General features: G+C 61.9%; 13 protein-coding genes and 1 long non-coding RNA gene across 18 annotated transcripts in view; 5 read left to right on the top strand and 9 right to left on the bottom strand.

The window, feature by feature from the left end:
* The window catches only part of LCNL1 (lipocalin like 1), a 1155-nt gene extending 848 nt beyond the window's left edge, over positions 1-307 (top strand). Inside the window, exon 4 of the mRNA XM_014476937.2 lies at positions 207-307. Within this exon, the coding sequence (XP_014332423.2) occupies positions 207-232 (26 nt within the window). The 3' untranslated portion in view covers positions 233-307. The remainder of the gene's footprint in view (positions 1-206) is intronic.
* Positions 308-11750: 11443 nt separating this feature from the next.
* Positions 11751-13365, top strand: PAXX (PAXX non-homologous end joining factor). 2 transcript variants are annotated; one of them, XM_070378642.1, is made up of 7 exons: positions 11751-11990; positions 12060-12120; positions 12346-12395; positions 12475-12665; positions 12747-12821; positions 12980-13064; positions 13166-13365. In XM_070378642.1, the coding sequence occupies exons 1-7, from the start codon at positions 11878-11880 to the stop codon at positions 13182-13184; spliced, it is 594 nt and encodes a 197-aa protein (XP_070234743.1). In that variant the 5' UTR covers positions 11751-11877; the 3' UTR covers positions 13185-13365. The 2 variants fall into 2 exon arrangements, with proteins under 2 accessions (XP_070234743.1, XP_070234742.1); XM_070378641.1 differs by having other exon boundaries at positions 13162-13365.
* A 190-nt stretch (positions 13366-13555) lies between these two features.
* On the bottom strand, positions 13556-16818 carry CLIC3 (chloride intracellular channel 3). The gene is made up of 6 exons (XM_070378640.1): positions 15727-16818; positions 14877-14986; positions 14679-14804; positions 14455-14561; positions 14204-14379; positions 13556-14130 (listed from the first exon to the last, which is right to left on the bottom strand). Exons 1-6 carry the CDS (start codon positions 15760-15762, stop codon positions 13972-13974), a joined length of 714 nt encoding a protein of 237 aa, XP_070234741.1. The 5' UTR covers positions 15763-16818; the 3' UTR covers positions 13556-13971.
* A 1181-nt stretch (positions 16819-17999) lies between these two features.
* Positions 18000-37797, bottom strand: ABCA2 (ATP binding cassette subfamily A member 2). Its single transcript, XM_070378639.1, has 48 exons — positions 37626-37797; positions 34032-34125; positions 32984-33095; positions 32716-32879; positions 32342-32469; positions 31979-32065; positions 31486-31704; positions 30803-31170; positions 30437-30596; positions 29483-29611; positions 29230-29397; positions 29067-29163; positions 28690-28863; positions 28508-28610; positions 28304-28418; positions 27980-28170; positions 27727-27877; positions 27447-27651; positions 27165-27329; positions 26897-27077; positions 26610-26822; positions 26335-26531; positions 26072-26254; positions 25731-25915; positions 25228-25348; positions 24745-24981; positions 24459-24665; positions 24136-24238; positions 23743-24038; positions 23459-23672; positions 23265-23370; positions 23055-23166; positions 22922-22982; positions 22668-22842; positions 22417-22532; positions 22192-22339; positions 21989-22112; positions 21743-21875; positions 21510-21627; positions 21108-21286; positions 20884-21025; positions 20672-20806; positions 20305-20408; positions 20135-20227; positions 19718-19820; positions 19510-19647; positions 19230-19436; positions 18000-18736 (listed from the first exon to the last, which is right to left on the bottom strand). Exons 1-48 carry the CDS (start codon positions 37689-37691, stop codon positions 18701-18703), a joined length of 7263 nt encoding a protein of 2420 aa, XP_070234740.1. The 5' UTR covers positions 37692-37797; the 3' UTR covers positions 18000-18700.
* Positions 37798-39599: 1802 nt separating this feature from the next.
* On the bottom strand, positions 39600-42339 carry FUT7 (fucosyltransferase 7). Its single transcript, XM_005887051.3, has 2 exons — positions 41212-42339; positions 39600-41119 (listed from the first exon to the last, which is right to left on the bottom strand). The coding sequence occupies exons 1-2, from the start codon at positions 41222-41224 to the stop codon at positions 40104-40106; spliced, it is 1029 nt and encodes a 342-aa protein (XP_005887113.1). The 5' UTR covers positions 41225-42339; the 3' UTR covers positions 39600-40103.
* Positions 42340-45598: 3259 nt separating this feature from the next.
* Positions 45599-51411, bottom strand: NPDC1 (neural proliferation, differentiation and control 1). The gene is given in 10 exon segments (XM_070378638.1): positions 45599-45969; positions 46079-46175; positions 46342-46421; positions 46500-46584; positions 46720-46786; positions 46857-46980; positions 46982-47031; positions 47120-47254; positions 48298-48444; positions 51167-51411. Coding segments are annotated over 10 exon segments (966 nt in total). The 5' UTR covers positions 51279-51411; the 3' UTR covers positions 45599-45900.
* Positions 51412-53107: 1696 nt separating this feature from the next.
* ENTPD2 (ectonucleoside triphosphate diphosphohydrolase 2) lies at positions 53108-58723 on the bottom strand. The gene is made up of 9 exons (XM_070378637.1): positions 58461-58723; positions 57031-57148; positions 56286-56436; positions 55939-56098; positions 55632-55859; positions 54980-55234; positions 54775-54894; positions 53790-53924; positions 53108-53685 (listed from the first exon to the last, which is right to left on the bottom strand). Exons 1-9 carry the CDS (start codon positions 58575-58577, stop codon positions 53482-53484), a joined length of 1488 nt encoding a protein of 495 aa, XP_070234738.1. The 5' UTR covers positions 58578-58723; the 3' UTR covers positions 53108-53481.
* On the top strand, positions 58576-65499 carry LOC138989946 (uncharacterized). Its single transcript, XM_070380078.1, has 3 exons — positions 58576-58739; positions 58850-59043; positions 60302-65499. Exons 1-3 carry the CDS (start codon positions 58576-58578, stop codon positions 60907-60909), a joined length of 966 nt encoding a protein of 321 aa, XP_070236179.1. The 3' UTR covers positions 60910-65499.
* A 1405-nt stretch (positions 65500-66904) lies between these two features.
* SAPCD2 (suppressor APC domain containing 2) lies at positions 66905-74329 on the bottom strand. The gene is made up of 6 exons (XM_070378636.1): positions 73527-74329; positions 70810-70922; positions 70070-70216; positions 69716-69823; positions 69520-69630; positions 66905-69403 (listed from the first exon to the last, which is right to left on the bottom strand). The coding sequence occupies exons 1-6, from the start codon at positions 74248-74250 to the stop codon at positions 69275-69277; spliced, it is 1332 nt and encodes a 443-aa protein (XP_070234737.1). The 5' UTR covers positions 74251-74329; the 3' UTR covers positions 66905-69274.
* Positions 74330-80196: 5867 nt separating this feature from the next.
* UAP1L1 (UDP-N-acetylglucosamine pyrophosphorylase 1 like 1) lies at positions 80197-86342 on the top strand. Its single transcript, XM_070378635.1, has 9 exons — positions 80197-80654; positions 81236-81440; positions 81644-81819; positions 82136-82308; positions 82550-82743; positions 83157-83297; positions 83836-84021; positions 84567-84633; positions 85089-86342. The coding sequence occupies exons 1-9, from the start codon at positions 80366-80368 to the stop codon at positions 85170-85172; spliced, it is 1515 nt and encodes a 504-aa protein (XP_070234736.1). The 5' UTR covers positions 80197-80365; the 3' UTR covers positions 85173-86342.
* Positions 86334-89625, bottom strand: LOC138989772 (uncharacterized). Its single transcript, XR_011465924.1, has 2 exons — positions 88892-89625; positions 86334-86783 (listed from the first exon to the last, which is right to left on the bottom strand). It is a non-coding gene; the product is annotated as an uncharacterized lncRNA (long non-coding RNA).
* Positions 89626-89778: 153 nt separating this feature from the next.
* On the top strand, positions 89779-101078 carry MAN1B1 (mannosidase alpha class 1B member 1). Of its 2 annotated transcripts, none has more exons than XM_070378631.1 (13): positions 89779-90021; positions 90602-90710; positions 91389-91504; positions 93154-93308; positions 93550-93659; positions 94850-95035; positions 95715-95863; positions 96247-96435; positions 97846-98036; positions 98554-98674; positions 99131-99328; positions 99405-99536; positions 100700-101078. In XM_070378631.1, exons 1-13 carry the CDS (start codon positions 89914-89916, stop codon positions 100733-100735), a joined length of 1800 nt encoding a protein of 599 aa, XP_070234732.1. In that variant the 5' UTR covers positions 89779-89913; the 3' UTR covers positions 100736-101078. The 2 variants fall into 2 exon arrangements, with proteins under 2 accessions (XP_070234732.1, XP_070234731.1); XM_070378630.1 differs by having other exon boundaries at positions 89780-90021; positions 100150-101078.
* Positions 101079-102581: 1503 nt separating this feature from the next.
* Positions 102582-106725, bottom strand: DPP7 (dipeptidyl peptidase 7). 3 transcript variants are annotated; one of them, XM_070378632.1, is made up of 13 exons: positions 106586-106725; positions 105924-106037; positions 105699-105838; positions 105444-105607; positions 105082-105217; positions 104924-105005; positions 104501-104667; positions 104279-104339; positions 103754-103872; positions 103503-103659; positions 103302-103366; positions 103017-103087; positions 102582-102920 (listed from the first exon to the last, which is right to left on the bottom strand). In XM_070378632.1, the coding sequence occupies exons 1-13, from the start codon at positions 106665-106667 to the stop codon at positions 102812-102814; spliced, it is 1467 nt and encodes a 488-aa protein (XP_070234733.1). In that variant the 5' UTR covers positions 106668-106725; the 3' UTR covers positions 102582-102811. The 3 variants fall into 3 exon arrangements, with proteins under 3 accessions (XP_070234733.1, XP_070234734.1, XP_070234735.1); XM_070378633.1 differs by having other exon boundaries at positions 104531-104667; XM_070378634.1 differs by lacking the exons at positions 103503-103659; positions 103754-103872.
* A 7798-nt stretch (positions 106726-114523) lies between these two features.
* Positions 114524-127842, bottom strand: LOC102277240 (endoplasmic reticulum mannosyl-oligosaccharide 1,2-alpha-mannosidase-like). The gene is made up of 15 exons (XM_070380077.1): positions 127744-127842; positions 127502-127621; positions 126052-126160; positions 125257-125372; positions 123451-123605; positions 123109-123221; positions 122843-122911; positions 121811-122245; positions 120984-121132; positions 120424-120612; positions 117315-117505; positions 116677-116797; positions 116025-116222; positions 115817-115948; positions 114524-115199 (listed from the first exon to the last, which is right to left on the bottom strand). Exons 1-15 carry the CDS (start codon positions 127840-127842, stop codon positions 114996-114998), a joined length of 2400 nt encoding a protein of 799 aa, XP_070236178.1. The 3' UTR covers positions 114524-114995.
* Between the last annotated feature and the right edge of the window lie 1668 nt (positions 127843-129510).

Below are 129510 nucleotides of genomic sequence, written 5' to 3'. Positions count from 1 at the left end.
TCCGACTTAGACTGGGGTTTAGGGGTGCGGGAGGCCCCAAGGCTCACTCCTCGGGCGCTGGACGCACAACAGGAGGGCCAGGGAGGGAGGAGGGGATCACAGGCAGGGGAGGGGCTTGGCCCCTCGGCGGAGGGTCCGGGACCTCTGCCCCGGGGAGGTGGGGAGGGGGCGCCGGGCGTTTCCTCAGGATCCGCTCTCTTCCACAGACCAGTGCGCGGAGGTCCTGGCCTAGGTGAGCGGGAGCCGGCCTGGACCACAGCCGCCCAGCGCCCGGCAGACTCGGGAGGCCCCGCCCACACATCACGGATGCTCCGCCCACCCTGGAGGCCCTGCCCACCCTGGGCAGGGCGGGGCGGGAGGGGCGCGAGCCCCACCCCAGCGGGGACCCAGCGCAGGAGCTGGAGCCGGGCGGGGTTGGCGGTGCCCGCGGCCCAGCCCTCCTCGAGGAGCGTCTGCCTCTCCATCCCACCCCCAGCACAATAAAGAGTCTCCACAAGACGGCGCCGCGCCTTTCTTGGACGTAGCGGCAGAGGGGCCGGGTGGGCCGCGGCGGGGGCGCCCCGCAAGAGGGGCCGCCTGAGAGGAACAGTGTGCGGCTCGGGCTCCATCCCCACCGGGGCGCGCTCCGCAGCTGGTTCCGGGGGCCTGGAGGGACAGGGCAGGACACTTGCCCGGCAGCCCAGCCCACCGCCTGGGCAGAAGTTAGGCCCGAGAGAGGCGGCTCCTTTGGTGGCCGGACAAGGCGTCTCAGTGGCTTCCTTGAGTCCCCCTCGGACCCCAGGCGCCAGGCCAGGGGTGCAGACCTGCAGCTGCCCGAGAACGAGACCCCCGACCCACGCCCGGTAGGCACCTGGGCTCCTCGGGCCCCGGGTCCCCCCCACCGGGTCCCCCACACCACAGCCCGGAGGGTCGCCCACACCACAGCCCCGGGGGTCCCCCCACACCACAGCCGGGGGGTCCCCCACACTACAGTCCGAGGGGTCCCCCACACCACAGCCTGGGGGTCCACCCCACACCCCACACAGTCCAGTCCGGGTCCCCACACACAGTCCGGGGTCCCAAACCACAGCCTGGGGGCGCCCCACACCACAGTCGGGGTGTCCCCCACACTACAGCCAAGGTCCCCACACTACAGCCCAGGGGTCCCCCAAGGGGGTCCCCACACCACCCGGAGGGTCGCCTGGGGGTCCCCCACACCACAGTCCGAGGTCCCCCACACCACAGTCCGGGGGGTCCCCCAAACCACAGCCTGGGGGCGCCCCAAACCACACCGTCCGGGCCCCCACACTACAGTCCAAGGTCCCCACACCACAGCCCAGGGGGTCCCCCACACCACGGCTCTGGGGGGTCCCTTACACCACAGCCCGGAGGGTCACCCACACCACAGCCCCGGGGATCCCCCACACTACAGTCCAAGGTCCCCCACACCACAGCCCGGGGGGTCCCCTACACCACAGCCCGGGGGTCTCCCCACACCACAGCCGGGGGATCCCCCACACTACAGTCCGAGGTCCCCCACACCACAGCCGGGGGGTCCCCCACACCACAGCCCAGGGAGTGCCTGCACCGCATCCATCCTAGCCTGCCCTCCAGCACCCCACCTCCCTGACGCCTGCCCACAGATCTCTGTCCTGCCGTTATGTTTATAAGGGAAATAATGCTGTCCTTTCACGGCTGGCCCTGAATCATTTCAGGGTAAAACGGCATGACATCTGTAATGTAACTCGTTCAGAAAACAATCGCGCAAGATGTAAACGTGTCAGAGGTTGAGCGTGGTCCCCGGGTAACAGCTTGCTATGCTACTCTTTCTGCTCTTCAGCTGACTAGATGTTTTTCAGTAGAAACACAGCCCTGTCCTACCAGACTAGTGTTCTCCACCTGGGCCCTTCCCGCCAGCACGGTCACTGGGAGGACGAGCCCCCACGTCCAGGGGTCCCAGACAGCCCCTCACCCCTGCACACCTGGACCCCACCAGTGCCGCTGCTGCCTGGCCGGCCTGCCAGGCTCTGGCCCGCTGTGGGCACCACAGGGGCGGGACCTGTCCCGTCTGCCCCTGCCCCCAGCCTGACACCTGTCCCGCAGAGACGGGCAGTAGGTGGGAAGGCGCAGAGAGCCAGCCCCTCCCACCAGAGATGCCAGCTGCCCACGAGACAGGCATCTACGGAGGGACTGACGATGAACCAGTTTCTATTCAGCGTGCCCTCCGCCAGCTCCCCTGGTCGAGACGCACAGCTTGTGGGAACTTAGCTCTCCAGCCAGGGAGCACACCCAGGGCCCCGGCGGTGAAAGCGACAGGTCCTAACCGCTGGGCCGCCAGGGAATTCCCAGTTGATCGGCTGGATCGTTGGTTGGCATTCGGCTTCCACACAGACTGAGAAGACGGCCTGGAAATCGCCTACGAGCGGGGACTCACTGTGGGGCGGGCTGGGGGGCCGCCTCTCCAGCAGGCTCTCGACCCCTGCCTTCCCCGCTCACTGTCCCCTCCAGGGTCCCCGGGAAGGGTCTGGCGTGAGGAGATGCAGCCTGCGCTCACGGCCTTCTGGACCCAGGAAGGGCCACGCCCCTGGCGCCTGCCGATGGGCCCAGTCCTGCACGTCCTGCTCTGGCCACAAGGGGGCAGCCCTCAGCCATCTGCCCACCCGTGCCAAGGCTGCAGGTGTCACCGTCAGCGCGCCACTCCTCAGCCCACAACCTGCCCGTGGGTCCCCTCAAGAGAGTAAAGGCCAAAGACCTTAGGTGGCCAACAAGGGCCCCCTCCGCTGACCCACCGGTGTTATTGCAAAGAGCCAGGTCATTGGGAAAAAGGTTGTTCCACGCCTAAGCACTCAGGAGCCTTCAGTTTCAGCCTCTAACCAGCCTTTCCAACATCCTCCAACCCCCAGCACGGGCCTGGAGGAATCACAGGGGCTCCTCCCAAGCCTCCTCCTAAACCTCCTCTGTGTTTTTGGCCATGCCACATGGCATGTTCCCCCACCAGGGACCAAACCCATGCCCCCTGCATTGGAAGCGCGGAGTTCTAACCACTGGACTGCCAGGGGAGTCCCCCAACCCTCTCTCTCTCTATTTTTTTCTTAAACTGTGTCTTTTCTTTCTTTCAAGCTCTCCTTGTTAATCAGCTTAGATGGGTTATTGGTGATTTACATTGACCATAGGAATAGAAAAGTTTTATCTGAGCTAAACCGAGGACTGTAGGGCAGAAGGCCCAGATTTAAGAAGCACTTGAATTGTGCTCCCCAGGCTGCAAAATGCGGAGGGACGTTTATACAGGCAAAAACTGCAAAGATACAGAAACTGTCAGGAATCAGGGTTGAAGCTGACAAGGAGGAAGGCTGTTTGTAGAGCAGGAATCAGTGGGGCCCAAGATACAAAGTTGCAAGGAGGGACCTTGAGACCATAAGGTCGCAGGTGGGAGGACTAGCAAAGCGCAGTTGGGGATGACCTTGAGTCTGATACAGTTTAAAAACTCAAGTTCCCAGTGAGGCAGGAGCTGTCTGAAACCGCACCCACAATGGCCACCCGGGTCCAACGTGGATGCCTGCACCAGTTTTATATCTTGTCAGAACAGCAAACACCAAACATGACGGGGTTACACTTTCTCAAGGTCCGAAGACAGGTTAGCAGGTGCACAGCCAGTCAGCGTGACCTTGGTGTCTGGGGAGGGAATCTCATCTTTGAAGGAATATAGCACTGTCGCTGGGGAGGAAGGGGCAGGAGGTGGCATTTATCCCTGTATTCAGAGTGGACATTCTAAACAATCAGGTAATGCATTTCCCCCTCCCTCCTCAGTGTGTTAAAGCAGGTACACAGTTAATGTTCAACAGGCCATAAGACAGGCTGCTCTAATTAGCATAAAGTTTAAGTCAAATTCCGTATAATCCAGAATCACTCCCCCATGCCTTAATTCTTGCATCAACCATGTCTCCCCAGAGTGCGTGTTTAATTCTCTCCGGCTCGAGTGTGCTCTTCTGCATCCACTGTTCTAAGACACAGACTTCAGACGGGAGATTTCTGAGCGCCTCCTCCAACCCGTTCTGTTACTTGACTCTGACCTGAAGAGATCTCCATATGTGCACGCTCCCTGTCCCGAGGGACACGATATCCAGGAAGGGTCCTCCCTGGCATCAAGAGGAAAAGTTGCTGAATCTGGAAAAAAAAAAACAAACTGCGGCTTGATCAGCAATGCTTTCAGAGAGACATCTCCAAAGGCGGAAATGTAAAGATTAATAAATAGAAACCATATTTAAAACGGAGTCAGGAGGTTCCATATTAAGAAGTGGCAAGAATACACAGAAGAACTGTACAAAAAAGGTCTGAATGACCCAGATAACCACAAAGTGTGATCACTCACCTAGAGTCAGACATTTGGAGTGTGAAGTCAAGTGGGCATCACTAGGAACAAAGCTAGTGGAGGTGATGGAATTCCAGCTGAGCTATTTCAAGTCCTGAGAGATGATGCTGTGAAAGTGCTGCACTCAATATGCCAGCAAATTTGGAAAACTCAGCAGTGGCCACAGGACTGGAAAAGGTCAGTTTTCATTCCAATCCCAAAGAAACGCAATGCCAAAAAATGTTCAAGCTACCTCACAATTGCACTCATTTCACACGCTAGCAGGGTAATGCTCAAAATCCTTCAAGCTAGACTTCAAACGTATGTGAACCAAGAACTTTCAGATGTACAAGCTGGATTTAGAAAAGGCAGAGGAACCAGAGATCAGATTGCCAATATCCTTTGGATCATAGAAAAGGCAAGAGAATTCCAAAAAAACATCTACTATTGCTTCATTGACTATGCTAAAGCCCTTGACTGTGTGGATCACAACAAACTGGAAAATTCTTAAAGAGATGGGAATACCAAACCACCTTCCCTGCCTCCTGAGAAACCAGTATGCAGGTCAAAAAGCAACAGTTAAAATGGGCTGATTCAAAATTAGGAAAGGAGTACATCAAAGGTGTATATTGTCTTATTTAACTTATATTGAGAGTACATCATGAGAAATGCCAAGCTAGATGAAACTCAAGCTGGAATCAAGATTGCTAGGAGAAACATCAATAACATCGGATATGCAGATGACACCATCTTAGTGGTAGAAAGCAAAGAGGAATTAGAGACCGTCTTGATGAAGGTGAAAGAGGAGAGTGGAAAAGCTGGCTTAAAACTCAACATTCAAAAAACTGTAATCATGGCATCTGGTCCCATCAGTTCAGTTTAGTCACTCAGTCATGTTTGACTCTTTGTGACCCAATGGACTGCAGCACACCAGGCTTCCCTGTCCATCACCAACTCCTGCAGCTTGCTCAAACTTATGTCCATTGAGTTGGTGATGCCATCCAACCATCTCATCCTCTGTCACCCCCTTCTCCTCTTGCCTTCAATCTTGCCCAGCATCAGGGTCTTTTCCAATGAGTCAGTTCTTTGCATCAGGTAGCCAAAGTATTGGAGCTTCAGCTTTAGCATCCGTCCTTCCAATGAATATTCAGGACTGATTTACTTTAGGATGGACTGGTTGGATCTCCTTGCAGTCCAAGGGACTCTCAAGAGTCTTCTCCAATACCACAGTTCAAAAGCATCAATTCTTTGGCACTCAGCCTTCTTTATTGCTCAACTCTCACATCCATACATGACCACTGGAAAAACCATAGCTTTGACAAGATGGAACTTTGTCGGCAAAGCCATGTCTCTGCTTTTTAATATGCTGTCTAGGTTAGTCATAGTTTTTCTTCCAAGGAGCAAGCGTCTTTTAATTTCATGGCTGCAGTCACCATCTACAGTGATTTTGAAGCCCAAGAAAATAAAGACTGTCACTGTTTCCACTGTTTCCCCATCTATTTGCTATGGAGTGATGGGACCAGATGCCATGATCTTCATTTTTTGAATGTTGAGCTTTAAGCCAACTTTTTCACTCTCCTCTTTCACTTTCATCAAGAGGCTCTTTAGTTCTTCTCTTTCTGCCATAAGGGTAGTGTCATCTGCATATCAGAGGTTATTGATATTTCTCCCGGCAATCTTGACTCCAGCTTGTGCTTCATCCAGCCTGGTATTTCACATGAAGTACTCTGCATATAAGTTAAATAAGCAGGGTAACAATATACAGCCTTGATGTACTCCTGTCCCAATTTGGAACCAGTCTCTTGTTCCATGTCTGATTGTAACTGTTGCTTCCTGACCTGCATACAGATTTCTCAGGAGGCATGTCAGGTGGTGTGATATTCCTATCTCTTTAAAAATTGTCACAGTCTGTTGCAGTCTACACAGTCAAAGGTTTTGATGTCATCAATAAAACAGAAGTAGATGGTTTTCTGGAATTATCTTGATTTTTCTATGATCCGGTGGATGTTGGCAATTTGATCTCTGGTTCCTCTGCCTTTCTAAATCCAGCTTGAACATCTGGAAGTTCTCAGTTCACATACTGCTGAAGCCTGGCTTGGAGAACTTTGAGCATGACTTTGCTAGCATGTGAGATGAGTGCAACTGTGTGGTACTTTGAACATTCTTTGGACTTCCCTGGTGGCTCAGACGGTAAAGCGTCTGCCTACAATGTGAGAGACCTGGGTTCAATCCCTGGGTTGGTAAGATCTCCTGGAGAAGGAAATAGCAACCCACTCTAGTATTCTTGCCTGGAAAATCCCATGGACGGAGGAGACTGGTAGGCTACAGTCCATGGGGTCACAAACAGTCGGACACGACTGAGCAACTTCACTTCATTTTCACTTTGAAGATTCTTTGGCATTGCCTTTCTTTAGGATTGGAATTAAAACTGACCTTTTCCAGTCCTGTGGCTACTGCTCAGCTTTACAAATTTGCTGCCATATTGATTGTTGCACTTTCACAGCATCATCTTTTAGGAATTGAGATAGCTCAACTGGAATTCCATCACCTCCACTAGCTTTGTTTGCAGTGGTGCTTCCTAAGGCCCAGTTGACTTTGCACTCCAGGATGTCTGGCTCTAGGTGAGTGATCACACCATCGTGGTTATCTGGGTCATGAAGATCCTTGTTGTATAGTTCTTCTGTATGTTCTTCCCACCTCTTTGTAATATCTTCTGCTTCTGTTGGGTCCATACCATTTCTGTCCTTTATTGTGCCCGTCCGTCTTGGCATGAAATGCTCCCTCGGTATCTCCGATTTTCTTGAACAGATCTCTAGTCTTTCCGTTCTATTTTTTTCCCTCTATTTCTTTGCATTGATCACGGTCCCATCATTTCATGGCAAATAGTTGGGGAAAAAATAGAAAACAGTGCCAGCTTTTCTTTACTTGGTCTCCAAAATCACTGCGGACGGTGACCGCAGCCATGAAATCACAACAGCTTGCTCCTTGGAAGAAACAGTAGGACAAACCTAGACCGCGCATTAAAAAGCAGAGATGCGACTTCGCCAACAAAGGTCCGTGTGGTCACAGCTGGGGTTTTTCCAGGGGTCACGTATGGATGTGAAAGCTGAGCAATAAAGGAGGCTGAGTGCCAAAGAATTGACGCTTCTGAACTGCGGTGTTGGAGAAGACTGTTGAGGGTCCCTTGGACTGCAAGGAGACCAAACCAGTCAGTCCTGAGGGAAATTAACCCTGAATATTCATTGGAAGTTCTACTGAAGCTGAAGCTTCAGTATGTTAGTCACCTGGTGTGAAGAGCCAACTCATTGGAAAAGAGCCTGATGCTAGGAAAAATTGAAGGCAAAAGGAGAAAGGGGCAGCAGAGGAGTCAATGCTTAGATAACATCACTGACTCAATTCAATGGACACGAGTCTGAACAAACTCCAGGAGATAGCAGAGGACAGAGGAGCCTGATGTGCCGCAGTGGGGTTGCAAAGAGATGGACACGACCTAGTGACTGGACGACAAGGCGTTGGTGATGCCACACTCACACCTCCCGGCCTGATCATCCAGACTAGACTCTTGCAAGCACAGCAGCTTTCACTCACCTCCATCAGACATACAGTCATGTCAGGAATTCCGTGAAAAAGGAGAGGCCCCAGGTCTCCTCCAATCCTGCCCTGCCCCAATCATCTTGGGAAGGGCTTTTCTACCCTCCTGAAATGCAGGGGTCATCCACGATCCATCCCCTCCTCCCTGCTACCTCTCTCCAACTCCACTCTGAGCCCCGGCCCCACCTGCATTAGCTCTGCCCTAGGAACTCAGCAGCCCTCTACTATTCTCCCTGCCCCCCTTGCCTTCACCCCTGAAACCCTTGATCCCCCCGCCTCATGACATTCAACATGGGCTTTATACACAAAAATCAGAATGGCCACTTCCATCCCACTCCAGCTTAAACCTGCCAACAGCTCCCCACTCTGCATTCATTCATTTGTATATTTATTAAATACCTCTATGTTCCAGCCATTAGAAAACACCCTGATGCTGGGACTCAGGGCAGGCAGAGAAGGGGACGACAGGATGAGATGGTTGGATGGCATCACTAACTCGTTGAACATGAATTTGAGTAAACTCCGGGAGTTGGTGATGGACAGGGAGGCCTGGCGTGCTGCGGTCCATGGGGTCGCAAAGAGTCCAACGTGACTTAGCAACAGAACAACACAAACGTGCCACTGCAGTTCAGTTCAGTTCAGTCGCTCAGTCGTGTCCGCCTCTTTGCGACCCCATGAATCGCAGCACGCCAGGCCTCCCTGTCCATCACCAACTCCTGGAGTTCACTCAGACTCACGTCCATCGAGTCGGTGATGCCATCCAGCCATCTCATCCTCTGTCGTCCCCTTCTCCTCCTGCCCCAATCCCCTCCCAGCATCAGAGTCTTTTCCAGTGAGTCAACTCTTCGCATGAGGTGGCCAAAGTACTGGAGTTTCAGCTTTAGCATCATTCCTTCCAAAGAAATCCCAGGGCTGATCTCCTTCAGAATGGACTAGTTGGATCTCCTTGCAGTCCAAGGGACTCTCAAGAGTCTTCTCCAACACCACAGTTCAAAAGCATCAATTCTTTGGTGGTCAGCCTTCTTTACAGTCCAACTCACATCCATACATGACCACAGGAAAAACCATAGCCTTGACTAGACAGACCTTTGTTGGCAAAGGAATGTCTCTGCTTTTGAATATGCTATCTAGGTTGGTCATAACTTTCCTTCCAAGGAGTAAGCGTCTTTTAATTTCATGGCTGCAGTCACCATCTGCAGTGATTTTGGAGCCTGAAAAAATAAAGTCTGACACTGTTTCCACTGTTTCCCCATCTATTTTCCATGAAGTGATGGGACCGGATGCCATGATCTTCGTTTTCTGAATGTTGAGATTTAAGCCAACTTTTTCACTCTCCACTTTCACTTTCATCAAGAGGCTTTTTAGTTCCTTTTCACTTTCTGCCATAAGGGTGGTGTCATCTGCATATCTGAAGTTATTGATATTTCTCCTGGCAATCTTGATTCCAGCTTGTGTTTCTTCCAGCCCAGCGTTTCTCATGATGTACTCTACATAGAAGTTAAATAAGCAGGGTGACAATATACAGCCTTGACATACTCCTTTTCCTATTTGGAAACAGTCTGTTGTTCCATGTCCAGATCTAACTGTTGCTTCCTGACCTGCATACAGATTTCTCAAGAGGCAGGTCAGATGGTCTGGTATTCCCATCTCTTTCAGAATTTTCCACAGTTTATTGTGATCCACACAGTCAAAGGCTTTGGCATAGTCAATAAAGCAGAAATAGATGTTTTTCTGGAACTCTCTTGCTTTTTCCATGATCCAGCAGATGTTGGCAATTTGATCTCTGGTTCCTCTGCCTTTTCTAAAACCAGCTTGAACATCAGGAAGTTCATGGTTCACGTATTGCTGAAGCCTGGCTTGGAGAATTTTGAGCATTACTTTGCTAGTGTGTGAGATGAGTGCAATTGTGCGGTAGTTTGAGCATTCTTTGGCATTGCCTTTCTTTGGAATTGGAATGAAAACTGACCTTTTCCAGTCCTGTGGCCACTGCTGAGTTTTCCAAATTTGCTGGCATATTGAGTGCAGCACTTTCACAGCATCATCTTTCAGGATTTGAAATAGCTCAACTGGAATTCCATCACCTCCACTAGCTTTGTTCGTAGTGATGCTTTCTAAGGCCCACTGGACTTCACATTCCAGGATGTCTGGCTCTAGGTCAGTGATCACACCATCGTGATTATCTGGGTCGTGAAGATCTTTTCTGTACAGTTCTTCTGTGTATTCTTGCCATCTCTTCTTAATATCTTCTGCTTCTGTTAGGTCCATACCATTTCTGTCCTTTATCAAGCCCATCTTTACACTCGAGAATACAATGGCGAATGACACAGACAGCAAGTCCTCCCTTTGTAAACCTCATGGTGAAAATGGGCAAGAAAGAGAATAAATAACCGTATTAGTAACCACTGCTGAAAGATTACCCCCAGCACTCAGCGGCTGAAAACAGCGTGCATTGTCTGCCTATTTCTGAGGGGCCAGAAGCTGGCTGTGTGCCCTCTGGTGGGGGCTGTGTTCCCAGCAGAAGGCTCCGCCGGGAGATAGTCGGTGTCCGGGCTTCTCCACGCTGGGCCTTGGTCCTTTGCCACCCGGCTCCTTGTGCCGTGTTAGCAATTCCAGAGGAAGACAGAAGTGACAGTCCATCACTTCTGGCACATTCTATTGGCTATCTGCGAGGGACTCCATCCAGCGCAGGCTCAGGGGAGGGGTACCCAAAGGTGCAAAACTAGGAGGCACTTGGTTGGGGGCCATCTTAGAGGCTGCTGTCACCACACGTAAATCAGAAGACGCTTTGTATAGTGACAAGCTGAAAAACAAGTAAAAACAGAGGAGAGAGGACATGGGATGTTGGGCAGGGTACTGAAATCAGGTATAAAACAAGAGAAGGCCTCACCGGTAAGGGACCTTTGTGTAAAGACCTGAAGGAGGGTCTGGGGAGGGGGTGCCAGGCAGAGCAGAGACCCAAGACAGGAGCCTGGCGGGGAGTAGGAGGGGGGTGGGGAGGTTGTGAAACAGGATGCAGCCAGCAGGGCAGGCTCAGCTGCAGGCATGTTTGAAATCCATCAGGACAGCTTACAAACCCACCTGCCAGCCACCCTCCTTTTGCCTCGGTTCTGTCACCCTGGCCTCGCAAAGCCCGGAGCAGAGCTGTTCTCTGTCCACAACAGGGTTTCTGCAGAGGCCGCCCCCTCTGCCTGGTGCCCCCTTTCCTGGAGTGCTCCATTCCTCTCTTCTTCCAGGTCACAGCTCAAAGGGCACGGGGCACGACCTGAGGACTTCATGCTTCATTGTCCATCCCGTGAGCGCTCCCCAGCTCTAGGAGATCAGAGACCCGGCTACTGATCAAGGTGAGCTACGGGCCGGGACAACACTGGCAAGGAAGGCGGGCTGGCTAAACATGGCGGAGCGAATGAACGAGGGGCGGAAGGCTGGCGCGGGTTATCATACTTTATTCTGTTTTGTATTTGACTTGTTCCAGTTGACACAGGAAGAGGGGTGCGGAGGCTAGGGGGAGGCCGCAGGGACCAGAGAAGGGGGGTCAAAGAGATCTGAGCCCAAAGTGGTGGCTGGAGAGGCCTGCGCCCCCTCAGGGCTTGCGCCAAGGGGGGAACCCCGGACTCAGCGGGGACAGGGGGCGCGCAGAAGGGAAGGTCCAAAGAGGCCCCCAAGTGTGCGCCGGGGGCCAAGCCCCAGACGGTGACTAGGTTCGGTGAGAGGAGCCTGGTAGCCCGAGCCGTGCTTGCGGCCCTGCCCCACGGCGCAGGCTCCGCCCCGGACTAAGCCCCGCCCTACGGTGCAGGCTCCGCCCCGGGCTAAGCCCCGCCCCACCCGCCCCGATCCGGAAGCCTTTTGCCCGCGCAGGCGCCCCAGGTCCCGAGGCGCCGCAGATCGGCAGGCGCCCCGGGCCCGCAGGCGCCCCAGCCCCGGAGCCCTGCCCGCCGGATCCCTCCGCCCGCCGAGGCGCCATGGTGCCGCCGCCTCTCTGCACGCTGCCGCCGGGCCCCGGACCCCCGCGCTTCGTGTGCTACTGCGAGGGGGAGGGCGGCGGGCCCGGGGAACGCGGCGGCTTCAACCTCTGGTGAGTACCGGGTCCCGCGGGGCTGCGAGGGGGCGCGGGCGGCTCGGCCTGACTGCCCCTGCCCCGCAGTGTGACGGACGCCGCGGAGCTCTGGAGCACCTGCTTCACGCCGGACCGCCTGGCGGCCCTGGTGGGTAACGGGGCTCCTGGGTGGCCGGGAGGCCCCCCGCACCACACACCTGCAGCGCGGACCGCCTGTGGGCTCGCAGGGGGCGGCCTGGAATTTCCCGGAAGTACCTGGGCACCCTTCCCACGGCCCTGCAGCTGCCCCAGGAGGCCTGGTCTTGCGGATTGAGGGTGTCCCCAGAGACTGTAGGGTCTCAGGCCCCTGATGACCAGCCCTTGTGCCCTGTAGAAAGCCCGTTTTGGCCTCAGTGCGGCTGAAGACATCGCCCTCCGATTCAGGTGAGCCTCTGAGCAGAGAGGCAGGGTGGGTGGGGAGCAGTGGATGTGGCCACGGTACTCAGCCCCCCTCCTTCCCCAGGGCAGCCTGCGAGCAGCAAGCTGTGACTCTCACCCTGCAGGAAGACAGAGCGTCCCTGACCCTTTCAGGGGGCCCCTCGGCGCTGGAACTTGACCTGTCCAAGGTGCCGGGCCCAGAGGCAGCCTCCAGGTTGCAGACACTGACACTGGGCTTGGCGGAGCGTGTGTGCAGCTTGGAGCGGCGGCTGGCAGGTAGGTGGGGGTGGGAACCCCCCACCTGGGCTCACTAAGGTCCCCCAGGCCGGGCCTGCATTCCTGCTTTCCACCCCCCAGCTGCTGCAGCGGAGGAGACGGCCACCAGCCCCAGGAAGAGCGCCCGGCAGGCGGGGCCTCGTCTCTTCTTACCAGGTAAGGCCTGTCACTTGTGACTCGGGTTGGGGCCGCACTGACTGTGCTGGAACTCAAGAACAAGCCTCAAAGTCCAGAGAGAGGCTCTGTCCTTGTGGTAGGGGGTCGTGGGCCTGGGGTCTTGCTGGACTCAGCCCCCCCCACTCCTGTTTCCCCAGACCCAGATCCTCAGAGAGGTGGCCCTGGACCTGGGGTCAAGAGGCGGTGTCCAGGGGAGTCTCTCATCAACCCCGGCTTCAAGAGGTGCCTCCCCGCCCCCCATCCCTCCTGTGCCCAGGGTCCAGCATGGACCCTGCCCACCCCTCCACACCCCACAGCGTCATCCCCTCTTCTCTCCCAGTAAGAAGCCGGCAAGTGGTGTAGACTTTGATGACCCCTGAAGGCACCACGGAAAGTGTGACGTCAGGACTGTGCCTGCGAGGAGAGGGCAGGGGCGGCCCCCAGGACCTCCTGCCGGCACCTGCCCAGCCTGCTGCCAGGCGGAACAAGGCCACTCCTCTAGCCCCTTCCCCGTCAAATAAACAGCTTCATCTGGCGAAAGTCATGAGGTCATGGACAGACGCTGGCTCCCGGGCCCGCGGGCTGGGCATGGGGCCGTGTCAGGCTCTGCGTTTCCTGGTGAGACTGCCCACCTCTCTAGCCCTGCCCACCTGTCCCTGCTCGGCACGCCCAGGAGCCCAGCCGGCTGTGCAAGGGTGGGGCTCTGAGAGGCTAGAAACCTTGTTCCCGCCCCAGGGGGCACATGCCTCAGTGATGCAGACCCCACACGATGGCCAGGGAGGTGGGGGGTGGTCTGTCTGCGCCTGGGCAGAGCTGAAGAATGTGGGGCCCGCCCTCTGGCCCGGAGTTGCCCAGACGGGGCTTCGCTCCCCACCCTCCCCAGCCATCCTGCCGCCCCACCCTGGCCTGACTGGTTTGGGAGCCCAATCCAGTCCTGCCATCCCCGAGGAGTAGGGAGATGGACCGCACCCCGCCCACCGGCTTCTCTTGTCTGTCCTCGTGGGCTGTTGTCTGGAGTTGAGCGGCCCAGGGTGGGCGTTCGGTAGTGGCAGAAACTGAGGGCCTCTGGTCCCTCCGATGCCCCTTCGCGCTCACTGGGGCAGAGGTGCCTTTATGGGGCTGCAGACGAGTGGGCAGGTGGCGGGGGGCGCTAGCGGGGGCGCACGACGGGCCGGTACGCCGCCAGGATCTCGGCGCTGTGGGGACACGTGTACTTGAACTCCTTCTCCTGCAGGGCGCAGTCCAAGTAGCGGCGGACGCCGCGCAGCTCAGCGGGGATGGGAGCTTGGCGGAAGTGCGCGCACACCGTCTGCGGGCGAGGGGCGCCGTCAGGGTCTCCTGGCGGGTCTGCCCGCCCCGCCCCGCCCCGCCCCGGCGCTCACGTTCACGACGTGCAGCTTGGGCAGCAGGCCGCAGTCGGCCAGCGTGAGCTGATCGCCGTCCAGAAAGCGGCGGCGGGACTCGCGCAGCTGCGGCTCGCGGCCCAGCTCGTGCTCCAGGGGCGCGCGCAGGTAGCTGTCCAGCTTGGCAAGGGCGCGCAGCAGCTGCTGGTACAGAGCTGAGAGCGAGGGGCCCGGTGAGGACCGGCCAGGGCACCTCTCCCCCCACCCTCGCCGCACCTCCAGACTCTCACCGTCGTCCTGTGCGGGCACTGGGTTCTTGATGAAGGCGGAGAACTTGTGAAAGACGTCGTTGCCCGCTGCGGTAGACTCCCTGTATCTGGGCGCCAAGCTGGGGAATCTGGAGTGGGAGGGGGTTCGAGTCAGAGCCCGCTGCCCCTTCCCGGCCCGCTCTGCCCTTACTGGGCTCTGCCCCGGGGGTGGCCTGTCTGTGGGCCCCTCTGCGCCCGGCCCTCACTCTGGGGGCCCCAGCATCTCCTCCAGAAACTCCTCGATCTGTAGCGTGTCGGTTTTGGCGTCACCGTCGCAGAGCAGGATGGGCAGCTGGGAGCCTGGGGCGAAGTCCTTCAGCACCTCCGGGGACCTGTGGGCATGAGGCAGGGCGGGAGGTGGCTGGCAGAGGAGTGCGAGGTCAGGGTCCCGGGGCAGGGCTCACCTGCGGGTGTCCACGGTGGTGAGTGTGAAGGGCACGCCCTTGAGAAGCAGAATCATGAAGAGCCTCTGGCAGGAGGGGCAGTGGCCCACACTCTCGCCGTCCTCGCTGGCCTGGAGTGGGGGACACGGGGCTGCCAGGGCAGGGGGCACACCCAGGACCCCTGTGGGCTCTTGCTGCCCAGAGGCCAGAGCAAGCCCAGGGTTCCCGCTCTCTCAGGCACAACCTCGACAAGTGGCCGGTGAAAGCCCTCGACTTGGTCCCTGGGAGGAGGGGTCTGCGGAGCTGCCAAGGGCCTGGAGGCTGGGCAAGGTGCCAGGATGAGGGGTGCAGGGGTGCGACCCTGGCTCTGGGGCCTGGCCCCTTGACCCTTGCCTTCAGAGCCTGGGCAGAGGCCAGGCCCCTGGGCACCAGGCCCTGCAGGCTGGTCATAAGGGTGGGTCGGGCCAATGGAGCTGTTTTCTGATTCATCCTGTCCAACTGGGCACCTTGCTGCCCCGGGCTCCAAGGGTGGGAGGAGGCCAGGACCTGGCAGTCCCTTCACAGGAATCACAGATCTGGGCACTGAGGGGGCTACCTGGCACAGCCCCTGAGCCCTGGCCTTGGGCTACCTGCCTGGCACAGCCCCGAAGGGGCTTTTTTCCCAGGAGAATGGGGCCACCGCAGCCCTTTTGGGGATGGCGCTCTCTCCCTTCTAATGCACCCCCGCCCCCAGTTACACAGCCTCCACGAGACAGCCTGAGCCCACCACCTCAGGAGACACTGCCGCAGACCCCCCTCAGCCTGCCCCAGAAAGTAGAGCCCCACAGAGCACCCGTCCCCGGGACCTCCCCCAGCCCAGGCAGCCTGGCACCTTGACGAAGAGCTGGAGCTTGCCGGCCTCAGCCATGGTGGGAGCCGCGGCAGCAGGGCCTGGGCGGGCCGGGAGCGTTCTTTAAGGTTCTCCGAGCGCCCCGCCCTCCCCAGCCCCGGCCCGCCCTGTGGAGTCACCTCGGCCGGGAAGCCTGCCAGGCTCTTGCGGGGCGGGCACGAGGGAGCTCAGAGCGGACCGAAGCCCCCAGGGCTCCCCGGGGAGGGAAGGGGCCAGAGTGGTGGGGGAGGAGGCAATGGACTGGGCGGGGCAGCTCTGGGTCAGGGTCGGCCCCGCCCTCCAGGGGACGCCCCGAAGGCCAGGGAGCGGGGGAGGTGGGAATAGCCTGGCCACAGCCTCAGTCTCCCCACCTGCCGACCAGGGCGCCACAAGAGTGGGAAGCCACTTGGAAGGGACGCCCCCTTCCCACCTGTGAGCTGTCCCCGGGGCGCGCCCACCCCACGCCCCTGCCCCTCCCCTGTGCGGTCGAGATGTGTTTCTCCCGGTTCTTAACCTTTGAAAAGAAGAGCTCTTGGTGTTAGAAGCCACAAGTTTCTGACCCATGGGAACCGCCCTCCCCTCGGACTGGAAGGAAGGGCCAGAAGAGGCTGGGGGTTGGCAGCCTCCCAGGTGCGCGCGCACCTGCCCCGTACAGGCCGCTCGCAGCGTCTCCCGCCCGGGGCGGGGCCTCGGGGCCGGGCTGTGGAGGCGCCGCGCCGCCTGGTGGCCACCGTGGGGTCTGCACGCGCCTTCCTCCAGCCCAGGGCCCCGCCCCTACCCTGCCCGGGCCCAGCCTGACAACCCCTCCCCAGACCCAGCACTGGTCAGGGCCCTGGGCACAGGCCCCGCCACGAGCCGGGCTGACCTGGACGTACTGTGGCCTCGGGGCCTGGGCCTCCGACCGTCTGACACCACCATGGGCGGCTCTGCAACCGCTGGTAGGGGGTCACCAGCTGGTTTCCTGCTTCCTGTCACACAGCCCATCCTGGAGGAGGGCCCGGACCCTCCACACCTGGACCTGCTCACCGGATGGCCTGTGTGTAAAAACACCCTCACACGTCCATTAGGAAAATGGTGCAATGAACAGGTGGCTCAGAATAAAGGAAATAAAACACCCAACCGCACACACGAGGTTTCATCGCACACTTATTTCAAGAACAAATCAGAGCAAGATAGATAATGGTTTGTGGTTCAACGGACAGAAATGTGGCAACCATGTTCTTGGCAAGGATGTGGGGAAACGCACTCCTGGGGATGCCCCTGGTAAACGGCAGTGCCTCTGGGACGTCCCTGTAAGTACACGAAGGATGAATCAACGGTCTGCAGTCCCCCGGGGGTGGGAGCCTGGTGCAGGATGGAGGGCGGGTCCCACTAGCCTGAGGTTTCCTGGTGTTATGGCTGCCCCCTCTGAATTCACAGCCCCCACCCTCAGAATGTGACTGTATTTGGAAATGGGGGTGATCAAAGTTGAGGTCATGGCAATGGGCGCTAGCCCCATGACTGTGTCCCCATAAAAAAGGCAGATATGGACACCTTCACACACTCAGACGGAAGACCCTGTGTGGAGCTGGAGGCAGAGAGCCAGGCGATGCTCCTACAAGCCAAGGACACCGGAGACGGCCAGAAGACCCCCAGCAGCTGGGAGAGCAGGGAGCTCTGGAGGATCCCACCTGCCAGCACCTCGACCTTGAACTTCTGGCCCCCGAGGGTGAGAGAGTAGGTGTCTGGTGTGTAAGCTGCCTGGTCGTGGTTCTCTGTTAGGGTGGCCCTAGCAAAGCAGGCCAAGTGGGAGAGAGAAACCCAGCAAACGGAAAGCACCTCGCGCTCGCGCCTGCGGCTCTGAGCATGCGCGTGCGCCTGCAGTGGCCTCGGACACGGGAAGCACAGACGCGCCGCCCGTGCTTTCTCCGCCTGCGTCGTCTGAACCGCCTACCACGTTGTGTGCCAGCCTTAACAGGACCACAGCCTCCCCGCCGCCCCTGCCACATCCGCAGAGCAGCCGCCGGAGGGGCCGTGGAGCTGCCCGCCCTGCCCCTTCAGGGCCCGCGAGGGGCCTCATCTCTGGTGAAAACTCTTCTCTCCTGAGCTCCTGCCTGCGGGCCCTTTCCAGCAGCACCTTAACAGCTCTGTTAGAAGGGCCAGTGAGGGGAGAGGAGCCCAGCCCCTCCTCCAGGTTGACCCTGTCTGCGTCCCCCAACTAGAGCCCGGTGCCTGCGGGCAGGCGCTGTGTCCTGGCATCCAGTGGGTCCCCTTCACCCCACACACCACCCGCCACACACAGGCTTGCATGGACTTTATTTATTAAAACAAACATCTGTGCGCTATGTACAGGTCTGGCTCCCAGGTGGGAGGGCAGGGGACCGAGCTGGGGTGAGGGCAACGGCAGCAGGAGGGGTGGGGAGGGGGGTCAGGCCCCTCGCCTGGCCGGCGGGGCCAGTGTCTCCATTCCTGACCCCCGGCCCGCCGCCCCTGGCAGCCTCCCTGCGGGAAGCCAGGGTGAGGGAGCCTTATCCTAAAGCAAAATAAATAGGCGCCTCGGGTGGGGCCGAACCCACCCCTCCCCTCAGCCCAAGGCCGGCAGCAGCCACCATCCAAACTGGGTGTAAGAGCTCAGCCCGTGGGGAGGCCAGGTCCCGCCAGGAGAGGTCGGGCGGTCCTGGCAGCCCGGGGCACCCCGCGGCCTTGGGAGTAGTGGGCAGAGCTGGGCAAGGGCAGAGGCCAGGGGCCGGCCAGACCCCAAGGCTTTAAGGCAGAGCAGGGTGAGGGTGTGCGCAGCCCGGGGCGGGCCAGCCTTTGGCACAACGAGGGGAGGGCGGCACGGCGGCCGAGGGGGCAGGGCTGGAGGGGGCTGAAGCCCTTGGTCCTGGACCGCTCACTCCAGGGCCTGGCAGGTGGGCGAGGGGGGAGGGCACACGTGGGACCTCGGCCACCGCCTGACTTCTGTTCCCACCGCGTAACCTCGACGCAACTCCAGCGGTCAGCAGAGCGTGTCCGTGTTGAAGGAGAGCTGGGCCTGTGGACAGCGACAGGCTGGCTGGAGTGTGTGAGCCCGCTCCCGGCCCAGGCCGGCCCTTTCGCCGGCCCTCCCGCCTCTGTCCGCTCCGAGCTCCCTCTCAGTGCCGGGCTTCCCGGTGGTCTGCCCCTGCCAGGCCGGTGGCTGCTGGTCCCAGGCTCTGCTCCGCCCACCTCGGTTCTGCCTGGCTCCAAAACGCCCTCCGTTTCCAAGGTGCTAGGAGGTCGGCGTGGTCTGTCTCCCCTGACTGCGCCCAGGCCTCCCAGATCCACTCTACTCCCGAGTATCGTGGGTCCCTATGCCCTCGCCCCAGCTCAGAACAGCCGGGGTCCAAGGCCCCGCCTCGCCCCGCCGTAGCCCGGCCCTGCCCCTCCCGAGCCCGGCCCCCGTCCCAACCTGAGCCCGGCCCCTCCCCCTGCGGAGCCCGACCCCCACTCCCAACCGAGCCCGGCCCCCGGCCAGCCCGCGGCCCTGACCCGAGCCCCTGGCTCACCCGCTCCTCCTCGAAGCTTATAAGGCCCTCATCCTCCGTGTCCAGGTCCTCAGGCTCGTCGGCCACCAGCGCCCGCAGCTCAGTGGGGGGAGGCCGCGGCCGGAACAGGCTGAGCAGGCGGCACAGCGGGGACTGTAGGCCCGAGGGCGGCTCCGTCTCCTGCTGCTCCAGGTTGTCGCTCTGCTTCTTGGCGAAGTTCACGAACACCTGGTGGGCGGGGGCAGGGGGTGGGCGGGGGGCCGGCCCAGCGGGGAGGGCGACCCCAGCCCAGGGCACTCACGTTGTCCAGGGTGGTCTGGCTGACCGAGTAGTCCTCGACGCCCAGCACGCCCACCACCTGTTCCATTTTGCTGAACACCTGCGCCAGCGAGATGTGCTCGGACTTGAGCTGGTACTGCACCTTCGTGTGGTGCCGCTCCTGGGGGGCACAGAGGTCAGAGGCCGCTCGGGCGGTGCCCCGTTCCCCCCGCCCCTCAGGCCTTGCCCACCTTGAGGATGGCCTCCGGGAAGTTCCTGTTGAAGAACCGCACCACGTCTTTCACGTTCTGGCTGCTCTTGGTCCTCACCGTGATCATGTAACCATCCCCGAACCTGCGGCACAGGCTCGTGGCCACACCCCAGCCAGCAGAGGGGCCCAGTCTCAGCCTGTCCCCGTGGACCCCCCGCCCCCTGTGACCTCGGCCGCCCCCGCCCGGGACCACGCCCCCCTGTGCCCCTCCCCCCAGGCCCCCACCCCCTCCCTCGCCCCCCTGTGCCCCCCCAGGCCCCTCGCCCCCCTGTGCCCCTTCTCCCCCAGGCCCCCCGCCCCCTCCCTCGCCCCCTGTGCCCCTCCCCACCCAGGCCCCCGCCCCCTCCCTCGCCCCCCTGTGCCCCTCCCCCCCAGGCCCCCCGCTGCCGGGGCTCACCGGTTCTTCAGATGCTGGATGCTACCCAGACAGCGCAGGCGCCCGTTCACCATGATGGCCAGCCGCGTGCACAGCGCCTCACACTCCTCCATGCTGCAGGCAAGACCCACAGGCTGGCACGGAGTGGAGGGCCCTGTGGGGGGGGCGGGCGGGGCGGGGCACGGGCGGACCTGTGTGAAGTCAGCACCACCGAGCGCCCTGTCTTGATGAGGTCCAAGATGAGGTTCCAGAGGAAGCGCCGGGCCTTGGGGTCCATGCCTGTGGTAGGCTCATCCTGGGGGTAGTGCCAGGCTCAGCCGCTGTACCCTGTCTACCCCGGCTGGCCCCACCAGCTGCTTCCCACCCGGCTCACCAAGAACACAAAGATGGGGTACCGATCCTCATCCCACCCTTGGGGTCGGTCACCAGGAAGGTGAAGGTTGGGGTACCTGATCTCCAACCCACCCCATCCCCTATCCTCCCCCATCCCCCCAACACACCCCATCCCCCATCCTCCCCCATCCCCCATCCTGTACCCAGTGCCACCCCTGGGCTCACCAGAAAGATGAAGGCTGGGTACCCGATGAGGGCAATGGCTGTTGACAGCTTCCGCTTGTTCCCTCCGCTGTAGGTGCCGGCGGGCTTGTCGGCATACTTGGTCAGCTCCAGCTTCTCCAAGGCCCACTTCACCACCTGGGAGTGACGGGAACGTCAGGGACCCCCCCTCCACACCCCCACGCCGGCCGCCTCCCCCGCCGGGCAACCCTCACCCGCGCCTCGTCCTTCCAGGGGATGCCCCGGAGCCTTGTGTACAGCTGCAGATGCTCCCGGGCCGTGAGCTCGTCGAACAGGGCGTCGAACTGCGGGCAGTAGCCCAGGCTCTGCTGCACCTGGAGTAGCTCCTTGAGCACGCTGGGGACACAGCGCCGTCAGCACCAGGGCTGCCGCCGGCCCGCCGGCCCGCCCGCCCAGGTGCCCGCCCGCCTGCCCGCACCTGTGCCCGTTGACGAAGGCCTCGCCCCCCGTCGTGCTCTCGTCCCCCGTCAGCATCTTGAAGGTGCTGGTCTTGCCCGCGCCGTTGACGCCCAGGAGGCCGAAGCACTCGCCAGGACGCACGCCCAGGCATAGGCGGTCCACGGCCAGGATGCGGCCGATCTTCCGCGACTTGTACACCTGGCGGAGGTGAGAGGGCAGCTGCTCAGCAGGCCCCGCGAGTTCCCATTGGGTCCCAGCCTGCCCCGGGCCCCGCCCCCAACCTACCCCGGGCTCCGCCCCGCCCCCACTCCCCGGCTGCCCCCAGCCTGCCCCAGGCCCCGCCCCCCGCCTACCCTGGGCCCCGCCCCCCGGCCTGCCCCCAGCCTACCCCAGGCCCCGCCCCCAGCCGCCCAGGGCCCACCTTGGTCAGGTTCTCGATTTTGACCATGTCGTTGTCTGCATCTCCCCTGAGCACTCGCTGCCGCTCGCTGGCCACATCCACGTCGTCCTCCACGGGCTTCGTGGACACGGGCATGCGCCTGGGGGGCGGGGGCGGGGCAGCGCGTGGCTGATGCCACCTGGTGCCCGCGCACCTGGGCCACGCCGGAGGGCAGTGCCCAGCCCCGCCCCCACCCGCAGGGCCCGCGCACTCACTGCGGCTGCCGCAGGAAGTTGTACTGACACATGATGGTCAGGAGGAAGCCCACGAAGCCCTCAACGGTCATGGCCACCAGGCCCCTGGTGACGATGTCCCACTCGAAGGGAGACTTCATCTTGTCAACCTGGCCTGCGGGGCAGCTGGCTCAGGGCCGGGGCCTCAGGAGCGCCCGCTTGCCCCCAGGTCTGGAGCCCGCCTAGGCCCCCCAGCCAGGGGCCGCGCCGTCAGCCCCGCGGCCTCACCGATCTTGGCGTAGTACTCGTTGATATACTCGTTGTACGCCATCTCCATCAGCCCGTGGCCCAGGTTGTAGTTGGGGAAGATGAGGAAGCAGCTCTTCAGGTAACTGTTGACAACCTTCAGGTCCTGGAGGGTCACGGCGGAGCGGGGGGTGTCAGGGCACAGCCTCAGCCCTGCCACCCCCCACCTCACCACCCCGGCCCACCTTGTCATGTTCAAAGAGCTGTAGGAGGAAGGTGGCCACGGTGGCGGTGATGCCGATGAAGAGGTTGATGACGATGAGAAACACGTAGGCCGAGCTGGGGACCTCGAACCAGAAGGAGGCCGGGTACATGATGGGTGTGATGGACCACCTGCGGGTGGCAGCCAGGTGGCGTCACTGGGCCGTCGGCCTCCTGCGCCCCGCCCCACCCCCACCATCGCCCCTTACCCGTAGAGCAGGAACAGGGAGAGCACGGCCGGGAAGTTGGTGGGGGACGTGTAGGCCGGCAGGTCAAACACGAACAGGATGAGGACGCAGCAGGTGGCCGGGACCAGGTAGTTGAGCTACCGAAGCAGGGGTGGCAGGTGAGGGGCCAGAGCCGGAGAGGCCTGGGGACAGGGGCGAGGGTCCCCAGAGCAGGACGGGGGGCCCAGCGAGGGGCAGGGGGGCGGGGGACGGCCGGGGGTCTGGGAGCACACCATGTCCCACACGTAGTTGGCCAGCCAGTAGATGACAGGGTTGCAGCCGCTGACAAACTGTAGGTGCTTGGCCTTGGTGGACTTCTCGGCCACCAGAAAGACCACGAAGCTGGCCGGCACGAAGGACATGGCCACGATGATGAAGATGGCGATGACCACATCGGTGCCCTGCAGCCTGGGGGCGAGGAGGCCCTCAGCCCTGCCCGGCACGCGGTCCCGTGGCGGCGCCCACCCCCACCCCCACCCACACCTACAGGTAATCCAGAGAGAGGCTGGCACTCGTCTTGTTCATCGGGTGGTTGGTGACGGTGATGCCTGCAGCACAGGGGTGGCCTCAGGACCTGCTCTGCGCCTGCACACCCGCCCCACCCTGCCCCGCTCACCCACCGTAGGCCGCAGGGTTGCCCTTGCTCTTGGGCAGGTTGGCACGCAAGATGGCATTGTTGAGGCTGTTGAGGTAGGTGGGCATGCTGTGGTAGCCCTTGTTGTTGTAGAAAACCTGCGGGGGCACATAGAGAGACCCCCCAGAGCCTGTCATCGCTGCAGACCTTGGGGGAGGGCGGGATGCGGCAGGGCCCGGGGCCGAGCGGGGCTCACCTGGGCAGCCCTGCGTACTGCAATCCTCCGCACCATAGCCGGGGCCCGGGCCCCAAACGAGGCTGGGATGGACTTCTGGACGTTGCCAAAGGTGATGGCCCCGTACCTGGGCGAAGCCGACCGCCTGTGAGGCCAGGCGGGCAGTGGGGGTCTGCTGCCCATCCACGGCCGGAACGCCCCTCCCCTCTGCTCACCGGTGCAGCCGGAAGCGGTCAGAGGTGAAGAGCAGGTACTCGGAGACATTGTGGCCCGTGATGTCAGTCAGAATGTCACCCGTGACCACCCGCATCTGGGGCGGGTGCCCGCCTACACCGCCTGGGCAAGAGAAGCCGGTGCCCTGCCCAGAGCAGGTACAGCGGACGGGCTCCCGCACCAGGTGTGGAAGGGAGGGCGCCGATGTCCAGTTCTCTGCAGGCAGAGCGCACAGTCAGCCCGGCCCCCGCTTTCCCGAGCCCCAGGCGGCCCCACTAGCCAGTACCTGACCCGGAGGTAGGCAGCAGGTCCTCGTCCAGGGTCATGGGGGAGTCGGATGGGGCGGGCGAGGGTGGGGGCGGCACGAAGTTGGACAGCGGCAGCCCCTGCGTGAAGGACTCCAGGCACATGCTGTCGAAGAATCGTGCGGCCAGCAGGCGCGACTCACCGCTGCTCAGGTTCAGCGTGGGCCCCAGTGAGCCGTTGGCCGGAGACTTGAGCACACAGGTGGCTCCCACACCCGACGGCAGCCTGAAGGTGCCCACCAGCTGCTGGGGCCCAGCGTCGGGGGACAGTCGCAAGCTGGGAAAGCACAGAGCGAGCCCAGACGGGGGTCAGGCCAGCCCCCCAGTCCCCGCACTAGCCCCCGCCCCCCACGGCAGCCCTGGTGCTGGCTCACCGGTATTCCCGGCGCTCCTCGTTGGCGTAGGGGATGAAGTTGCCACGGGGCTGCGTGTAGTTGTGGTACTGGGAGGGGGACAGGACCAGCGGGGGCAGGTCGCCTGGTGGGAAACGCGGGGAAGCCTGAGCAAGCTCCTACAGCCTGCCAGCACCTCACGGGCCCAGGCCCCTCTTCCTAGTACCCACAGGGGACCCAAGCTTGGAGTCTGCACCCCAAAGGAACCCCAGAGTGTGCCCACCAGCCTCAGCTACTGTGCCCAGGGCCCCCCCATGTGGCTCCCAAGCAGGCGGATGTCCGGATATCTGGCTAGGCAGCCTTACCGATCTCTGGGACGGAGAGCGCCACGGTCATAGCCACGCAGACGAAGAAGGCAGGGAGCAGGATCTGAGAGGACAGTGCCTTGGAGTTGCGCCGGGCGCAGTGGAAGCGCTTCACCAGGAGCCCGTGGAACTGGCGCACCTTCAGCCACCAGCCCTCCAGCTTGCGGCTGCCCTGGCCAACCCGCGCGAGGGTCTCCGCCTCTGCCTCTGCACAGGAGGCAGGAGCTGAGCACGGGCCCCGCTCCACCCTCCAGGGACCCTCCCGGCAGTACCCAACAGCCCCCACCTTGCAAGCTGACATTGTCAGGGTCCTGCAAGTTGTCACAGAGAGGGCGGTAGTCGCCGTAGACATCGGTGTAGCCGGCCCCCTCGTCACCACGGGCAGAGCCCACCGAGGATGCAGACTGCAGCGACACCTGCGACTGGGCCAGCTCCGCGCACCGCGCCAGGTTGCCCGCAGGACCTTCCGCCGATACCGGGTCCGCAGCCCCCGGTAACACGTCTTTCCTAGACTCTTTCACATCTGCAGAGGTGCCAGGGGAGACGCGTGGGGGCTCAGGGCGGTCTTCAGCTGCAGGCCTCCACACTCCCGCACCCACCCACCCCAGGCAACAGCCCCAGCCTGACCCTGGGGTCTCCTGGCTCCCTGTTCCCACCTAAAACCCTTGGCCCCCAGAGACAGCGTAAGAGTGACAACCCTAGGCTCGCGCTCAGAGCTGGCGGAGCCAGGGTATGGGGGCAGAGCTGATCAGCAGCTCTGGAGTCTCACCTGCCTCACTGTTCTCCAGCGACTGGTCCTCCTCCGACACCTTAAGGAACACTTCCTCCAGTGTCGTGTCCATCAGCCCAAAACTGCTCAAGTGCAGTGCATCCAGACTGTGCTCCAGGTGCTGTGAAAGAGCTGCGTGAGGCCCACCTCAAAGAGGGTGGCCGCGGGGCAAGTTGTGCCCACCTCTTGGGCAGCCCCGCCTCCTCTACTGGCCCCGCCCCAGTTCTGCCCCAGTCCCAGAGTCCAGTCCTGCCTCCTCCACCAGGCCCGCCCCCTCCACTGGCCCCGCCCCCGACCCCAGTCCTGCTTCCTCTACCAGGCCCGCCCCCTCCACTGGCCCCACCCCCGACCCCAGTCTTGCTTCCTCCACCAGGCCCGCCCCCTGCTGGCCCCGCCCCTGAGCCCAGGCCCGCCTCTTCTGCTGAACACACCTCCTCCACCTCCCCCACTTTCTACAGACCTCTGCCCCACCTCCTCCATCACCCCAGCCCGGACTCAGACACCTGAAAGAGGCGCTCAAAGGCCCCCTTCTTGGCGGCCTCACTGGGCAGGATGTAGGAGAGCTCGGTGCTGGTGTCGGAGACCAGCAGGCAGGAGGCCACATGTTTGCGGATGAACTGGGAAACCTGGGACTCGGAGCAGCTGCTCAGCTGGGCTGGACCTGGGGGGCTGGCTGTCAGCCCTGGCTCTGGGAGGGTAGGAAGAGCTTCACTCAGGGGCTGGGGGAGAGGGTGGGCCAGGCCCAACTAGCATCCTGGGCCCACTGGGCAACACAGTGAGAGCCAAGCCCCTCAACCTCACTGGTCTTGAGGAAGAGTCTGGGGCAGGTGGCTTCCGCACAGACCTTGGGGACCCCCGGGCTCTGCAGGCCGCTTAACCAGCGTGAGGCGGTAGCCGTCCCCGTAGGCGCCCTTGAGGAAGAGCGGTGAGCCACAGCACTTGAGCTTCCCGTGGGAGATGATGGCAATGCGATCCCCGAGCAGGTCAGCCTCATCCATGTGGTGGGTGGACAGGAGGATCGTGCGGCCTGGGGGAGACGGGGGTCAGAGGGGCGGCCAGGTGGGGCCGGGCAGGGGGCTGCTCTCTGCACCCTCGGCGCCTGCTCACCCGGCTTGTACTTCAGGATCAGGTCCCAGATGGCGCGGCGTGCGTAGGGGTCCACGCCGGCCGTGGGCTCATCCAGGATGATGGCCCGGGAGCCACCCACGAAGGCAATGGCCACCGAGAGCTTGCGCTTCATGCCGCCGGACAGCGTCTGCACCAGCGAGTGCCGTTTGTTGGAGAGCTCCAGGTCCTCGATCATCCTGGGGGCAGACGGGAGGTAAGCCGCAGGGCTGGGGTGCTGCTGCTTGCAGCCTCGCATCCACCCAAGCCCCACCCACTTGTCCATCTCCTTGCGGATCTCCTCCTGGGCCATGCTCTTGAGCCTCGAGTAGAACCAGAGGTGCTCCTCCACCGTGAGCCGGTCGAAGAGCACATTGTGCTGGGGACACATGCCCAGGTTCTTGCGGATCTCGTCCATCTCCGTGCGGATGTCATGCCCGTAGATGGTGGCCGAGCCCGACGTAGGTGGGAACAGGCCGGTGAGGATAGACCTGGGTGGACAGGTGAGGTCACAGCCCCACCTCCTGCAGGGAGCCCTCCCTGCCACCCACCCCCCGGCACACACATGGTGGTGGTCTTGCCAGCCCCGTTGTGGCCCAGGAAGGACACGACCTGGTTCTCATAGAGGTTGAGGCTCAGCTTGTTCAAAGCCAGCTTCTTGTCGTTCTTATAGACCTTGGTGAGCTTGTCCACGCAGACTACCAGCGGCAGGTGGGTGGGTTCCTCTTCCATGCCCCGTGTCTCCTCTGCACGGGGGCCAGAGTGAGCACCAAGGATGTCCTCAGCCCCCCAAAGTCAGCAACTGCCCCAGTCCCCACCTGGTGTCCACTCACCCAAGCGCCGGCTCTCCATGGCACAGGCTTGATCCTCCTCCATGACGCTGAGGCGGGGGGTGCGAGCCCATGGCCAGTTCCACTCCCATGCCTCCGTCCGCCCGCTGCCCAGCCAGTAGGACTTCTGCAGTGGGAAGTACCAGGGCCGGGGCAGCCCGTACATGCCTATGGGGAGAGGGGAGGCTGACCCAGGGCCTGGGGTCAGTGTCCCCCCCCATGCCATGTGTCCCCCTAGAGATAGCCCCCTTCTCCTGTTCCCCTCCCCTCCAAAGGGCTCGGTACCTGGGTGCACAGCCTCAATGTACCACGTGAGCACCCCATAGACGACCGCATCTACCATCAGCATGGTGACAGCCAAGAGCAGGTTGAAGTCATCCCCTTCCACGGGAGACTGGCTGAATGTGTGCCACTGGATGCCCACGCCTGCCACCTCGTACAGAGCAAAGTACTTGGAACCCAGGCCAAAAGCTGTCGTGGACATCAGGGACTGAGGAGACAGCAGTGTCAGTGCAGGAAAGGAGGCCGGACACCCCCAAGCCTGGGCCACCCCCATGACCCTCACCGCGATGCACTTCTCGAAGGCGGTGATCTTGTCGTGGGCCACCTCCTCACGGATAGCCACGTACATGTAGGGCACATAGCTCAGGAAGTAGATGATTCCGCCGCAGGCCGAGGCCAGCTTGGCCTTGGAGTACAGCACGGACACCAAGAAGCTGGGGGCAGGCAGGGCCACGGGCCGTCAACCACACCCGAGTCCTGGGTCATTACTCGAAGCAAGTCCACCCTCCAGCCCGCTGCTGCCACACAGCACTCACCAGAACATGATGGTGGCCACGGCGTAGACAGCCAGGAAGAGCCAGATGATGAGCACGTGGCTGTGCGCAAGGACCTGGCCGTACTTGAGTATGGCGGTCAGCGCCGTCACCGAGATGGAGAGCTGCACGCAGCCCGTGATGAACCAGGCCACCCAGTGCACCGCGTTGTTCAGGCCCATGGTCTTCATCACCTGTGGGGCAGCAGGGCAAGGGGCTGCCCACGGCTGCTCCCCACCTGTACTCCTCTCCACCTCTCACCTGTCTCCATCGCCCCCCTCCTCAGCCCCACCCCTTCCCTCTTCTCCCCTCCTCCATCTCCCCCACCTCCTTCAGCCGGTGCTCCTTCTCAGCCACAATGTGCTGGATGGTCATGGCCACAGAGTAGACCCAGGAGATCACCATGCAGAGCGGCATCATGTGCTCGATGACAAACAGAAAGCTGGGGGGAGGGAGGGGCGTAAGGCGGAGGCGGGTGGAGGCGGGCGGACGCGGCGCCCGGCGCGCGCCCAGCGCTCGGTTGGCACTCACTCGTCCCGCGTGTAGCACGGGTAGGGGAACATCTGCACGTAGTTGCCGGGCTCCACCACGTCGTGGCCCACGAAGGTGTCGATGATGGCGCGCTCCATCATGTCTGCGGGTGGGAGGAGCAAGAGGATGGTGGTCAGCGGAGGCTGCGCCCCGCCCCCCGCGGCCCCAGGGTCGGCCCTCACCCTGGATCCAAACGAAGCCATATAGAAAGTAGAAGCGGCCGCCGGTGTTGGGCCCCGGCCGCCAGTAGGCCCGGCGGATCTCGTTGGTTTTCTCCGTGAAGCTTGAATTCTGGCGGATCTTGTAGTGCACGTGGGGCGGCAAGGAACCGTCCTTGCGGGTCTGGAAGATCACACCTGGGACAGGAGAAGGGGCGGGGCGGAGGGAGGGGAGATGGGCGGGGCCGAGGCGTGGGGCGGGCCGAGGCGTGGGGCGGGGCCGAGGGGTTGGGCGGGGCGGGGCGGGTGACTGACCGTAAAGGGGGACCGGGATGGGAAGGTCTCGGGCAGGGGAGAGGCGGGGGACCCGGGCTGGGGACCTGCCCAGGGGGCTGGCTCACTAGCGAACACGGTGACATTATCCTGGTAGGCCTGGTTAAGGGTGTAGTTGACAATGCTCTCCTCATCTGGAAAACCCTTGAAGATGTCCACGCTCACCTAAGAGAGGACAGTCATGAGAGGCGACCTGGGCACCCGCAGGGCCCATGGGGCCCACCCACCCACCTTGGACATGAACTGGATCCAGCCGCAGGCCGCATTGTCAATGGTGTCCAGCTGCTGCAGGAGGACTGAGCCGTTGGGCAGTGAGAAATTGTCCTGGCGCAGGGCGGGCGGCAGCTCCTCGGGTGACAGGCTCAGTGCCTCCGGGTGCTGCCGCAGCTCGGCCACATACTGGGGGAGGGGGAGACCGGTTCAGAGGGTGGCCTGGGCTGGCCAAGGGGGCCCTGCCACACCCGCCCAGCCCGGCCCCCAGCACCTGCTGCAGCCAGCGCAGGTGTTGCTGCAGCCTTCCCTGCTCCAGGTAGCTGCGGATCTCCGCCGAGATGTTGAGCCACACCTGGGCGTAGTGAGTCACGTTGCCTACAAGGGCGAAGGTCTCATTGGCCTGCAGAGGGTGAGGGCAGAGCATGGGGCTCATGGAAGGACGCCGGCCAGCAGCGGGCTTCTCACTCCTTACCTCCCTCCGTGGCTGGAGGCCACCCACTGGCCAGTCCCCACCAACCACCAATCTAGGTCTGGCCAGATGGCCCCTGGAAGCTCCAAGGCCTTCCCTCCCAGGCCTCTGCTCAGCGCCTCCCCTGAAACCCCCTCTGCCCGGCTCCCAGGAAAGCACAGCCTCCCCAGCCCCTGCCACCAGCGGTGTCTTCCCCGGCCCTTTGTGGGACCCCTCCACACACGTCTCGAGTGGCCCTGACACTTGGCCCTCACCTCCCCCCATGCTCATCCTAGGGAACCCCTCCACAGCCCTCCCCTTCCTGCACCATCTCCAGCCCTGGCTTCTACTTCTTCCAGACTGCAACCCGGGAGGGCCACAGACACTGCTCTCAGCTGGTCCCAAACCACGCAGATGCCCTGCCCAGATCGCACCCAGCGGACGACGCTCTGGACGGTCTCTGCCTGCGGCCCCTCCTCTACCCTCACCAGTGCTGCCCAGCCCTGGTCATGCTCAAAGAGCCAGGACCCTGCGCCACACCAGCCAGGCAGGGCATCCTCAAGGCAGCCTTCAAAGTGCCCCTGCACCTCAGACTTGCTCACAGGTCCCCTCACCCAGAGAGCCAAGCCCCGGAGTTCTCAAGAGCCAGGGCTGCACCCCTCTCGTGCCAATTCTACCAACCGCCGCCCCCCCACACTGCGTCCCCAGCCTGCAGAGCCCTCTGCCCAGCTCCCTCAGTTCCTGCCCCAGAGGACACAGGCAGCCCGCGGCGCACACCTTGAGAATGACACGGTCTGCCTCGGAGCCCGCGGGTGCGTACAGGATCTTGGGGTTGCTGGTCATGAGGTGCACGAGGAGGCCCAGGTTCCGCTGCTCCTTGCTCGTGAAGCCTAGGGAGCTCATGTTGCCCCTTCGCAACGCCTCAGGCTCGATAGTGCTGGGGCAAGCAGGCGAGACTCGAGGTAGGACGGGGCATCGGCAGGGAAGGGTGGGCGCGGGGCTTCCGAGTGGGTGCAGGTGTCAAACAATTGGCATGGAGTAGGGGACCATGGACCAGGACCAGGGAGGGGGCATCAGAGCCAGGCCTGGGGGCAGGCCCAGCAACCCCCGGCTTCCTCACCCCACCCCCTGCCACCCACCTACCGGTTGTTGCCACACAGGATGGGCTGCAGGCCGGCCCAGAGCTGCACGAAAGCGGAGCACTGGCCCTGCAGCGCGTCCGAGGGGGCCGGGGCTGCAGCGGACGGGGCCCCCTCCTCAGCCGTGCTGTTGGAGCCGGGGCCTGCCCCAGCCCCAGTGCCGTTGGCTGCCCCGCCAGGGCCACTGGCTGCGGGCCCAGGAGCCCGGCCTGCGCAGGCGCCCTGAGGCAGCAGCAGGGCAAGGGCTGAGAGGACGTCCACGTCCCGCAGGACCTTCTGGGCATCCAGCAGGTCCTCCAGGAGTGCCTGCAGCCGCGGTGGGGGTGGCGGTTGCTGTGGGGCGGCAGAGCCATTGGGGGCATCCAGGCCCAGCTGAGGGGAAATGGGGCGAGTGGGCAGACGCAGGCCCAGGGGCAGGCGCAGGGTCTGGGGGCCGCTCTGCAGGGGAGGCTGAGGTCAGCGTGGAATGGGGAGGACACCCGCAGGAGACACAAGAGGCGAGCAGGGGAGCAGCCCGGGGGTCAAGGAGCACCAACCAGGGACGGGAAGACAGGCTGGATCGAAGGCCCAGGGCAGGGGACCCAAGGGCAGCTAGGCAGAGCCCGGGCCCAGGCACTCCCGAGGAGCCCCAGCACACCCCCTCGCCCAGGTGCCAGATCTGCAGGCCGGCTGGCGGGCAGGCCTCACCTGCTGGGCGATCTTGGCTGCATCCAGTTGGTTCCGGAGCTCAGCAGCCAGCCCCGAGAAGCGGTGAGCACGGGCTGCAGCCTGCCCTCTGCAGACTGCGTCCCGGTATCCCTGCAGTGCTGTCTGTTGACCCCGGGGCACAGTGAGGACCCGGCCCAGCTCCCTGGAGCCTGGCATGCACGTGAGCTGCTCCAGGAGAGCAGGGGCCAGCAGCAGCTCCTGGGGGCAGGGTGCAGAGGAATGGCTGAAAGGAGCCCCAGCCAAGAGGATACCAAAGGCCTGGCCCACAGGGCCCAGGGCTTTACCCTGCCCCACCCAGCGGGCGGGTCTGAGACCACCCAGGTCCTGCAACAGCAGGTGGGGGCAGGGGGAGGGAGAGAGACGCATTCCCACCCTGCCTCCTGGGGACAACCACCTACTCCTGGGGACCCCCTCACCCTCAAGGGGAGCCCTCTCTTCACCCACCCAGAAGCAGGCAGCGTGTGTCCCTCACCTCCATCCGGAACAGGGGCTGCTGATTCCTGGGGGGCCCTGAACCCCCATCCAGGCCAGGCGAAGGGCCAAAAAGCAGGCGATAGACCTGAGCGTGAGGGGGTCGTGGCTCAGCTGCTGGGGCTCCAGCCCTGCACCCCCACGGGAGCCGGCGGGGGGCCAGGGCCAGGGCTCCCCCAGGAGCAGACACAGGAGCCCTGCACCCCCACGGGAGCCAGCGGAGGGCCAGGGCGGGGGGCCAGGGCCAGGGCTCCCCCGGGAGCAGACACAGGAGCCCTGCACCCCCACGGAAGCCAGGGGAGGACCAGGGCAGGGGGCTCCCAGGAGCAGACACAGGCGCTCCACTGAGGCTCCTGGCCCTCACCTCAGGCAGGTCCACCTGGGCGGCCAGCAGAGCCCGGGCCGCGCTGTCGGGCAGCGACAGGTTCTGCGTCAGGAAGCGCCACAGCTCCCGCGGGTCCCTGGCCACCGAGTCCAGAGAGAAGGAGGACCCTGGACAGGCAGAAGGACAGGGCTGAAGGCCGGCCCTGCCCGGGGCCAGAGAGCCCTAAAGGGCCTCAGAACTGAGCTCCTAGCAGCTCCCACTGTGGCTGAGCCACGGTGACGGGCAGCAGCCACCAGGTGAGCACCGGGCAGGGGTGTGGGCGTGGGACCCGCGGCAGGAGGCACCCGAGCCCGGCTTCAAACCCCGCTGACCGCTGACCGAGGGCTCCGGCACCGCCCCGCCCCCAGGCGCACCTGCAGGTCGGGCTGCGCGGCCGTCCAGGGGGTCTGGGCTGGCGCTAAGGGCTTCCAGGTGCTGGCGCAGCGCCTCTAGCTCCGAGCCCAGGCTGGGTCTCGCCGGGTCAAACAGGTTGCCCTCCTCCACCACGCGGTTGAGGCGCTCCAGCAGCTGTGTGACCCTGCAGCACCACTGGCCATCACCTGCAGGCCGCCAGGCCCAGGGTGGGGCAGCCGGGGGCGGGGCCCAGGCCCGGGGCGGGGCAGCCGGGGGCGGGGCACTCACGTGGAGTTGGCATACTGAAGGAAGCCAAACTCGTCCCGCTGGCCCTCGGGGCACAGCGACTGCATGACCGGCAGGATGCCGGCGGAGGTGAGGGGCGCCGCCGTGTAGAAGGCTGGGGGGCAGGCGAGAGGGCCCAGGGCCGGGGAGGGGCGGGGTTGGGGGGTGGGAAGAGACAGAGGCCGAGAAGAGAGATTTAGAGAAAGTCAGGAAGAAAAGCAGCTGCAGGCAGCAGACAGGAAACAGAAGGCTGAGTGTTCTAGTGCAGATGACCCCAGCAGGTCAGAGGTCAAAGGGCATCTCGCCACCCCTTCCCCACAACTGTTAGAGCATCCCTCTCCCCTCCACCAGCCAAAGCCAGCGCTCTGACTGCTTCACCAAGAACACAAGGCGGCACTGCCCCCAGGGCTCAGGAGCACAGGGGCCCTCCTGGGCAGTGACCTCTGACCTCTCTGGCCAGCTGGTTAGTAGAGTGAACGCAAGAGCCCACTAGGTCTGAGTGGACAGCGGCCAGGTTCTGCAGCCCTGCACAGCAGGGCCAGGCAGCCCCACCCTGAGTGACACCGGGGAGCCTGACCAGGGAGCCACCGACGTCCAGGGGACTCCAGCCTTGACCTCCCACCACCCCACCCCCACCCCACCGAGCCAGCTGTTCCTGACAGCAGGCAGGGGCCCTGCAGGACCCAGCTGGCCAGGAGACTCCGTTAGTGCAAGCGAGGGGTGGGGGAGGGCGCAAGCTTCACCAGGAAGCCCCTCAGGGCTCCTGAGGTTGCCCGGGCCAGCCGGGAGGCGACCACGCACTTACAGACTGCATGCAGGCCCAGGAGGAGGACAGAGACCATGCAGGGCGGGGAGGGGGCAGAACAGAACAGAGGAGACAGTGAGACCCAGCGCCACGGTCACCCCAGCCCAGCCAGGCGTGGGGCGTGGGACCGCGGCGGGGACGGGCACCCCTGTGCCCGGAGGAGCCGTGTGCACACCGACGGGTGTGCGAGACGCCATGAGGGCCGCCTGCCCGCCCCTCCCGGCCGGGCCCCCAGAAGCCCCTCACCTTCCTTCACAGAGATGGTGGGCTTCTTCTGCCGAAGCCCCAGCAGGATGAAAAACAGGACGAGCGGGATGAAGATCTCGAAGGCCAAGACCCACTGGAAAGGGCGGGCGGAGTGAGGCCACCTGCCCAGGGCGGGACAGGACACACCCAAACCCTACTCTCCCTCAGAGAGACACCCACCCCTCCCAGGGCCAGCCCAGCCCCACTGAACCCTGCGTGCCCCGCCAGGGGCCACAGGTCCACCCAGGTCCCCCAAGCCCACAGAGATCACAGCCCCTTCCTTCCAGAACCTCTTTGAGGAGCGAGAGGGTCAGTGTTCTCTGGCTCAAGCGAACCAGGTCTCCACACCCAGTCCAGATGTGCCTCGCTGAAGGCCGGCAGGGACAAATCAGGCAGCTTGTGGTCCACGCTGACCCACGCGTCGCCCAGCTCCTTGCCTGCCTGCAGGGCCGCCTGGGCAAGATCTCAGAGGATCCAGGAGTGTCTGGACTGGCCTGTGACTCCCACCCCCGCCCCCAGGGTCAGCCCTCCTCCCTGCAGCTGTAGCGCCATCAATCTCCCCTGCTGGCAAAGGCCTAAGAAGGTGAGGCCTGGGTGAGGGGAGGGCCTGGCTGTAGCCCTGGGCCCTAAGCCTCCGGGAAGACCTGGTCAGGGGTCTGACAGCACCCCCCCCGCCCCCTGACCCTGAGACGCAGGTGCCTCCTGCCCCAGCCCACCACGACCCCAGGTGGCTCGAGTGGGCGCGGCCCTGCCTGCCTGGGGCCTCTGATCAGGGTTCCCTGGGAGACTTGGCTGCAGGCTGAGCACCGAGGTGAGCCCTGCTGGGGCCTGCCTGGAGCGGGAAAGAAGTGCCTGGGGTCCAGACTTCCCTCCATTCCTGCCTGCACCCCTCCTGGCTCAGGGAGGGCACGGTGGAAGGGGGAGGCGGACCTTGGGCTGGCTGCTCTTTGGGGGCCCCTGGCCCACCCGAGGGCACATCCTGACCCCTACCCCTACTGAGCTTCTGCGGAGGCACCAAGGTTCCTTTAGCCTCACCCCCACACCAAACTGACTTCAGAGCGCTGACCCAGCGGTGCTCTCTCTGGCCCAGGGCCCAAGCCCTGGTCCCCCAGGGCGGGGCCAGATGCTGCTGTGTTTACTGGGTTGACAATAGGGCTCTGTGGTGTGGAACACCCTGCTGTGTGTCTGCGCCCCACGCCCGCCCCAGCCCGTGCCAGCCTCCACCCCCGCCCTGAGCCAGCAGCCAGCCTGAGGCCAGCCCAGGAGGCATCGTGGACCAGGACAGGCGCCTGCCGCCTGCACACCGAGCATGGCTGGGGTCACGGCCGCTGAGCCGGCCCCACCCACCCCCACCCTGCCTCCGGGCACCTCCACGAGTAACTGCAGCAACCGGCCTGCTGTCTCCTCATTGCTATAGCAACAGCCGCACATGAGCTGCTGGGAGGAGGGAGGCCTGCTTGGCGGGCGGGTGGCCAGAGGGGCATCTAGTTACCGCAGGCAGTGCAGGTTCAGCCCCACCTGGGCGCCCCACCCAGCGGTCTGCAAGGTGGTCAGACCCCTGGCCCTGGAGACGGGCCAGCGCCCCGTGTGTCCCCTCCGGGCCCTTCCCGCTGCGTCCAGAAGAGAACAGGTGAGGCCTGAGGATGGAGGCGCTGCCCCCGACTGCAGGGACCTGGTCCCCCCAGGAGCAGCCAGAAGCCCCAGAACAGACCGGGATCCAGACCGAGGTCCAGACCGAGGTCCACACCGGCAAATGGAGAAACCGAGGCGCAGAGCTTGGGGAGGTGGAGCGAGCCAGGCACAGAGAGCCTCGGTTCCTGCCCCAGACCAGGCTTCCCCCAGGGCACATATGCACCCTCAGTGAGGCACGCAGCACGCAGGCAGACCCTCTGCCAGCCAAGTCCAGGGAGCCAACTGTGACGCCCAAGACCCTCCCAGAAAAGTGGACGAGTGCGCCGGCCACCTAGCCTGCCCCAGCTCCCTGCGTGAGCCCAGCGAGGCCTCAGCCACCTGGAGGAAGAATTCCTGCTGTGTTGTGGCCACAGGCCAAGGACCTCCACAAGCCCAGCCATCCCTGGGGGCACCATGGGGCAGGGCAAGGAAGGCTCTGGGGAGGCCCAACCTGACATTCGGGGGCTACTCCTGGGTGTAAGTCAGTGGGCACCTCCCCCCTGCTTGCCAGGTGCCCACTTCCCTGAGCCTTGGGGTCCCCAGGAGATGCTGGGGCCCTCATGGGAGCCTCTGCTCCTAGCTCCCATCCTCCCTGCCAGGAATTTGAGGGCTGACACTGACGCATGCCCACGTCCAGTCTCAATCCCTCCCCAGGGCCCCGCCCTGCTGGCCCCAGTTACCCAAAACCTGCAGCAGAGGAGGCAGCACCAGAGGCTGCAGGTCTGATCCACAAGCCCAGTGCCAGCCAGCCCCGGGCGCCGCGGGCAGGGAGCGAACACAAGCCTGGCTCCCTGCCAGGGCCAGGTGCCCAGGGGAATCCTGCCAGGCCAGGGTGATGACGGCTACCCTGCCCATCTGCAGGTCTGGGTTTCCCGCTGTGCACTTTGAAACCCCTCTCAGGGAGGGGCCCAGGCAGGAGCAGGTCGGCTCAAGGGGCCCCGGGGCCAGGTGGGACAGGAGCCCCCAAACTCCAGAGGAGCAGGAGGATGCCTCCACCTCAGGTTCCATCTCCAGACCCCAACCTGCCCTGAGCCCCATGCTGGAAAATCCCCAATGTCCTGTCAGGAACCCGAGCTGCCCAGGCCTCGCTGCGATGTGGCTGGTGCCATCTGGGCAGGCCAGCAGATGCCCCTGCCCTTCCCAAGGCCGGAGCAGTGGCGGTCAGTGTGATGACACCCATACCGCCCCAGCCCCACTCCTCACCGGTGCTTCAGCCCCTGACAGCTGCTGTGCCCTGCACCCCCAAGGGTAGGGCAGAGAGCTGGGGAGCATGGTGGTCAGAGGACCCAGTCCCGGGGGGAGGCCGGGTTGGGGGAGTAGAGAGTGGACCGCTTCAGGGAGGAGGGCCCCGAAGGACAAAAGGGTGCGGCAGGGCCTGGGCGGGCCGAGGCAGGCACAGCGAGGACGCGGCGCGAGCCCGTGAGCGAGGGTCGGTGGATGTGTGCGAGGAGAGGCTCCTGTCCAAGGACAGAGGGCTGCGCCTGGAGGAGGGGCAGGGTCCCTGCAGGGGCACCAGGGCTGGGCCCAGAGACCTCAGCGCCTCTGAGTCGGACCCAGACTCCCAGCCGGTCCTCTGCCGGGGGAAGCAGGGCCTCCCGCTCCCCCAGGAGCCGGGGGCCACCTTCCAGCCCTGAGGCTGGCCCGGGAGAGCGCGTTGCGGAGGGCGCCCGCCCCGTGACTCAGCCGAGCTCCACGAATGTCAGCGGACGCGGGCGGCGGGCCGGGTACAGCCAAGCCCCCTCTCTGGAGGCCAGAGCGCGGGCAGGGGCGAGGGCAGGAAGGGGCGACCACCCGCCGCCCCGCCCGCCTGGGGTCCACGCGCGCCCGGCCGGGCCGCCGCACGTGCGCGCGGGGAGCGCGCCGCCGGCCCCGGTGCCCGCAGCCTCCGGCTCCGGCCGGCCCGCGGCGCCGGGGGTCGCTCACCGGGCTCCGGCGCTTCAGCGTCACGTTCTTCCAGAGCAGCAGCTGCAGCTGGTGCAGGAAGCCCATGGCGGGGCCGCGCTCCGGCCGCCTCCGCGCTGCGGCCCGCTCCTCTGCGCGCCCCGCCGCCCGCCGCGCCGCTCGGCATCGCCCGCGCGGGGCGGGGTCTCGAGCCTCCGGGACCGGCTCGGCGCTGGCTCCGCCTCGGCGGCCGCGGCGGCAGCGACTCGCACCGCCCCCCGCCCGCGCCCTGCCTGCGCCGCCCCCGCTTAAAGGGGCCGCCGGGTGCCCTCCGCACGTCGCCCGACCCGGGTCGCCTGCCCACCGGCGTTTGGGCGGTTCCCGGAGCTCTGACCCGCCACGAGAGGCTTTCTGGTTGCCCCCCTCCCTCTAGGCGTTGAGGTGATGCGCCCAAGAACCCAGACGTAAACCGAGATCCCCGACTCAGTCCCAGGGCGCTCTTCTCCCACGGGCGCCGAGCCGAGGCGCAGCACCCCAACCCCTGAAATAGTCCTCTCTTAGAGGCGCTCCGAGGTCGACCCTGGCCCCGGCCCGTGGCCCCTGGGGGGATGCTGGGGGATGCTCGCTCCCCACCAGGTCCCCACCTCTGTCTGCCCTCCGCGCAGAAGAGCTGACGATGGCAGGAATTTCATCTGAACCTGAGAGCCAGATCCCAGTGCCTGGGGCACTTGGGGGCTGGTGGGGGACAGCTGCCCACACTTGGGGAGGGGGCGCGCAGCCTCGGATGCAGGTCCTACCTGTGCAGAGCGGGCATGTCTCTAAAGGCTCAAAGAGTTGGCTTTCCTGCCAGACTGGGGGCAACCCCACCTGCACCTTGGTGGGGGGACGTACTGACTAGAAGGGCAGCAGGTGGGCTGCCCTTCCCCTGTAAGACTTTCCTGTGCTCCTTGTGAATGAGCCACTTAGGGCGGCCCTGGCTGGGCTCGGTGGGGGCTGCAGCTCCCTGGGCTCAGCCAGGGGGAGAAGGGACCCAGAGAACCACCCTGTGCAGGCGAGGCAGGCTGGTGTTTGGGGAGGCTAAGGCTGCGCCCTCTGTGAGGGGCCGCTTTCTCTTCCTGTGGGTGTGGGTGATTGTGGCCTCTGCAGGGGTGTCTGGGGCCAGTGCACCTGCAGGCTTGGGGCAGTGCCTGGCCAGGTCTGAGCCGCGTGGGGAGGCCCATTCCCGGGCAGGCCAGCAGAGGGCAGGCCCGCCCCTGCTGCAAGAAGCGTCCTGCCTTGCGCTTCTCTGGGCTCCTCCCAACCTCAGTTTCCCAATTTGTGAATGGGAGGGGCAAACCGAGTGGTGTCGCGCTACACAGAGAAGGCTCTAAACTGAGCGCCAGGCAGGAGGGGGTGGGGACCCATCCCCCCTCATCCCCCTCCCCCCTCCTCCCCCTCCCCCCTCCCCCCCCTCCTCCTCCCCCCTCCCTCCCCCCCCTCCTCCTCCCCCCTCCCCCTGAAGCCTGAGGACACTTCCTTCTCCTCTATCAGGACGTGGGGCTAGGTCAGGACAGGAAGCCACTGCCAAGGGGGAGGGCAGCAGCTTCCTGCTACCACCTGCTGCCCACCCACCTGGGGCCCTGGCAGCGCCACCCAGAGGCTCAGCGCCAGCCCCCATCCCCCTCCCCTGCACACCAGGACCCCTGGTGCAGCAGGAACCTGGTGCTCCCCCATGCCCACGCTGCCACCAGTGACAGAGAGCCCACATCTAACCGGGCCTCATCACACCCTGGATGCCCACAGCCTGAGAATGAAGTCCCAGGGCGCCTTGCACACGTCCCCCAGCCACGTTTCTGAGCTGGGCCTCTGCTCCCCGCCCCTGGGCCTTTCAGGGTGGAGGGCGTCAGGGCAGGCTCTCTGCTGCAGAGCCTTTCAGTGAGGCAGATGGAGGCCGGGAGGACGAGCCTGGGGGCGGGGGCGGATCTGGCCAGGACAGGAGGCCCCTGTGGCGGGGGTGCAGGGGAGGCAGAGTCCACGCACACTCTGCTTGTGTCTTTATTCGTTGCTCTCCCCTCCCCAGGGGGCAGCAGGCCACAGGGTCTGCAGGCTCCAGACTGCACATCCGGGACAAAGGGACCCCAGCTATGGGCTGGGGGCCGGCTTGTACCCCACAGACCTCAGGGGTCGTGTCCGCAGCCCCGAGGGCCCTGCCTACAGCCTCTCTCAGCCCCCGCCCGTCTGAGATATGATCGAGGTAGGGACGGAGGGCCTGACGGACCTCAGCACCCCGTACTCCATCCCTCCCTCCCTGCTCTCGCCTCTGCCTCAAAAGAGTGGCTCCAATGCCCAGCAGCCTCCTCCTCCAGGCAGGCTGCCCAGAGGAGCCCTGCTTCCCAGCCCCCCACCCCAGCCTCCATGTCCGCCCTGCCGTTGCCTATGGGGGTCCGGTCGGATGCCGGTGGTTTGATTTCAACACCCACCCCTCTACCCACATGTCCAGCTCCCCAGCCACCCGCCTCTTCCCCCCTCCATGGGCAGAGCTCAGGCCTGGAACCAGCCCTCAAGGTCCTGGTAGACCTGGCCACGGGGCAGCTGGGGGAACCGGGCACAGATGGCACAGAAGCGCTCTCGCCAGTCGCTGAACAACCGCACGCGGAACCGGTCTCGCCACGCGAAGTAGCGCCGATAGCAGCTCTCGTTCATGCTGGTGAGGAAGGCGGCCAGCTCGCGGGCGGAGCCGAAGTCGTCCACGTGCACGAAGGCATCGGGCGGGGCGACGGCCTCGTAGGCGGCCCTCGGCGGGCCCAACACCACGGGCACGGCGCCGGCCAACAGCGCGTTGCGCCAGAACTTCTCGGTGATGTAGTCCCGGTGCTCGGAGTTCTCGAAGGACAGATAGAAGCGGTAGCCAGCCACGGCGCGCAGAAGGCAGCTGGCGCACAGGGGCTGCCCGGCCGCGCGGCCGAACACATCCACCTGCAGGTGCAGCGCCAGCTGCCGGTACAGCTGCACGCGCCGCTGCCGCTTCTGGAAGTTGCTGACCACCCAGGCGGCCATCCCGCGCTTGGCCGGCAGCGGAGGCGCCGGCCCCTCACGGGGCTCCAGGCGGCCGTAGGGCACAAAGATGTCCGAGTCACGCCGGTAGCTCAGCACCCAGTTGAAGACCCCTCGGAGGCGGCCGAGGCCGCGGGTGTGGCTGGGCGACTCCATGGAGGCCCACACCCAGGGCTGGCCCCGCGGCCGCTCAGCCAGGGGCAGGCGGGCCTGCTGGGTCTGCAGCTCTCGGTGGTGGAAGACCACGGCGTCGGCGCCGGCCAGCAGGCTGCGGTTGACGGTCAGGCGGCAGCGGGCCACCCCGTACCTGGTGCAGGTGTCCCCGGGCAGCTCTGGGGGCTGGCTGGCAAATGGCCAGTGCCAGACGAGGATGGTGGTCGTGGGCTGTGGGGCTGGGGCTCCCCCGGGGGCCGCCCCAAGCCGCCACCAGAGCCAGACAGTGGAGAGAAGGGCCGCCACGGCCAGGCCCCCCAGAGCCCGGAGGCTCGGAGTGGGGCTGAGCCCTGCAGGGGACACAGGAAGAGAGGCTGTGTCCTCCAGCTCTCCACGGGCCCCAGGCTCCCAGCCCAGGCCTCCCTCAAGGCCAGAGACTCACCAGCATTCTGCATTCACGGCTCCTCAAATCACGGCCTCCACTCTGTGGGAACGCCCTGAAACCACAGCTGCTCCCCCGCGCTGGGTCGCCGCCTGCAAACACTCTCCTTTCGTCTGCTCCGGAGGAAGGCCACCAGAGTATCTTCCCGCTCCCGTCCCGCCCCCAGTGACCTTTGACACCACCAGCATCCAAATGCCGCCTCGCCTCCCCCAAGAGGCCCCTGGCTGCTGGGGAGTGGCGGCTCCCGGAAGGGTACCCAGACAAGGTCCAGGACCGTGACTCCCACCCCTGCTGGCCTCTGGAAAGGCCTGGAGATGACCCGCCGGCTGGCCCGGGAGGAGAGGGCCTGCCTGGCCTCAGGGATGGGGAGGCCATTGCAAGTGGAGGTGGCCCCCACCCGGAAAGGGCGACCCTGACATCGAGGACTCAGTAGCCGCCCACTGCCCTGCCAGGGGTGCCACGGAGAGCAGGCGTGCTTCCCTGCGGCCGCCGGGCGCGGGCCGCCGCCTCCCCTGGCGCTGTGTCATCACCCACTTCCCCCGCTCCCCCCTCTCGGCTCTGCGGTGGGCCCCCAGACCCTCTGGCTGCAGACTCACTGCGCTCAGCTCCACCCGGGAGGCTGAGGTTCCTCCCGCGCGTTGCTTCTCGCCAGGCCTCTCCATGCCGCCCATCCCTGCGGCCTCGAGGACACCTTTGTCCCAGAACCCGGATTCCCTGGGAGGGGCTCCGTCGCAGGGTCCACACAGGGCCCCAGCACACACCCTTGGTGGACAGCGCCGGGCTGGGCCTGGCTCCAGTGGGCTGTGGGGCTGCCACACCTTCCTTCCCCACCAAGGGCATCGGTCTGCAGGAGCCCCAGCCTGGGTGGCCTTGGGTCTGGCCAGGCCAGGAAGAGATGCGGGAACCTGGGCTGGGACGCCGCCCTTGGGGGCTCCGGGTCTCTTCCTCCAGGCCCCACAGCCCAGGGCGGGGGAGTACGGAGGGGGTTTTCCAGGCTGGAAAGGGAAGGAGTCGCTGTGTCCCTGACGTGAGCACCTGCTCCAGGAAAAGGAAGACAGCAGTCCAGAGGCCCTCTCCCCACCCTGCCGTCCGCCAGTCCTGGGGCCCAGGCATGGAGGTCCAGTTCCTTCCCCTTTTGCCCTGGTTCCAGCCCACTCTGCTCTCAGTCACTAGCTTCCTTCACCTCAGCCGGATGTGGCCAGCAAGGCCCAGCCCTGGCGCTAGCGTCCTGAGGGCCTCAGGCCAGTCCAGTTCTTGGAGGCTGCAGGTTGGGTGTCGTGGAAGGAACACCAGCCTGGAACCTTCACCAGGCCTGCCACCTGTGATGTCCTGGGGGCCGCCCATCACCCTGTCCACTCTTGGGCTCCCGGGACTAACAGCCTGTCCCCGCTCTCGTCCCCTGGTGAGGACCAGACTGTGTCCAGGATGGGAACTGAGGAGCCGTCAGCACACCCATGGGGGATACAGAGGCCGGTCTGGGAGAAGGGGGCCCTCTGGCCCCTCTGAGGCTCCTCACCCCCAGCAGAGGCTCTGAGCGGTGGTGGCGAGGCTCTTGCACAACACTGGGGGGCGGGGGGTGTTGGGGGAGGGCCGTGGGAACCGTCGGAAACCGTCTGGAGGCCCGCGGGGTGGATGTGGCATCGGGCTGGCCAGAACAGAGGGTGGCCGGCACCCCCGAGGACCCCACCCCCTCTGCCTGTGGCAGGCACCCCGAGGGCAGTGGGGGAGGGCAGGAAGGAGCCGACCCCCCCACAGACCGCTGGCGACCTGGCTCCTGGCTGCCAGGGCCTCTGCCCTTCCTGTTTGCACTGCCAGGTGGCGGGGGCTCTGCCAGAGGCCCCAGCCACACCCGCAGCCCGCTCCCTTCCTGGGTGGACTCACAGGAGCCGCCCCACCCTTGTCTGGGATGCTCCCCGGGGCCCGTTGCACGCCTACCTGCTCGGGGGGCAGCCAGGGCCCCATTCGTGAGAACCTGCTTGCTGGGAAATGGGGCTCAGGATTTGGCCCAAAAATGGGTCAGAATGAGAGATTCTGAGCGAAAAAGAAAGAGACTGGCAAGCCTGAGTCAAAGAGAAAGCGGGGCCTCCTGCCAACTCGGTGCCAGGCCCCAGAGTCAACAGGGTGCAGGCAGGCACTCACGGCTGGCTCAGTTGTCCATGAGCACCTTGGACCTGGAACACGCAGTCACCCCTGCAGCCCAGCCACGTGTGGTGCTGCTCCAGGGCCAGCCTACCAGGGGGACCTGCCTGGAGGGCCCCTAACTGGTCCCCAGGGCCCAAGGGAAGAGGCTCCTCCTAGAGGCCTTTTCAGTGAAACGAGGGCCGGCCGCTAGTCAGGGAAGAGGGGCCAGGGGCTGGGACCAGGCCCCTCAGCCCACGCACTGGGCTCTCGGCCCCACGGAGCCCAGTGCCCACTCCCGCCACTGGCCCCGGTGAGCTCAAGCAGAGCAGCCAAACTGCAATCACTGCTTGAACCAAGCCCCCGACAGCCTGGAGGTGGGCGGGTCTGGAGACCCGTCCTGCAAGCACACCTCTGCCGCTCCAGCGGCACCAGGCGCTGAGCCGGGGCAGGCTGTGGTGCGCAGGGCCCTGGAGGGGGCCCAGCAGGCCCTGGAGCTCCCCCTGGATGGGATGTGGCCAGGACCCCCGGCCAGGTGGGAAGGGCAGGAGGGCTGAAGGGGCTGGTGGCCTCAGGTGGTCCGCAGTGAGGCTGAAGGCAGCCGCCTGCTGTGACTGCTGCCCCCGCAGCTGCACCTGACCTGGGGCTTCCTTGGCCAACTGCCAGCCTCTGTGCACCCCTCTTCCCCAAGGGGCTCCCCAAAGCCCTGGCCTCACACTCTCCCTGGAGAAAAGCGGTGCGGGCTCCCCCTGCTGCCCTCGCCCCCTTCTGCAGGAGCCCACAGCCAAGCTCCGCCACCAGGGGGCGCTCCGAGCCCGTGGCCCCACTTGGCTGGGCTGACCCAGCCCTGGGGGCAGACAGGTGTGCTCTGGCCCTCTGGCCCCCTTTGGCTGCAGCTGGGTGTTCCCTCCGCCCCGCCTAGGCACTGCTGTCTGGAGGGAGTCGGTGGTCCACCAGGGCACGTGGGTGGCCATCCTCTGCCCAGGTCAGAGCAGCATGAGGCTGCAGGGGCTGCAGGAATCCACGGACTCCAGGGCTCCAGGGCAACCTTCAGTCCTGGGTCTCCAGGGTTCAGCTGGTGACTGGCCTTTACCCTTAAGGGAGGCCTTAACCTCTCTGTCCCCCAGTTTTCTTTGTGGCCGTTCCCCCTCATGACATGGACTAAGTAACAGGGGACAAGGGTCCTCAATGCCTTGCCCACATGCCACCCTGCGCTCATTCCCAGCTCCCTGTCCCCACCCCCTTCCATCTCCCACACCAGCACACCAGAGGGACACCGTGGCTTCCCGCTGGGGGCCCACCCAAGGCCATAGCCCTAGCGACACACTGCTTTAGGAGAGCCACTAGCTCTAAGGAGGGCCAACCCGGCTTCCACTGCCCAGCCCCACCTGAGGGACCAGACTGCCCCAAGCGGGCCGTGCCCACCCTCTGCAGGGCTGCCGAGGTCCAGCAACCTCGGGACCCCGCCCCGAGGACTCACTAAGGGGCTTCTGAACCCCACCACCCTTCCTCCCCACCCTTGGTGGGGCAGGCAGGCCTGACTCCCACCCTGTCTGCACCAGGCTCCCACTGCTCCCTGGACCCCAGAAGCCCCTCCTCCCAGCCCAGTCTCCTCATCACTTCTGAGCACAAAACTTGGACCCTACTCTGGGGCTTCAGGTGAAGGTCACCTCCCCCTCCACTGGCTTTCCTGCTCCTTGGCGGGGCGTTGAGGTCGACTCAGAGGTACCTCCTGACATTCAGAGACCCCACCTCCTCTGTCACCTCAGCTGCCCACCCTGGTCTACCCGCCTGTGTGTAGCCTAGCTTCCTCTGCCTGGCATACCCCCTACATGCTTCAGGGGCCCAGGAGTCCACATGGTCCCACAGGAAGCCCATTCCTCTGCCTGGCATACCCCCTATGTGCTGCAGGGGCCCGGGAGTCCACGTGGTCCCACAGGAAGCCCAGAGACAAGGTGTGCAGCCCATCCCTCCTGGCCCAGATGGAGGCAGGCAGGATTGGAGGCCTCAGTGCCCACTGCCTGGCATCTTCAATGCCCACTCCCAGCCCTTTTCATCATACACAGGATGGGGTGTTTGAGGAAAGAGCACTAACTCCAAACTGGCCTGGCCATGCACCCATACTGTCCCCTCCCCAGCCCTCTTCCCCAGCAGGCAGTGACAGGGTCTTCCCAGGCTGGGGGTGCAGCAGAAGGCCCGAAGACCCACTCCAGGGTCCATCCACCATGGCCGCCTGTTGAGGGGGAGGTCAGTCTCTAACACACTCAGCCAAAGTTTTGAAATGTACTTTAATTGGCTTGTTTCCGGTATTACCAATCCATGCCTGGTCTCTAGGGCTCTCCTCCTCCCCTCGACTGGGGGGGTTCCACACTTGGGACAGGTGCAACAAGGGGGCACAGTCAGGCAGGAGTCTGCCCTGCGAGGGGTTCCTAGCCGCTGAGGCCCCAGCCACAAGCAGGCGCGCATCAGGACACCCTCTCTAATGGGAAAGGCCGGGCCCCCTGCTCCTCCCCACCAGTGTGCATCACGTCCTCGAGAGGGTGGGCGAAAGGGTGGGTGTCAGCCTTCAGGTCACTGCAGCGGAGGCGCGGACAGCGAGGCATGGTCGAACAATGGGTTCCGAACCTCCATCTCTCCCGTCTGCGAACGCTGGCGTTAGGTGGGCCCAGAGCAGGGCAGGGACCCCCCTCCGCCTCCCCCTGCACCCCTCCCTCGGCCCATACCCCCCACCCCCTAGCCCCGCACTCACTGGGGCCAGGCCCGGGCACTCGTACACCGTGAAGTCGCCGTCTTCGTTCTCCTCGTCGGAGGAGGCAGAGTCCAACTCCTTGGGAGGCTCTTTATGCCTGGGTGGGGGGCAGGATCGCTGGGTGCTCCCTCACCGTGCAGGTGCCAGCGACCCAGGGTAGAGGGCAGGGGTGGCGGCAGGCCGGGGTGGAGGTGGGGAGGGCTGAGGAGGAGGCAGCAGCCCCTGGAGTGGGTGGGTGGGCAGCACTGGGCGGGGCGTCTTACCGCTCCAGGCATCGCATCTGCTGCCTCTGGTGCTGGTAGTGGTACATCTCCGCACTGTGCGCCAGCCGCTGGTCCCCGGGCTGCGGGAGGGGTGGGGCGGGAGGGTCAGGCCCGGGACGGAGGGGTGGGACGGGGAGGAGCGGGGCGGGGCCACGCACCGAGATCCCCGGCGGAGCTGGGGAGCTGGGCCCCTGCGGGACCGCGTAGTCGGCCTTCTGTGTCAGGCGGATGTCTTGCTGCAGCCTGCGGGGAACGAAGAGACCTTCGGGGTCACCACCCTCCCCAGCCCCGCCCCTTTACACCAGCCCCTCCCTCCCACACCAGCCCCGCCCCTTTATCCCCTCCCACCCGCCCGGCCCCACCCCGCCCCGCGCTCACCGCCACCAGAAGAGAGCCGCCACCGCCAGCGCGGCCGCGCCGGCCACGGAGCACGCCAGGATCAGCGCTGCAGGGAGGGGGTGCGGTGAGGGCAGCCTTCGGGGCAGGACCCCGCCTCCCCGCCCGGCCGGACCTACCGAGGGTGAGGCCGTCACCGTGCCCGCCCCGCGGCTCCAGGGGGGACATGTGCACAGGCCCAGACGACACAGCGGGGCCCAGGGAGGGGCGGGGTGTGGGCGCCGGGGCTCCCCGCGTGGAGGGGGAGGCCCAGATCGAGTCCCTGGCCTCGCTCTGAAAGCCCCAGGGTGGCCGCTGCAGGGAGATGGCAAGTTAGCTCAGCAAGACCGGGCTGGGGTCAAGGGTGTAGGGAGCCAGACAGATGCACGGGTCAGGGTCTCACCCGCCTCTGGGGGCCGCTGTTGTGCCTCAAGCTGGGGTGGGGCCTTGAGCCTGGGGCGCCCTGCCTCCTGCCGGGCTAGCTCCTGGGCCAGGAAGTCGATCTCCTCTTCCAGTCTGGGCTGGTGCAAGCCCTCCCCTGGCGAGGTCGAGGGGCCATCAGCTGGAGAGGCCCTGGGCCCTCCCTGGCAACACCAGCTACAGGTGGCCTTCCCAGAGAGAGCCGGAAGGCCCATCCGCCAGCCAGTCCCCAGGCCTGGGTCTCCTCCCTACAGGCTCCTCTTAGGCCCCAGGAGCCAGAGGACCAGGTGCCAGCCCGAGGCCCTGGCCATCCTAGTCGCCATGGTGACAGCTGAAGCAACTGTGTGAGCGGCAATTCCCAGGCGAGTAGGCAAGGAGCAAGTGCGGGGGGAACACGCAGAGGCCAGCACAGGACAGGGGTGCCGGCCCTCTCCCTACCCGCCTCCCACAAAGTGATGGGAGGAACACAGGGACAGTGCGTCACCCGGGCTGCGTGGGCCTCCTCGGCCGAGGGGGGCAGGACTTCCCAAGGGACGCAGAGAAGCCCCGTCCTAACCCCCACCCCTGCCTGGTCACCAGGAGGAAGGGAGGGGCTGTGGATGGGCCTCCCCATCCCAGACCACATGCCTTCAGGGCCCACCCCCCAACTCGTTGCCAGGGACATGTTCCTCCTGGAAGCCCCTCCCACCCTATCCAACACTTCAGCCCCCACAATACCCTCCGTAATGCCCCATCACACCTGAAGTCACTCTGGCTGGCACCATCCCAACAGACGCTGGGTCAGGGCAGCACCAGGGCATTCAAGCAGACAGGACGAGTGAGTGATGGAGAGAGAAGAGGCGCTGGGCAAAGAGCAGAGGCAGCTCGGGGGTGGAGAGGTGGGAGCCTGACTCTGCGGAGACTCAGGCCTGGGGAACTCTGACCTTGTCTCTCCTGGGGTCACCCTGGCACTTCATGCTGGGTACCGGTGGCCCTGGGAAGGGTGACTGCCCCAGGCCCCAGCCCACTACCCAACTCCTCATGGTGCCATCCGGAAAGGGTCACCAGGCCACTTGGAGGGAGACTGGCGAGTCCTGGCATCCCACAAAGTACAGGACACCCGAGCCGAGTGCTAAGGAAGAGAGTGGATGTACCAGGTTGGGGGGAGGGGAGAGGCCGTACCCAGAGGCTGGCGCATCCTGGGCACACAGAGCCCCTGCCGATCCTCCTGAAAGGGCTGGAGGCAGGGCCCACAGACATGTGCACCTGGGGGGCACCGTGCCCGCCTCTTCAGGGCACAGTCCAGGCTCCCAGGACAGGCGGCTGTATCTGGGAAGGAAGCAGAGGAAGAAAAGCATCTCAGGGGGCCTGACTCAGCCCCTGCCCAGAAGTGGTGCTGTCTTGGCCACCCCGCCCCCACCCCAGAGCTGGCCAAGCCGGCTCCGGCCATTGTTCTGGGCAGGCCCTGCCTCCCCCGCATCAGGGATCAGAACCAGGAAGACAAACAGTCCTGACACTTATGGGAACTCCCTCGCCCCACCCACTCCCCAGAGTCCACTGCCCAGGCCCAGGCCAGCTGTCTGCACGAAAACTGCCCTGTCCTCCTGAGAGCACAGAGCTCTCCCGGGCAGGACCGGGCAGCCCTCCAAGCCCTGCTTCTGGCCTCAAGCTGACCCAGAGCAAGCCCCTCATCCAGCCTTCGAGCCCCAGAGGGTGGGGCCCTGGAATCTCTCATCCCCTCAGGGCTGCCACTCAAAGCCCATCACGACATCCTACAGCCCTAGAAAGCCCGGCTGGGAGACGGCCCAGATCCAGTCGCTCCCCCCATGTCTACCTTCTAGCCCGTCCCGGCACAGAGAGGGGTTGCTGGGGTGGGGAAACCTGGGATGGGGTCTGCTGGCTTCACTGGCTTTGCAAACAGAAACCAGGCGGGGCACTCTTGCAGCCGCCGCTGCTGGGGACGGGGGCCCTGGGACTCCAGCAGGGAGGCCGCTTCTAATTTGGGGCCCAGACCTCAGTGTCCTGCACACACAACCGTGGCTCCCACCCTGATGCTGGGGACTGGAGGGCGGTGGCCCTCGAGCCTCAGCCTCCTCTCTGGATGCAGAAGGTGAGGCACCTCCACGCTGGGGAGTCTCAAGGCCTGGGACACTGGCCCCAGTCACTCGACAGCAGAGCCTGGGGAGCCACGGAGAGACCCAAAGGAATGTCAATCATGCCTGGGGAGGTGGGCGTGGGGGTATCTTGAACAACCAGGACTGGTCCCCTTGGCCCAGCACCCTCCCCCTACCCCGCGGGAGCGTGTCATCCCAGCCTGTCCTCCAGACTTCAGCTGGCCTGAGTTGGTTTCCTTGGTAACAATACTTGCAGCCTCTGGCTGTAGGTATCCCTTGGAGGAAGTTCCAGCAGCTTCAACAGCAGGTGGGCAAGCAGGCTGGGGCTCCCCTCCCAGGGCTCCCGCCTCCTGCACAGCCTGGGTCAGCAGGCGCCAGTATCAGCGCGCTGGACCCAGGGCTGGGGCTGGTTAAACATCAAGCCTGCGCCAGCAGGTCTGTCTAGACCCCACCCACCAGCTGGGCCCCAGGGAGCCAGGCAGTCCCAGCCCCTGTGCTGAGAACCCGGAGTGCACTGACCACGGCTAGGGGCCTGTGGTCCAGAGCTGGCTCTCGGTTCTGGGCTCCAGGGCTCTCCCTTTGCTCCCTGCCCCCTGCCCCAGGAAGACGCGGGTACTGCCCGTTGATCCTGGGAAGGTCCCCGCTCTAGCCTCAGAGTGCAAATGAGGCCCCAGGAACAACAGCACCTGGAGAGCGGCTGGCACACTGCCCTGCATCTGGGCGAGCACAGAGCTGATGAGCTGCTGGGGCGGCACCCAGCCTCCCTGTCTCCTCGGGAGCCCCACGCTGTACGCCCTGGAGCCAGGCCGCCAGCAAGCAGCCTCCACCATCCCTGGCCAGCCATGCCCTGGCCCTCAGGCCTCCTTGGGAGCCTCCTCTGGTCAGGCCAGGCCCCTGTCCAGAGGTGCTGTCCCCAGGAAGAAGCCTGCCCTGCTCTGGCCTCTTGTTACACATGCAGACCACGCTGCCCAGGTTATCGTCCCAGCTGCAGCACATCCTAGTCACTTCACTTCTTTGTGCCTCAGCTTTCTCATCTGTGAAATGGGCTAAAGGCAGCACCTCTCCTATGGAGAGGTGCTAGGAGAAATGGGGCCTGGGTACAAAGTCCCCCGGTCCTGCCACCTGGGAGGGTGCGAGCAGGATTCTGGGTTCCTGCAGAAGTCTGGAGCCTCACTGCCATCTGGGAAGCTGGCAGGGTCTCCCAGGACCCTGGGCTCATCCCTCTCTGCCTGAATCTGCCCTGGGGGTGTGCCCCCACTGCCAGGCACAGAAGATGGAACGAAAGGGCCCCGCAGGGCAGAGGGTGAGTGAGGAAGCAGAGACTGTGAGCTCCTCCTGCCCCCAGCGGGGCCATAGCATGCCCCGAAGCCTGAGACGAGCTGTCAGACGCCCGGGAAACTTCAGACGCCACCACGGCAGCAAAGCAAGGTGCGTGTCCACCACCCAAGCGGCAGGGACAGACCAGAACTGCGGCTCCGACTCCAGGACGGCCACCGGCAGGAAGGCCAGCAGGCACCGGAGCCGCGCGCACAGAGAAACGCCCTTGGGACCGGCTCCAGGCCGCGGCCCGCTCCGAGACAGCCCGCTTGCGACACCGACCCACCGGCTCACGAACCCAGACAAAGACAAGAAGCGGATGGACTTAAGGTTCGCCGCCAAGGAGCCCGGAGAAGCCCAGTCCAGAGGAGTCCCTCGGCGGTGCGGCGCCGCGCCCTTCCCGCCGGGGACTGTTTACCCGAGCAGGGCCAGGCGAGGCCGGCGCGGCGGCTCGCGGGCTGGGCCGGCGGGGCCTGGAGGCCTGCGGGCCCAGACCAGGGCGGCGGCGGCGGCGGCGGCGGCGGCGGGGAGGGTGAGCGCGGCGCCGCGCGGCCGAAGCCCCACCCGGCGACCCCCGACCCCGGGGCGCCCCGCAGCCGGCTGCCCAGCGCGTCGCTCACCGGAGCGGCCGGCGGCCGCACCGCGCAAGGCCGCGCCGAGGACGAGGCCGGACAGCAGCAGCCGCAGCAGCCGCAGGTGCCGCGGGGAGGGCGGGGGCACAGGCGTCGCCATCCTTCAGCGCCGCGGCCGGGGCAGCATGGCACCGCGCGGCCCGGGGCTGGGCGCGGGGTCGGGGCGCCGGGGGAGGCGGCGGCGAGGAGGGGGCGGAGGCCGAAGGCGGACGCCGAGGAAAACAGGCGGCGGCGGCGGCACTGACGCTGCGGCAGAGGATCCGGGAGGGGGCGGCGAGGGCGCCGAGTCGGAGTGCGCCTGCGCGCCCCACCTGCGGAGGCGGGACCGCCGTCAGGCTGCGCCCCCCGCTCCGATTCCGAGCCCCTCCTCGGCCCCCCAGCCAGCTCTCCGGGCGCCTCAGCCTCTGCGACTTCTGCAACCTGGACCTTCTCCAGGCGGGGCACTGGTTAGGGCTGGGTCCCCTGGGATGCGCTTCCCCAGCCGGTCCCTCTCGGGCTGATAACTCCCACCCACACCCAGCCACCCTCCTGGAGCGGAGGATCCGCCTGGGTCTGGAGGGACGTTAGGCGCACACAGCTGGGCAGGCGCACGGGGACGCGCAGGTGTGCCCGGAGGCCGACTGGGCATTCAGACACACGGCAAAGGCACACACAGGCGCACAGGACTAGCCCGGCATAATGACTGGAGTGGGATGGCCGCTCCCGGTGAGGCCACCAGGGGGCAAGAGTGACCTGGAACTGCTGCTGACAGCCAGCTGGGAGCTGTCCACGGTGCCCAGGTGACAGCCTTTTAGCTCCGGGATGCCCCACGACGGCAAGCACTGGGGTGCACCCCCTAACCCCACCTACTGCCTCCTGGGAGCGCAGCCTCCGCATCCCACCTGGAAACCTCCCAGGCTCCCGTCCCTGAGAGATTAGGGCGGCTCTCCCCCGCCCCCTCCGCCCGCGGTGCTCCTCTCGGCCCTCTGAGTCTCGGAACTCCGAAGACGGGGCTGGCGGCCCGCAGGTTTGTGAAATGCTCAGAATCTGGCAGACGTGTATGTGGGGTGTGCGGGGGTGTGCGGGGGGGGGTGCTGTGTGTGTGTATGCAGAAGAAGGACCGCCCCCGTCCCCTACGAGGCACTGATCAGACAGAAATAGTGTCAGAGCTCACTTCCCAAAATGTGGGGTAGGGGGGCGGGGAGATTCAGGCAAGACCACGCCTGCCCACTCGGGGGAGACAGGGCCTGGGGAGGGGCTGCCCGAGCGGCAGGTGGAGTCTGTGCGACTGTGCGGCTTCGGCTTCGCCAGAGCCAGGCTCTCTGCGAGGCTCATCCTCCTGAGCAATGGGCCCTGCATCCCTCCTGGGCTCTCCCCACACCTCCCGCCTCCTGCGGAGGGTTTGCCCCCTCCTTCCTGAGACCTCCCTCAGTGTCTTGAGCAGCGACTGCGAGGCCTGCGTGCTCAATCATGTCCATGGGATTTTCCTGGGCACGAATACTGGAGTGGGTTGCCATTTCCTCCTCCAGGGAATCCTCCCAGCTAAGGGATTGAACCCACGTCTCCTGGCCTCCTGCATTGCAGGCGGATTCTTTACCGCTGAGCCGCCGGGGAAGCCCCCTTGAACACTGCCCACAACTTAGGCCATCACTGGGCCCACTCACTCCCTCGTCCGCTATCCCCACCCCACCCCAGCCAACCTGAGACCAGGGCCCAGGCTCCAGTCTGGCAGGAGTCTCAGGGACTCTGTTTTAGAGCAGCCAGCTGACAGCTACTCCAGGCCACGGTGGTGCAGGGTCGGCACTCCCCCAGCCTGAGTCCAGAGAGGAAGGAAGTAGGAAGAGCCAGGGTCCTCCCCTAGGACCAGAGTGGGGCCTGTGCAGCCAGCGCAGCTGGGGTGGGGAGGGAGGCGACAGAGAGGCCCCGCCCCGTGGACATTCTCTCCACTGCTCTACGAAAATCCTTTTATTCAATAGTAAAAAATGGGTACAAGTAGGCCTGGGCTGTGACCACGACCTGCCCCCTAATACCCAATCCTGGGGTGGGGGGCCCTCAGAACTCCACTCCCGGAGACCCGACTCTGCTCTCACAGGCTGAGGACCCCCAACCTCAGTAAGAAGGAGAGCAGGAGGCCTGGAGGTGAGACCAAGGCTGGAGTTGGGGGGGGGTGGGGCTGGTTTCCGTTCCCTTTGCCCATCCCGGCCAGATGTCGGCGTGGGCACTGAGTCTTGATCCTGGGCTGCATTAGGGACAGAGATGTTGGTGGCGGGGTGGGGTGAGGGATGAGGGGATATGGAGATGGGGAGGCTTGGCGCTGGGGGCCCCTAGATGGTGCTCGCCGACTTGGTGGAGCGTGCCTGGTGCAGCAGGAGGGCAAACGCGGCCAGGAGCATGGCGGCGAAGAGCAGGAGGAGGACGACCCAGGAGCTGAAGTCTGTGCCTTTGCGCAGCCCAGGCGGGTCAGCGGGGATCAGGTTGGTCAGGTTCAGCATGTAGCCAAGCGCCCAGCCGACCGCAGTGTCCCCGGCCTGCGGGCCAAAGGTACGGCCTGAGCTTCGGCGCAGCCAGGGCGGCCCCGCCCCTTCGCACCCCGGCCCGGGCGGCCCCGCCCCTCCACTCCCTGAGTTCCCACCTTCTTCTGGAAGGTCACGCCTCCGAAGGAGCGCTCGTCGAAGCCGTATCCGCGGCTCAGCAGCTGCTGCACGAACATCGCCCCGGCACAGTAGTCGGGCAGGCGGGCTCGGTCGTCCGGCGCCCGAGCCTGCAGCTGGGATGCAAGTGGGAGACTCTAGGGCCAGCGACCACCCGGAGGTCTCTGCCCCACCAGACACAGAAAGGTAGTGCGGGGCTGGAGACGGCACTGCAGGTCCCAGAAAGAAGCAGGCGGGGCTCTCTCCTGGGGAGGAGCAGCGTGACCTCTGGATGGCAGCGGCGCGGTGCCTGTGAGGTTGAGGGCCAGGGAACAGCGGCATGGCCCCCGGGGAGCAGGGCTGCAGCGGGCCTGCAGAGATCAGGGGAGCAGAAGCTCCCGGCTTGCCCCCAAGTCCTGGGCTTGCCTCCTGAGCCCACTTCCCCAGCTCCCCAAGTCTGCCTGGGACTAGACACAGAGAGAGCAGGAGGAGCCTCACAGACACGCAAGTGTTTCTCCGGAATTCCCTCCTCCTCCGCCGGCCCAGACCCCTCCATCTTACTTCACAGGGGATCAGCACCGCTGCCTTCCACTCCTGACTCCCCAAGCCCTGCCTGTGCTACCTGCTGAGTCCGGGTCCTTCCACTTCTCCCCGGGTTGTCTGTTCTCCCCCACGCTCTCCCAGCCACACTCTCCCCTGCCCTGTCCACTCCAAGCTCCCTGCTGCCCCAGGGCCATTGCACTGGCTGTCTTCTCCACCCTCCAGATCCTGGATCTAGGGTCAGGCCTCAGAGAGGCTTCTGCAATCCCATCTCATCTGACTGCTGGGCTCCTGGCTGTAGCCTGGCCACTTTTCAAGTCTGATTGGCAGTGTATCCCCACACCCCTCTACTCACAGAGCAAAAGAAAGATCGGGAGGCCTGGCGCTGGCTGGCAGAAACCCCAGCCCCACCCTGCACAGTCCTGGTGGAGTGGGGGCAGGCCTCACCTCACTCCATGTCTGGTTGCAGAGGGTGACTACAGCCCCCTCTAGTTGCTGCAGAGTTGCCACGGGCAGCCCCATCACCGTTCTCAGGAAGTCCATCGTGTAGAAGAAAGCAGAGAAGGCCTGGAACGCGGGTACAGTCACACTGTGACCAGACCCCAGGCACCTCAGGGCACGGGCCCCCCACCTTCCTGTCCTCTGGACTCACGATAAACTTCCCAGCCACAGGGGGCTGGAAGACGCCGTTGAAGGAGCATCTGGAGAAGTGGCAGGAGGAGGAGTTAAAGAGCTGGGAGACAAGGCTGCGGCATAGGGCAGGGTCACTGCTGCCCGCCAGGCTGACCCTGGCGCTCCTGTTGAAGGCCTGGGGCCGCTGGGCAGCAGTACAGGGCGACTCGTAGACATCCCAGAGCATCACGTGAGTGGAATAGCCCCGTGGCCAGCAGGGGTGGGACCCGTGGGTCTGGGGAATGATGAGGGTGTGCGTCAGTCCCGCTCTGAGCGTTACCAGCCACCCCCACCCTAGGACCCTTGGAGGGCCTCCCCAGAGGACAGCATTTCTTCTGAATGCATGAGCTATCCATGGCTCCCCCTCACTTGCTGGACAAAACCCAAAGTGCTTGGCCAGGCAGTTCAGATCCTCTGAGAGCTGGCCCCAGCCCTCCTTACTCACCAGGTCCACCCCCAGCCTCTGGGTCTTTGCTTGTGCTGGATTCTTGCCCACCTGTCCTTCCAGCTAATCCAAGCACGACTTGGGTTCCTGGAGAAGCCCCGCTCTGGCCACTCTTCAGGCTCTGCTCTGGGCCCTTGGCCCCCATTTTCCCCGAGCCCTACTTCCAGGAGGACTCAGTAGAAGGTACCTGGAGCACACGGGCTAGCAGCCTCCACAGAACCTGGTCACGGCCGTAGCAGAGGAAGCTGTGAGTATACACTCGGTAGCGCTGGCCGTAGAGCCGGAGCTGAACCTCGTTGGCCGGATCCTCCGTGGGGCTGGTCGTCTCGAAGGTGATCTGTGTGGAGGCTCCCCCCAGGTCCATGGCCCCCAGCGTCCCCTTCCTTGGCCGGAACCACCGGCCTACCCAGCCATACTGTGGGAAGTAGAGGTTGGGGTCAGCCAGTGGGTGGGTGCCCACACCCCTGGCTCATCGGGCTGGCCACCGGGCCCACCTTGATGAAGTTTTCCAGCAAGTAGTTGGCGGTCACCCAGCCAAACACGCCCTCATCCTGGCCTGAGAGGATGCGGGCACCGCGGAAGTCAAAGGGGTACTGGGTCAGCGTCTGCGTCACGGCAGCTAGCACATTGGCTGAAGCCTCTGGACTGGTCAGGCTGTGATACAGGGAGGACTTCAGAGTCTTCCCCAGGTGGCTGTGATCCTGCTGCTGGGGTGCTCAGCGTCTGCCCAGCCAGCTGAGGGGCCCCAGGGCTGCTGCTGGGGGTGTGCAGGGCCCACCCTGGGCTCAGGCTGCCGTGGTCCCTAGGGCCAGGAGGTCAGCGGACAGGGCAGGACACTCACTTGAGCAGGCGCATGCCCGCCGTGGCTCCCAGGTAGAGTGGCGTGCCCGCGTGTCTCTCCTTGGGCACGTCCCGAAGCGCCTGGTTCAGGCATTCCACAAGGCTCTGCCCGGCTCCAGAAGGGTTGTCAGCATAGCTAGAGATGCCTGCACCTGGAGGGGCAGCAGGAGGGGCCTGGCGGGCAGCCTCTAGGTGGTCCACAGGCCAGCAGGACTGGGGGCGTCTGTGCTCCCAAGCCAGGTGGCAGCTGAGACCAGATTTCCCAGCTTAAATGCTCAGAGACGCCCGCTCAGAGATGAAAGGGCCGCCTGTGGGCCACCCACGGTCTGCGAGCTGCCACCTGCCCAGTGGGCATGCACACAGGTGCTTGGACAAAGCACTGGGTGTTGTCCACCCAGCCCGGCCTCCCCACGGGCCTGCCTGGGTGTGCCCACCAGCTCCTTGGGACCCCTCCTGCTCTACTGGGATGTAGAGCCAATCTTGGGCCAGGCAAGGCCCAAACCTTCCAGATGTTCCCTGGGGCTTCTTTTCTAGGAACTGTCCACAGCCCTTCCAAGGCCTAGGGATGCAGCCTCCCTCTGGGAGGTGGGGGGCTCCTGCAGCTCCTGCCTGGAGTGGCCCCCTGGCACCAAGCAGAGAGGTCTGCTGGCTCGAGTCTGCAGCAGCTGAAACCAGGGAGGGCTCCCGAGGCCCCACAGTGAGCGGGCATGCAGGTTGGGGGCGCCCAGCGCTCAGGGGGCTCTTACCTTGCGCGTCACAGGAGCTGTGCTGGCCCACGATGCCTGTGTCATTCTCTTTGTCCGCCGGCCACTTGTAGATGAACATGGACGTGTGGGAAGAGCCCGCATCCAGGACGATGCCATACTGCGGGTGGGGTGGGGGTCAGCCTTAGGAGTGGGGCAGGGCGTGAAGCCATGCCCTGTGGCTCTCTCAGCTATCTGGCCCACCCTGCCCGACCCTGTGTCCAGACTGGAAGCTTCAGAATGAAGTTCTGAGGCTCCGAGAAGGCCAGGGACAACCGCTGGGACATGGCTTGGTGGGCAGAGATGGGGGTGGAGGTGGAGGGCCATCGGCCATGCCACCGCTGACTGCAGGAGCCTCCTGAGGGGCTCGAGCAGAGTCAGGGGTCGGGGGCCACCCTGGGAGCCCTGGCGGGGGGCCTGAGGTCCTCAGGCTGCAGCAAGAGCCCCTCAGACCGGCCCTTCCTTCCCACCCTCTGTCCTGTCTCTCTGATCTCTGTCCCATCTGAGGATGTGAAATAGAGGCCCCAGGGAAGCCAGGACCAAGGCTGATCACTGGCCAATGAGCAGAGGCCCCGTCCCTGGGCCTCAAGGGCAGGGCCAGGGGGCGCTGTTGTGCAGAGCTGCTGGAACACCGCAGGGGCCTTTCCTGCACGTCGGAAAGTGATAGCACCCAGCTTGCCAGAGCCACTTTCCCCGCACCTGCCCCAGGGGCCTGCATTTCAGCAAGGGGAGCCTGCTGGGGAGCCTGCTGGAGTCCCTGTACCAGAGCCAGCCAACAGCCCGCCGGGCCCCACCCCAGCCGGGGGTCTCCCCTGGCAACAGCTCATTCACCCTGAACCTGCATTCCCGGTGCCTGGGGCTCCAAGCACCCGCTGTCTACCCGGGCACCAGACTGGCCCTCAGTGCAGTAGAGGGTTAAGGGAGCCCCGGCTCCCGGAGGTCGATTCTGGCGAGGGCGGGTGGGGGAATCAGGCCCAGTCCGCTCGAACTTTTTTTTAGGACCGGTCAGGGCTGCCCCCGCACCGTGAGAGCCAGCGGCGAGGTTGGGGAGGGGTCCCTGGGCCCAGCGCCTGTCGCACCCCATCCGGGCCAAACCCCAAGGGAGGCCGAGTGTGCTGGGGGCGCGGGCCCGGCCACGTCCCGGGCACCCTGGGGGTGCGGAGAGACTCCCCGTTGGCCGCTCTGAGACGGCTCCGCGGCGGGCGCAGCGACCAGAGATCCTGGCGTGTCGGCCTCCGGCACCGCGTCCCCCGGAAGCGCCGCTGCAGCGCCCTGGGCCAGGGCCGGAGCGCGGCTGAGGGGCCCGGACCCCACCCTGCTGGGCCGGCTGCGGAGCGCCCGGGGTCCCGGCTGGCACGCGGGCGCAGCCGAGCCCGGCTCGATCCAAGCCCCCCGCGGACTGCGCCGGGCTGCCCGGGAGCTCGAGCGTGCACCTTGAGGGCGGGCGGCTCCCGGATGTCGCGGGTGGGGACGCACAGCAGCAGGAGGCCGGCGAGGCCGGCGGCGGCCAGCAGCAGCGGTGGCAGCAGCGACAGCGCCTTCCCGGCCATGGGTGCGCAGGCGGGCCCGGCGTGCACGGAGCGGCGGCGGGGAGCCGGGAGGCCGAACGAGGTCGGGGGACCGCGGGGTTGGCACCCGGGGCGGGGACCGGTCCGCGGAGGCCACGCCCACGGCGGGACGGCCCGCCCACCTCCAGCCCGCCCCGAGCGCAGGTGAGAGTCTCGGTTGCTGAGTCACCCGCGCCGCCCCTCTCGGCGCCCCGGCCGCAGCCCAGGCACCCTGCTCACTGCCCCCTTTCCTCTTCCTGTCTGCTCTGCCCTAGAGTCATCCCTCCTGACCGGACCACCACCCCAACCTCTAAGAGCCTGCCACGCTGGGCCGCTGGGCACTCCAGCAGGACCCAGAGAACGCCCTGCCCTCTCTGGCCTTGGCCTGGGGTCCTCCTGGGCACGCTTGTTTGGAGGGTCGTTCTTCTGGAGAGCCGGCTATCCCCTGGCCTGATCCTGAAGGAAGGAGGTGGGCTCCCAGCTGGGTCCCTGCAGGGAAGGGCCGACCTGCCTGCGGTGCCCACCCAATCCTGGGCTCATGGCAGGGCACCGTGCCAGTCAAGCCCCAGCACGCTGTGCTGACCCAGGCTGGGCCTGCCTACCCTGGGGGTGCTGAGAGCTGAGAGTTGAGGGCCAAGCAGGGGGAAGCCAGACCTACTTCACAGGGTTCCAAGGAGACTGGTGAGGGTGCAGGCAGAGAGCAGAGCAGGGAGCCCACAGTCCCACGGAGCCTGGAGACAGGGAGCCCTGCTCAGGGGCCCGGGGCCCTGCCACCGCTCCCGCCCAGTGCAGGGCCCTCGCCCAGGGGCCCAGAAGCCTGGACTGGGGAGGAGGGGCCTCTGCACAGGAGGCCTCATCCCGCTGAGGGGAGGGGGAGAGGGGCTGCAGGCCGGCCGGTGGGCACACTGGGGTGGACAGGTGCTCCACTGGCCGAAGCCCCAGCTCTGCCCCTGCGCCCCACGACATGTCCGGTCGCTATGCTTTGAATCCCTATGCCACCCTGCATGCCACCCTGGCCAAGAATCACCCCTTACCCGGGCCAAGGGCCACCCCCACTTTGTGCAAAATGGGAATTCCCACAGCAGCGAACTATGTGGCAAGACCACCCTGGAGTGCCAGCAACAGGGCTGGGGGGGGAGGGGGCCCAGAAGGACAGCCTTCGATGGGCACAGGGTCTGGGCAGTGCCACGGCTGGCTGGAACGGGACGGGACAGTCAGGATCGCCGGGCCGGCTGCCCAGGCTGAGGGGCTGGTGTCTCAGGCCCAGCAATGCAGCCTTGTTTCCAGCTCAGGACCCGGCGGGAGGGGTGGGAGCCCCGGGACCTCGCTTGGCCTCCCCAAACCTTCCTGGCTGGGGCCCAGCAGAGAGTCACTGGGTGCGGCCAACTCAGGGCTCCAGGCCCCGGTTTCCCGCCAGCTCCCCCCACCCCTCCCAGCCCAGGCCCTTTCTTCCACCCCGGAAGGTTCAGAGGAGGGAGAGGCCGGCAGTCTAGGCTGAAAAGGAAGAGACAAAGGCTGCCCAGAGGGAGCCTGGCAGACACTGGTGTGCCAGCCTGCCCCAGCCCCCCCCAGCCCTTGAGGCCCAAGTGGAGGGGGCGCAGGGACGCAGGCCTGGCCCCCGTGCTCATGCCAAGGGCCCAGACTAGCCTGGGGAGAGCCAATGGGAGGAAGTGGGGGCATGGAACAGCCAGGGCAAGACAGGAACGGGAGTGAATTCCCCCCCACAGGGGCCGGTCAGAACTGCGTCTTGGCCCAGAGACATCCTTCGACCACGACCACCACCGGACTCTGGAAGGCGGGCTGGGGGGCATGCAACAGGGAGGCCCTGGCAGGGGCCCACTGGGCTGAAGGCGAGCCGGCCTCCTCCGGGAACCTCGGCGGAGGTGGGGCTCCAGATGTTCTGCACATGCTTGGCCCTGGCTCCAGGCAGAGGAATGTGGCTGCAGAGAGGTGCCAGGAGAGGCCCTGGGGGAGGGCCTGCAACCCACCCCCCTCGAAGGACCCAGACCTCCCAGGGAGGGGGTCCCAGAGGTCAAGGCCTCCACTGCCCCTGCCTCCATCTCCTAGTGGGAAGCCACCACATCCTGTGGCTGAAACTCCTCGCCACTCACTGTGCTCGAGAAGTCACTCAGCAGATGTTTGCCGGGATCCTTCTGAGGACCAGGCGCCCCAGACTGCATGCACAGTGAGCGAAGGCAGTGTGTGGGGAGGACCCGCCGCAGGTCCAGGGAGGGGTGCCTCGCAAGGCACTGCAGACACACAGCAGGTGCAGGCCCCGGGCCTCCGGAGGAGTCCTGTTCAGGGGGCTGGCATATCACAAGCCCTGACCGCCTGACCCAACCGGACCTTTGTACTGGTGATGCCCTTGCTTTTGCTTATAGCTTTCCACCCCTCGATGCATCTCTAAATAATCTATTGTGCTGTTTTTCCTGTTTTTTTGTTTTTGTTTTTTGACGTGCTGGAATGCTCTTCTGGAATTAGCTTCTTCCCCTGCCTTTGGATTTTTGAGATTCGTGATGCTGACACGTGAAGCTCTGTCTTCTGGTACGAGTGTCGCAAACCTCACATTTCATAGTGAGTGTGTTCGTGGTTCTGGCGTCAGGCTGCTTTCACTAAGATTGCTGCTACACACACTTGCACACGAGCCTTTCCCTGGGGAAGAGCTTAGGGGCGGGGGACCAGAGCACGTGTGCGTTCAGCGTCACCCGCCAACACGCCCGGTTTACAGCAAGGTGGCGCCACCTGGTGACCTCAAGGGCGCGCCACTGTTTTGGTTGCTGTTCTGCAACTCCTGGATTTTTTAAAAAAAACACTATTTATTTGGCTGCGTCGGATCTCAGTTGCAGCATATGAGACCGTCACTGTCTTGAGGGGTCTTCCACTGTGGCTCATGGACTCCAGTTGAAGCAAGCGGGCTTCAGGAGCTGCGGTCCATGGGCTTAGTTGCCCCAAGGCGTGAGGGGTCTTTGTTCCCAAACCAGGGATCAAGCCTGTGTACCCAGCATCGCAGGGCAGATTCTTAAGCATTCAGCCACCAGGTCTCTCCAGGGAGGTCCCCCTGCAACTCTTGGATTTTTGAGACGCTGGTGAGAAAGAAATCTCTTTGAGCTTTTCATGCTGTTTCGTCAGTTAGTAGAGAAGTTGAGTCTTTCCTGCGTTCCGTGAAGCACCCGTTTGAATCTTGAGTTCGGTTTCCGGGGATGGTTGTCTTTTCCTTGCTGATTTGCACAGCTTGTATGTACACTCTGGCCATGAGTTCCTTGCAGTGAAATCATGGAAGCTCTTGACTGGTCCGACGTATCCGTTTTCTGCTCTGTCCTTTGCACCTTTGGGGCTTGTACGTGTAATCTGCCATGAGGCATTTACCCACTGCTGGTGGATTGGTGTAATCCTGTTTAAAATTCCCTGTTAGTGTCTGCTTTATTTCTGCGGCATTTGTTGTTATTTCCGTTTTTTTTTTTAAAATTCCTAACATCATTTTATTTGTTTTATGTCTTTTATGCTTCACTAATCCAGGCAGACGTTTCTGCACTTTGTGAGTTTTCTCAGTCAAGTTTTTGCCCCTTTGTCGATGTTTCATATAATGCGTGTGAAAGCATGGTTCCCCAGCCAGGGATCAAACCCACACTGGACGCACCAAGTCTTAACCCTGAGACCGCCAGGGAGGTCCTTGGATGTTTGTTTTCTGTTTCACTAATTCCTGCTCAATCGTTATTATTTATACTCGGATATGCCATTGTGTGAGCAGGAGTTTTTGCGTCTCTCTCAGCTGTTGCCCAGCATCAAGAGAAGGGTCGGGTCCGTGTACATGCGTGCTAAGTCGCTTCAGTTGGGTCCAACTCTGTGACCCCATTAGCCCGCCAGGCTCCTCTGTCCATGGGATTCTCCAGGCAAGAATGCTGTGGTGGGTTGCCATGCTCTCCTCCAGGGCATCTTCCCAACCCAGGGATCGAACCCATGTCTGTTATGCCTCTGCAGTGGCCGGCGGGTTTTTACCACTAGTGCTGAAGGCAATGGCACCCCACTCCAGTACTCTTGCCTGGAAAATCCCATGGATGGAGGAGCCGGGAAGGCTGGAGTCCATGGGGTCACTGAGGGTCGGACACGACTGAGTGACTTCACTTTCATCTTTCACTTTCATGCATTGGAGAAGGAAATGTCAACCCACTCCAGTGTTCTTGCCTGGAGAATCCCAGGGACAGGGGAGCCTGGTGGGCTCCCGTCTATGGGGTCACACAGAGTCGGACACGACTGAAGTGACTTAGCAGCAGCAGCAGCTGCCTGGGAAGCCCTGCCAGGTACATATACACTCAACAAAAATATTTTAAACTGACGTGTTATAATTCCTGTCTTCTATATTCTTTGTATTGGATCTTTCTTCTTCCAGAATCTGAAGTTCAATGCTTAATTCATGCTTTACAAGCCTCTCTTCTTTCCTAATGTAAATGTCTAGATGTCTGTGTATGTTTCCCTCTGGTCTCTGCTCTCGTTGCATGCTGTTTTCATCTTTTTTTTTTCCAGTTTCATTGCAATTTCTTATTTGACACATGAATTGCTTAGATATGGGTGTTTTTTAAATCTCTTTTTTCATGTTTTTTTCTTTTTTTTTCTGGTTGTTTCCTTTTCTTTTGCTTTGTTTTGGATTTGTTTTTCTGAGGAAGTGTGTGTGTCTTAAAACCCAGAAGTCTTGGCTTTTAAAAATATATATATATTTATTTGGCTGCACTGGGTCTACACTGCGGCATGTGGGACCCAGTTCCCTGACCAGGGATTGAACCCGGCCTCGTGGATTGGGAGCTTGGAGTCTTAGCCACTGGACCAGCAGGGAAGTTCCTGGGCTTTTATCTAAGGTGCCTGCATCATGGTTACATCACGCAGTCTGCTTGCAAGCAGTCTTCTGGTATCTGTCGGATTGGGTTTGGGGCCCGGTGTGTGGTCATAAAGAGATACGAATGTTCCTCGTGTGCTGGAGAAGGATGTGTGTTCTCCAGTTAGTGAACGCGTTGGTCTGGATTTGTACGCTGCATCACCATTACCAATAACGTCCAAATCTGCTGTCAGTTATCAAGAGGTATGTTAAGACTTCTCACTGTGATGATGAGTTTGCTGATTTTTCTTTACAGTTCTGACAAGTCTTGCTGTATATATATGTATAATATATACATGTATTTTATATATAAACATATGGTACAATAGCAAAAGGAGAGAGAAGAGGGCAGCAGAGGATGAGATGGCTGGATGGCATCACAGACTCAGTGGACATGAACTTGGGCAAACTCCAGGAGAAAGTGAGGGATGGGGAGGCCTGGCATGCTACCGTCCATGGGGTCACAGAGTCAGACACGACCTAGCAGCTGAACACCAGTAGCCAAACCAGGAAACCGACAGTGGTACCGTCCAAGGAGCTTACTTTATTTCACTGGTTTTCCTTGCACGCGTGCATGTGTGTGTAGCTCTCTGCAGTTTTATCCCACGTGGAGCCCTGTGTAACCACCGTGATAATTAGGAAACCCGACTGAACTGTCCCCGAGCGATCGCGGCACCAGCTCCAGCCGCCCCACGCCGCCCAGCCCTGTCTGTGTCGTTTCCCGGTCGGCATAGGGATGGGTCACGCGTCACGTGTCCTTTTGAGTTTGGTTCTCCCGACCTGGCATCCCTTCCTCGAGGCTCGCCCATGTTGCTGCGTTAGCAGCAGTCCCTTCCTTCTCGTTGCTGACTTGCATCCTGTGGCGTGGTTGGAACAGTGTCCGAACAGACACCCACAGAAGGAAGGACATCTGAGCAGTGTCTAGCTGGGAGCGACGGCCAGTGAAGCTGCTGTGAATCATCTTGTACATGTTCCTGTCTGAAAACAAGTCTTTGTTCCTCTGGGAAAAACGCCCAGGAATGCCATCGCTGTGCATATGGTGTATTAGTCAGGGTGCCCCCGAGAAAGGAAGGGGAGCCAATAGGAATACATGTTTGGGGAGGGAAAGAGGGAGAGGGAGAGAAACAGATTTTTATTTTAAGGAACTAGCTCACGCAGTTGTGGGAGCCAGCAAGTCTGAAGTCTGCAAAGCTCGTCAGCAGGCTGGAACCCAGGAAGGCCCGATGTAGCAGCCTTGGGTGCAGAGGCAGCCCGCAGGCAGACCTCCTTCCTTTCAGGAGATTGCAATCTTTTCTCTTAAGATCTTCGACTGATTGGACGAGGCCCACCCACGTTATGGAGGACAATCTGGTTAGCTCAGAGGTCACTGATGTAAAAGTGAGTCATGTCTGAAACATACCTTCACAGCAGCCTCTGTGTTGTAACCAAAGGATGGGGAATCATACCCAAGTCAAGCTGACACGTGAAATTAGCCATCACATGTGATTTTAGCTTTGAAAGGAACGACCAAGTTATTCTCCGGAGCGCCTGCGTCACTGGACACGCCGGCCAGTAATGTGTGAGTGGCCGTCTCCCCACGTGCTCGCCCGCAGGTGGTGTCTCCAGCTCCTCACTTTAGCCTCTCTGGGGCGTGTCCATTCTCACTGTACTTTTAATTTGCATTTTTCTAACGGCTAATAATGTTGAACATTTTTTCGCATGCTTATCCGCTATCTGTGTGTCTTCCTCAGTGAAATGTCTGCCTATCTTTGTGAGTTATATTTTACAGTTGGGTGAGTACAACTTTAGGGTTGCTGTATCTTCCTGGTAAATTAAACTTTTTGAGATTGTTACTCTCTTCAATGTTATTAACATCTCTTGCCTTAAAATCTATTTTGTTTTAGATTAATACAACTGCTTGAGTTTTTTGTTTTTGTTTTTTTGGTATCATTATATTTCAGGTGTGTCTCTTAAAACAGCTTATATCTGAATTTCTAAAAACCCAATCTGATAACTCACCAGAGTTAATCTTTCACATATACTGTGAATAGTAATATACTTCTTTGACCTTATGTGTTTTCTGATTTTTACATTTTTTCTTCTAGATTTGAATTTCTTTCCCCTTTTCTCCTCCATTTCCCTGTCCCTCCCTTTTTTTGAAAGTTTTACTCTTAGCTATTATCTTACCTGGTTCTCCCAGTTATTGTAACTTGCAAACTTAGTAAAATAAACCCAGTTGGTGTCTTTTCCCACCTTGTGAACAATTATACTTGAGAATGCCTCAGCTCCCCCATTTCTGCCATCGTGACATTTGGGTTCTACTCCACTTCCCCAGAGCTCAGCACCCTCATCCTCATTAGGATCACTGTCACAGCAGACAGAAAGGGAGGAGGCCCGCTGACAGTGTGTGGACGAGCCATCTCTGGAGTGAGTCCTCCCTGGTCGCTCAGCATGGCAGAAGGCTGCAGTCCCGAGGACCGCCTCTGCCGCAGCCTCATGCAATTCCAGGCCAACGCCACCAGCTCCTAACCCACAGAAATGGCAAGAAAATGTGTTGCTTGCTCCGTGGTAAAGAACCCACCTGCTAATGCAGGAGCCGTGGGTTCAATCCCTGGGTCGAGAAGTTTCCTTGGAGGGGGAAATGGCACTCCAGTACTCTTGCCTGGAGAATCCCATGGACAGAGGAGCCTAGCAGGCTATTACATACAGTCTGTGGGGTCGCAAAGACTCGGACACGACTAAGCGACTGAGCTGTGTACATAAGCCACTAAGTTGTGGGTTTTAAAAATAGCAACTTTGCTGCACGTGGGATCTTTCCGTTGTGGCATGTGAGATCTAGTCCCCTGACCAGGGATTGAAGCCAGCCCCTCGCACTGGGAGCATGGAGTCTTGGCCACTGGATCACCAGGGGAGCCCCTATCCTCACTCTTGAAAGAGTGTCTGCAGGTGTAAGCATCTAGATTAATAATGACATCATCTCAGCTACTGATGGCTTTTCAGTCTCTGGACTTTGACGTCACTGTGGTATCTCCTTTGAGGGTAACTGGTTTTGTCTCTGGATGCTTTAACCATCTTGCAAGAGAAAATGTCATTTTTCTAATTCATCTTGCCTGGGATCCACTGGGATTCCTGGACGTAGATTGGTTTCTTAAGATGATTCTGGAAAAATTTAAGCCATTTTAACTTCGTATATTGTTCCTCCTCCCCATCCTTTCAGGAAATCTAATCAAACAGCCCTCCACCTCTTAAGACGCTTCTTTCATAGTTCCTGACTCTCTAAGTGAATGGTCCTCAAATCGTCCCCTAAGCTCTGTTTCAATTCATAAAGTCTTTCAGCTGTGCTGAAATTTTCCACATCAAGCCCAGTCAAGTTTTAAATTTTATTTTCAAATTTCTAGTTCTATTAGATCCATTTTATTGGCCACTTTTATAGAGTCAAGGTTGACACTTTTAATGGAATAAGAAACTATAGATTCCATGTTTGTGTTTTCAAGCATCTTTTATTTCTCCAGCTACACGAAACATCGGCATCTTCTCTGACCGTCCCGGTATCTGAAATGGCCACAGAATCTGTTTTCTCCTGGCTCAGTGGCTCCTTCCCCTGTGAGCAGGTTTTAAACTGGAGACACTGCCTGTCCTTGGCACTTGGTCCACAGGGAATCGCGAGGCCTGGTGGAGCCGCACCACTCTGGCACAGATGCTCAGCCAAGGGTGGCCTCGCCCGCCCACTCCCAGCGCTGGTGTCACACTGAGTGTTGCTGGCATCTAGTGGACAGACGCTGCTACACCTCCTCCAGGGCACGGGCAGGCCCCAAGACCACCCCGCCCCCGGCGATGCCCCTGTGTGGCTCACACTCGCTGCTCTGGAAAGGCTGTTTTGCTTCTGCCAGCCACCTGGGCTCGCCAGCTTGCGGGCACTCACAGCTCTCCCCTTGGGGTCTCCAGGGCGGCACAGGCTGCCTCAGTGCAGGCTGCAAATAAGGAGGGCATGTCTTCCGTCCTTTGTGGACGGCCAGCGTCATCACTAGGGGCCTCTCTGCAAGTCACGTCCTGCGTGGAAAGCCAGCATCATCACTAAAGGCCTCTCTGCAAGTCACAGGTTTCTCCCACTCACCCTGCAACTGAAGGGACCGCCTGCAGTTGGTGGTACCCCTGGGGTGAACACCGAGCTCTCAGCAGGGACGCAGAGCTCCTCAGGGCAAAGGCTGCCACCTCTGCTGTTCCAGCCCCCGCAGGCTCAGGCAGGGCTGGGCAGGAGCAGATCAGGTGAAGCGGGGGAGGGAGCTCCCCAGAACCCAGAGCTGGGATGGCCCCCGGCCTGGTGGAGTCACGCGGGTGGAGGAAGGATTCGGAGCTGGGGAGGGCTGTTTTCAGTTCTGGAATTAAGCAGACTCCTATTGAGGGGCTCAGGGCCTGAGCTGGTGTGGGGGCTCTGGTCAAGGGCTGGCAGAGGGGGACGACCAGGGGAAACCAGGAGAGGGGCAGCCTCTGGGTGGTCCTGGTGGGCCCTGGTCCAGTCACCGCATGGCTCAGATGCTGGAGACCTGGTGCCGCCCTTTGGGTCCAGCTCCCCTTCTGCCTCACATCCCAGGGAACCTGCCCAGGTCAACGTCAAGTAGCCTGCATGCCGGACCTGAGACAACCACCTTCCTCCACTGGCTGCCGGTGTGGGGAGGGCTCCAGCTGGCACAGGCAGAGCTGGGCCCCGTGGGCGCAGCACCCCGGACCCTGCTCTCTGGGCAGGCTGCCACCCCCAGGCAAGTGAGGCTGTGCACAATCAGCCCTCAGATCCTGGCTCTGTAAGTGCCCGACCACATGGCCTGCCTGCCAAGCCTGGATGCCCTCAGCTCCAGGGGAGGGCCCTGGGGGCGCTCGGAGCCCCTGCCAGGGTGGCTACAGGCCAGCTGAGCAGGTGGTCTCCCTGAGAGCGGGCCGGGCGTGGGGGCACAGGCAACAAACGACCCCGGCCGGACCCGCTGCCAGGCTGTTCCTGAGTCCTTCAGGCCCACATTCCTCGGACCCAGACCCAGGCCCGTCATTCCCTGGGAAGCACGCATCTGGTGGGGGTGCTGCTAAGGCTGCTGGGTCTCCAGGACTTCCTGGGGCACGCCAGAGGGTACCACCACCCTGAAGACAGGGCACTGCCCACGGAGGGCACCCTATGCCACGCTGGTGCCCATGGCCCTGGCCTGGCTACTCTGCAGGCCCAAGAAGGGGTACTGTTTGCTCAGTGGAGTCCGGGCCAGCGGGGTGACCGCCAGCCTGTTCGCCTAGCGTCTAAGGTCTGTGAGGAAGAGAAAGCAGACCAGCTCTGGCTCAGGCAGGAATCCAGTGAACCCTGAACACTGTGCCCCGGGCTCCCCTGGAACTGGACACCAGGAGAAGCCCCTGGACTCCTGGCTGAGGTCGGACCCCTAGTCCTGAGGAAGGAAATGTGTCCATGGACCCTCGGGGCCAATCACCACTGGGTCTGAGGTGTCCCACCCCAGGGCCACCTACTCCAGGCCCCATCCGAGACACCCAAATGCAGGCTCCAAGGCCAGTTAGCAGTGCAGGGTGAGCAGGACCGCGGACTGGAGAGGCGGAGGGTACACAGGCCAGCAGAACACGGGAGTAGGCCCACAGCTGCTGAGGGCGGCGTCCCCTCCCTGACAGCGGCTCCAGGCTGGGCGCCGGCAAGACGGCGTCTCCCACTCAGCCAGCCCCGAAGACCAGACCAGAAGGGAGGAGGGAGGCGATGTCCAGGCAGGTGTCCAGGCACCTCTGCCTCAGAGGGGGGCCAAGGGAGTGCCCCCCTGCCCAGAGCTGAGAGACTGGCCAGGCGGCAAGGTCCCATGTCTGTGCCCGGGGCTGGCTACATGAAGGTGGAGTCCAGGGGCCCGGCGTCCTGCTGGCTGAGGGCTCGGGCCTCAAACAACTGCTTGATGAGGGCAGACTTCTCCTGCTCCAGCTGTGTGATCCGCTCACTCTTGTCGGTCACCTCCTGGGGAGGTGGGAGGGCGGTCAGGGCCTGGCCAGGGCCCCCCAGCCCCTGCTGGCACCCCGGACCGCATCCCGCCTCCAACCCCTGCCCGCACCCCGCCCCCAGCCCCCGCCCACCTGGGTCAGGAGCCGGTTCTGCTCCTTCAGCATGAGGATGGTCTGCTGCTGCCAGTTGGGGGCCGAGGGTGACACAGGGCCAGGGGGCCCCAAGGAGGACGAGGGCAGAGCCTACAGGGGGGCACAGTCAGGCAGGCCTGGCACAGCCTCTAGGATGAGGGTGAGGGTAGCACGAGCTGGTCTGGGAGGCACTCACCCTGGCAGCACAGGCCGCAGCCAGAAGCTCCCCCAGGCACCGGGCCACCTCCTGCACCTTGGGCAGCAGCTGCCCCAGCAGGCGGGGGCTGCCCTCAGCCCCGAGGTCCTGGAGGAGAGCACGGAGGGGCGGTCAGGGAGCAGGGCCAGCCCAGGGGTGCAGGGGGGCCCTATGGGCAGGGAGCCCAGGAGTGTCACAGGTGGAGAGTATCATGGCAGGGAAGGGTGACCCAGCACTCTGGGTAGAGGGGCACCCACTGTCCTCTGCCCACCTGGGCAGGGGATCACTGTGGGGGGAGGGTCGCTGTGCCCGGGGGTGGGGGTGAAGACGGGCCCAGGGAGCAGCGTCACTCACCGAGCTGGCCCTGCTCTGGCCCAGGCGGTGTTGGCGCTCCTGCAGGCGCTGCAGCTGCTGCTGGTACCACTCCCGGCCCCGTGCCATCATCTCCAGACCCTGCAGCAGCACTTCCTGCTCCTGCTGCAGCTCCCTTATCTGCTTCAGCTGCCGCACACGGGCACACGCTGCGTCACCCACGGGCACGTGCCATGCTGCACACAGGCACGCAGCAGGACAGGATGGCCTGCACCTGCCTGTGCCTGGAACTCATACTGGCCCACACGCACACACCCGAGTACAACCCCCTGCTCAACACACCTCCTCGCACACCTGCACTCACACACCCCGGTACCAACAGGAGCCCTTGTGCGCCTCCGCACTGGGAACACAGCCCCGCTCCTCCTCCCGGGACTGGGGGCAGTCTTGGCCTTCCTTAGCCTCTCCACACAGGGTTCCCAAGGGAATCTTCCCCCCTTTATGGCATGTGGTCATTCTCAGCGGGTGGGCCGGCCTGACGTGCCAGGGAAGCAGGTAGGGGCCAGTGCAGTGCCGGGGAGGGGCTGACCAAAGGACTTCTTGACCTGACCGTGGGCCAGCTCCCAAGTGGGTTCAAACCAGGACAGGAACTGAGGTTTAGAACCGCCGATGTTCCTGCCACAGGGTCCCCTCCCAGGCAGAGGAATGGTCCAGGAAACCACATGTGTGGGGGCCAAGTCCAAACCCAGGCAAGATGGTAGCGCCCCCGGGCCCCTACTCACCAGGGTGCAGTCCACGCCGTTGGTGATGGTGTGCCTCCGCCGTTCCCCTCGGGCAGGGGGCCCCCAGTGGGCGGCCCCCGTGCCGAGTTCCTGGGCCCTGCAGGTCACTGCTCCTGTAGCAGAGAAGTGAGAGCCTGGCTCACTTCCCGTGAGGCAAGCTTGACTCCCCCAAACCCCCAAAGATCCATCCCAGACCCACCCCCCAACCAATTCCGGCTGCACAAAGCCAGGTGCCCAGGCCTGCATGCCTCTGGGATCCTCAGCAATCCAGAGCCTCCCTGGGCCACACCCTGCTGGGGCCTGGCTGGAGCCTGGTCCTCTCTCACCCCTCACAAGCTGCCCTCACACCTGCCTTGCAGACAGCCGTGCGGCCACTGAGGCACAGGTCTGCACTCGCACCGCCTGTGCAAGCTCCTGGAGGGCAGGGGGCTCCATCTCATTCAGCTCTGCACACCCAGGGCCCATACCTCAAGGGCTCAAAGGCTGCTGGACTCGGAGCCAGCGAGGTGACCTCTGGCCTCCACTCCTCTCTCCTTGTCCGCCTGGCCCTTTAAGGGTGACTGGGGCTTCCCAGGTGGTGCTGGTGGTAAAGAACTCGCCAGCCAATGCAGGAGACACAAAAAGACTCGGTTCAATTCCTGGGTCGGGAAGATCCCCTGGAGGAGGCCATGGCAACCCATTCCAGTATTCTTGCCTGGAGAACTCCAGGGACAGAGGAGCCCTGCGGGCTACAGTCCATGGGGCTGCAAAGAGTCAGACATGCCTGAACCGACTTAGCACACACGGAGTTCAAGCAGGAGGAATGTAGGGCTTAGGTAGCAGAGTCCAGCGTTCTCCCAGGAAGGAGACTGCAGCACGATCCCTGCATACCTGCACCAGTGGAGCCCCAGCAGTAACTCCTACACATACATGGCCACCCGCAGAGTTGGCGTGGGGCCAGAAAGCCAGGTGCTTCCCTGGGCGGGCCTCCTGGAGGGCCACCAGCTTCCCTGGAGGACAGGGAAGGCAAGCAGGGCTGCCCATGAGGGGGGAGTGGGTGCAGGTGAAGAGGGCGCCCTCCCTGGGCTCCCAAGCCCTATGCCCTGCCTGGCATGGCAGTGGGCAGGTGATGCAAGAAGCAGGCACAGGTATGTCTGACAGGGACACTTCCAGAGGGCTGGGACCAGGTGGCCATGTGGGCCACCGGCTAGCTGTGGTAGACCAGCTCCAACCAGCCAGCCTGGCAGACCGGCTCCAGGCAGGCTGAGTTCACGTTCCAACCTGCCGAGCTGCGCTCCAGGCAGAGAAGGCACAGCAGAGGGGTGCGGGGGCACCCTGGAACACCTGGGCTGGTCTGCACCAGAGGTTTGCAGGGTGGCCCAGGGCCCCCAGATGACAGCAGGCTGGAGGCCCAGCAGGCAGAGGCATCCCTGACCCCACCCCACCCCATCCGAGTGGGATCTAGCAGCCTGTACCTACGGGGCTCAGGCCAGCCTGGGGTGCATGCTGAACCCCAACAGGAAACAGGAAGGAGGGCCTGGACGGCGGGGAGGGCTTGGGGGGCTGTGAACGTGGGGCACCTTTCTCTTCCTGGGGTGCTAAGGGTTCTCAGACCTCCAGGTTTTGCACCCAAACAGTATGTAATGAGCCCCGTCTGGGCCTCCGCTGGTAAAAGGTGACAGTGGACGCCGGAACTGGACCTCAGAGGACCGCAGTGACGGACCTGGTGCGATGACGGGCCTGAGGCTGCAAACCCCAGTCCCACGGCCAATTCTCAACCGCATGCAATCACGCGGACAGCACTGGGCCCGCACTAGGGCCGCACGCCCAGAAGCCCGCTTCCCCTTCACACCCGGGGGGGACGTGGAGGCCGGGCAGCGAGGAGCCTGGATGCAGGAGCCCCCAGCTGAGGGTCTGATGAGCTTGACAAGGAGGCGGGGGCCACCGCAGCTTCAGCTGGCAGTCATGGAGTTGGGGAATATGTCTGAGCCTGGGCAGGGGGTCCAGCAAGGCTGGCAGAGCGGTGGGCAGCATAGAAACGGCCACAGCTGCCCAGCGGAGGGCCTGCACCTGCACAGGCTGAATGGCCCGAGGGGGCTCCGCCCCCTCCCCGGATAATGCCAGTCTTGTTCCCAGGGCAGGCTCTCTGGGGGATAAACAGGAGACCATTCAGTCATGCCCTGTCCCTGCCAACTGGACCGGAAGCTGGGCCATCCCCAGGGGCTGTGGTTGATCCCGCCCAGGTGTCAGAGGCGCCAAGGCTCCAGGCCTGGAAGATTCGGCTGGAGACCCTCCACTCTCTGCCCTTTCTGGGGCCAGGTTCTCCTGCACCACGCCTGGCAGCTCCACCCTGCCCTCAAGGGGGCGGTCCGCCCAGGTCTCTCCGCCGAGCTGCTAGACCGAGAAGGACCCAAGGAGGCAGCAAAGGCCCTTCACAGTCTGGGGACCCTCCCTTGGCACCAGTGAGAATTGCCTCTGCCTGAGTCAGCAGATGAACCCAAGGGCCCGGGTGTCCCCAGGTGTGGGCAAGTACTGAGGTGGAGAGCCCTCAGACCAAAACGGCTCCCCGCTCGGGTTTAGCTCGGAGTGGGCTCCTGATGGGGTCTGCGGGGGCTCCAAGCAGCTCCTTGGCAGGGTCCCCGAACACCCGAAGCGCGGAGGAACTTCTTTTCCCTGCAGGCAGCGGGGTGACGCCAGCGGGGAGCTCCGGGCGGGCCCAGGGGCCGCCCCGAACTCACCCGTGTCCTTGCTCGGGCTCCGCTCCAGCGCCGCGCCCCGGGGCCGCTCGGGCTCCGCCGGACCGGCCGCCGCCTCCGCCGGGCCGCACGGCTTCTCCAGGTTCCGACTCGCGACGCCGGGGGCAGCCGGCGCGGGGCGCGCGCCCAGGGGCAGGGGCTTCCTCTCCAGGACGGTCCGCGGCTCGTCGGCCGGCGCGAACACCAGGCGCGGGGGCGGCGGCTGGCCCCCGGGCCGCGCCGAGCAGCCTTCCCGGGCCGGGTCGCGTGCGGGGCCCCGCGTGCCGCCGTCGGCGCTCGGCAGCGCGGTGCGCAGGCCGGCCACGAAGCGCTCGAAGGTTAAGTAGCCGCTGGCTGGGGCCACCTGGCGCAGGCCCTCGAGCACGCCGCGGGGCAGCTCGCGCGCGTCGGCGCCCCGCCAGCGGGACTCGATCTCCCGCAAGTGCACGAGGCCGCGCCGCCGGTCGTCCAGGATGTCGAAGAGCGTGCGCAAGCTCTGCAGGAAGGCGCGCGGCAGCCCCTCCGTGCCGGGCGCGGGAGGCGGCCCGCCGCCCGGCTCGGCCATGGCGGCTCCGGCCATGGGCGCCCGTCCGCAGCACTCGGCCTCAAGCCGCCCCGGTTCGGTCCCTGCGCAGTCCGACAGCGGGCCCGGCGGCGCGCGACCCACCCCGACAATAGCGGCGACTTTTTGAATGGGCCTCCCCGTGGCGTCAACGCTCATTAGCATTCGCGGCGGCCATTGGCCGAGGCTAGCTCGTCTCCTCTCTGATTGGCTGAGAGGCCGGCAGCCCCGGTTTGATTTTCGGGTGCAGAGGCCGGTGGCTCGCGCGCTCCCGCCGTGCCCAGAGGGCCTGGGGGCGAGCGGAGGCGCCCGGCGGGTAGGGGGCGGGGTCCCCCAAGTCCGCCTCCCTCTCGAGCTTGCGGATGGGGGCGGGACCCCCGAGCGCCCCCGTAGATTCCCCCTGCCCAACTACTCCGGCTGCTCCCTCCGCGGTCCTGACCTCGCTGGCTCTGGCCGCCCGGCCCACCTTCCGGAGGGCGGGGCCCGGGGCCGGCGGTAACCTGTTCCCAGGTCGCCTCCCGGGATAAGGAGGAGAGCAGCCCTCCAGGGACCCCCCTTCCCCCTCGAGCTGCCCCGCGCGCTCTTCGCTGAGTGTCCCTCGGCGCAGCCCTGGGGCTTCTTTCTCTTGCGCCAGGCGGGCCCCAAGGGGATTGTGGGCTCCAGCCAGCTGGGCGCTTCCGCTCACAGAAATCTCTCTGTCCCCACCGCTGCTCGCTCCTCCGCCGGTCCCTCGGGAAAGCCTGGCCTTTCCTGCCGGCCGCAGGACAAAGCCACTTTTCCTGTGTCCCCAGATTGCCGTGTGCTCACAAGGTCCTTCTGCTCCGGCCCCTTCCTCTGGCTGGACACCTCCTCCAGCTGCAACCAGGGCACTCATGGCCTCCTGAAGCCAGCTAGGCAGGCCTGTGCACCCCCTCCCACCCCTGCCCACTGCCCCTGCTTCATTCCCTGGTCACTCTGTCTGGTCAGTCTGGGAGGGGCTCATCTCAGGCCCACTGATGGGACCTTCCCCAAATCAGGGAAGGACCCGAGATACTGTCTGCTTGGGATCCTGCCTTCCCCATAGCCTGCCCTGAGGTCTTGCCCTGATCCCTTTCCTCCACTGATGGTCTTCTCCATGTAACTGATACCCCACTTTGCCACTGAGCAGAGCAGATGAGTTATCTGCTGCTTTAGAAGAAGACTGTTCACCTTGGGGGGTAAAAGAACAAAGAGTTGACGACCAGCTCCAGACAGGCTCTTGATGTGGCGATGGGCTCCACACTCTGGCTGGCCTGCCTACCTGTGCCTCTGTGTCCTTGGGCCACAGGCACTGGTTTGAGTCTCAAGCTGTTGTAAGGGCAGCTGCCCTGGCCAGGGAGTGTCCTGGGTCCACTTCTCTCCTGGGGTTATCCCTCAAAGTGAGGACTCTTTTATGGTGAGGAACTTGGGGGGTACCTAGAAAGCTGTGAGCCTAGAGTCACCCCATGGAGACTGGTCTGTCCCTGCCTTCCCCTTTAGTGGCAGGACCAGCCAACGTCCCCAGAGGCATTCAGGTCTTTTGTCCTGCAGTTCATCTCCCCTTCTTTCTCTGCTTCCAGCAACCATCCCCTACCCCAGTCCCCTATGCTTAGGGTACTGGTGTTCCTTCACCTCTGAGTCTTTGCACTTGGGGGCTCTCCTACCAGGAACACCCTTCCTCTGTGCTCCTGGCTGAGCCCTGTGCTCTTCTGGTCCACAGTGGTGCTCAGTGGAAACCTTCCTGGAGGTTACAGCGGAAAGAGCATCTTTGGGTGGGACGCTGAACCACGGCGAGGTCTGTGGGAGGGGGCGGCCTGGGGGCAGCTCTGTGGGGTTAGGGTGGGTGTGGAGGCCGGCGTCTGGCAGCAAGCAAAGCTGCTGCCTCTCAGACGTCATGCCCAGCGGGACCCAGGCTAGGCCACGGCCCTTGTGAGCCTGAGCCCACTATGCCAAGGAAGCAAAGGCCCCTCAGGGCTTCTAGAGCCATGGGGAAGGTGGGCCCTGCCGGCCCCTGGTCCATGGGTGTTCCGATGGCCCCTCACTAGGCACTGGAGAAAGTTATGGAGAAGCTGGAGTCAGTGCCAGCTCTGGTCGTGGGACTAAGGCGTGGTCCCCATGTCTTTCTGATCCTGAACTCTGATCGCTTCCTCCTTCCGCTTTCCAACCTGCCCAACACCTTCCCACCTGTAACTGTCAGGTTGGCTGTCACCCTGGTGGGGGATGGGGGAGGCTTCCCAGAGGCCCAGGCCAGGCAGATCCTCTGCGGCCTTTAAACTTTTGAGGTACCCACCCTAGTTGTAATTTTCTCTGCGGCAGCCAGGAGCTCTTTGGAGCAGCCAGGGGCACTGGCCACGCTGTCCTCTGCCGCCCCTGGCAGGTGGCCCAAGAAGCTGTCACCCACCTGTGCCTCCTAGGTATCCCCGTTTGTCAGTGCCCCCTCTGCCCAGGTGGGCCGGCCCCCCTACTCTTGGCCCTTCAGGTGCCTCCGGCTACATGGTCTCAATTGTCCAAATCCTTCTGACCTCAACTGAGTCCCAACCTCCCACGCACACTGTCCACTTGGAGTGCCTGTCACAGACCTCCCTTCAGGGCCACAGACTGATAGAGCGGACCAGCCCCTCATGCAGCGTGCGCGCCCACACAGCCGTCAGGCCCAGTCCCTGTGCTGGACCTGGGGCCCAACACGATCGTTCCGTTAACACGCGTTGGCTGAGTGTCCACTGCGTGCTGGTCATGGGTCACGTGATGGCCCACAGCAGTGAACCAGACAACATCCAGCTCTCAGGGGGTTCAGTTCCCACGGGGAAGCCAGGCAGGGGAGGGTGCAGAAAGGCAAGGAGGGACAGAAAAGGATAGAAGGGTCTCCCCAAGTGTGACTTGTGAGCAGAGATCTGGCAAAGTGGAGCAGGAAGTCCTCCAACTTTCTGAAAACAAGCCATTCAGGTGCAAAGGCCCTGAGGCAGGCACACGTCTTTCAGGTCCCGAGCAAGCGCAGGGGACCCCCGAGAGCCTGTTAAGCTCTGCCTCCCAACCCAGGAAGGGCACTTGGAAGGGGTGGGGCTCGCGCCTTAACAGGCGTTCGCGGGACAGGCTGGAGGAGGTTTTTCTTTTCTTTCTTTCTTTCTTTGTCTCCCTCCCACCGGGTCTTAGTTGCGGCACGCAGGATCTTTCGTTGTGGCATGTGGGATGGTACAAGAGGCAGTGACCAAAACCATCCCCAAAGAAAAAGAAATGCAAGAAGGCAGAGTGGTTGTTTGAGGAGGCTTTACAAATAGCTGAGGAAAGAAGAGAAGTGAAAGGCAAGGGAGAAAGGGAAAAATATACCCAACTGAATGCAGAGTTCCAGAGAATAGCAAGGAGAGATAAGAAGGCCTTCTTAAATGAACAATGCAAAGAAATAGAGGAAAACAACAAATTGGGAAAGACTAAAGATCTCTTCAATAAAACTGGAGATGGCAGGAAAACATTTCATACAAGGATGGCCACAGTAAAGGAAAAAATAGTAAGTACCTAAGAGAAGCAGGAAAGATTAAGAAGTGGCAAGAATACACTGAAGAACTGTAAGCTGGAAAACCATGATGGCATGCTCACTTCCCTAGAGCCAGACACCCTGGAGTGTGAAGTCAAATGAGACTTCAGAAGCATTACCATGAATAAAGCTAGTGGAGGTGATGGAATTCCAGCTGAGATATTTGAAGTCCTAAAAGATGATGCTGTTAGCGTGCTGCACTCAATATGTCAGCAAATTTGGAAAATCAGCAGTGGCCACAGGACTGGAAAAGGTAAGTGTTTATTCCAGTCTCAAAGAAGGGCAATGCCAAAGAATGTTCAAACTACCACACAATTGCACTCATCTCACATGCTAGCCAGGTAAAATCCTTCAAACTAGATGTCAGCAGTATGTGAACCGAAAACTTCCAGATGTATAAGCTGGATTTCGAAGAGGCAAAGGAACCAGAGATCAAATTACCAGCATTCATTTGATCATGGAGAAAGCAAGGAAATTCCAGAAAAACATCTACTTGTGTTTCATTGACTGTGCTAAAGCCTTTGTGTGGATCACAACAAATTGTGGAACATTCTTAAAGAGATGGGCATAGCAGAACACCTTACTTGTATCCTCAGAAACCTGTATGCAGGTCAAGAAGCAACAGTTAGGGCTTCCTTGATGGCTCAGTGGTAAAGAATCAGGCTGCCGATACAGGAGACTCTGGTTCCATCCCTGCTCTATGAAGATCCCGCATGCTGCAGGGCCACTAAACTCGTGTACCACGACTGAGCCTGAGCCCCAGAGCCTGGAAGCTGCAACTGTTGAAGCCCAAGCGCCCTAAAGCCCGTGCTCTGCAAGAAAAGCCACCACAACGAGAAGCTCATGCGTGGCAACTGGAAAGTGGACCCCGCTCTCTGAACCTAGAGAAAAGCCTGTGCAGCAATAAAGACCCAGCACACCCAAAAGTAAATAAATAAAATTATTTAAAATAAAAGAAAAGGAAGAAGAAGCAACAGTTAGAACCGGACATGGAACAACTGACTGATTCAAAATTGGGAAAGGAATACAGCAAGGCTATATATATATCGTCACCCTGCTTATTTAACTTAAATGCAGAGTACATCATGGGAAGTGCTGCACTGGATGAATCACAAACTGGAATCAAGGTTGCCAGGAGAAATCAACAACCTCAGATATGTGGATGATACCATGCTAATGGCAGAAAGTGAAGAGAAACTAAAGAGCCTCTTGATGAAGGTGAAAGAGGAGAGTGAAAAAGCTGGCATGAAACTCAACATTAAAAAGCAGCAACAACAACCAAGGCCATGGCATCCAGTCCCATCACTTCATGGCAAATAGAAGGGGAAGAGTGTAAGCAGTGACAGATTGTCTTTTCTTGGACTCCAAAATCATTGGGGATGGTGACTGCAGCCATGAAATTAAAAGACGTTTGCTCCTTGGAAGGAAAGCTATGACAAACCTAGACAGCATATTAAAAAGCAGAGACATCACTTTGCTGACAAAGGTCCATACACTCAAAGCGATAATAGTTATGTATGGATGCGAGAGTTGGACCATAAAGAAGGTTGAGAGCAGAAAAAAATGATGCTTTCGAACTGTGGTGTTGGAGAAGACTGTTGAGAGTCCCTTCGACTGCAAGGAGATCAAACCAGTCCATCCTAAAGGAAATCAACCCTGAATATTCATGGAAAGGACTGACGCTGAAGCTGAATCTCCAATACTTTGGCCAACTCATTGGAAAAGACCCTGATGCTAGGAAAGATGGAAGGCAGGAGGAGAATATGGTGGCAGAGGATGAGATGGTTGGATAGTATCATGGACTCAATGGATGTGAATTCGAGCAAACTCCAGGAGACAGTGGCGGACAGAGGAGCCTAGCATGCTGCAGTCCGTGGGGTCACTGACAGACACGACTGATGACTGAACAATAACAACAATCTGGGATCTTTAATTGGAGCCTGTGGGATCTTAGTTCCCTGCCCAGGGATTGAACTCAACCTCCCTGCATCAGGAGATAAGAGTCTTAGTCTCTGGGCCACCAGGGAAGTCCCAGAGATCTTTTCATTTCGGGTCCTAAAGCACCATTTTAACTGGTTTTAACCACGGGTACGTATGACTTTTAGACTTAATGAAACTAGTTTCTAAAAGAAAATTTTGTCCTCTAGTGCCTGGAGCTACTCTTTCATATTTTCCACCAAGGAGGCTGTAAACAGCAAGAGGTTTAAAACCTGATGGTTCAAGTAAAAAGCCAGGGCCAGGGGCAGCCCCTGCGTGCTTCCGGTCACACGGCAATGGGAAGGAGGAGGAATGAGAAGGAGGGGGCCCACAGGCAGGAAGGTTGGCCTTCTGGGGGGCCCTGCTGGAGATCTGGCTCAGTCCGCCCCCGCCCAGCCCTCAGTCTGCTGGCCCTGAGCCCTGAGCCCCCGGACTGTGGTCCCTGGCGCCAGGGGTCCTGTTGGATGCAAACATGGCCACTGGCAGGGACTGACCCTGGCCTCCCCAGGGGACTGTGGGCTAGGAGGTGAACTAAAAGTGAAGCCCGCCCTCCAGCGCCAGCGCGGGCAGGGGCGGGGCTGAATAGTGGAGGGGCGGGGCGGGGGCGGAAGAGAGGCGGAGTGGGCAGGGGTCTGCGACCCAGCCGGGCCGGGGCGGGGCGGGGTCAAGGCGGGGCGCCCCGGGCCTGCCCGGCTGGAGTCCGGGCCGCCCGCCGGGTCCCGTGACACCGGCCGGAGAGCGCGGCTCACAAGCGCCAGCGCGGCCGGCGGCGGCAACATGGCCTCGGAGGCGGACCTGCGCGCCCGGCTGCAGCGCGCCAGCCAGGAGCACCTCCTGCGCTTCTGCGCCGAGCTGGCGCCGGAGCCCCGCGCCGCGCTGCTGGCCCAACTCGAGGCCCTGGAGCCCGAGGCGCTGCGCCAGCACTGCCAGCGCGCGGCTGCTGCCTGCGCGCGCCCCCCGGGCCCGCCGCCCGACCTGGCTGCGCGCCTGCAGCCCCTGCCTCTTGAGCGCGTGGGCAGCGCGAGCGAGGGTGACCCCCAGACCCGGCGGCTCTGGGAGGAGGAAGGTAGGCGGCCGGGGTCCCGGCGGCGGGCGCCGCGGGCGGCCGGAAGGGGCCACGCCCACGGAGCGGGCCGAGCGGGGCGCGCGGGGAAGCGGAGCTTGGAGCTCAGTTTGCCTTCTTCGTGAAATCGCCTGCCTTCTCACACGTACCGGCTCGGGTTGGTTCTGGGGCCGAATTCCCTGGGGGCGTGCTTTGTGCTGGGCGCCCCTGGATGGCCAGCTGCCACTTACTGACAGTTGGGGACCCCTGGACACCTGCACAGGCTCCGTTTCACAGCAGTGTTGGCGAGTTGTGCTCCTTGCCTCTTGGCCCGTAGCTGAGGCTGTTGCTCTTGGAGTGGAGTCTCCCCCGGGTCCCCGCCGGCGGCTCCGAACGGGCCCGCGGGGTGTTTCCTCTGAAGGACCCAGGAGGGCGTGGTCAGAACCTCGGCAGGGTCGGTGAGGCCCCGGCCCAGGTCAGAGTGTCATTTGGAAAGTTATGCGCTGTGGCTCGCAGCCCCAGGCTCAAGTTTGGTTTGCGCTAAAATGAAGGGGTGGTTGTGTGGTGGGTTTCGGGAACCCCCTCATGGTGCCCCCTGCCTCCAGGTTTCCATCAGATCGCCCTGAACAAGGTGGCCGTGCTGCTGCTGGCTGGCGGGCAGGGCACCCGCCTGGGCGTGACCTACCCCAAGGGCATGTATCAAGTGGGGCTGCCCAGCCAGAAGACCCTGTACCAACTGCAGGCAGAACGGATTCGGCGGGTGGAGCAGTTGGCCGGCGAGCGCTACGGGACCCGCTGCACTGTGCCCTGGTGTGCGCACCTGCATTCCCTTGGCCCCGGAGTGATTCCCCTCCCCTACCTTGTGTAGCCCCAGTCCTGCTCCGCACCAGGACTTGAACCCCAGCACAGTCCCAGTCAGAGCCCAGCCCCCACCCAGAGGGAGGCCTGCCAGTCCCATCTGCCAGGGGGACTAGGCCCTCTGCAAGGCTGGCTCAGCCTTGCCTCCCTTGCAGGTACATCATGACCAGTGAGTTCACGCTGGAGCCCACAGCCAAGTTCTTCAAGGAGCATGACTTTTTCCACTTGGATCCCAACAACGTGATCATGTTTGAACAGCGCATGCTGCCTGCTGTGTCCTTCGATGGCAAGGCCATCCTGGAGAGGAAAGACAAGGTCGCCATGGCACCAGGTACGCCTGTCTCTGAGGCAGGAAGGGTCTGAATGTGGAGGAGGGCCGAGAATGTGGAGCTAGGTCGGGGTCAAGAGGCCTGGGACAGAGGCCAGAATATGCTGCCCAGAGGCTGCGTAGTCCTGAGCAAGGGGCCTCCCTTCTCTGGGCCTTGATTCCCATCTGTCACGTGGAACAGCCACAGGGCTACTTGGATGGCGATAGAGCGCGCCCTTAGGCGCAAGGTCCAGCCCCGAGGGGCCTCCCCTGTCTCTAGCACACCATCAACTAGAGGCCGGCCAGAGCCTTTGCAAGGCCCTTTCTCCTCCGTCGGCAGATGGCAATGGGGGCCTGTACAGCGCGCTGGAGGACCACCAGATCCTAGAGGACATGGAGCGGCGAGGAGTGGAGTTCGTGCACGTGTACTGTGTGGACAACATCCTGGTGCGGCTGGCCGACCCGCTCTTCATAGGCTTCTGCGTGCTGCGGGGCGCCGACTGTGGAGCCAAGGTGAGCCGGCGCGCGCCTCGCCCCGCCCGGACCCCGCCTCCTCCTCCAGCTCCGCCCTCATCCCGCCCCGACCCCGCCTCCTCCTCCAGCTCCGCCCTCCAAGCCCCGCCCTCCTCCTGCCCCTGGCCCCGCCTCCTCCTCTCAGCCCCGCCCTCCCCGCCCCGCGTCCCCGCCTGCCCGGTCCGGCCCCAGTCAGTTTATCTGCCCAGCCAGCCATCTATCCATCCTGTCGAGGCTGCAGGTGGTGGAGAAGGCGTACCCTGAGGAGCCAGTGGGCGTGGTGTGCCAGGTGGACGGCGTCCCCCAGGTGGTGGAGTACAGCGAGATCAGCCCCGAGGTGGCGCAGCTGCGCGCGCCAGGTGGGGGCCTGCTGTACAACGCAGGCAACATCTGCAACCACTTCTTCACCCGAGACTTCCTCCGGACGGTCACCAGGTGTGCGTGGCAGGCGGCTTCCCGGCCAGCCTGGCTGCAGGGCCTGAGGGCAGACCTGACCTTCTGTGGGTTGCAGTGCAGAATGGCTGTTGAGTTTAAACAAGCTGGAGGCACCAGAGAGCTCGGCAGCTGGTGCGGCCGAGTGGGCCTGGCCCTCCTGTAGAGAGGCTGTGCCGGCGGGTACCACCCACCCCGGGGCTTGCCGCTGCCACTGTGCTTGGTCAGGGGTGAGGCCGATGGTGGCCAGCTCTCTGGCCAGCAGAGACAGGGCTCAGCTGGGCTCTCACTGCCCTGTGTCCATTGTGTCCGTCTGTCCAGTTGCCTCACCTGGCCAGGCGTGCGGGAGGCAGGCTGGGGCCCCGAGGTGTCCCATCTGAACTGCGTCTTACCTCCTGTTGGCCTCGCATCCCCAGGGAGCTCGAGCCCCTGCTGCAGCCACACGTGGCTGTGAAGAAGGTCCCCTGTGTGGATGAGCACGGGAACCCAGTAAAGCCGCTGCAGCCGAACGGGATCAAGATGGAGAAGTTCGTGTTTGACGTGCTCCCGTTTGCCAAGTCAGTGCAGAAGCTGTCTTTGTTCCTGCCCCCACCCCCATCTGGTGGTAGTTCTGAGGCCCAACAGGCAGGGAAGTGGAGGCCATGCCCCTTTGCAGGGGGGCTGGGGGGCTGCAGGAGGGTTTTGGTGCAAGAAGCCCAGAGGAAGCAGTCCCTGGGGTGGGAGCAGAGGGCGCGTCTAGAGCGGTCGGAGCCCTTGGGGTTGTGGACTTGCGGGGACACCTGTGCTTCCTCTTGAGTCCCCCTCTGCCCTGGCCCGGGGCCCTGAAGCTGTTTCCAGGGGAAGTAGCTGGAGCTGCCAGGGTAGGTGGCCCCCACCTGGGGTCCCAGGTTCTGGGGGTCAGGCTGGTGGGAAGGGGAGGGAAGAGAGGACCAAAGATAGCTCCGGAGTCTTGGAACAAAGACTCACGCGTGCTCGGGGGCCCAGAGAACAGACGCCCACGTAGTCTGTGTCGCTCCGGCCTGGCTTTCAGCTGCCGGGGCCCAGGGCGTCTGGGCCAGCACGTCGGGTCTGCAGCTGTCTCCCCTGCTCCCCCAGGAACTTCATGGCCTTCCAAGTGCTGCGGGAGGAGGAGTTCTCCCCACTCAAGAACGCTGACTCAGCCGACAGGGACAACCCCTCCACGTCCCGGCGGGCCCTGCTTGCCCAGCACTGCCGGTGGGCCCTGCGGGCAGGCGCCCGCTTCCTGGACGTGCACGGGGCCCAGCTCCCCGAGCAGCTCAGGTGAGTGTGGGCAGCGGGGTGTGGCCCGAAGGACAGTGATGTCAGGGTGTCACAGCCCAAGCCGCACTGCAGGGCCCTGCTGTCATGGCTGCTGAGCTGGGGTGGGGGCTTCTGCCCTGGCACCACACTGAATGCAGGTGGCCGTGTGCCCGGTCCTCGAGGTTGCTCAGGGCCCCGGGGACGTGAGGGCCGCATCTTCCCAGGCGGGGCACCCAGAAAGCAGCAGGCAGGTCACTTTCTAGGGTGGGGAAAGAATAGGAACTTAGGTTCCACCCCACTGCCCACAGCCACCTCCTGAATCTGGCTATCCAGGCTGTGAGATGCCTGCAGAGGGCAAGGAGCATTTTCCAGACCAAGTCAGGGCCTGTCGTTCTGGGGTGGTGTCCGGGGCTGCGTGTTCAGAGGAAGAGATTGCCTGGAGGAGGGCTGCGGGTGTGGGGGATGGTCTGCTGGGTGGGCAGGGGCTGGCCGGCTTCCTGGTGGGTGGGGCCAGGGAGGGCGCTGGGACAGGACCCTGAACTGATCCTGAAGAGTGCACCCCCCAGCCTGCCTGGCAGCGCAGAGCCTCCAGCCATCTGTGAGATCTCCCCGTTGGTGTCATACGCTGGAGAGGTGAGAGCCGACCGGCGGCGGGGGCTCTGCTGGGGTTGGGGTGGCGGGGTTGGACGGGGCAGGCTGAGCTGGACGCTTGGCTGGGAAGTCACAGCTCTGCCACGGTCAACTGGCAGGGTCAGCGGTCCCTCAGTGGCAGAGGACTGTCCAAGACCTGGGGTGCAGTGAGCTGTCAGAAGCCTGGAGGGGCTGGGGAAGGCAAAGCAGGTCCATCTGAGCCTGGGGTTTGGGCTAGTGGGAGCCTCTCAGTGGGAGGACAGCCCGCTGTGCCTCCCGTGGGCAGTTCTGGCCAGCCCTATGGGAGGGCTGCACAGGCCCGGGAGCTCGAGGTGGCATCCAGCCCTCGCTCCTAGCAACCTCTCTGGCCCTGCCTCTCACTGGCTCCGGGCTGACCTGGGGCCTCACCCAGTGGACCAGGAGGTGGGATCCGGTCATCACGACCTGCTTGTCTCCAGGGACTGGAGAAGTACCTGCGAGGCCGCGAGTTCCGGCCCCCACTCATCCTGGACGAGGCCATGGCCAGGGAGCTGCGGCCCTGACCCCTGCCAACCCTGGGGCCCAAGACTCAGGACGCAGCCCCACCTGGGCTTCAGGCAGGAGAGCTGCTCTGCGATTCTGGCTGCAGACCGGAGACCACAGAACGGAGCAGGCTTCCTCCACAGGGGTGGGAGGCCTCCCGCCACCAGGGCCCTGGGAGCCGGGTGACCCCGGGCCTGCAGGGTCCCTGGGGGCGCTCTGGCTTCACTCCTGCAGTGGCGTCCAGGCTGGAGGCAGAGGGACTCGGAGGACTGGGGTGGGGCCCAGGCCGGTGCGGCAGGTGCTGACAGGCGCACGGGCCTGTCTGAGCTGAAAGGGCTCCTGTGCGCCTGCAGACCCACCTGGCGGGAGCAGGAGCAGCCATGCTGCGCTTTTCTGCAGCGACGGCAGAGCCTGCAGGGCTCTGTGTTGGGAGGGACAGCTGAGCCTGGGGGTCACAGCCAGGCGCCCCTTCCCTGCCCGGCTGCGGCCCACAGCAGGTCCGGAGCTGGCTCTCCGGGAAGCTTGGCCTGCATGCCTGGCACAGTTGTCTCGAGTTCCATCCAAAGCTTCAGCCCCCAGAAAACAGTGGGACCCGTGGAGGGCGCCGCCCTCCCGCCCCCGCCCCAAGCCTACAGGGAGCTTCTGACAACACGGTGCCCGCACTCCTTACCGCCCCACCCAGGGAGGGGTGGGCACAGACCCTCACTGCACACCCTCAGCCTGGTCAAGGTGGGGAGAAGCCGGCTGCCTCTGGTCTCTCTCCACGGGCTTGGCTGCTTGGGGCCGCTTCCCGCCTGGAGAACAGCACAGGGCGCCTGCCCCTCCTCCTGTGAACAGCCTCCTAAGTGCCGCCCTCCCCGCTCCTCCAGCCCACGTGCGGCCGTCTCCCCCAGGAAGGGTGCTGTCCCAGGGGCTTCAGTGGCAGTGAGCCTCCCACCTCGGGTGTGCCGGCAGGGTCAGGGCCAGGCCCAGGGCTGTGCCTCCACCCAGGCTCTAACCTGTGCCTTACTTGCCTTCTCCCAGCTGCTCCACAGGCCAGCAGAGGGCCTGGGGCAGACGAGGGTCACCAAGGAGGAGGCCGAGGTTGAGGGTCCCGCCCGGCCCAGGGGCTCCTCACTGCCACGACGGGGCAGCCTCTTTCGCAAGTCGAGTTCGTTGGGTAAACTATTAAAACAGCTTGCTTTCACAAAGCCTTTTTATTTTCAAATAATTACACCTTCACGTGAGGTTTCGCTCAGCGCAGAGAGGTCCCGGGTACACCTCGCCGTCTCCTGCAATGTCTGTCCTTCTGCGATGCGAGGACGCCGTGACCAGGAGACCCTGGTCGTGCTGAGTCCTCTCTCCCGGGTGAGGCTCCCTGTGGGTTGGGGGTCCCATGGCTACAAGCATCTCCCTCCTGCTTCCTTAGGAGCCACGTGCCCCATCATCTCTCACCCAGACAGCTGCTAGTTGAAGCAACTGAGTTTTGAAAGATGGACAAACTCAGTTTTCCCAGGATGCAGGGATTTCCAGTCAACACCAGGTGCTGGGATCCAGCCCGGCCTGGCGAGCGCGCTGTCTGACCAGCGAGTGGCGGAGCGGCACTGGGTGTCCCGGGTCTGCGTCCGTCCAGGGGCTGCAGCCTGCTGGCCCTGCGGAAACGAGAGCCCGCAGGCTGAGCTGGTATCAGGAGACTGACTTTATAGTGTGTGGGCAAGTGGACCTGAGTTTGGTTTCATGACAGATTCTTTGAGGTAGCCTTTAGGTCTGTGTTCATTAATTGGCTGAAAGGAGATCCTTCCCTTTTAGTTCAAAGGATTGGGATCAAACAGGAAACTGTGTCTACTCCAGATTTAGCTAAATGGAGAAGGCAGTGGCACCCCACTCCAGTACTATTGCCTGGAAAATCCCATGGACGGAGCCTGGTGGGCTGCAGTCCATGAGGTCACTAAGAGTCGGACACGGTTGAACGACTTCACTTTCACTTTTCACTTTCATGCATTGGAGAAGGAAATGGCAGCCCACTCCAGTGTTCTTGCCTGGAGAATCCCAGGGACGGGGAAGCCTGGTGGGCTGCCGTCTATGGGGTCATAGAGAGTCAGACACGACTGAAGCGACTTAGCAGCAGCAGCCTTCAACCAAGAAAGTTAAAGTGAAAGTTAAGTCGCTCAGTCCTGTCCGACTCTTTGCAGGAGACCTGGGTTAGAGGCAGACGATTTAACCTCTGAGCCACCAGGGAAGTCCTTCAACCAAGAGCGGCCTCTCAAATCCTTAACCTTCAACTCCAGTGAATAATGGTCCCTACACAAACCCTTTTAGTTTCTGCTAGCGTTGCAAAAAGCCGGGACACTGGAAAGAGATTGTGGCAAGCTTAAGTACTTCAACTGCCTTCAGGCTCTAATCAGCCTTTCCAGCGCCCTCCTAGCCCCCAGTGACGAGGCTCTTTCCAAACCCTGTTCATCATCAGCTCAGAGAAACAAGTTTCCAGTCTGGGAATGAATGTCTTACCACACTCAGCTCAACTGCAGTAAAGTAGCCCCTGTCTTGGAAAACTAAAGTGGTCCAAATGGTGGTGGTCCCTGATGAACCTCAACGTGTCTCTGAACCTGTTTCTTTTTGCTTAAGCCCCCCGAGATACCCACCACTCGCTCTCCTCAATTCTTCCACCTCCATTGATTAGGCCAAGACATCGTAGAAAATACCACGCTGGAATTTCTTTCTCCCGAAAGGGGAAAGAATTCTAGGAATTCACAGTAACAAAACAGCCAACAAAGTGGATTGACTGTTCACCGCCTTTGCTTTGCTTTGCCTCACAGTCCTGGAGCTGTTTCTGGAGACACTGACCTATTTGTTGCTATTGAATCAGCTACCACCCTCCTTATGGGCAACATCTCCAGCTGATAGTAACAAAACCCACAGCTCTTCCCGTCAAGACTCAAACTTAAGTCACTCGAATCCTCTCCCCAGAACGAACCAATAGCCTTAAGTAGAGAAGCCCCTCCAGGTTTAAAGCCTGTGACAGGGTTCCAGGGCTCAGGGCCTCCCCACCCCGTGCACACTGCTAAACGGAACCTGTGAGAAAGCCCAGTGGCTGAGGATGGAGGTCTGTCCAGGGCCTGCAGGCCATTATCAACGCTGCTGCCCCTCAGCACCCTCTGGCTCTTAATCCCCACCCTCTACAAGCACTCCTGCTGAAAGCAGCAATTTTCACTGTAGTTACGTCGTGTGTTCCTTAGCACAGGTGCACCTTCAGGAACACTGTGGGTCTCGTTCAGGACCATTGCAAAACAAGGAACCTCACAGCAAAGCAAGTCACGCCGACCTTTTGGTCCCAGTGCACAAAGAAGTTCTTTATACTCTTCTGTAGTTTACTAAACATGCAAAAGCATTGTGTCTAAAAAAACGGATGTACTTCATTAAAAAATACTTATTGCAAAAAACTGCTCACCATTAACAAGTTATTTTAAAAGTAACATCAAAAATCACTGGCCACAGATCACCATAACACATATAATGACAAAAATGTCGGAAAAGTTGCAAGAATTACCAAATGTGACAGAGACAGGAAGTGAGCAAATGCTGTTGGAGAAATGGTGCCCATAAACTTGCTCAATGCAGGGTTGCCACAAACCTTCAATTTAAAAGACATAGTATGCACAAAGTGTGATAAGGGAAAGTATGCTAACACGAGGTGTGCCTGCATTCCAGCTAAGGCTAGCCAAGACCTCTCAGATTCCACTTGGGAAGGACAACAACGCACCTGGACATGAATGCCCCGAGGTTTCACTGAAATTCCTTCCTTTCACAAGACTTAAAAGCTGATTTGGACGATATAAGGTTTCCTGCAGGCTCCACGCCATTACAGCATTGGGACGACTTACTATTCTGCTCTCCTCAAACCTCTTCACAGGAAGCCATCAGCAATCTGTTAAAACTGTTCTGTTTTACAGGGACATAAAGTCTCCGTGAAAAAACTGCATTTGATCAAACAGCATCGATACTTAGGCCGCCGTATCTTGGAAAACACCAACAAAAGTAATATTCCTCTCCTTGGTCTCGAAATGGCTATTATTTGCTACAGGTGCACCTTCTTAACTGCAAACCCTTTGCCATGCCCGAATAAACTCAGTTTGCTGACCAAACAGCTGGCTACTTTTACGGTTGACAGGTCCGATGGATGAAAACCCCCGGGCTTCTAACTCCGTAGCGGGCCCCGCGTCATTCCGCCCACCCAGCCGGGCCGGGCACCAACTAGGTCAAATCCAACCGGTGTGGGGGTGGGGCAGGGTCCAGCCCTGGGGTCCGCAGCTCAGGGGCTCCCGGCTGACGTGGTGGAGCAGGGGACACCTGCCCGCGGTCAGCACTGCCGTGAGAAGCCCTGGCTGATCCTCGATGCCCACAGGCCCCGGGGGAGCCGCGCGAGGGCGCAGGACGGCTCAGCGGCCCGGAATCCCTCAGGAAGCCTGTCCCAGCGCGGGGCAGCCACGGCGGTGAGCTGCGCGCAGGCGCGGCCGTGTGGGCGTGACGTCACCGCGCACGAGCAGACGCAGAGGGCGTAGGACCCAAGCCTGCCTTCAGCCGAGTCGCGACGACGGACGCAGGCGCAGTGGGGCTGCGAAGGCGCGGCAGAGGCGCATTGGCGGCGCGGCGCGATGGGCGGGGAGTTGACGGCGCCGCTATGGCCGGACACCCGACTCAGACCAACTGGTCTCTCAGCCCGGCTCGAAGTAGGGCTTCCTGACGCCGCCGGAAGGCGAGGCCCTTCGGGCCCCCGCGGGCGTCATGTACCCGCCGCCGGCGCCGGCGCGTCGGGACTTCATCTCGGTGACGCTGAGCCCCGGCCGGAGCTACGATGGCGGCCAGGGCCTGAGGCGTCGCTCCTGCTGGCGGGTGAGGGGCGGGCCGGGCGGCCGGGTCGGCGCTTCCCCGGGCTGGGGTCTGGGAACCGGGCGCGACTGCGGCCGGCCTCGCGCGGCCCAGGCGAGGAGGGCTGCGGGTCCCTCTCGGCCGTCCACTGTGGGCACAGACGGTGTCTGCGTGGAGTTTCCTTTCTCCAGCTCCGACCGCTGGGGCTTCACAGGTGGCTCGGCGGTAAAGAACCCGCCTGTCGAGGGGAGACGCGGGTTCGATTCCTGGGTCGGGGTGACCCCCTGGAGGAGGAGGTGTCTCCCCACTCCAGTGTGCTGGCCGGGAAATCGCATGGACACAGGCGCCTGGCGGGCTACAGTCCATGGGGTTCGAACCGAGTGGGACGCTGCGAGTCACTAGCACCCACGAAGCCGGTGCGGGTGTTGGCTGCAGTACCGCTCCAGCCTGCGGCCCCCGCTTGGAGGAAACGTCCCCGGTTCAGAAGCAGCAGAGCCCCACGCTGGGCCTCGGGAATTGCTCCTCATCCTCCCGGAGTCTGACACGGCGGGAGAGATTGCTCCGTGTGCTCCTTTCAGTAAAATGGTCGTTCTCTGTCCCTCAGAAATGGAAGCAGCTGTCGAGGTTACAGCGGACGGTGGTCCTCTTCCTGCTGGTGGTCGTGATGCTCTTCGGCCTCTTGTCCTATGTCCACGTGGCCGACGAGTGGACAGGTACCAGCTTGCATGATCCTCGGGTGTCCTGAGGGCTGACTAAGGGGTGGCACAGCGATCTGGCAGCGGCAGGAGGCCCAGACTTCAACGCATTGGCGGGAAGTGAGATAAGGAGAAGCCTAGAATGTTCCCAGCACCCCGCTATAAGGTGGCTGTTAATCTGCCGTGTGTGACTGTTTCCCAGACGTCTGCTGTGAGAAGCGGCCTGTCGGCCGGCCGTCTCACACCGACATCCAGGTCCGAGGGTACAGGCGGAGTCTGCACGCGCTGCGCTGCAGGCGCTTCCTAACATGCACCGCAGTGCTGGGAAGGAAGTGCAGGTGCCGGCAGGAGGGGCAGCTCCCTCCTGGGTTCTGCTCGCGGCTCCTTGGAGGAGGAAAGCTGCAGAGCCCGCGGCTGGCTCCCGTGAATGGCCCGTGTGCCACCGTGGGCCTCCTCGAAGTGGAAAGATAAAGGCCAAGTGTGTGGGTTGTGGTGGGGTAAAGACAGAAGCTGCAGGGGCTATGGGCAGGCTTTGCTTCCCTGAGGCCACTCTGGAATTCCTTGGCCTGCCCTCTGCGGAGGCCCCAGCCTGTCCTTTTCCAGGAGGGCTGGCTGTGTAGGTGCTGTTTCCAGCGCCCTTTGACTCTCCTCTGGGCCTCGAGGCGTATTGGAGATAAAATAGATTCTCCTGTTTAGCTGTGGACAGCAGGTCGGCGGCAGCAGGGCAGATGAGACCAGCAAATCCTCCCGTCTTGCCAGCTCCTCAGAAAGCAGCTGAGAACCCGGAGGCCGTGGCGGGGCTGTCGCCTCAGGTACTTGGAGTAAACTGAAGGTGGAGTCGCAACTGGGGTCCAGGCCAGAGGCGCTTCAGCACAGCGTGGGCTGTTTGAGAGGGACTGGGAAGAATTCTGCTTCCTGCCGTGTGTCTGAGGTTTTCACCTGAGGCTCCTTGCTCTGGGCTGGGGGATGGAGGAGACGGAGAGAGGAGGAGGGCCATTCTGTCCTCTGTCCTCTTGGCCCATCTGCTGCTCCGGGTCCTTGGGAGGTGAGAGAGACCGGCCCTTTTCTCTGGGATCTACTGGCCGGGGGCGGTCAGGCGGGGGCTCCACTCTGGACCTGCCCAGACAGAGGTTCTGGGGCCTCCGCATCACAGTGGGGTCAGCAGGGAGGACTGGGAGTTGGCAGGTGCGTGGTGCCTGCCATCCAGAAGGGGTGGGGGCAGGGGTGAGGCCGCGTCCTGGGGAACCCCGAGCCGTCCAGGGGGGCGAGCGAGGGCGGGGGAGCACGTGGAGACTAGAGGGCGAGGCATCAGCCAGAGCCAGGGCAGGTCCCACCCCAGGAGGGCGGCCGGCCTCTGAGCGCCCAGGGTGCTCTGTGCCAGGTGCACGCTCCTGTGGGTTGGGGTGTCCAGGTGTGCCCAGGCGCCCCCAGGGAGAGGCTCTGGGACTGATGCCGGCCTCAAGCCCCACAGGCTGCCTGCTCTCACCCCGTCTCTCTGGAAGGTCTGTGTGTGAGAGAGCCGGTTTCTCCCTTTAGAGCCAAGAGCATTCCTTCTGTCACTTCTGTGCCCACTCTTGTGTGTTGACTTCACGGTCACGTGACAGCAGAACGTGGCTGTTTCTCCTCCGAGAGACACGTTTCCACACCTCAGCATCCATGACCTGGACTCTGGGGTCCAGGAGGGGCCTGGGATGAAGGCGTGGACATCCACGTCTCCTGTGGAGCGAGTCTCGGGGCCCCTGCGCATCCTGAGTCCGCTGGCACCTCCTCTCTGGGTCCGATGCCGGCACTCGTCCCCGAGACCTGCTTCATCCATGGAGCTTTGTTTCAGCCGCACCTACTCTCGTGACCTGGGGGCCCGGCTCGGTGGGGTTTGGATCTTGGAAGGGGGTGTCTTCACGGATCCTCCGCCAAGGTGTCCGTGGGTGCTGCCGCCAGAGGCTTTTCCATTCACGGGTCTGTGTCCTTGGGAGCTGGAGGAGTTGCTGTCACAGCCACTGTTGGGGGGCTGGAGCCAGGATGAGTGCGGCCTCCCACGGCGCTTTGTCACTGACCGGCCGCCTCTGCCTCAGCCTTCCGAGGCTGAGGTGGAAGTCCCGGGTGCAGGCCTGGGCAGTGTTCTCTGTGGCTCCATCGACGGGGATGGGGTGGTTTATCCCTGCCCTGCTACCCTTAGGGTCTGACTCCCAGACACGCTCTGGCCAGGGGCTTAACTGACTCTCCAGGGCTACATTCACCCATCGGCAGAGCCTCCATCAGGGAGTCAGAGCCAGGATCTGACGAGAAAGGGGCTCCTCCCAAAGCTGCGCATCGTATGAAAAGTGGAAAGCATTTCCTCTAGGAAACGGCAGCTGCTCAGCCAGTCCACAGCGCTCCCTACGTGGCTCCAGGTCTGACGGGACGGGCTGCGTCCTAGAAGCGGGATGGAATCATTGTACGAGTGACTCTTGTCTCTGTCCAGAAGCCCCAAAGGCATTTCCGACGAGGACCCCCCAACCTGCAGATTAGAGCGCCCGATGGAGACCCCCAGGAGAGAAGGCAGGACCGGGCCCAGAGGAGGGCAGAGGTGGTGGGCGAGGCTGGCTGGGGAGCAGAGGCGCAGAGAGACGGCCTCAGGTACCGGGAGCATCAGAGATGGTCTGATCTTGGGAACCAGTGTTTTCTGGTTTTTTTGACAAAGTGCTAACAAGTGTTTTCCTGTGTTTCACACCGTGCGCCCTCGCGGAATAGGGTGTCTGTGGCTTGTCCATTCGCGGTCCCCTGGGGAGCGTGCGAGTTTGAGCCTGAGCTCGGTGGCAGCCTTGGGGCATCCACACCTCTGTCCCTGCTCTGAGCGTTCACGTTTCTCTCCCTGTAGTTGGAGGGGAGCAGGGACCAAGCCACAGCAGGGCACTGAACCTCCTGGAAAGAAGGCAGAGCTCCCTGCCAGGCCTTCCCCAAAGGCAGCAAGGATTCAGGCCAACCCAGGTAAGGTCCGCCTGCCGCCTCCGGCCTCAGCTGCTGTTCGTTCTGAGTGTCGCAGCAAAGGACACGCTTGAGAGTTGGGGTGGCTGTGCAGCTCCTGCTGTCCCTCGAAAGCTCGGCTCAGCCTTGGACACCCAGGTGGACCAGGCTCCTGTGGGTCAGGCACTCTATAGCTTTGGTGACGACGTCTGTCTCCCGGACAGATGTCTTTCAGTATCCGGTGCTGCAGCCATTTTAACTTTTATTTTGTATTCTAGTAGAGGTGACTGACAGTGTTGTGACAGTCTCAAATGAGCAGGGGAAGGGCTCAACCGTACACACACGTCCGCATCCTACTGCACGCTTTTCTGTGTGTGGAGTGCCGTGTAACACTGAGCAGGGGTCCGTGTGCTGTGAGGTAGATGCTGTGTTTGCCCGTTTAGAGTAGAGCAGTGTAGACGAGGCTGCCCAGACTCGCTAACTACGTCCTCCCCGCTTTCACTCCCCCGGCACCGTAAGTTCATTCTCTGCGTCCGTGGGTCCCTTTCTGTTTTGCAACTAAGTTTACCTGTATCATTTTTCCTTAGATTCCATGTATAAGGGGTGTCACAGAATACTTGTTTTTTGTCTGAGCTACTTCCTTCACTGTGACGGTTGCGAGCTCCGCCCATGTGGCTGCAAATGCCATCACTTCACTCTTTTGCGTGGCTGAGTGAGCTTCTGCTGTCTGCATGTAACGCGTTTTCTTTCTTTGTTTCTCTGTTGGTGGACGTTTAGGTCGCCTCCATGTCTTGCTTTTGTAAACAGTGTTGCGGTGACGTTGGGGGTCGTGGATCCGTTCAGTCGTGTTTCTCTCCGGATCTATAAGCCAGGAGTAGGTAGCGGGGTCACATGGTAGCTCTATTACTAGCTTATTAAGGACCTTCTATATTGGTCAGACAAGGTTTTCTTGTCCGGGTCACCAGCGCCCGTCACGTTTGATGTCCACAAGCCAGACTGCACACCAGGCACACTGGGTCCTTCGCTTTCGCTCCTTCGCTGTTTCGTGGAGGGGGGTCCCTGCTGGGACCTGGTGCAGGCTGACCAGCCTGGGCCGGTGGCATCTTCAGCTGGGCCTTCACTGCAGCCTAAGGTGCCCCCACAGCAGGCTCACTCGCTGTGGGGCCACAGGGCAGGTCTGCCTGGGTGCCCACACCCTGCTTTCCTCCTCCCAGCCCCCCAGAACGAGCGCCAGAAGGCTGTGGTAGACGCCTTCCTCCACGCGTGGGCTGGATACCGCAAGTTCGCCTGGGGCCACGACGAGCTGAAGCCCCTGACCAGGTCCTTCAGCGAGTGGTTTGGCCTCGGCCTCACGCTGATCGACGCGCTGGACACCATGTGGATTCTGGGGCTAAAGAAAGGTACCTGCCCGTCCCTGTGGTGGGCTCGAGCTCGCCGCGCGTGACCCTCGGGCCCGAGCGCGCCTGGTCTGGGAGGCGACCACACGCTGCGTCCTGCTGGGCTGTGCTTCCCCTTGTCCTGGCTGCCAGCGTGGCTGTGCTGGCCGCGGGCAGCTCTCTGTCCTCGCACATCCGTGCGCCCTGCGCCTCCTGCAGAGCGCCGAGCGTGGTGGAGGGTGGAGTCCAGGGGCGTCTGCAGCCCGTGTTTCTGGCGGTCAGGAGGGCCCTGTGGGGGGAGGCGGCACGTGATCCGACGCGGTGGCCGGCCGCGCCCCGAGTCTCCCTCAGGCCTTGTCGGTGGAGACAGGGTGAGACGGGTGGCGTGTCCTCGGGTATTTCTGAACTGGCGCGCACGGCCCTGTTCCGTCTCACACTTGCACTGCAGGCCTCCAGCCACTCACTCTCTCGTGCTTCTCTGTAGCGTGGCTTTGACGTTGAGCACTTGTGCTCACGCTGCACAGCCTTCCCCCAGCTGCACGCTGGCCCCATGTTTTCTGTGCGGTTGGAGGACTCCTGGGCCCCCCTCCTGCGTGAGGAGGTGATGTCGGAACCCTGCAGGGGTGTGCAGAGCCCTGAGGGCGCGGCCAGGAAAGGCTGGCCTGTTCATTTGTTCCTGTGTCTCTGCTGTTCCACGTGGCAGAATTTCAAGAAGCCAGGAATTGGGTGTCGAAGAGGTTATTGTTTCAGAAAGATGTGGACGTCAACCTGTTTGAGAGCACAATCCGGATCCTGGGGGGGCTTCTGAGTGCCTTCCACCTATCTGGGGACATCCTCTTCCTGAAGAAGGCTGTGAGTGTCCCGGCGTCGGGTCTGCTCGCTTCCTGGGGGGACTGGGGTCTCAAGTGCTCAGCAATCAATGCTTTTCTCACGGGATTAGGCTGTGGCGGGCGTTTGTTTCCGGTTCTGTCTCCTCCCGCTCTGGCGTCTGTTTCCGAGCACGTGGGTGGCTGAAGCAGCATTGTGCCAGCCTGCTGCCTGCCCGTGAGGTCATTCTGAACGAATTGAGTCCAGCTCGGTTTTTGTAGCTGGCCAGGGTTGGGTCAGGTGAAGCCAGCATACTCGGGTCTGTCCACGGAATTAGATGAAAAGGGGTGTTGGGTTCACCATCGTGTCGTGGAGACAAGGCCGCCGAGCAGCAGGAATCGTTGACTCATCGCTGTGTTATGTGTCAGGAGGATTTTGGAAATCGGTTAATGCCTGCCTTCCGAACACCCTCTAAGATTCCATACTCCGATGTAAACATTGGCACTGGAGTTGCTCACCCACCCCGATGGACCTCTGATAGCACGGTGGCTGAGGTGACAAGCATTCAGCTGGAGTTCCGAGAGCTCTCTCGTCTCACGGGAGATAAGAAATTTCAGGTATGGGGGGGCTCTGCCCCCGGCTGGTGCGGGTTTTCTGCGGGGCCGTCTCCGGCTCGTGGAGGCGAGTGCAGGTCTGCGTGGTTGTGGGTGCTGGGCCACGAGACTCGCGTCGGTGTTGGTTCTTGTCTCACGTTCTCCTGCAGAATCGCATTTTCTGGTGATGCCAGAGGCGCAGATGGGAGAGGCCTTGACTGGAGGCCGAGTCCTCTGCCTGGCCTGCGGGGCCCCGACAGCTGACGGCTTGTTCTGCCGCGCTCGGCATGGCCTGGTGTCCACTTGCCGTTGTCCTGTGCCCTCCTGCAGTGGCGAGGACCGCCTGCTGAGTTGTGGCTGAGTGCCACGGGGTGTGTTGGAGCTCTGGGTTTCGTAGCCAGGTCAGCGTAGGTGACGTCGTCGTCGTCCCGTTTGTGGCGCCCTGACGGGGCCCACACGCTGTCCCGGGTGGGCAGCTGGAGTGGGGTGCCGGCCTGGCTCCGGCTCGCGGCGCTGACTGTGCGTGTGGAGGGATGGCGGACCTGTCTCTGTGGCTGGCTCTGGTTGTCTCTGTCTTCAGGAGCGTCTGCCACCTGCCTCCACAGGGACTCTCCTGTGGCGGGTCTGTCTGCGTGTCGGCATCCGCTGAGCTTTCCTTGTTTCCTCCGCTCACCCCATCTCGTTTTTGTTGAGATGTTTGTGTCGAGAGGTCCCGCCGTCTCCCGTAACCGTGGCTGTCTGTGCTCACGCGTCTGGCTGTCGTCCCCCTCTAGAACTGTCCCCCCCACCCAAGCGACCCCAGCACTGTTCACCGACTTCCCGTTTGTCACTCCACCAGCCTGGGCAGCCAGGTAGGCTGTGCGGAGCTTTCCCCGTGCTCAGTGGCGTCTTCTCCTGCCGTGGCTGCAGTCTGGGTGGCCAGTGAGCCTGCTGTCTCAAGGTGGCAGGACCGGTCAGGATCCTTCCTTTCTCAGCTTAGAGAATCCCTGACACAGTGGACTTGTTGCTGGGCTGATGACTGCCAAGCTTCAGCTGGTGTGCCGCTGGGTCGTTGGCGGGAGGGCCCGGGCTGGGTCCACCTGTCCAGACGTGCCTTTGTCCGCCATCCAGCTGTCACTTGTCCCTCCTCACGGGGGTGTGACGGTGCCTCCAGTTGGGTTTGATTTTTAACCAGTGGTGTGTTGCCGTGTGTGTGTCCACGTGCCGCGTGTCTTTTGCGTAGGAGGCCCAGCAGGTCCCCGGCCGGGCACTGCCGTGAGAGGCCTGTGCCGTCCTGAGGTTGGGACGTGGTCACACCACACAGGCCACTTGCTTCTGACCTGTCCTCCTGGCTCAGGGCTGGGAAGGGTCTCGAGGACAGCTTCAGTCCCGCGGTCGGCTGCCGGCAGCCCCTCTACCTAGCTCACCTGCTCACCGCCCCCACCGTCTGCCCAGGAGGCCGCAGAGGAGGTGACGAGACGTGTGCATGCCCTGCACGGGAAGCTGGACGGGCTGGTGCCCATGTTCATCAACACCAACAGCGGCAGCTTCACCCACCTGGGCGTGTTCACCCTAGGCGCCAGGGCCGACAGCTACTACGAGTACCTGCTGAAACAGTGGATCCAGGGCGGGAAGAAGGAGCGGCAGTGAGGCCTGTTTCTCTGCCTTCGGGGTGGCCCCCCGGGCTCGGGGTGGCGGGGCCCTCTGTGGGGAAGGGTGTTTCTGTTCATCCTATATGCAGAGCAAGGACCGGCCACCGGGGTGGGCAGACAGGGGTCTTCCTTGGGGTTGTGGCTGCTCGGTCGTCGGCTCCGGCGGGAGGCAGCCAGGGCCATGTGGGCCTCCTCACGCTTAGCACTTTGACACTGAAAACTCACACATTCCCAGGGAGCAGCCTGGTCGCTCCTTGTTCAGTTATAAAAGAGATAAACCCCAGTGGGGTGCTGGGATCCTCTCAAGCCTCAAGCCTGGGGGTGACTGTGGCCCAGGAAGCGTCACTGACTGGGAGCCCGCAGGCTGGTTCAGGCTGACCCCATGGGGCTGGCAGGGCCGGGCCTCATAGATCCCAGAACGGGGACAGGAGCTCGGGGTCAGCCCTGTTTGTGGGCCTGAGGGCTGTGCGCCCACCTGGCCAGAGCACACAGGCCCCGCTGGTCTGCATAGGCTGCTGGAAGACTACCTGGAAGCCGTGGACGGGATCAGGAAGCACCTGCTCGCCAGGTCTGAGCCCAGGAAGCTGACCTTCGTGGGGGAGCTCAACCACGGCCGCTTCAGCGCCAAGATGGTGAGTGGGAGGGTGTTTCCCTGATGCGGCCTCAAGGCAGCGTGGGGACCCGGCCTCTGTGCTTGACGTCTGATGGCTCTGAGTGGGGACGACCGGGGGGACCTCGTGATCCTGGCCGTGGAGCGGGGCGGTCCCGGGTGGATGTGGGTGTCCCGTGAGAGCAGCAGGAGGAGCTGAGGTCTGTGGGGTGCCAGGGCCCCCACCCCGGAGCCCCCACCTCCTCCAGGTCCCCTGCCCTGCCCCGAGTCTCTCCTTCCACGCTCTCGGGGAGCCCCCACTCCCAGTTGCACCCCGTCCTGCTCTCCTGCAGCCAGGGCTCTGTCAGCCTTTGAGGTGGTCCTTCCAGAAGCTGCTCCCCTGCCCGTGTGGGGCCCCAGGTGCTTGGCCCGCAGCCCAGTCCCCTGTCTGAGGCCTGACGGCGCTGGACCTGCTGCTGAGGTGACCCTGTGGTTTCAGGACCACCTGGTGTGCTTCCTGCCGGGGACACTGGCTCTGGGTGCCCACCACGGCCTGCCTGCTGAGCACATGGAGCTGGCCCAGGCACTCATGGACACCTGCTACCAGATGTACCGTCAGATGGAGACGGGGCTGAGCCCCGAGATCGCACACTTCAACCTCCACCACACGAAGGCTGTTAAGGACGTTCAGGTGAAGGTGAGCCATGCTGGGCCCAGGGCTGGGCCAGATGGGAGTGCTGGGAGGCACCTCCTGAGCCCATGTGCCTCCCCAGGCGGCCGACAGACACAACCTGCTGCGGCCCGAGACCGTGGAGAGCCTGTTCTACCTGTACCGCCTCACGGGCGACCGCAAGTACCAGGACTGGGGCTGGGAGATCCTGCACAGCTTCAACACCTATACGCGGGTGAGCCCCCGCCGTGTCCCCAGGGCCTCACTGTCACCTCCCAGGGGCTGCACTGGGAGGCCCTGCCCTGCTGTGAGGGCCCAGGGGTTGGGGCATCTGTCTGTCTTGTCTGGGGGACAGCTGTGTCGGGAGGGTCCCTGCAGTGGCCCGAGGCGCACAGACCGTGTCTCTGCTGGGTCCTCCATGTGGCTTGGGCAGCGTGTTTCCATCCAGCAGTCGGTGACCTCTGAGCCACTACTCCCCAGGCCGGGGGCCCCAACCCGCACCACCCCCTGCTATGCCCAGGGCCCACTGCCCACCCTGGCAGGGCTGCGACTTGACCTTCGCCCTGTGGCCCCTGAGGTGGACTCTACACCCCTCGGGTGGCCTTGGGGCCTTTGTGAGGCCTGCACAGGTTTTGGAGGTGGCACTTGGCATCTGGTCACTGAAGGGAACCATGGCTGACATCCAGGTGGCCATTCCCTCTGGGCTTTGGAGTCCTCTCCGCCCCACACCCTGCCCTGGGGGGCCGTGTGTTCTGGGGTGGGCCAGGCCCCGGGGTGCGCGCCTCTGGCTGGCAGCCCTCCAGAGGGCTGAGCCAGCATCGTGACTTGCGGCCTCGGCTCTCGAGCAGGTCCCCTCGGGCGGCTATTCTTCCATCAGCAACGTCCAGGACCCCCGCCACCCCCAGCCCAGGGACAAGATGGAGAGCTTCTTTCTGGGAGAGACGCTCAAATACCTGTATCTGCTCTTCTCCGACGACCCCGACCTGCTGAGCCTGGACACCTACGTGTTCAACACAGAGGCTCACCCCCTGCCCATCTGGGCCCCCTCCTAGGGCGGGATGGCTCACGAGTAGGCGCTGCCCAGGAGGCTGATATGTGCTGTCCGTGAGGATGCCTGTCGGCAAGACCCGGGCCCTGACCTTGGCTGTTGAGGTGTCCCCTCAGCTGGCGGCACGTGCTCCGGGCCGGGCTGGTGACAGAGGCCGGTGGGCCACAGGGCCAGGATGTTTCGGGGCCTCATAGCTGCTCGGGGTGGCCACTGGGCGTCCGGTGCTCTGCTGTTGATTCTGTGCTCCTCGCCTGGTTCCTGTTGGATCACCGTTTGGAACACATAGGAATAAATGGGCGGTGTGATTCTGGGGATCCTGTCCACTCAGCGAGTTTCTTCCTTCTTCCTAGAAAATCAAATCAAATGACTACATTCCTGAAGCCTGAACACTCTCCTGCTGCCCTGCAAGGGCTTCCTCGGGGTCCTGGGCATCTGGTCACCCCAGGCCACTTTGGCCCAGAGCCTGCGATATGATCAGAGACAGTCTTGGGCACAGCCCAGTACAGCCCAGCCTCGGGATCACAGCCTGTGAACACGCCCGACGCAGGGGCTCGGGGCGTCCTGACCTCATGGGGATTCGGGCTCCTGGCTGGCTGTGGTGTTTACACGTTGGACTCAGGGATCCGCCCCTGCCTTTACAGGGCTGGGCAAGGCTGGGGGGCATGTTCACCGGCTCCCAGCCCAACAGACGGGACTTCTAACCCACGATAAAAGTACACTTGTTCTGAATGGCATGTGCTTTGTCTTTATTTTCTGATTTCCAGCGTGAGGTCGGCACAAGGGCTGCGGCAGATCTGGTGTCCCGTGTCCAGACGTCGGCTTTGGCTCTGCCCCGGGAAGTGTGGAAACGTCCGCACACAGCACTTGTGCTGGGCAGGCGGCCCCAGGGTGAGGGTGTGAGATGCTGGCTGTGGGCCTCAGTGGGCCCTGTGCTCCGCCCGCTGCCCTGGGTGTGGGCTGCCAGCGCCTGCTGCTCCTCTCAAGGCGCCTGGCTGGCCTGTCAAGTCCCTTCTGCTCAGCCAGCAGCACCCATTCCTTAGGGCTGACCAGGGTGTGAAAGTGAAATGAAAAGATGCGTGTTCCTTGGAAGAAATGCTATGACCATCTAGATAGCTTATTAAAAAGCACAGATGTTATTTTGTCAGCAAGGTCTGTCTAGTCAAAGCTAAGGTTTCTCCAGTGGTCATGTATGGATGTGAGAGTTGGACCATAAAGAAGGCTAAAAGCTAAAGAACTGATGCTTTCAAACTGATCTTGGAGAAGACTCTTGAGAGTCCCTTGGTTCTGCAAGGAGATGAAACCAGTCCATCCTAAAGGAAATCAGCCCTGAATATTTGTTGGAAGGACCAATGCTGAAGCTGAAACCCCTATACTTAGGTCACTTGATGTGAAGAGCTGACTCATTTGAAAAGACCCTGATGCTGGGAAAGATTGAAGGTGGAAGAAGGGGACGACGAGAATGAGATGGTTGGATGGCATCACCGACTCAATGGACATGAGTTTGAATAAACTCCGGGAGTTGGCGATGGACAGGGAGGCCTGGTGTGCTGCAGTCCATGAGGTTGCAAAGAGACAAGAGCGAGTGAAGTGAAGTGACCACGGTGTGGCTTTCCAGCAAGAAGCCAGATCCACGGGCTGGGCCCAGTCCCAGGCCAGCGCCCTCATGGGCCGGGCTGACCCTTTCCCCGGCTGTGTGAGGAGACACGTTGCTATTGCTGGCAGACTCTGCAGGGGCCTCCCCACCGCCCTGGCTCAGCCGTAGGTGGCACTTGGTCCTGACGGCCCTCCTGTGTCCATCCTGTGAGGCTGCCATCCCCCTCTTGCCCACGGGCCCAGCGGGGCTTCTACCCACATGTGAGCAGGGCCTGCCTCTTGGGGCTGCCTGTGTGCAGAAACCAGCCGGAGGGCCCACAGTGTGCCCCACCACCACCCTGCAGCCCAGGAGCCGCTTCAGCAATGGTTTGTCCGGACTCTGGACCACAGGCTTCGTCCTTGACGTTCCGCAGCCCGGCGGGGCACAGTCGGCCCAGTGAAGCAGATTGCCCCCCACCCTGGGCCAGCCTGGCCCCAAGCAGGTGGACTTGGGGGCCGCAGGGGCCATTGCAGTAGCTGGGGATGGAGAGCACGGCTGAGAAGGGTGGAGGGTCACTGGCGCAGCCGTTGGTTGTGGAATCTCAGGTTTTCCTGCCGTGGTAAAGGCCCACGCACCCTACGCAGGACAGCACGCGGAGCTGAGGACTCTGCTTTATTCAACAGCCACGTTGACGAGGTGGTGTGAGCATGCCACAGTGTCCAGGGCCTCCGACGGGACGGATACGACTGGACACGCCCGACAGGCCAGCAGTGTTTGTCCAGTGCCTCCTTGGGCAAGGCCCTGCCCACCCTGGCACGGCTCCAGCTGCAGGAGCCGGGGCCTGGTGCCTGCCCCAGCCGGTCGTCTCTGGCCCTGCGGCGGGCAGCCTTCAGCCCTGGAGCCCCGTGGACCTCGCTGCCTCCACCCACTTGCCAATGAGGGCAGCCTCCAGCCTGCGGGCCTCCACCACGGATGCGGGGTCGTCTGGGTGGGAGCCTCTGGGGGCGGGCAGGGAGGCACTCAGCTGGCCGGCCTTGAGCCCTGCCACCCTCGCCCGCCCCGACCAGGCACCGCGCCCTCCCCAGGCGGCGCACCTGAGGTCCAGGTGGTGCGCCCCCCCGCGGATGGCGATGGCGAGCACGGACGCGCTCAGGTTGCTCTGGATCTGTTGTGGGAGGAGCCTGTGTCAGGGGCACGTGCTCACCACCTGCTCGTCCCAGCAGGTAGGATGCAGCCCCCGCAGGGGCTTGAGAGTAGCCTCATTAGAAAGGAAAGATGACCGTGAACGAGCAGATGCCAGGCCACGGGAAGGAGACCGGGAGCCAACGGAGGGGGCGGAGGCAGCGGTGCCCGCGGGCCCAGGCTCCCGTGAGACTCACCCCGCCCCGCGCCCAGGGGTCCAGGTCTCCGTTGGAGAAGATGATGTTGCTGGCAGCTGTGAGGTCTGAAACAGATGGAGGGAGCGTGGTGGGACTGGGGGCCCCCTCACCCTGACCCAGGGGCTGGGTCCTGGAGCCTGGGAAGGAGCCTGCTCAGTGCGGTGGGAGGAACCGCGCCCCGACCCCCGCCGTGGGCCTCACCGCCCCCCCCAAAGCTGGTCTGCAGCCAGTCCTGCCGTGGCCACACGCCCCACGTGTCCAGGCAGTACTGCTGGCGCTGGGCTTCAGTGAAGGGCAGCTCGGGGAAGAGGTCGGACACGTTGTTGCTGGAGAACGTCAGGCTGATCTCAGTGCAGACCTGCGGGCCACCACACTGTGATCAGGCCAGCCCACGCAGCCCCGGGCCCCCAGCCCCCTGTACCCGGCCGCCCCGAGCCCCCAGGCCCCCGTACCTGGTAGTCCCAGGCCTTGGCATCACTGCCCAAGCCGCAGCCCGTGGGGTCAGCACAGGCCTGATACTGCAGGTAGATGTCGTAGCAGGGCTCTATGCCGGAGGAGTTGTACACCAGCCCTGAGGGAGAGGGCTGCTGGGGCCAGGGGCCTGGACACCCACCCTGTCCACTTAGAGGGGTCCTGCAGGGGTCGGGGCTCTCAGGCCCAGTGGATCCAGCGAGGACTGGGTGTTGGTCCCAGGGGACGGGCTGTGCTGTCCGCTCCGTCCGGGTCGCTCTGGGTGGCGGGTCAGCCCAACTGACGTGCCCCCTCCCAGCAGGGTGGGCTGGGACGGGGTGTGTTGCCCTTTGACTGGGGGCCTTCCAGAAGGCCCCGGAGCCATGCTCCGCAGGGGGTGGCCCACGGGGGTGGCCACTTCCTCCCAGGGGCTCCCCACCCCGCACCGCCCTCCTGGGGCCTGGCTGCCGCCCACCAACTTGGGGCCCCCGCGCTCAGCACCGGTCCGGGCAGGGGGGCAGACGCACCGGCCAGTGCACGAAGCCCCGCGATCCTTGAGCTCTCGCTCAGCAGCCGGCTGCAGCCAACCTGGGGGAGCACGGAACACCTCAGCAGCCGTGCCGCCCCACCCCTCCCTGGTCCCAGGGCTGAGCGGGCACAAGGCCCCGGGGCAGGCCCGGGTGCCTTTGAGCACCCCAGGGTGGCTGGGCCCCTCCCCAGGTTCTGGGCGGCAGGGGCGGGTGACGTGCCTGGACGGGGTGGGCAGGAAGGTGACCCACAAAGTCAGTGGCGTACGGGTAGTCCATCATGGCCAGCACGGTGAAGGCATTCCGGGCGAAGCCGAAGAGCTGGGTGAGGTCCTTTGGTCCGGAGAGGGGCTGGCAGGTACCGAACTCCTGGCTGACGACGTGCGGGGCTGCGGGGGGGACGCGGGCCTGAGGGGGCTGCTGGGGGGGACATGGCCCTGTGGGGGCTGCGGGGGGGACGCGGGCCTGTGGGGGCTGCTGGGGGGGACACGGCCCTGTAGGGGCTGCAGGGGGGACGCGGGCCTGAGGGGGGCTGAGGGGGCTGTGGGGGCTGACACAGGCCTGAGGGAGCTGCAGGGGGGCGGGGCGGCGCGGGCCCACGTGGGGAGGCGGGATGGTGTTGGTTGGAGGGGGCAGCTGCCTCACCTCCCTGCTGGAACAAGTCCCTGATCTGCCGGAATGCGTCCTGCACGGCCCGGGCACACTCAGGGCTCTGGCCTTGGAAGTCCTGCAGGGAGGAAGGCTGTGGCTGCACCCACCAGCGGGGCTGCCCAGGATAGAGAGGGGCTAGGGCCTCGGCTTACCGCAGAGACGTCCTGGAAGAACTGGTAGGGGTCGCCGAGGCCTGCCGCCGAGACCACAGGGGCGCTGGCCGCCAGGGCCCCCGCCACGAGATGTGGGTACTTGATCCTCAGGTAGGCGCTGAGCATCCCCCCGTAGCTGGTGCGGTTGCAGAGTTAGCCTGGGGCACCCCCAGTGCCCCGTCGCCTGCAAGGGAGACTCGGCAGCCTCTCAGCGTGCATGCTGTGTGGCCAACACCCACGTCCTCTGCCTTCCCAGGGCCTCCCGCCCTGTGCCCCCCAGGACCCGACACGTCCAAGACCCACAGAAGTTCTGGGCGGGGCCAAGTACACTTGCTGGGGAGAGAAAGGAGACGCTGACGCACCTGCCGCCAAAGGCGATGGCCGGGGCATCGGGGGCCTCGAGCTCCTGCCGGAGCGCCCGGAGCAGCCCTGCGAAGTCAGCCAGGGCCTGCTCCACCGTCAGCAGCTCCGTGTACCCACGCCACGTGGACCGCTCACCGAAAGGCAGCGACTTTCCGTAGTAACGCTGCAAGCAGGTGGGCGGCAGGGGTGGGAGGCGCTGACTCTGAGCCCCCAGAGCGACACCCCCACACCGCCCAGCCCCAGCCGGTACCCACGTGCTCGGCAAAGACGACCAGGGCCCCCTGCTGCTCTGCCAGCTCCAGGATGAATCCTGAGTTGTTGGCGAAGGACCACACATCCCCCTCGTTGCCGGTGTAGAAGAATATGGGCCCCTCGCCCCTGTTCCAGAACTTCTCTGTCGGGTGGAGGCGAGTGAGGGGTGGGGGAGGGTGCCCCCCTCGCCAGCAGCGGGTGCTGGCGCTGTTCCCGGGGCGGCTCACCTGTCAGCAGGAACCGCTGGAGAAAGGTCTTGTTCCCAAACCTCTCAAAGTTGAAATGGTCCAGAAGCTGCTCGAAGTAGGCCTCCTGAAACTCAGGGTCCTTGGATCTGTGGGCTAGAGGGCACCACGCTCAGCGGGGTCGGGGGAGCCATCAGGGCCATGGGGGACGGGCTGGGGGGTGTCGATCGAGGTGGATGGGAGGGAGCCAGGCAGGGGGCACGGGGATTGGGGGTCCGGCAGGGGTCGCGGGGGGGATGGGAGGGAGCCGGGTGGGGGTATCGGGTGATGGGAGGGAGCCAGGCGGGGGTATGGGGGGATGGGAGGGAGCCAGGCAGGGGTATGGGGGGGGATGGGAGGGAGCTAGGCAGGGGGCATGGGGATTGGGGGCCCTGCAGGGGTCGAAGTGGGGGGTGGGAGGGAGCTGGGTGGGGGTGCAGGGATTAGGGCCTGGCAGGGGTTGTGGGGGGGGATGGGAGGGAGCCGGGTGTGGGGCACGGGGATTGGGGCCTGGCAAGGGTCGCGGGGGATGGGGGTTGGAGCCCAGGGCTGAGTGCAGGGGGCCTGGCGCGGGTTGAGGGGGGTGTGGGGGCGGGCCCTGCAAGGGTCGCGGGGGATGGGGAGTGGGGCCCAGGGCAGGGATGGGGGCCTTGGGCCACACTTACCCCTGGCCTCCAGGCCTCGTGGCTGCAGCCCCAGCAGCAGAACCAGGGCCCAGAGCAGGGTCGGCCAGGGATGGGGGCTCATGTTCACTTTGCCCGGCAGCTTCGGGTCAGGCGGTTGGGGTCACATGACCAGAGGAACCCCTCACGTGACGGCTGGGGCGGCGCTGTGAGCAGCACTTCCCTACCCACCCAGTGCCAGCTTCCCGGCCCTTCCGTCTGCGTCACCGTGGAGACGGTCACCGTGGGGCACGGAAGTGGGCTGAGGGCTCGAGGGTCCGTGCTGGGGTGGGGGTGTGCCCGCCCAGCCTCCCATCCTCCATGGCCACCGCCGGCTTGGGCGCCATGCCACGCGCGTGTGGGTAGGAGGTGACCTCCCCGTCGCCTGGCTGCTGCCCAGCCACCGCCCGGCCCCCTCCTGGCCCTGCCATCTCCTGAGTGAGGCTGGGGAAGGCCTGCCCTTGAGGGGGAGGAAGGGAGAGTTAGGAAGATAGAGCTCGGCAGGAGGACAGCTCTTGAGCCCTGGGGCAAGGGGTGGGGTCAGCAGCCCTAGAAAGGAGCCCAGCGCCTGAGAAACCTTGAGGGCCGCGCCGCCCACACAGGAGCTGGGGCCGCTCTTTCGGACGCCGAGCTGGGATCCAGGACCCTCTCTCGCCCCCTCAGGCCAGCCCCTCTCTGGTGCCCTGGTACCCAGAGGACAGAAGGGCCCCCACTGCCCTGGTGCCAGTCCAGGGCCTGGAGGGGCCAGCCAGGCCCAGCGGGTGGCCTGCTCAGTCTCAGGCCGGGCTGTGCTGACTGCAGTCCTGCTGGGGATGTGGCCCGTGAGCCGGGCCCAGAGCGGGTTGAGGGGGGTTGCCCCGCACGGCGGCAGAGGGGAGGGGGCTGCCTGAACCCACTCCCAGGACGGTCCCGGCCCGCGGTCTCTCCCCAGGCCTCTGCCCAGGCCTCCCCTGTTGGGTGATGGGCCGCGGAAAGCAAAGGGCCTTGGGCTGGGCAGGGAGGGAGCCGCGTGCCCCGCCCCCTCACAGCCCCAGGCCCCATGCTGTGGCTCTCAGTGTGGTGACAATGACTGCCCACCATGTGACAGCGCCCTGTGGGTGTGGCCTCCCTGAGGTCACCCAGGGCCACAGCACAATCACCCCCAGTCCCTTCCCCGCAGCCCCATCCCTACACACCCTTGGCTCCCTCGTGCCCCTGTGCCCCCACCCCCTGTCCCCATGCCCCTGTGCTCCCGTCCCTGCGTGCCCACGCCCCTGTGCTCCTACCCCACTGTCCCCATGCCCCTGTGCTCCTACCCCTGCGTGCCCACGCCCCTGTGTCCCCGTCCCTGCGTCCCCATGCCCCTGTGTTCCTACCCCTGCGTGCCCACGCCCCTGTGTTCCCGTCCCTGTGTGCCCACGCCCCTGTGCCCCAGCCCCTGCGTGCCCCTGCCCCTGTGTCCCCGTCCCTGCTTCCCCGTGTCCCCATCCTCCTGTCTCTGTGTGCCAAAGTGGCCCTGTTCCCGTGTCCCCTTGGGCCTGTTCCTGTGCTCCCGGCCCTGCATCTAGGGGCGCCTGTCCTGTGTTGAGAGGCCCGCCTCTTCAAGGAGGAGTCCCTTCCCATGGACGGCAGCCTCTCCTCTTGTCAAATAAGAGGCCGGACCCCAACCCACCGCAGGCCCACTGCATTCCCCCTGCAGACGCTCCAGGCGGCTCCTCCACGCCTGGGTAGCAGCAGGAAGTCCCAGAGAGAAGCATCTGATTCCTCTGAGACTCCGGCCACGACTTGTGGCCCTGAGCACACAGGTACGTCTGGGGGACCAGATCCCTTTCCCCAGCTGCCCGGGGCCACTGACTCTGGGGACAAAGCTGGGACCTGATTCCCCCTCCACAGCCTCTGGATCTTGGAGCCAGGCCCAGCCCCTTAGCAGAGCCTACCCTGCCCCTTTCAGACCTAAGAGCCGCCAGGACCCAGAGGCGGGCACTTGGGATGCACAGAGAGTCCCAAAGTGTAGGCCCCAGGGCTCTCAGCTCTGACCCACTCAGCACCTGCAGTTAAGGCCACGTTCATCTGTGTGAAATTATACGCTTTCAACCACTTTTAAATATCAGCTGTAAGTTCATCCATACTGTTGTGCAACTACCATCATTCTCTCTCAAACTTTCATCTTCCCAAACGGAAACTCCTCACTCTCCTCCCCCAGGCTGCTGATGGTTCAGTCATCAGTCATGTCTGACTCTGAGACCCCGTGGACAGGGTCTCAGAGTCAGGCTCCTCTGTCCATGGGAGTCTCCAGGCAAGAACACTGGAGTGGGTTGCCATTCTCATCTCCAGGCGATCTTTGTGACCCAGGGGTCGGATCTGTGTCTCCTGCACCGCAGGTGGATTCTCTACCGCTGAGCCACCAGGGAAGCCCTCCCCAATCCTGGGATGACCTCTGTTGTCCTGTCTCTATGAGTCTGCTTATTCTAGAGACCTCATATAAGTAGAATCATACACAACTTATCTTTGTGTCTGGTTTCACTGAGCACCAAGTCTTTAGCGCTCACGCATGGTGTAGCCTGTGTCAGGATTTCCTTCCTTTTTTCCAGGTAAATATGAGTCATATTCCATTCATGGACAGACCCCACTGTGAAACCCACTCACCCAGCAGCGGACACCAGATTGTCTCCACCTCTTGCTTATGTTTAAAACGCTGCTGTGAATTCGGGCGCTCGATGATCTCAAGACCTTGCTTCCGTCTGGGGGCGGGCACACCTGCAAGTGGGCTTGCAGGGCCGCATGGTAGCTCTGTGTTTCAGTTCTGAGGACGCTCCACTCTGTTTTCCATGGCATTTGCATCGTTTACATTCTAACCAGCAGTGCACAAAAGTTTCAATTTCTCCACGTCCTCTCCAACACTTGTTTTGTTCGGAGGTAGCGTTGCCACAGTGGGAGTGGCCTCTCACTGTGGTTTGATTGGCGTCTTCCCGACAGTGACGCTACCTTTTCGGGCACTTCGTGAGTGTGCTTAAGTCTTCCTTGGAGGAATGTCTTGAGGGGCGGGGGGGCCGGGGACTCCCAGGCAGGCCTCAGCGCTCTCAGCTGTGACCCAGGCGCTGCCCGCAGTCGTGTGGTGTGGACATGTGTGTACGTGTATTAGATTATACATATAATGTGCACGTTTAACATAAAAAGCGTTTCCACCGTTTATTCATTGTTGTGTTTTTTTGTTTAATTTGGTTTTTTTTTTATTTTTTTAGTTTTTTCGTTCGTTGAGGAGTTTCAAGAGTTTTTGTTCTTGAGTTTTAGAGGTTTTAGAAAGTATATCCTGGTTATTAAACCTTTATTGGATTTGTAGTTGGAGACTGTCTTCCCCCGTCCTGTGGGGCCTGTGCACTCGGGACAGTGTCCTCCCGTGCACAGAGATTATTCGAGATTATTCTGATGACGTCCAAGCAAACAGATGGGGGAAAATGGAAACAGTGACAGACTTTCTTTCTTGGACTCCAAAATCACTGCTATGACAAACCTAGAAGACGTATTAAAAAGCAGACACGTTACTTTGCCAACAAAGGTCTAATCAAAGCTGTGGTTTTTCCAGTTGTCATGTATGGGTGTGAGAGTTGGACCATAAAGAAGGCTGAGCCCCAAAGAATCGATGCTTTGGAACTGTGATGTTGGAGGAGACTTGAGAGTCCCTTGGACTGCAAGGAGAGGTCAGTCCTAAAGGAAATCAATCTTGAATATTCATTGGAAGGACTGATGCTAAAGCCGAAACACCAATACTTGGCCACCTGCTGCAAAGAGCCGACTCACTACAAAAGACCCTGATGCTGGGAAAGATTGAAGGCAGGAGGAGAAAGGGATGAAATAGGATGAGATGGTTGGATGGTATCACTGACTTAATGGACATGAGTTTGAGCAAGCTTCAGCAGACAGTGAAAGAAAGAGAGGGAAACTTGGTGTGCTGCACTCCACGGGGTTGCGAACAGTCAGACACAACTGAGCGACTGAACAACAACGACAAAAATCACCGCAGATGGTGACTGCAGCCATGAAATTAAAAGATGCTTGCTCCTTGGAAGGAAAGCTGTGACAAACTAGAGAGTGTATTAAAAAGCAGAGACATCACTTTGCCGACAAAGGTCTGTCTAATCAAAGCTATGGTTTTTCCAGTAGTCATGTATGGATGGGACAGTTGGAGCATAAAAAAGGCTGAGCGCCAAAGAATCAATGCATTCAAACTGTGGTGCTGGAGAAGATTCTTGAAAGTCCCTTGGACAGCAAGGAGATATAACCAGTCCATCCTAAAGGAAAGCAACCCTGATTATTCGTTGGAAGAACTGATGCTAAAGCTAAAGCTCCAGTCCTTTGGCCACCTGATGCAAAGAGTTGACTCACTGGAAAAGACCCTGATGCTGGCAGAGATTGAAGGAGGAGGAGAAGGGGACAACAGAGGATGAGATGGTTGGACGGTATCATCAACTCAATGGACATGAGTTTAAGCAAACTCTAGGAGATAGGGTCGGACAGGGAAGCCTGGTTGCTTCATAGGGTCACAAAGATTGGACATGACTTAGCGACTGAACACCAACATAGCTACGAGTTTATTTCTGATTCTCTCTTGTTCTCCATGCCCTAGATGTCTGTCCTAGCCTTAGGAAAACAGCACACTGTTTTGAATGCTGTGCCTTTGTAGGTAGGGAGTCTTGAACTTGGGAAATGTATGTCTTTTTTCTTTTTCAAGATTATTTTGGCTATTCAGGGCCCCTTGCAATCCCATATTAATTTGAGGATTGACATTTCAACTTCTGCAAAAAAAAAAAAAAAAGAAGAAGAAGAAGTTGGAATTTTGATAAGGATTGCATTGAACCTGCAGGTCACTTTGGGTAGTATTGACATCTTAAAACTAAGTCTTCCTGGGACTTCCTTGGTGGTGCAGAGGTTAGGACTCTCCACTTTCACTGCTGGGGCCACGTTTGATCCCTGGTCAGGGAGCTAAGATCCTGTCAGCTGAGTGGTGCAGCCAAAAAAAAAAAGGCTTTCTACCCATGAACAAAGGGTATCTTTCCACCTATTTGGGTCTTAATATCCATCAGCAATGTTTTATAGTTTTCAGTGTACAGTTAAGTCACCCCCTTGGTTAAATTTATTTTTAGTCATTCTTTTAGATGCTATGTAAAGTGGAATTGCTTCTTTAATTTCCTTTTGAATTGTTCATTGCAGGTGCATAGACACGTAGCTGATTTTTTGTCTGTTAATCTAATACCCTGCAACTTTGCTGAATTTATTACCTCTAGTAGCTTTCTTAGAGACTCTTGTGTATGGATCTCACAGATATCTTCTTTGGTTACCAGGGCGAGTACACTTAACATCCTAAGTTTATAGCAATGTACTTAAGTAGACGACAGCTTCACTCTGATCACATGCATACACTATGCTTCAAAACTCCATCCTTTCTGCACTATGTTGTCATTGCCAATTAATATTCACACACCTGTGCACAATACCATACATCTGTAATTGTTGTTCCTGCATTTGTCTTTCAAATCCTATACTAAACACAAAGTGGACTCATAACCAAAAATATAATGCTGGGTTTTATGCTCGCCCATAGTTTTGCCTTTATCTGAGACCTTTATTTCTCCCTGTGGCTTGGAGGTACTATCTAATGTCCCTTCACTTAAATCTGAAGGGACACCGTGAGTATTTCTTGTAGGGCAGGTCTGGTGGCAACAAACTCCTTCAACTATTGTTTATCTGGGAATGCTTTTGTTGTTGAGGTGCTCAGTCACGTCTGACTCTGTGACCCATACGCTGAGGTACCCCTAACCCTGTTCCTCCTCATCTCCCAGAGCTTGCTCAAACCCATGCCCATTGAATCAGTGATGCCCTAAACTCTTCATTTTTGAAGGTCAGTTTTGCCGGATATAGGATTCTGGTTGATAACTTTGTTCACCCGTCACTTTGATTGTGCCATTGCCTTCTGGTTTCTATGGTTTTCTGTTTTAAATTAATTGTTTTTGGTTCTGGCAGGTCTTAGTTGTGGTGTGCAGGTTTAATTGTGCACAGATCCCCTGCTGCTGCTGCTGCTGCTAAGTCGCTTCAGTCGTGTCCGACTCTGTGCGACCCCGTAGATGGCAACCCACCAGGCTCCCCTGTCCCTGGGATTCTCCAGGCAAGAACACTGGAGTGGGTTGCCATTTCCTTCTCCAGTGCATGAAAGTGAAAAGTGAAAGTGAAGTTGCTCAGTCGTGTCCGACTCTTCGCAGCCTCATGGACTACAGCCTACCAGGCTCCTCCATCCGTGGGATTTTCCAGGCAAGAGTACTGGAGTGGGGTGCCATTGCCTTCTCCACACAGATCCCCTACAGCTACAGAATCTCAGCTTCTGGACCAGGGAACAAACCCATGTCCCCTGCATTGGAAGTCAAATTCGTAACCACTGGGCCACCAGGGAAGTCCATCTCTATCATTTTCTGATGAAAAATTATCTGTTAATATGAAGATGGCTTTTATATAGCAGTCATTTCTCTTGTGCTATTTTCAAGATTCTGTCAACAATTTGATTATTAAAGTGTCTTGGAGTGAGTCTCTTTGACTTGATTCTTGGAAGTCACTGGACTTCTTGGATTTGTAGATTCATATCTTTCATCACATTTGCTAAGTTTTTAACTGTTTTTTCAACTATTCGTTTTTCCCTGTTCTCTTTGCTTTGAAACTACCATAAGGCACATGTGGGACCCGCTAGGATGGGACTCCAGAGCTCTCTGGCCTCTGCTCACTGGTCTTTGTTGTTTTCTCTGCTCTTAACACGAGTTCCTCTAGTCACACACCAAGTCCAACTCGTTCTTTCTCCTGCTTGAATCTGCTCTTGAACCCCCTAATGAGTCTTAGTTACTGTGCTTTTCAGTCTGAGACTTTGCTTTCTGCTCATAATTTTCCTTTATTCTCATTTTCCTTATCATTTTGGATTTCCTTTACTTCCATGCGCATGTTTTCCTTGAGCTCTTCTAGCATTTAAAAAAGGTTATTTTCTTTTTTGACTGCACTAGGTCCTTGTTGCTACGTGAAGGCTTTCTCTGGTTGCGGTGAGCAGGGGCTACTCTTCACTGCAGTGCACAGGCTTCTCGTTACGGTGGCTTCTTTTGTTGCAAAGCATTGGCTCTAGGGCACACGGGCTTTAGCAGTTGTGGCACGTGGGCTGAGCTGACCCTCAGAAGGTGGCATCTCCCCAGACCAGGGATCGAACTCGTGTCCCCTGCATTGGCACATGGACTCTTAACTACTGAACCCCCAGAGAAGGCCTCTTTTAGCATTTTTAAACAATTCTCTTAAAGTTGCTTTCTAATAATTCTGATGTCTGAAATTCTTCAGGGATGGTTTCTATCAACTAATTTTGTTGTTTTGGGTAGAGCACTTTCCTGCTTTTAAATTTCTCCTTGTGATTTTGCTGCTGCTGTCGTTGAAAGCTGGCTGTGATTGGTGTGTCTGTGTGGAGGAACAAGAGCTGGGAGTTGCCACCTCTGCCTTGTGGCTGCAACCTTCCCTTGTCTTAGGCTTTGCTGAACTTTTTGCTGACGTTTTTCATTATATCTAACAGGATTAGGATTTCTGAAGGGGGCAATATGACTTTCAGTGCACAGAACATAGAGTTGGGACCCAAAAGCCTGGAGTGTCTCAATCTACCCCCAGCATTTCAGAGACCAGTTCATCCACATGGGAAACCTCACAGAGCATACGTGCTTCTATCCCAAATGAAGTCCATCTATTGGGCTGGGAGCCGGTGAACATGCCCCCCAGCCTTGCCCAGCCCTGTAAAGGCGGGGGCGGATCCCTGAGTCCAATGTGTAAACACCACAGCCAGCCAGGAGCCCGAATCCCCATGAGGTCAGGACGCCCCGAGCCCCTGCGTCGGGCGTGTTCACAGGCTGTGACCCCGAGGCTGGGCTGTACTGGGCTGTGCCCAAGACCATCTCTGATCACATCATGGGCTCTATGCCAAAGTGGCCTGGGGTGACCAGATGCCCAGGACCCCGAGGAAGCCCTTGCAGGGCAGCAGGAGAGTGTTCAGGCTTCAGGAATGTAGTCATTTGATTTGATTTTCTAGGAAGAAGGAAGAAACTCGCTGAGTGGACAGGATCCCCAGAATCACACCGCCCATTTATTCCTATGTGTTCCAAACGGTGATCCAACAGGAACCAGGCGAGGAGCACAGAATCAACAGCAGAGCACCGGACGCCCAGTGGCCACCCCGAGCAGCTATGAGGCCCCGAAACATCCTGGCCCTGTGGCCCACCGGCCTCTGTCATCAGCCCGGCCCGGAGCACGTGCCGCCAGCTGAGGGGACACCTCAACAGCCAAGGTCAGGGCCCGGGTCTTGCCGACAGGCATCCTCACGGACAGCACATATCAGCCTCCTGGGCAGCGCCTACTCGTGAGCCATCCCGCCCTAGGAGGGGGCCCAGATGGGCAGGGGGTGAGCCTCTGTGTTGAACACGTAGGTGTCCAGGCTCAGCAGGTCGGGGTTGTCGGAGAAGAGCAGATACAGGTATTTGAGCGTCTCTCCCAGAAAGAAGCTCTCCATCTTGTCCCTGGGCTGGGGGTGGCGGGGGTCCTGGACGTTGCTGATGGAAGAATAGCCGCCCGAGGGGACCTGCTCGAGAGCCGAGGCCGCAAGTCACGATGCTGGCTCAGCCCTCTGGAGGGCTGCCAGCCAGAGGCACCCCCCACTCCCGGGGCACTTGCCCACCCCAGAACACACTGCCCCCCAGGGCAGGGTATGGGGCGGGGAGGACTCCAAAGCCCAGAGGGAATGGCCACCTGGAGGTCAGCCATGGTTCCCTTCAGTGACCAGATGCCAAGTGCCACCTCCAAAACCTGTGCAGGCCTCACAAAGGCCCCAAGGCCACCCGAGGGGTATAGAGTCCACCTCAGGGGCCACGGGGCGAAGGTCAAGTCGCAGCCCTGCCAGGGTGGGCAGTGGGCCCTGGGCATAGCAGGGGGTGGTGCGGGTTGGGGCCCCCGGCCTGGGGAGTAGCGGCTCAGAGGTCTCCCACCTGCTGGGTTGAAACACGCTGCCCAAGCCACATGGAGGACCCAACAGACACGGTCTGTGCGCCTCGGGCCACTGCAGGGACCCTCCCGACACAGCTGTCCCCCAGACAAGACAGACAGATGCCCCAACCCCTGGGCCCTCACAGCAGGGCAGGGCCTCCCAGTGCAGCCCCTGGGAGGTGACAGTGAGGCCCTGGGGACACGGTGGGGGCTCACCCGCGTGTAGGTGTTGAAGCTGTGCAGGATCTCCCAGCCCCAGTCCTGGTACTTGCGGTTGCCTGTGAGGCGGTACAGGTAGAACAGGCTCTCCACGGTCTCGGGCCGCAGCAGGTTGTGTCTGTCGGCCGCCTGGGGAGGCACATGGGCTCAGGAGGTGCCTCCCGGTACTCCCATCTGGCCCAGCCCTGGGCCCAGCATGGCTCACCTTCACCTGAACGTCCTTAAGGATCTTCGTGTGGTGGAGGTTGAAGTGTGCGGTCTCGGGGCTCAGCCCCGTCTCCATCTGACGGTACATCTGGTAGCAGGTGTCCATGAGTGCCTGAGCCAGCTCCATGTGCTCAGCAGGCAGGCCGTGGTGGGCACCCAGAGCCAGTGTCCCCGGCAGGAAGCACACCAGGTGGTCCTGAAACCACAGGGTCACCTCAGCAGCAGGTCCAGCGCCGTCAGGCCTCAGACAGGGGACTGGGCTGCGGGCCAAGCACCTGGGGCCCCACACGGGCAGGGGAGCAGCTTCTGGAAGGACCACCTCAAAGGCTGACAGAGCCCTGGCTGCAGGAGAGCAGGACGGGGTGCAACTGGGAGTGGGGGTTCCCCGAGAGCATGGAAGGAGAGACTCGGGGCAGGGCAGGGGACCTGGAGGAGGTGGGGGCTCCGGGGTGGGGGCCCTGGCACCCCACAGACCTCAGCTCCTCCTGCTGCTCTCACGGGACACCCACATCCACCCGGGACCGCCCCGCTCCACGGCCAGGATCACGAGTCCCCCGGTCGTCCCCACTCAGAGCCATCAGACGTCAAGCACAGAGGCCGGGTCCCCACGCTGCCTTGAGGCCGCATCAGGGAAACACCCTCCCACTCACCATCTTGGCGCTGAAGCGGCCGTGGTTGAGCTCCCCCACGAAGGTCAGCTTCCTGGGCTCAGACCTGGCGAGCAGGTGCTTCCTGATCCCGTCCACGGCTTCCAGGTAGTCTTCCAGCAGCCTATGCAGACCAGCGGGGCCTGTGTGCTCTGGCCAGGCGGGCGCACAGCCCTCAGGTCCACAAACAGGGCTGACCCCGAGCTCCTGTCCCCGTTCTGGGATCTATGAGGCCCGGCCCTGCCAGCCCCATGGGGTCAGCCTGAACCAGCCTGCGGGCTCCCAGTCAGTGACACTTCCTGGGCCACAGTCACCCCCAGGCTTGAGGCTTGAGAGGATCCCAGCACCCCACTGGGGTTTATCTCTTTTATAACTGAACAAGGAGCGACCAGGCTGCTCCCTGGGAATGTGTGAGTTTTCAGTGTCAAAGTGCTAAGCGTGAGGAGGCCCACATGGTCCTGGCTGCCTCCCGCCGGAGCCGACGACCGAGCAGCCACAACCCCAAGGAAGACCCCTGTCTGCTCACCCCGGTGGCCGGTCCTTGCTCTGCATATAGGATGAACAGAAACACCCTTCCCCACAGAGGGCCCCGCCACCCCGAGCCCGGGGGGCCACCCCGAAGGCAGAGAAACAGGCCTCACTGCCGCTCCTTCTTCCCGCCCTGGATCCACTGTTTCAGCAGGTACTCGTAGTAGCTGTCGGCCCTGGCGCCCAGGGTGAACATGCCCAGGTGGGTGAAGCTGCCGCTGTTGGTGTTGATGAACATGGGCACCAGCCCGTCCAGCTTCCCGTGCAGGGCATGCACACGTCTCGTCACCTCCTCTGCGGCCTCCTGGGCAGACGGTGGGGGCGGTGAGTGGGTGGGCCACACGGAGAGGCTGTCTTCTGAGACAGTGCCCGGACGGCCTACCGTGGGGCTGAACTCGTCCCCGAGACCCTTCCCAGCCTCCACCCGGGACAGTGTCTGAGGCCACAGCTGTGGGCCTGGGACCCCTCTTGAGGATTGCTGAGTGCTCCCACTTCCTGCAGGGCTGGCAGGCACATCTGTTTCCCAGCCCAAGGTTGCTACTCATGATGACAACTGCCCCAAAGTCCTCCGCCACCGGGGACCATCTATTCCCTCTCAAGACCCATCCCGCCTGGGCTCCTATCCAGCCAGGGCAGCACGTGTGTGTGTCCCCAAGGCTCTGTGCACATTTCCTCTCAGTCGTCCGGACCCAACAGTTACACACCCGTCAGTGTGCACACTTCCCTGGAGGGAGCTGCTTACTCCTCTGCGATCTCGCAACCACCGAGACATGGCAACGTGTGTCTGCAAGCGACCCTTATGAGCACGTGGCTCATTGCACACGCAACTGCCCTCGGGTGTGTGGGAACCTCACGTGAACGGTGCGTGTTCCCCTCCATCACTAGCAGGGGCTCGCTGACCTAAGGTGGCACCTGGCAGGCCACACTTCATCCCAGGATCAGAACACAATGCCTAATCCACAGGCAGCACAACAGAGAGACTGACTCTGTGAAAATGAAAATCTCTTGTACATCTAAGGACACCATCCACGCTGGAAACATGCAAAGTACAGATGAGAGAAAAATATTTGCTGCATATGTGATTCAGGATTACTGTTCAGAATGTATAGAGAATTCCTCCAACTCAACAACAAAAAACCCAAACAACCTGATTCACATGAGGGCAAAAGATTTTCATAGACGTTTTGCCAAAGAAGACATACAAATAAGCATGTGAAAAATGTGTAACATCATTGATCACTAATGAAATGGAAGCAGGTACCACAGGAATCAGATATCACGTCACGCTGACTCCAATGGCCACTACCAACCAACCACACAAAGAAGAACCCAGAAAACAAGAGCTGCAAGGACGTGTAGCAAGTGAAGCACCTGTGCACGGCCGTGGAGACCCAAATGGTAACCGCCTGGGACAGTGGGGTGGCGCTTCCTCAAGAACACCGGACACTGAGTGACCTCACGCTCTCACGGTTTCAGTTCTGGGCATTCTGTCTAACAGTGCGTCATTATAGCTGTGTTCAGAGCGCATCATTCACTATAACCACAGTGCGGAAGCAAACCAGTGTCCGTTGACGGATGAATGGAAAAGCAGTGTGGTCCATCTGTGTAATGGAATATTATTCAATCTTCAAAAGGAAGGAAATTCTGCTGTTACTCTGTGGGTGAGCCCTGCGGACACTACGCTGCATGAAATGGGCCAGACTCACAAGGAGAGACGCCGTATGGCTCCACCTATATGACAGACCCTGAACGGCACGCTTCATAGAGACAGAAGATCTAATGAAATGAGTCAGTATGTCATGCATGCAGAGCTTCGGCTCATCAGATGACAAAGTTCTGGAGATCTGTTTCACAGCTGTGTGAACAGATTGAACACTTATGAACTGGATGCTTCAAGATGGTTTTATGATGGCGAGTTTTATGTTACATGATTTTCTTACCACAATAAGAAAAGAAAGAGGCAACATTTTAAAAAATGAAAGTATTTTTCATGGAGACAGAAAGTAGATGCTCATGTCCAGGGCCTGGGAGAGTGGAGAGTTACTGTCTAGCTGAGGACAGGGGGTCAGTTTGGGGAGGTGACGGTCATGACGGCTACACGCTGGTCTGGCTGTGCTTGACGCCACAGGACTGTGCACAGAGAGGAGTCCTTGTGCTGTGTTCTGTGCTCTGTGTTTTTTAAGAAAGCGATGACAGGTAGAGGACTTTCAGATTTGGTATTCACTTTACATTCATTTAATAATGCATATTGACATGGCTACAAAATAGAAGAAAAAAGACTCAAGTGTAGATGCTGTGGGTCTGAATTCCCCATCTCCCACTACCTCTGATCTTGTATAAGTAACCAGCACCCTTCCTGCCTCAGTTTCTCCAGTTTCAACTGGGAAGGGCTACGGTGACTGCAGCAGGAACTACATAAGCGGAAGCCTCTCACTGTGCCAAGCTGCTCAGAAAGGCAGAGCGGGGTGGGCAATGAGGGTCCACAGGACTAGTGTGGGTCCAACCCACTCAGGTGCTGTCTGTTCTCTGGGCTCAGATGGCAGGGTCCCCCGGAACATTTGAGGGAGGCATTTGGGCACCAAGGAAGCCTGTAGTGGATAGAAGCTCACAGCCTTGCAGACTGCTGTGACTACAGCAATCCCTGACACCATTGAGGCCTTTTTCCAGTCCAAGTCTTCAAATTAGGACTTTTTCCCTGGGAGGAAGACTCGGGGGTCAGCACTGCCCCGCCCCCCATACCAGGAGCCAGGCCAGCACCCCACTCCAGCTGCCCACCCGGGACACTTGTGTGCAGGGCCCAGTCTGGATGCCAAAACGGGACGACGACGACGTCACCTACGCTGACCTGGCTACGAAACCCAGAGCTCCAACACACCCCGTGGCACTCAGCCACAACACAGCAGGCGGTCCTCGCCACTGCAGGAGGGCACAGGACAACGGCAAGTGGACACCAGGCCATGCCGAGCGCGGCAGGACAAGCCGTCAGCTGTCGGGGCCCCGCAGGCCAGGCAGAGGACTCGGCCTCCAGTCAAGGCCTCTCCCATCTGCGCCTCTGGCATCACCAGAAAATGCGATTCTGCAGGAGAACGTGGGACAAGAACCAACACCGACGCGAGTCTCATGGCCCAGCACCCACAACCACGCAGACCTGCACTCACCTCCATGAGCCGGAGACGGCCCCGCAGAAAACCCGCACCAGCCGGGGGCAGAGCCCCCCCATACCTGAAATTTCTTATCTCCCGTGAGACGAGAGAGCTCTCGGAACTCCAGCTGAATGCTTGTCACCTCAGCCACCGTGCTATCAGAGGTCCATCGGGGTGGGTGAGCAACTCCAGTGCCAATGTTTACCATGGAGTATGGAATCTTAGAGGGTGTTCGGAAGGCAGGCATTAACCGATTTCCAAAATCCTCCTGACACACAACACAGTGATGAGTCAACGATTCCTGCTGCTCGGCGGCCTTGTCTCCACGACACGATGGTGAACCCAACACCCCTTTTCATCTAATTCTGTGGACAGACCCGAGTATGCTGGCTTCACCTGACCCAACCCTGGCCAGCTACAAAAACCGAGCTGGACTCAATTCGTTCAGAATGACCTCACGGGCAGGGAGTAGGCTGGCACAATGCTGCTTCAGCCACCCACGTGCTCGGAAACAGACACCAGAGCGGGAGGAGACAGAACCGGAAACAAACGCCCGCCACAGCCTAATCCCGTGACTGCTGAGCACTTGAGACCCCAGTCCCCCCAGGACGCGAGCAGACCCGACGCCGGGACACTCACAGCCTTCTTCAGGAAGAGGATGTCCCCAGATAGGTGGAAGGCACTCAGAAGCCCCCCCAGGATCCGGATTGTGCTCTCAAACAGGTTGACGTCCACATTTTTCCGAAACCGTAACTTCTTTGACACCCACTTCCTGGCTTCTTGAAATTCTGCCACGTGGAACAGCAGAGACACAGGAACAAATGAACAGGCCAGCCTTTCCTGGCCGCGCCCTCGGGGCTCTGCACACCCCGGCAGGGTTCCGACATCACCTCCTCACGCAGGAGGGGGGCCCAGGAGTCCTCCAACTGCACAGAAAACATGGGGCCAGCGTGCAGCTGGGGGAAGGCTGTGCAGCGTGAGCACAAGTGCTCAACGTCAAAGCCACGCTACAGAGAAGCACGAGAGAGTGAGTGGCTGGAGGCCTGCAGTGCAAGTGTGAGACGGAACAGGGCCGTGCGCGCCAGTTCAGAAATACCCGGGGACACGCCACCCGTCTCACCCTGTCTCCACCGACAAGGCCTGAGGGAGACTCGGGGCGCGGCCGGCCACCGCGTCGGATCACGTGCCGCCTCCCCCCACAGGGCCCTCCTGACCGCCAGAAACACGGGCTGCAGACGCCCCTGGACTCCACCCTCCACCACGCTCGGCGCTCTGCAGGAGGCGCCAGGCGCCGCGGATGTGCGAGGACAGAGAGCTGCCCGCGCCAGCACAGCCACGCTGGCAGCCAGGACAAGGAAGCACAGCCCAGCAGGGCGCAGCGCGTGTCGCCCTCCCAGACCAGGCGCTCGGGCCCGAGGGTCACGCTGCGGCGCGAGCTCGAGCCCACCACAGGGACGGGCAGGTACCTTTCTTTAGCCCCAGAATCCACATGGTGTCCAGCGCGTCGATCAGCGTGAGGCCGAGGCCAAACCACTCGCTGAAGGACCTGGTCAGGGGCTTCAGCTCGTCGTGGCCCCAGGCGAACTTGCGGTATCCAGCCCACGCGTGGAGGAAGGCGTCTACCACAGCCTTCTGGCGCTCGTTCTGGGGGGCTGGGAGGAGGAAAGCAGGGTGTGGGCACCCAGGCAGACCTGCCCTGTGGCCCCACAGCGAGTGAGCCTGCCGTGGGGGCACCTTAGGCTGCAGTGAAGGCCCAGCTGAAGATGCCACCAGCCCAGGCTGGTCAGCCTGCACCAGGTCCCAGCAGGGACCCCCCTCCAGGAAACAGCGAAGGAGCGAAAGCAGAGGACCCAGTGTGCCTGGTGTGCAGTCTGGCTTGTGGACATCAAACGTGACGGGTGCTGGTGACCCGGACAAGAAGGCATCTGGTGGTGCCTGTGTTCAACCCAGTCAGCTGAGGGTGCTTCCGAGGAGGAGAAAACGGAGCTGACACCTCAAGGCTGATCAGATGCCTCCCGGGGCTTGGAGCACGTCAGCGGTGGCTTCTCGCCCCGTGTGAGGGAACTGCGTGCATACACAGGGCTACTGCACAAGGGGACACCAGGCGTGCACGCTGCCCCACGTGCAGCCCGGCGTGGGCGAGGCGGACCGCTGTCCACACCCACACGCAGTCATCCATTGCTAACCCCGCCCTGTGTCCCTCAGGGCCGTGGCCACAAGTCCCCCTCCTGGCTCCCTGGTTCTCCTGGGGGACTCCAGTGCTGGAAGCAGAGGGTCCCAGCCAGGCTGCAGACTCAGTTCTCCGGTCAAATGGGCAGAGGACAGACCGCCATCTCAACGGGGACGTGAGGACCACAGTGTGCAGGCTGCATGGGGCTCACTGAGCCCAGCCGCCCACAGGCCCTTCACCTCTCGCGCTGGAGCCTGAGGACCCTGCACATCTGCCCAGAGCCATCGGCCTGGGGCCATCCCCAAAGGACAGAGGTGCACAGCAGCACCCAGGCCTGTCACCGGGACACAGGCGGAGAGGCCAGCCTCCTGCATGTGTAACTCCTGCAGCTGCAGCACTGGACGCGGGGAACAGCCGCAGAGGGGCCGGACGTCGTCACCAAGGCTCTGGAGAGTGCCTGACCCCAAGGACCCCCGGTGCCCTTGCTCCACGGGAAGGCAGGAGCTGCACAGCCACCCCACTCTCCAGCGTGCACAGCGCTGCGCCCTCAGAATGAATGCCAGCTGAGGCCCAGAGGGCGCAGGCGGCCCTTACTTCGACTGGCCCGAATCCTTAGGGCCTGCTGCTGAAAAGGCCAGCCGAAGAACTCTGCCTTCTTGGGAGGGTGTCTGGGGCCCTGCTCCAGCTTGGTCCCTGCTCCCCTCCACCTGGAGGGAGAGAATCAAACTCAGAGCAGAGGTGGATTGCTCAGCCTCCCACTCTACACGGGGGACCTCAAGTGAGCAGTCCCCGAAACTGCTTCCCATGGGCACAGTCTGTGACAAAGGAAAGCTATCCTTATGTGTCAGGCTGGTTCTCTTTGTTTTTCAGGGGAAAAAACACCAAAAGAGGCCTCTGGGTTTCCCACAATCAGACCATCTCTGATGCTCCCGGTACCTGAGGCCGTCTCTCTGCGCCTCTGCTCCCCAGCCAGCCTCGCCCACCACCTCTGCCCTCCTCTGGGCCCTGTCCTGCCTCCTCTCCTGGGGGTCTCCATCGGGCGCTCTAATCTGCAGGTTGGGGGGTCCTCGTCGGAAATGCCTTTGGGGCTTCTGGACAGAGACAAGAGTCACTCGTACAATGATTCCATCCCGCTTCTAGGACGCAGCCCGTCCCGTCAGACCTGGAGCCACGTAGGGAGCGCTGTGGACTGGCTGAGCAGCTGCCGTTTCCTAGAGGAAATGCTTTCCACTTTTCATACGATGTGCAGCTTTGGGAGGAGCCCCTTTCTCGTCAGATCCTGGCTCTGACTCCCTGATGGAGGCTCTGCCGATGGGTGAATGTAGCCCTGGAGAGTCAGTTAAGCCCCTGGCCAGAGCGTGTCTGGGAGTCAGACCCTAAGGGTAGCAGGGCAGGGATAAACCACCCCATCCCCGTCGATGGAGCCACAGCGAACACTGCCCAGGCCTGCACCCGGGACTCCCACCTCAGCCTCGGAAGGCTGAGGCAGAGGCGGCCGGTCAGTGACAAAGCGCCGTGGGAGGCCGCACTCATCCTGGCTCCAGCCCCCCAACAGTGGCTGTGACAGCAACTCCTCCAGCTCCCAAGGACACAGACCCGTGAATGGAAAAGCCTCTGGCGGCAGCACCCACGGACACCTTGGCGGAGGATCCGTGAAGACACCCCCTTCCAAGATCCAAACCCCACCGAGCCGGGCCCCCAGGTCACGAGAGTAGGTGCGGCTGAAACAAAGCTCCATGGATGAAGCAGGTCTCGGGGACGAGTGCCGGCATCGGACCCAGAGAGGAGGTGCCAGCGGACTCAGGATGCGCAGGGGCCCGAGACTCGCTCCACAGGAGACGTGGATGTCCACGCCTTCATCCCAGGCCCCTCCTGGACCCCAGAGTCCAGGTCATGGATGCTGAGGTGTGGAAACGTGTCTCTCGGAGGAGAAACAGCCACGTTCTGCTGTCACGTGACCGTGAAGTCAACACACAAGAGTGGGCACAGAAGTGACAGAAGGAATGCTCTTGGCTCTAAAGGGAGAAACCGGCTCTCTCACACACAGACCTTCCAGAGAGACGGGGTGAGAGCAGGCAGCCTGTGGGGCTTGAGGCCGGCATCAGTCCCAGAGCCTCTCCCTGGGGGCGCCTGGGCACACCTGGACACCCCAACCCACAGGAGCGTGCACCTGGCACAGAGCACCCTGGGCGCTCAGAGGCCGGCCGCCCTCCTGGGGTGGGACCTGCCCTGGCTCTGGCTGACGCCTCGCCCTCTAGTCTCCACGTGCTCCCCCGCCCTCGCTCGCCCCCCTGGACGGCTCGGGGTTCCCCAGGACGCGGCCTCACCCCTGCCCCCACCCCTTCTGGATGGCAGGCACCACGCACCTGCCAACTCCCAGTCCTCCCTGCTGACCCCACTGTGATGCGGAGGCCCCAGAACCTCTGTCTGGGCAGGTCCAGAGTGGAGCCCCCGCCTGACCGCCCCCGGCCAGTAGATCCCAGAGAAAAGGGCCGGTCTCTCTCACCTCCCAAGGACCCGGAGCAGCAGATGGGCCAAGAGGACAGAGGACAGAATGGCCCTCCTCCTCTCTCCGCGTCTCCTCCATCCCCCCAGCCCAGAGCAAGGAGCCTCAGGTGAAAACCTCAGACACACGGCAGGAAGCAGAATTCTTCCCAGTCCCTCTCAAACAGCCCACGCTGTGCTGAAGCGCCTCTGGCCTGGACCCCAGTTGCGACTCCACCTTCAGTTTACTCCAAGTACCTGAGGCGACAGCCCCGCCACGGCCTCCGGGTTCTCAGCTGCTTTCTGAGGAGCTGGCAAGACGGGAGGATTTGCTGGTCTCATCTGCCCTGCTGCCGCCGACCTGCTGTCCACAGCTAAACAGGAGAATCTATTTTATCTCCAATACGCCTCGAGGCCCAGAGGAGAGTCAAAGGGCGCTGGAAACAGCACCTACACAGCCAGCCCTCCTGGAAAAGGACAGGCTGGGGCCTCCGCAGAGGGCAGGCCAAGGAATTCCAGAGTGGCCTCAGGGAAGCAAAGCCTGCCCATAGCCCCCGCAGCTTCTGTCTTTACCCCACCACAACCCACACACTTGGCCTTTATCTTTCCACTTCGAGGAGGCCCACGGTGGCACACGGGCCATTCACGGGAGCCAGCCGCGGGCTCTGCAGCTTTCCTCCTCCAAGGAGCCGCGAGCAGAACCCAGGAGGGAGCTGCCCCTCCTGCCGGCACCTGCACTTCCTTCCCAGCACTGCGGTGCATGTTAGGAAGCGCCTGCAGCGCAGCGCGTGCAGACTCCGCCTGTACCCTCGGACCTGGATCTCGGTGTGAGACTGCCGGGCCGACAGGCCGCTTCTCACAGCAGACGTCTGGGAAACAGTCACACACGGCAGATTAACAGCCACCTTATAGCGGGGTGCTGGGAACATTCTAGGCTTCTCCTTATCTCACTTCCCGCCAATGCGTTGAAGTCTGGGCCTCCTGCCGCTGCCAGATCGCTGTGGCACCCCTTAGTCAGCTCTCAGGACACCCAAGGATCATGCAAGCTGGTACCTGTCCACTCGTCGGCCACGTGGACATAGGACCGGAGGCCAAAGAGCATCAGGACCACCAGCAGGAAGAGGACCTCCATCCGCTGTAACCTCGACAGCTGCTTCCATTTCTGACGGACAGAGAACGACCATTTTACTGAAAGGAGCACACGGAGCAATCTCTCCCGCCGTGTCAGACTCCGGGAGGATGAGGAGCAATTCCCGAGGCCCAGCATGGGGCTCTGCTGCTTCTGAACCGGGGACGTTTCCTCCAAGCGGGGGCCGCAGGCTGGAGCGGTACTGCAGCCGACACCTGCACCGGTCCACTTAGAATGAAACCCGTGGGGAGACCTTTTCTGGGCCTGGTATGGGCGCAGAGAATGACTGGCAGCCGGGTGTGCTGGCCGCAGCTCCCTCCCGCCTCACCCTGGCCCTGCAGCCCACTAGCTGGACTCAGGCCCCCACCTCTCCACGGGTACAAGTTCCTTGCATGGTGTTAAAGGCCTCCTGCAAAAAGCAAGTTTTTAAAGGTCCAACTGGGAAAGCCTTGGCATCCCGTGGTTAAGACTCCGAGCTTCCACTGCATGGGCCCAGTTTGATCTCTGGTTGGGGAACTAAGCTCCTGGGTGCTGCCTGACTCAGTCAAAAAAAAAAAAAAAACCCTCCTGAGAGGCAGGTCCACAACACACTAAAGAGGACAGCGGGCTCTGGTGGTGGCTCCTGGACGCCCCTGATCTGCCAGGCCTTGTAACAGGACAACAGTGACCCCAGCAGGCATATTTTATTGACGTGAGATCAGGTTCACAACTTAGGTTCTGGATCAGTGATGTGAAGGACTTAAAAACCACAAGGTCTGTCTGGGGTGAGACATGAGTATTGTTTTTCTTTCATCTTCATGAGGCCATGAAAGTCAGAAATAACAGAATTAAGGTGAGGGAGATCATATTAGGTTTTTTTTTTGTGTGTGTGTGTGTTTCTCCTTTTGGTCTCCTATCAGTAGCTGGACAAAAACCTCCTGATTCGTGGCAGAAGTAAAAGAAAAGCCCCTCTGGGGACATAGGCCTGAGTCAGAGGAAGAAGTTTGTTATAAAGTTTTCAATAATGATGGGGCAAAGTTTATCCAAAGGAAATGGGTTTCTGAATGTCTTAGCTCCAGAGGCCAGCTTGAGGAAGGGGTGACATGACACCGGAGACATGAGACAGAGACAAACGCTCCAAGGGTCAGCAAGTAGACGTCAGGGGCCAGAGGGATAAATGAAATCCCGCGCATGGGCTCCTCCTTCCTAGGAGCACTCACACACTCAGGGCTCAGGGTGCCGGTGAAGCGCCAGGGGTCAGTTCTGTGTGACCTTAAAGAGTCAAGGGTGGGTGAGTCCTTCGACAGACAGAGGCGCAAGGGGTCTCAGACGCCCCCATCCAAGGCCGCTTTGCCAGAGCCCACCAGAGACACTGGGCGACACAGCGGGCCCTACCGCAGGCCCCGCGGGGCACAGGTTGGGGGCCGGCGCCGCGGCCGGGCTCTGGCAGGGTCTCTTCCCGGGCTCCGCGGCGGCACCGCGGCCCCCGCAGCCGGCGGGCGTGTGCGGGCGCGGCTGCGGGGCCGGGGCCGGGGCCGGGGCCGGGTGGCAGCTGTCCCGCCGGCGGAGGCTGTCTCACGCCGCGCTCCGCGCCCTCCCGGCCCCGCAGGCCTGAGCCCGGCGCCGCGGACGCTCACCCGCCACGGCCAGCAGGGCCCCCGCGCTCCGCCGCCGTCCGGTCTCCCGCCGGGGCTCAGCGCCAAGGCGCCCCCGGGCGGTGCGGGCCGCGGGTGCATGCCGGCGACCGGCGCTGGCGCCTCAGGGGCCGGGCGGCGGCGCTGCCGGTACGCCGCGTGCGCAGAAGCCCGCCCGACCGTTACCCGGCTCTGCCGGGCGGACGAGGAGCCGCTCTGGTCGAGCCGGTCCCCCGGCGTTCTACGCGCTGCGTCCCCGCCCAGCTCCCCCGCGAAGGCCTGGGGCGACCGGCCGAGCCTTCCCGGGCGGCTCCGCCGCGTGCGCGGGGCGCCCCGAATCTCGGGGTGGACCTGACCCGCTGTCTTCCCGGAGCCTTGGGGTGGGGCTGGGGCCTGGCCGACTGGGCTCAGTGAGGACAGAGGGCTGCAGAGTCAGGCAGGTGGGCCCTCGGGGTCTTCATCGAGTGTGTGTGTGTGTGTGTGTGTGTGTGTGCGCGCGCGCGCGCGGCACTTAGTCGAGTCCAACTCTGCGACCCCATGACTGTAGCCCACCGGGCTGTGGGCTCCTCTGTCCCTGGAATTTTCCAGGCAAGAATACTGGAGTGGGTTCTACTCCCTTCTCCAGGGGATCTTCCTGATTCAGGGATCCAACCCGGGTCTCCTGCATTGCAGGCAGAGTCTCTGCCGTCACCAGGAAAGCCATTGGACCTATACGTTTGAAAGTCGCTCAGTCGTGCCCGACTCTTTGCGACCCAGAGTCGGTATAGTCCGTGGGATTCTACAGGCCAGGATACTGGGGTGGGTAGCGTTCCCTTCTCCAGGGGATCTTCCCAACCCGGGAATCGAACCCGGGTGTCCCGCGTTGCAGGCGGATTCTTTACCAGCTGAGCCACAAGGGAAGTCCATTGGACTTATTAAAGTTAGTAAAGGGAACCCTCAGTGAATGAAAATTAGTCAAGGGAACCCTCAGGGAGGTGCAGTCAGGAGACCAGGAGCGGGAGCTCTATCGCCCTAAGGGGCAGCCTCAGTGGCAGACCCCACAGGAAGGTGCTGACCTACATACGCCCCAGGCAGAGGGAGATTTTCTCCCGGCTCAGCAACCGTTCAGCCAATGAGAGTGCAACAAATAAAAAGCCGCCACACCTCCGGCTCCGGGTTTTCTCCAATGGACCCTTTGTTTAGAACAGCCCCCCTTCTCATCTATGAAAGGGTTTCTTTTGTTCTCAGCACTTGCTGGAAGGTCACTTTAGTTTGTTTGTCTTGGATTCCGGTTCTTAACTGTTCCAGAATAAATCCACGTTGCGGGTAAAATAACTGGCTGTTTCCTTGTTCCAGGTCAACAGCCAGTTACAAACCACGATGGAAGAAGCGCAACAGCAAAGAGCCGTCAATCACAGGCCCCACAGGACAGCGCACTGCTTCTCCCAGAGGCAGTCACCTCAGCGACTTAGCCCACGAGAAGCCATCCTCACCCTGAACTCGCAGTCTTTCCCAGGGAGATTTCATTAAAAACAAAAAAAACCCCAAACCTCTCACCTTCCTCACTTTTCTCTATAAAGTAACCATTCCTCTCCTTTTTGTTGGACTTACCTATGGCTTTTGCTATAGCCTGCGTGTCCCAAATCGCAGTTCCTGTGATGTTCCAAAGTCCACTTTTGCTGGTAAAATAACTGAGTGCTTATTTCTGAGGTCAGCAGACTCCATCGTCCTCAGGATGCAGCAAAGAGCACTGCATTGCTGTGAGCTTGTTTCCCCTCAACACACGGGGCA

The sequence above is a fragment of the Bos mutus genome, chromosome 11, assembly GCF_027580195.1.
Source record: "Bos mutus isolate GX-2022 chromosome 11, NWIPB_WYAK_1.1, whole genome shotgun sequence".
Lineage (NCBI taxonomy): Eukaryota > Metazoa > Chordata > Mammalia > Artiodactyla > Bovidae > Bos > Bos mutus.
This window is presented reverse-complemented; position numbering and strand designations above follow the sequence as displayed.

What these genes read in the sequence shown, in the direction of transcription:
- PAXX (XM_070378641.1), top strand. Translation starts at nt 11,878, where the DNA reads ATGGTGCCGCCGCCTCTCTGCACGCTGCCGCCGGGCCCCGGACCCCCG. An exon ending in GACATCGCCCTCCGATTCAG is followed by an intron (nt 12,396 to 12,474) that starts GTGAGCCTCTGA and finishes CTCCTTCCCCAG; the next exon opens with GGCAGCCTGCGAGCAGCAAG. An exon ending in CTTGGAGCGGCGGCTGGCAG is followed by an intron (nt 12,666 to 12,746) that starts GTAGGTGGGGGT and finishes TCCACCCCCCAG; the next exon opens with CTGCTGCAGCGGAGGAGACG.
- CLIC3 (XM_070378640.1), bottom strand. Translation starts at nt 15,762, where the DNA reads ATGGCTGAGGCCGGCAAGCTCCAGCTCTTCGTCAAG. An exon ending in GAGATGCTGGGGCCCCCAGA is followed by an intron (nt 14,562 to 14,678) that starts GTGAGGGCCGGG and finishes CTCCCACTCCAG; the next exon opens with ATTCCCCAGCTTGGCGCCCA. An exon ending in CCAAGCTGCACGTCGTGAAC is followed by an intron (nt 14,131 to 14,203) that starts GTGAGCGCCGGG and finishes CCTCGCCCGCAG; the next exon opens with ACGGTGTGCGCGCACTTCCG.
- ABCA2 (XM_070378639.1), bottom strand. Translation starts at nt 37,691, where the DNA reads ATGGGCTTCCTGCACCAGCTGCAGCTGCTGCTCTGGAAGAACGTGACG. An exon ending in TGACAATGTCAGCTTGCAAG is followed by an intron (nt 24,666 to 24,744) that starts GTGGGGGCTGTT and finishes CCTCCTGTGCAG; the next exon opens with AGGCAGAGGCGGAGACCCTC. An exon ending in GTGGTGCTGACTTCACACAG is followed by an intron (nt 20,228 to 20,304) that starts GTCCGCCCGTGC and finishes TCTTGCCTGCAG; the next exon opens with CATGGAGGAGTGTGAGGCGC.
- LOC138989946 (XM_070380078.1), top strand. Translation starts at nt 58,576, where the DNA reads ATGGGTGCGCAGGCGGGCCCGGCGTGCACGGAGCGGCGGCGGGGAGCC. An exon ending in CCAGCCCGCCCCGAGCGCAG is followed by an intron (nt 58,740 to 58,849) that starts GTGAGAGTCTCG and finishes GCTCTGCCCTAG; the next exon opens with AGTCATCCCTCCTGACCGGA. An exon ending in CCTGATCCTGAAGGAAGGAG is followed by an intron (nt 59,044 to 60,301) that starts GTGGGCTCCCAG and finishes TCCCCCCCACAG; the next exon opens with GGGCCGGTCAGAACTGCGTC.
- ENTPD2 (XM_070378637.1), bottom strand. Translation starts at nt 58,577, where the DNA reads ATGGCCGGGAAGGCGCTGTCGCTGCTGCCACCGCTGCTGCTGGCCGCC. An exon ending in TGCTGGAAAACTTCATCAAG is followed by an intron (nt 55,860 to 55,938) that starts GTGGGCCCGGTG and finishes TACTTCCCACAG; the next exon opens with TATGGCTGGGTAGGCCGGTG. An exon ending in CTGTGGCTGGGAAGTTTATC is followed by an intron (nt 54,895 to 54,979) that starts GTGAGTCCAGAG and finishes CCCGCGTTCCAG; the next exon opens with GCCTTCTCTGCTTTCTTCTA.
- SAPCD2 (XM_070378636.1), bottom strand. Translation starts at nt 74,250, where the DNA reads ATGCTAATGAGCGTTGACGCCACGGGGAGGCCCATTCAAAAAGTCGCC. An exon ending in CTGCGGCCTGTGCTGCCAGG is followed by an intron (nt 69,631 to 69,715) that starts GTGAGTGCCTCC and finishes GCCCCCCTGTAG; the next exon opens with GCTCTGCCCTCGTCCTCCTT. An exon ending in AGAACCGGCTCCTGACCCAG is followed by an intron (nt 69,404 to 69,519) that starts GTGGGCGGGGGC and finishes CCACCTCCCCAG; the next exon opens with GAGGTGACCGACAAGAGTGA.
- UAP1L1 (XM_070378635.1), top strand. Translation starts at nt 80,366, where the DNA reads ATGGCCTCGGAGGCGGACCTGCGCGCCCGGCTGCAGCGCGCCAGCCAG. An exon ending in GCGGCTCTGGGAGGAGGAAG is followed by an intron (nt 80,655 to 81,235) that starts GTAGGCGGCCGG and finishes CCCTGCCTCCAG; the next exon opens with GTTTCCATCAGATCGCCCTG. An exon ending in CAGCTCCCCGAGCAGCTCAG is followed by an intron (nt 84,022 to 84,566) that starts GTGAGTGTGGGC and finishes TGCACCCCCCAG; the next exon opens with CCTGCCTGGCAGCGCAGAGC.
- MAN1B1 (XM_070378630.1), top strand. Translation starts at nt 89,914, where the DNA reads ATGTACCCGCCGCCGGCGCCGGCGCGTCGGGACTTCATCTCGGTGACG. An exon ending in GATTCTGGGGCTAAAGAAAG is followed by an intron (nt 95,036 to 95,714) that starts GTACCTGCCCGT and finishes TCCACGTGGCAG; the next exon opens with AATTTCAAGAAGCCAGGAAT. An exon ending in TTAAGGACGTTCAGGTGAAG is followed by an intron (nt 99,329 to 99,404) that starts GTGAGCCATGCT and finishes GTGCCTCCCCAG; the next exon opens with GCGGCCGACAGACACAACCT.
- DPP7 (XM_070378632.1), bottom strand. Translation starts at nt 106,667, where the DNA reads ATGAGCCCCCATCCCTGGCCGACCCTGCTCTGGGCCCTGGTTCTGCTG. An exon ending in ACGAGGCCTGGAGGCCAGGG is followed by an intron (nt 106,038 to 106,585) that starts GTAAGTGTGGCC and finishes GGTGCCCTCTAG; the next exon opens with CCCACAGATCCAAGGACCCT. An exon ending in TCTTCCAGGACGTCTCTGCG is followed by an intron (nt 105,006 to 105,081) that starts GTAAGCCGAGGC and finishes TCCTCCCTGCAG; the next exon opens with GACTTCCAAGGCCAGAGCCC.
- LOC102277240 (XM_070380077.1), bottom strand. Translation starts at nt 127,842, where the DNA reads ATGCACCCGCGGCCCGCACCGCCCGGGGGCGCCTTGGCGCTGAGCCCC. An exon ending in GGCCCTGCTGGCCGTGGCGG is followed by an intron (nt 127,622 to 127,743) that starts GTGAGCGTCCGC and finishes CCGGCCCCGCAG; the next exon opens with CCGCGCCCGCACACGCCCGC. An exon ending in CGTGGCCGACGAGTGGACAG is followed by an intron (nt 125,373 to 126,051) that starts GTACCAGCTTGC and finishes TCTCCTGTTTAG; the next exon opens with CTGTGGACAGCAGGTCGGCG.